This window comes from Acinonyx jubatus, chromosome D4, assembly GCF_027475565.1.
Source record: "Acinonyx jubatus isolate Ajub_Pintada_27869175 chromosome D4, VMU_Ajub_asm_v1.0, whole genome shotgun sequence".
Taxonomy (NCBI): Eukaryota; Metazoa; Chordata; class Mammalia; order Carnivora; family Felidae; genus Acinonyx; species Acinonyx jubatus.
Window position 1 is genome coordinate 86049233 of NC_069391.1, and position 135601 is coordinate 86184833.

The 135601-nt window shown below is 44.4% G+C and overlaps 1 protein-coding gene, 1 long non-coding RNA gene and 1 pseudogene across 4 annotated transcripts; 2 read left to right on the forward strand and 1 right to left on the reverse strand.

Moving 5' to 3' along the window:
- Positions 1-2377: 2377 nt before the first annotated feature.
- Positions 2378-22527, reverse strand: LOC128312253 (uncharacterized). The gene is made up of 3 exons (XR_008291311.1): positions 22214-22527; positions 21992-22036; positions 2378-4664 (listed from the first exon to the last, which is right to left on the reverse strand). It is a non-coding gene; the product is annotated as an uncharacterized LOC128312253 (long non-coding RNA).
- Positions 11736-12639, forward strand: LOC106968179 (hypoxanthine-guanine phosphoribosyltransferase-like; annotated as a pseudogene). The gene has a single exon (XR_001429091.3). The product of XR_001429091.3 is annotated as a hypoxanthine-guanine phosphoribosyltransferase-like (transcript).
- A 14859-nt stretch (positions 22528-37386) lies between the features above and the next one.
- On the forward strand, positions 37387-120897 carry SLC1A1 (solute carrier family 1 member 1). 2 transcript variants are annotated; one of them, XM_027041133.2, is made up of 12 exons: positions 37387-37836; positions 78136-78276; positions 97262-97354; positions 98962-99076; positions 100531-100573; positions 102218-102316; positions 105267-105451; positions 106972-107079; positions 108980-109102; positions 109766-109960; positions 116465-116599; positions 118692-120897. In XM_027041133.2, the coding sequence occupies exons 1-12, from the start codon at positions 37746-37748 to the stop codon at positions 118936-118938; spliced, it is 1575 nt and encodes a 524-aa protein (XP_026896934.1). In that variant the 5' UTR covers positions 37387-37745; the 3' UTR covers positions 118939-120897. The 2 variants fall into 2 exon arrangements, with proteins under 2 accessions (XP_026896934.1, XP_053061305.1); XM_053205330.1 differs by lacking the exon at positions 37387-37836 and adding an exon at positions 43013-43785.
- Positions 120898-135601: the final 14704 nt, after the last annotated feature.

Sequence of the window (135601 nt, forward strand, 5' to 3'; positions counted from 1 at the left end):
TCTCTCTCTTTCTCTCTGCCCCTACCCTGCTCACACACTCCCTGTCTCTCTCAAAATAAATAAACAAACTTATTTTAAGAAAGAAAGAAAGAAAGAAAGAAAGAAAGAAAGAAAGAAAGAAAGAGCAGGGATCTTAAGGTCAGAGCAAGGAATCAAAAAAAAAGTGTCACCCAACTCAGGAGACTAAAATTGGGGGTTCAATGATGGAGAAGAAAATTACTAGGGTTGAAAAGGGAGATAAGATGGGATTAAAGGAATCAAGAGGACGCCATTAGAGAAAACACTTGTGAAACATGCTTCCGGAGACCAGTTCAGAAAGTGACAGTGAGGTCCAACAATAATACGCTTACATGTCAAGCGACCACAAAGAAAGCAGATTTGACCTAAACTCTGGGTTGCCCTGGCAACTCTGTTAGGAAACTCCTTGTTTTTCCCAAGGAAAAGAAAATAGTTTAGCTGGGCTGGGTTCAAAGAGCTAGGCTCTGAGAAGACAAGACTATGTTATTCCAACTGAGACACTACAATACTGGCGTGTGCACCCTAGTCTGGGACCTGGTTGCAGAGTGGTTTGATCCCAAGCTTTTCCGCAGTAGAAACAAGGAGACGTGACTCCCAACAGCAGTGTGAGGTACCAGTGAATGGCCACAGAGGAGGAGTCCTGGGGAAGATTAAGGGACACGACTACTGCCAAAGGCAGAGAACTCTCTTGATCCGGTGCTTGACCACCGGAGTGATGAGCAGAAGTGGTGGGAGCTGATTGTCTGAGATGCAGTCTTGGGTTTTTCTCGTTCAGCTCAGAATCCCCTTTCCCCAGTCAGTATCTCAAACATACAGAGGCTTTTCTGCAAAATTATATACACTACTTAATTCCCAAGGGCATTATATTTTTTTTAATTTAATGTTTATTTATTTATTTTGAAAGAGAGACAGAGTAAGCTGGGGAGTGGCAGAGAGAGAGGGAGAGAGAAATCCCAAGCAGGCTCCACACTGTCAGAGCTCACGAACTGTGAGATCATGATCTGAGCTGAAACTGAGTCAGACGCTTAACCGACTGAGCCACCCAGAGACCCCACCAAGAGGATTATATTTATTATGCTTCACACACACAATAATAAAGACATCCCAGCAACGTTCCCCCATCAGAAGCTATACATAATCACATACTAAGTCTTCCCCTAGCCTTTCTGTCTGTGTTAGCATCATGATCTTAATTGTCTTCCAGTTTACACACTTTTCTTGAATGCATACGAATGGTCAGCTCTTGGCCCTGGTCTGTCTGTCATATTAGAATCATTAAGCCAGACTCCTATTCATTCCACATGTGGCAGTCTCTCCTTTCCAGCAACTTCACGTTCACCTGGATGAAGCAGAACATCTGGTTGCTGGACACGACTTCACAAGTGTGGCATTCCCATTACGTTGTGGGTTATCAGGAGGACAGCAAGCCATTGCCTCCCTAGAAGTCCACCTTCCTCTCCCCTCAGAGGAACACAGATGAAGAGCCAAAGCCCCCGGCATATATGCAACCAGGGACATCCGCGTTCCCTGCAGGTATACCCTTTCATGCTAGTTCCAGCTTTCCTGAACCTTAGGATTGTAAATCGTTTTCAGACTTGATTACAAAATGGCTTCAAAGATTTTGTGCTTGAATAAATTATCTGAAAAGAAGTGAGTAAAAGCCTACTTGGGAGCTCAGTTTTTAGCTCCTTCTTCTGTGGGGTGCCAAAACATCTTACAAGAAACATGAAGTTTAAAAAAAATTAGACAAGACTACTATTTTTTATCATATGGAAACTGTCCCATTGCATTGGAATTATATCTCATCTATTTTATCTCATGCATGCTAGTTGGTCGTATTTTGTCATTTTATTTGTTATGCACCAACCCTGGGGAACATCAGAAAAGAGAAATTCAAGCACAGCATTACTGTATAGTGTAGCATGGGAGAAAGGGCACAGGATTAGTATCTTGGCCTCTCTGGACCTCAGTTCACACATCTCTTTAATCGAGAACACAGTATTTAACTCACAAGGGCTATTAAAAAAAAAGTGTATGGAATTTTTGCAAGCTGGACAATACTAGAGCATTTTTATCACTGTTTTAATGATATAAGAATCGTACAGTGATGGAGCAGGAAGGGACCTTGGAAGTTAACCAGTCTGGATTTAAGAAATTAAGAAACTGAGCACCAGAAGGATTAAATGACCTAAACTTGGTTATACACCGTGGGGGGAAACTTCAACTCTAGATGCAGGTAACTGAGTCCCACTACAGATCCTCTCTCTACAACAGGGCCATGCAGATAAAGAGAGAGAGAGAGAGAGAGAGAGAGAGAGAGAGAGAGAGAGAGGAGCCAGACGCCAGCTGAGGAACCAGTGGAGAGCACTGGGAACAGCAATGAGCTTGAAACACATGTGCCCCATCCAGGGAGGAGAGCTATTATTTGTATCCAGGTAATCTTCACCTGTATCAGTGTATAGAGGCCCTGGATTGCCAGATCCTCTCATTTTTTTCAAGAGAGACCAGAAATCTAGATCTTTGGATACGTGAAGCCACCCAATTTTTAAATCTGCAAGCAGCAAAATCAAAAATAAAAAAAATACGACTACATCAAACTAAAATGCTTCTGCACAGCAACAGAAACCATCAACAAAGTGGAAATTTAAAAAATTTTAAAGCTATTTCAATTATTTTTTATTTTTATTTTTTAAATAAAAATTATTGTCAAGTTAGCTAACATACAGTGTATACAGTGTGCTTTTGGCTTCAGGAGTAGATTCCCATGATTCATCGCTCATGTACAATGGTAAAATAATGTTGTATCGGCCAAACAAAACACCTGAGGGTAAAAATTAGCCCATGGTTTACCAGTGTGTGACCTCTGATCTACAGGGAAATGTCCAAGTTCTTTCTCGTGGTATCAAAGGCCCTCCAAGATCCGTCCCCTGCTGCCTTCTCCAGCTCCGTCTCCCACCTGTCCTTGCCTTGGACTCAGGGTCCAGCCGCACTGAACAGCATGTGATTCAACAAACACACCTACTGATGCTCGCAAACGTGCCCACTGATGGTCACTCTGCTGCCCCTGCCCCTTGCCCCCTGTCCCTTTAGCCTGCAATGAGCCTCTCTCCGCTAATTCGCATGTTTCTTTTATGATGGCTCGGCTCTTATTCCCACCAGGAAACTGTCCCTGAGCAGTCTCCCCTCAACACCACCATCAGCCAACATGCTCATCCATTATGTTCTTGCAATAACTTGCACATGTGATTGTATTGACCTCAGAGCACTAAATGCTCGTTTTATGTCCATTGTCCCAGCCAGAATCTCAATGTATGTGGAACTGAAATTAGACTCTTGTTTCTTACTCAGGTGTGACCACTGATCTCCCTTCTGGAACCTTACTCTGCTTCTACAGTGGTCTTTGACTCTAAGTACTACTGATCTATTGGAGGAGATGCTGAAATTTTCTCAGCAATGGGTTACTTCATGGAGGACACCTTCCTCAGGGACTCAGGTGACTCTACCTCTTTGGATGGGAGGTTGTGGAATGAAGTTAATCTTCTGAATCTCCTCAGCACCTGAGGCAAGCCCATCCAATGTCTAGGTCCTTTTTTGTCTCCCTTTTGCATTATTTTTCACTGTTTGTTTCTTTCCTATTCATGCTCCAAAGGAGCTGAGCTTTCCCTGACTGGTGCTTGTCACTAAAGCCAGCACCTTAGAAAGTTCACATGACTCAGCCCCACCTGGAATCTTGTACAGACCTGCAATTTTTCACCGTAACAAAGTGGGCTAAATGGAGGAGGAGTGTGGAGGGTAAATTCGGCTCTGCCTGAATTGTATGGACTGATACCAGATAACTGAGTGACCAAAAGAAAATCGCGGTGTTTAAGTGAAGAGTAGACGAATGTCAGAGAGACCAAAGCACAGATGAGCGTTGCACTACATCTCTTAATTCCCAGCCCAAGACATCTTCCACAGCTCTCAGCCACCCCAATCTGGGTGGCTACTTGAGTCTACGCCATCAGAATCTTGATGTTTAAACAGAATAAATTCTCATTGGGGGTGTTTATCACAATAAAGCCCTGAAGTACATTTATAAAGATTTCACTTTAACTTGGCAGAACCGTGGACAGCGCCCAAGTTTGTGCCATAAATTCTTCCCCTATGAAGCGGGAAGAAATCTTGGCAACAACACATTAAAGCTCTCCAATTTTACAGATGAGAAAACCAAGTACCCAAAAGGTTATATATATGACTTGTCTAATGTTACGCAGAGATGAAGGTCAAATTCAAGACTCAGAATCTATTCCAGGTCTCTTTGCCCTATACTCTGCTATTTCCCAACATATTATGACAACATGGGGGAAATGGCAAAAGAACAAATCCAGGGGAATTTAGGGGACACCTGTTATTTCTCATTTTTCAGCATGCATGTCTTCTCACTTCTGTCTTGGGGAACTAGAACTTCCCTACTGCAGGGAACGTATCCTGCTTTCCTCTGGTCAGTGGGTGTTATGTCAGACTGAGCCAATTTAGTTTCTCATTCCCATGATTTCAATATGAATAGGATTACTCAAAAAAAGAACATATAGTTGAAAGTGATACATCTCCTTGCTGGCATCCTGAGATGGGTCTTCCAGATTTGAAGAAACTTCATCTCATATAACCTGGAATCATGCAAATATAAAGATATATATTTTAATTCTCCTAAATATTTGCTATAGCCCTTCCTTATTCTTATATCATTCATCCTTCTCAAACTATCAAGAATTAAGAAGCATTTAGTGTTTTCATACTTCATTAGGTAATTTATACTTTTTTCCAGACTGCAGGACAGATAGTGCAAAGTAGAATTTAGCTCTAATAATCAGTATCTCATTCTAAAATAGAAATATAAAAAAAGTCTACTCATGGTGACCCTTAAACCTGCCTTTAGGACATAATCTAAAGTTATTATTCTTTCACATGGGTGAGTCCATAAATTGCTGAGTTTGGATTGATTTATATTTCATTCACAGCTTGTATGAGATTGCCTTCCATCTAACACTCTTTGGTTACCCTGAGTTCATTTAAAATGTGTCACCACACTCCCTGGAGACAATGAAGTAGCATGATCCACAATTTATTGATGGAGGGATAATAGAGTTTACACAGGTGTACATAACCTCAGAGAACAGGGTGGGGGTGAAAGGACAAAGGAAAAAGGAAAAATGAGGCATCTTGTGCAGTAAAAAGAGCCTGAGTTGAAAGTCAAACAGCCATGTGATACTGGGGTTCTAGCTCTAGCTCTGTCACTAACCAAGTTATCTTTAATCAATCATAGCATTTCTCTAGATGGATGAAGTTGCCTCTAACATTTCTTCCAAAACAACATCATAGGATCTCTCCAGTCATTTATGCAAATAATTTTTTAAAACACTCTATTCTTAATATCACCATGAAGTGATCAATAATGGGACAGTCAACGATGCTGTGTTGTTCTTTCTAGATCCTGAAAATATATGTTTACATAAGAAATTGGTTGCACCCTCTGGCAGGAGGAAAGCAGATATTTAGAAAGTTTAGCAGGACCTCATTCACCTTTGACACCTTCTGGGGCCTTGGTTCAAGTGGATTTGGGCACAAATATCTCTGGGCTGTGTAATTACATAAGGGCTTTAAACTGCAGAAACACCTAGTATGATGCTAGATTGAAAATCCAAGATCTGGGTTCTGGTCCTGCCCACAGCTCCTTCTGTGTATATGACTTTGGCGTACTCATTAGGACCCTGGCAGAACACAAGGCCACAAAGGTCCAGAGATGCCATGGGAGGACTGAACCACCAAGCAGCAGGTGATCCAAAATGCACCTGAACACATCAGAAACCATCAGGAAACTGAGCACAACCAGTACTCATTCATCTTTCACCTGGTCTCTGCTCCCACCAGCATGCTGGCTTTGTTCTCTCTTATTTCACACTGGCTTTCTCTACTTGCTAAGAAACACAGTCTCCCACAGCTCTAGACTCAGGTTTGTTTATTCACTCAATCAGCTATTGCTTTAGAGACTGACTGTATGCCATGCACCATTCTGGCACTAGGAGCACAGTGGTGACAAGGAAAATGTCTGCCCTCAGGGATCTTCTATTCTAGTGGAACGGAGAAAGTTGCGCACTAAACAAATGTACAAATAATATACCAGGTAGTGGTAACTGCTGTGGAAAAAAAATAACCAGCAAAAGGGGCAGGGGAGTGCCAGGTGGTGGCGCATGTTATTTTATAAATGTGGCCGGGGAAAGTCTTCTTGTGTTTGGTATTGTTTGAACAAATAAAGGAGTTAGGGAGAAAGTAATAAGAATATTTGGTGGGTGGGCAAACACGAAGGCTCTGAAGTGAGAACATGCTCTTGACATGTTTAAGGATAAACAAGAGGGCTAGCGTGGCAGCATAGACACAGGGGAAAGGAAAGAGCTGAGAGACAAGATCAGAAAGGTAGCAATGGCCAGACCATACCGATCCAAGGTAACTGTAAGGATTTGGGCTTTTACTCTGGAAAGGAAAGTCATTGGAAAGTAGTGAGGATCTGATTCATGTTTTAGTAGAACCACTCTGGCTGTATGTAGAGAGTAAAGGGTAGGAGGGCAAAATGGAGGAGGTGAGACTAGTTCAACAATGTAGGTGAGAGAAAATGTGGCTGGGTAAGAAATCATGTGGTAGAGTTGGTGAGAAGTAGCCATACTGAATATATTTTGAAGGCAGTATTATGTGCTGAGATATTGGATTTGGAAGAAAAAAAAAAAGAATCAAAGATAGCCCAAGGCAGAGAATAAAAGAAATCTGAAGACTGAGCCCTGGAGCTCTCCAGCCTTTAAAGACCGGGAGCTGGGAACAAACCTGCATAGAAGACTGGGAAGGGATAGCCAGCAAGGTAGAAGGAGAAGCAAGAGAGTGGTGTCCAGAAGCCACCTGGAGATAATGGAGGAGGGAAAAGTGATCAGGATGCTACATGCTACTGAGCGATAGAGAAAAATGAGTCCTGAGAACTGGCCAATGGATACAACCACAGAAGGTTCACAGATGACCTTGACAAGAGCTGTTTTTAGTAGAATGTTAGAGACAAATGCTCTAAAACCTTGTGCTACTGAAGAGATGCTGAAGTCTCGGTTCCAGTTTTTAAAATCCCAGAGATAAGCCCTGCTTAACTTGTTTGGGTAAAGCACCCATCTTAAGATGAATGAACTACGATCTTGGGGAAGGATAATTTCATGGATCAGTGGTGGAGCAGTCAAAAGTGGATCTCAGGCTGCCGTGTGAGAACACGGGCACTCTGAGATATATGTGTGGATGGAGAAAGGAGAAAGGAGTCAGGAAGGGGGAGGAGAAGGAGGAGATCACCATGGATCTCCCAGACACTGGGTCTGTAACTTAATCTTCAATTATACAGTAGCATTGAAGTCCCAGTGTCACAGAACTGGTGTTAAAATCAGATCAAACAAGAGACTGTGGTGAGGGAACTCTGCACATATACCGCAACTTCTTTGCAAACTTGATGGATGACTGTTGCGTTGCCGAAGTGTGAGCACACACTCGTATGGCACTCCCTGGCCACACTAGCCCCGTGAAGAACCTGCAGCCATATATATTTAAAACAAGTGTATCTGGATGTTCTGACTAGAGCAACACCATTCTTTTTCCCAGTTTTAAATACTGAGAGCTCTTAGGAACACATTCTCTTAATATCTCTCAGAACAGAAAGTAGGAGAAAACATACCAAGAGGAGCTTAAATTAGAAGTAGTATAAGAAAAATAAGAAATCATTAGCAAGGCAGGAAAGGAAAGAGGCAAATAAAGAAGGTTGCTTCCCCGCCCCCCCCCCCCCCACATATCTGCATGCAGTGGGGATTTGTCCTTTTTCTTTCTTTCTAGTTCTGACAAGGCATTTCAGATCTGAAGTGTTTTAAAAATGAGAGATCTTGAAGAGCCTGAGCCCCAAATGAGCCTAATTACCCCGTGGTTCTATGTTAGGTCCTTAAGGAGGCTTGTTAATTCTTTGATATGAAATGAGCCCTATTTGATGAAAGATTTGAGGAAGTTTTGTTCCTATCCTCAGGGAATTAAGAATTTTTAAGAAGTGCTAAGACTTGTCAGACTTCCTCTCTGGGAATTGTAAATGTCCTAACTTGTTTTACCAAACCAGGAATTTTCTCACAAGGCTCAGGACATGAATATGTGACTCTTTTTCTGCGATATCCTCATCTTCTAAAATGAACCACAAAAATCAAGATAAAAGACACTGAAGTTCTGAGACCTCAGAAATTAGTTCAGTGAGCATCTTATTGCATTTCACCTTCTTTTGTGTTTCTTTATAATCATGTTGACTTATTAGTCCAGAGAAATGGATAAATTCCCATGTTTCTCTTTTTAACATAAAACATCTATAGTTCTTACATAGGGGATACATTTTCCACTTGTGACACTTAAAGAACTAATCTCGGGGTGCCTGGGTGACTCAGTCGGTTAAACGTCTGACTTCAGCTCAGGTCATGATGTCACAGTTCATGAGTTCAAGTCCCACATCGGGCTCTCTGCTATCAGCACTGAGCCCACTTTGGATCCTCTGTACCCCACTCCTCTGCCCCTCCCCTGCTCATGCACACACTCTCTGTCTCAAAAATAAATAACATTAAAAAAAAGAACTGATCCCACAGAGACTTTAAGACAGAGTAGAAAGAAGAATTAAAATTGTTAAAATGTCTCATTCTACCCATAGTTATCTACACATTGAATGCAATTCCTATCAAGATTCCAATGGCATTTTTTTTACAAAAGTAGAAAAAAATGATCCTAAAATTCATGTGAAATCACAAAAGACTTGGAATAATCAAAGGAATCCTGAGGAGAACAAAGTTGGAGGCATCACTATATATTACATATTATATATTACATATTATATACTACATACTATATATTATATTACAAAACCATAGTAATCAAAACAGTATGGTCCTGGCAGAACACACACACACACACACAGATCAACAGAACAGAATTGAGAGCAGAGAAGTAAACCCACATGTATGCAGCCATCTAATACTTGACAAAATAGCCAAGAATATTAAATGTAGAAAAGACAATTTCTTCAATAAATGGTAGTGGGAAAACCAGATATTCACATGCAAAAGAATGGAAGTGGAGCCCTATCTTATGCCACCCACAGAAATTAACTTGAAGTATATTAAAGACTTAAATGTAAGACCTGAAACTGTAAAACCCTATGAGAAAACATAGGAGGAAAACTCCTTGACACTGGTCTTGGCAATGATTGTATGGATCTGACACCAAAAGCAGGTTACAAAAGCAAAAATAAACAAGTGGGACTACAAAAAACCAAAAGAAACAACCAACAAAATGAAAAGGAAGCCTATAGAACAGGTGAAAATATTTACAAATCACATATCTGATAAGAGGTTGACACCCAAAATCATTTAAGTAGGTCTTCTCCAACCCATCTGATCTCTACAGGAGTTTTCCTGGGAGTTGTGGGTCCCCTCCTGCAGCTCACCATGTGGACCTTGTTGGCACCACATGTCCTACCCTGTGTTCTCCTGTGGACCCCCGCCCTCCAACATGCCAGAGTCCATCCAAAGTGGTGCCACAGCCTAGCAATATGCAGGCAGCCCCAATAGGGGCTGGCATCACTCCAAAGTGATTCCTGCCCCAGGGTGAGAAGAAGATCACCACACACATCACTCCAACTATAACCCCAGCAAACAGGCTGACGGCATACACCTGGTCTGACTGAAGGCCCCACCCACCAACGAAAGCTTCTTAGGGGACAAAACAGTAGAGCACACAGAACACACACATGCAATATTTCTGAAGTGCCAGGGTCTGGTGAACAGGGGACACTACACTCCAGGACTTCTTCTTCCTAAAGTCATGACTTTCTTTTTTTCTTTTCTTTTTTTTTTCATTTTTCCCCACCCCATCCCCAGTGGCCGTGACTTTCAGAGCAGGAGACATACCTGACTTTCCTAACACATAGAAACAGAGTTAACAAAAGAAGGAGACAGAGGAATGTGTCCTAAATGAAAGAACAAGACAAATCACAGCAAGAAACCTAAACTAAACAGAGATAAGTGACATGACTGATAGAGAATTTAAAGTAAAGGTCATAAATACAGTTACTGGACTTGAGAAAAGAGTGGAGGATATTAGTGAGACCCTCAACAAAGAGATAGAAAACATAAAACAGAACCAATCAGAGATGAAAAACGCAATGACCAAAATTAAAAACACAGTAGAGGGAATAAATAGTAGACTAGAGGAAGGAGAAGAACGGATCAGCAACCTGGAGGACAGAGAAATGGAAAGCAATCAGGCTGAACAGGAGAGAAAAAAAGAATAATAAAAAATGAAAATACATTAAGGGAACTCAGGGACACTATAAAACATAATAACATTCACATTACAGGGATCCCAGTAGGAGAAGAGAGTGAAAGGCAGAAAATGTATTTGAATAAAGAATAGTTGTGGGGCACCTGGGTGGCACAGTTGGTTAAGCATCCGACTTCAGCCAGGTCACGATCTCGCGATCTGGGAGTTCGAGCCCCACGTCAGGCTCTGGGCTGATGGCTCAGAGCCTGGAGCCTGTTTCCGATTCTGTGTCTCCCTCTCTCTCTGCCCCTCCCCCGTTCATGCTCTGTCTCTCTCTGTCCCAAAAATAAATAAACGTTGAAAAAAAAAAAAAAAGAATAGTTGAAAACTTGCCAAGTCTGGAGAAGGAAACAGATATCTGGATCCAGGAGGCACAGAGATCCCCCCAACAAAGTAAACCCAAGGAGGTCCACACATAGTCATTAAAATTGCAAAAAGTAGTAATAAAGAGATAATTTGTAAAGCAGCAAGAGAAAAGAAAACATTTATATAGAAGGGAAACCCCATAAGGCTATCAGTTGATTTGTCAGCAGAAACTTTGCAGGCCAGAAGGGATTGCCATGATATATTAAAAGTGCTAAAAGAAAAAAACACCCTGTACCCAAGAATACTCTATCCAGCAAGGCTATCATTTAGAATAGAAGAGAAAGAGTTTTCTAGATAAACAAAAGTTAAATGAATTCATAACCACTAGACCAGCCCTACCAGAAATGTTAAAGAGGTCTCTATGAGTGAAAATGAAAGACCATAAACAGGAATAAAAAAAAATTATGGAGTACAAAATCAATAAAATTAAATATATCTATTAAAATCAGCCACAGAATAAATCCGTGACCCATGGATCCACGAAATAAAGGGATGTAAAGTATGACACCATCTACCTAAAGTTTCAGGATGGGGTGGGGGGGGAGTAAAAATTTAGTGCTTTTAGAATGGGCTTAAACTTAAGTGACCATCAACTTAATATAGACTGCTATATGCATAAATCTAATGGCACCCACAAATCAAAAACTGGGAGTAGATATGCAAAAAATAGAGAAAGGAATCCAAATATATCACTAAAGAATGCCAGCAAACCATAAGAGAAGAGGAGGAGGAACAGGGAAGAACTACAGAAACATCTCAACAAATTAAAAAAGACTGAAATTATATCATGCATCTTTTCCAGCCACAATGTTATGAAACTAGAAATCAACCACAAGAAAAAGTGTGGAAAGACCACAAATACATAGAAATTAAATAACACTCCATTAAGCAATGAATGGGGTCAACTCAAAAAATACATGGAGGCAGGGCGGCGGTGGCTGCCGCCCAGAGCGCATGAGCGAGTGGCTCCTTCCGCTCTCCCGCGGGTCTCTGCCTTCTGCGGAGCCTCTGCCTCCTCCTCTGTTGCGCTTCCGGCTTCCTCCTCCTCAGGCTACTCTCAGCGCATGCGCCCATCGGCTCCGTTATGGCGACCCGCAGCCCCAGCGTCTGGTTAGTGATGATGAACCAGGTTATGACCTAGATTTATTTTGTATACCTCATCATTACGCTGAGGATTTGGAAAAGGCGTTTATTCCTCGTGGACTAATTATGGACAGGACCTAGCGTCTTGCCCGAGACGTGTTGAAGATGGGTGGCCATCACATGGTAGCCCTCTGTGTGCTCAAGGGGGGCTATAAATTCTTCGCGGACTTCCTGGATTTCATCAAAGCACTGAACAGAAATAGTGATGGATCCATTCCTATGACTGTAGATTTCATCAGACTGAAGAGCTACTGTAATGACCAGTCAACAGGGGACATAAAAGAAACTGGTGGAGATGATCTCTCCACTTTAACTGGAAAGAATGTCTTGATTGTTGAGGATATAATTGACACTGGCAAAACAATGCAAACCTTGCTCTCCATGGTCAAGCAGCATAATCCAAAGATGGTCAAGGTTGCAAGGCTGCTGGTGAAGAGGACCCCTCAAAGTGTTGGCTATAAACCAGACTTCGTCGGATTTGAAATCCCAGACAAGTTTGTCGTAGGATATGCCCTTGACTACAATGAATACTTCAGCGACTTAAATCATGTTTGCGTCATTAGTGAAACTGGAAAAGTAAAATACAAAGCCTAAGATGAGATTTCAAGTTGAGTTTGGAAGCTCCTGGAGTCCCCTTGGAATCACCAGTCCCGTGTTCTAGTTCTGTGGCCAGCTGCCTAGTAGAGCTTAGTGCCTGTATCTCCTAAGAATTTTATCTGTTTTAATAGCCAAATGTGGAAAGAGCCTAAATGTCCATTAACTAATGAATGGATAAAGAAATTGTGGTTTATATACACAATGGAGTACTACGTGGCAATGAGAAAGAATGAAATATGGCCCTTTGTAGCAATGTGGATGGAACTTGAGTGTTCTGCTAAATGTAATAAGTCACAGAGAGAAAGACAGATACCATATGCTTTCACTCTTATGTGGATCCTGAGAAACTTAACAGAAGACCATGGGGGAGGGGAAGGAAAAAAAAAAAAAGAGGGAGTGGGAGAGAGCCAAAGCATAAGAGACTCTTTAAAACTGAGAACAAACTGAGGGTTGATGGGGGGTGGAAGGGAGGGGAGGGTGGGTGATGGGTAATGAAGAGGGCATCTTTTGGGATGAGCACTGGGTGTTGTATGGAAACCAATTTGACAATAAATTTCATATATTAAAAAAAATAAAAATAAAACATAAAAACCTAAAAAAATAATTCTAAAAAAAAAAAAAGAATTTTATCTGTTTTGTATTTTAGAAATGTCAGTTGTTGAATTCCTGAAGTCTTTATTTGCACTATGAGCATACAGACTATCAGTTCCCTTTGGGTAGATTGTTTGACTTGTGAATGAAAAATCTCTTACACCACACCACTATTGAATGAAAATAATGAAATTGTATCTGTAAGAAACATTTGAAAAGAAGATATATTAGTTTTTAATTGGTATTTTAATTTTTATATATTCAGGAAAGAACAGAAGTGATTGAATATTGACAATTATACTACTGTGTATTTAGAAGAGGAAGAAACAGTTTTCATATCAGTGACAGCATCTAAGGTATTGTGTTGGATAAGCCATATGTCCTGGAATTATTTTACTGTTCCAGTAGTATCAACTGTATTTTCTCACTTGTTCAGATGATTTCCAGTGAATTTTTGTCAACAGTTCCTTTTAAATACAAATCAGCAAATTCCAGAAAACTTTACCACATTTTGAATTCTTCAGTGTAAAAATACTTACAATAAAGGCTGTCTCTTTAAAAAAAAAATACATGGAGACAAATGAAAGTGAAACCACAACAGTCCAAAAATCTTTGGGATGCAGCAAAAGCTGTATAGCAATACAGGCCTACCTCAAGAAGAAAGAAAAATCTCAAATAAACAACCTGACTTTACATCTAAAGAGCTAGAAAAAGAAGAACAAACAAAACCTAAACCAGTAGAAGGAAATAATAAAGACTAGAGAAAAATAAATGAAAAAAAAAAACTCATACAACTCAACAGCAAAAAAACAAAACAAAATAAAACAAAAACACACACACACAAAGAATCCAAATGATCCACTTACAATGGGCAAAGACCCTGAATAGACATTTTTCCAAAGAAGATACTCAAATGGCCAACAGGTGCATGAAAAACTCAATATCATGAATCATCAGGGAAATAAAAACCACAATGATATATAACCTCACACCTGTTTGAATGATTATTATCTAAAAGACAAGAGTTGACAAATGTTGGTGAGGATGTGGAGAAAAGAGAACCCTGTGCACTGTTAGTGAAAATGTAATTTGTGGGGCACTGGGGTAGCTCAGTCGGTTGAATGTCCAACTCTTGATTTCAGCTCAGGTCATAATCTCAGTTTGTGAGATTGAGCCTCCACGTTGGGCTCTGTGCTGACAGCAAGGAGCCTGCTTGGGATTCTCTCTCTCCCTCTCTCTCTCTCTCTGCCCCTCCCCAGCTTGTGTGTGCATGTGATCTCTCTCTCTCTCTCTCTCAAAATAAATGGATAAACTTAAAAAGAAAGAAAGAAAATGTAATTTGGCACAGCCCTACTCTGGACAACAGTAGAGAGTTTCTTTAAAAAATTAAAACTAGAACCACCCTATAACCCAGCAATTCCTCTTCTGGGTAATACCTGAAGAAGAAGAAATCACTATCTGAAAGAGATAACGGAACCCCCATGTTCCTTGCAGCATTGTTCACAATAGCCCAGACATGGAAAAAATCTAAGTTTCTACTGACAGATGAACAAATAAAGAAAAAGTGAAGGAAATTCTGCCATTTGTAACAACATGGATGAACCTTGAGGGCATTATGCTAAGTAAAATAAGTCAGACAGAGAAAAGCAAATACTACATGACCTCATTTATATGTGGAATCTAAAAGAAAACAAAACTGAACTCATAGAAACAGCAGATGCACATAGGTGGTTGCTGGGAGGATGGGGGAAGTAGGTGAAGGTGGTCAAAGGGTACAGACTTCCAGTTTTAAGATAAACATGTTCTGGGGATGTAATGTACACCATGGGGACTACAGTTACCAATATGATATCATGTATTTGAAAGTTGCTCGGAGAGTAGATCTTAAAAGCTCTCACCAGACACAAACAAATCAGAACTATGTAAGGTAATGGATGTGTTAACTAATCTTATTGTGGTAATCATTTTGCATTACATACATATGTGAAATCATCACGTTATACACCTTAAAGTTACACAGTGATATGTTAACTACATCTCAGTAAAGCCAGAGGGAAAAAGACAGTAAAATGTTTGCAAATTGGCATTGAAATTAGTACAAGTAAGTTTATCTTTTCATTTATGGAATAGATTCCTTACACTTTGAAATGCCTCTCTCCTCTTCCCCCACCCCTTACTCAAATCTTAACAGAGAGTGTCGGTCGTAGGAGTTATTAGTGTTTGAATTCTTTGTCGCTCCTCCTTCCGGGCCCCTCCCTCTGGGAGGTTATCCATTCCTGACTCACCGATTCAGGTTTGGTCGTATGACTTAACTTGGCCATTGAAATATCAGAGAAAGTAATGCGTCCACCTTCGGGTAGGGCTCTAAGGACCATCACGCAGCCTCCACCTTCTCTTCTCCTGACAAGATCAAATATGACACAATCGGAACTACTTTGTCAGCATGGGTCCTAAAGTTAATAAGTCGGAGCCAAGCTGAACCTGCCCATGACGGACACATAGCGTGAGCAAGAAATCAATGTTCATTGGTATAAAGCTCTGAGTTTCCGGAGATCATTTGTTATTGCAGCATAACTCAAACTGACAGAAAGTGCTAAATTATTTGATATATTATGTTTATATACTATAAATATTATGAAGTGCCTGGGTGGCTCAGTTGGTTAAGCATCCAATTCTTGCTTTCAGCTCAGGTTGTGAGATAGACTCCCGAGATGGGCATGGAGCCTGCTTACGCTTCTCTCTCTCCCTCTCTTCTGCCTACGTGTGTGCGCGCTCTCTCTCTCTCACATAAATAAATTAATTAAAATAAATTTTAAATATTAAAACATTATAATAATTATTTTTAAATTGCATAATAAGATCTCTAAATTTTCTGGGCTCTTAATTTTCTGGTAGAGTTCAAAAGAATGGAAATGACAACAGAGTATTCCAAGTGAGTCGGAAAATTCATGTCACAAACCAATAATTCCCAGATTACCTTTGTCTATGAACCACGCCATCAGACTGCATTTATTGTAGATCAGTCAAAGGACTCCACAGAGCTAGAGGGGCTCTGTTATTTTATAAAAGGAACACTCAGAGAATACTTATTATTAGACTTGTCTACTCAAAGTGTGAGCTGTAAACTTTTTTTCATCGGTCTTTAGTGAGACAAGCCCAGAAATTTGGAGTAAGTGCTTAGAAGATCTTACAGAAATTTGACATTGCCAGGACATCCAAGCTCAGGACTGGTCGAATTGTCTTGTTAAACAAGGTAACAGAAGAGTGTGTGTGCATGCTACCAGACTAGTGTGGTGAGTCACATGTGGCATACTAGGATTGGTCCGCCACATGTCAGAGATGAGTAATACACACACACACACACACACACACACACACACACACATACATACACACATACATACATACACACATACATGCATATAATCCTGGTCCTTCACCACAGATAGTTTGAAAAGCACAGCCCTAGAACCTGCTTGGAAATCATCACTTAAAGCAATGGGACCCCCTGGGGATACCTAGGTGGCTCAGTTGGTTAAGCATCCGACTCTTGATTTCGGCTCAAGTCATGATCTCATGATTCGTGGGATCGAGCCCCATGTTGGGCTCTGGGCAGACAGCATGGAGCCCCTCTCCTCTCTCTCTGCCCCTCCCCCGTTCATGTGTGCACACATGTGTGCTCTCTCTCTCCTCTCTCTCTCTCTCTCTCTCTCTCTCTCTCTCTCTCTCTCAAAACTAAATAAATAAGCATTTAAAGTGATGGGACACCTAACACAGGACCTGAGAAGCACAGGAACATAATACATAAAATTGAATGGTTTTCTTGGGAAAATGCACCTTCACACTAATAGTCTTCTTGACATTTTCAATCCCACTGCAGATTTACAAAGGTAGACGGAAGTAATGATATTGCTTAATTACCCACTGTCTGTGCAGCACTGTGTATACAGTTCTCAGGTTACCAAATGTGTGTCATCAAAAACACAAGAGAAGAGAAATCTTCCCTTAGGGGTAATTTTACTCATGGGTGGCCCGGGGGGGTGGGGGGGAAGGAGGGGAAATCTTTCTCGGCCTTTAGAGGTTGACTTGATCTAAGAAGTAGCTCAACTGTATAATATTCTATACAAATCTGACCTATGGGTCTCTAAAACAGAAATTAAGGTGACAGTAAGGAGGGGAAGGAGAGAAAAATGTTAACTATGCTCAACTTTCCTTTGAGATGCTCTGATCTTTCTTTACTTCCCTTCTACCTCTACATGCCTTCTTAGCCAACCTTCTTTCCTTCTATGCTCCCCTCGACTCCCAAAATAAACTACTCATCAAAATTACTTCATTCCCTCCCTTTCATTATAGGTAATCTCAGGTATGAAGGAAATAAACTGATCGGATTACTTTATACTCAAGTGTGGATGACTAATGACCTCTTAATCCTCCTGGAGACATCTGTTGTTTTTAGAGAATATACATATTTTAACTCATCAACTTCAGAGGGGGAAGCACAAGAAAATGAAAAGAAAATGTTTGGAAAAATAGGTGAAATTATACTAGATCAAGGAGGCAAGATGACTTCTGAGTCACCTTCTTCCAACCACTTCCTGATTTTCACCCCTTTTGCTATTTCTTACATAAAATTTTCAAGTTTTTTTCACAGTGACTCTCAACACTAAGAAGAATAGGGGTAGTCATTGGTAGAAAGGAATCCTTTGTACATGAGGTGTAGGTCAGGGAGAGTCTGCATGAATGAGAACTGAGGGAGATGATACACCAATGCTTAGAAGAGAAAACATTTGAAACACCATAGATATTGAAAGCTGAAGGACACCTTGCAGATGATCTAACTCAGTGTATCTCCAAGTGTGGGACACAAAATGCCTTCAGGTACTGCCTACTGGCTTGCAAATCATTAAATGAAATGGAATCACATAGTGAAGAAATCGGTCATTTTTCAATTACTTTTCAGGTTTTTATTTTATCAAAGATAACAACTCAGCTGAGGTAGCCCTTAACAGCCCTCTAACTATTGGTTATTTTAATCAAGAAAAGAGGCCTAGGGCTCAGAGTCTCCAATAGGCAATGGTCTCCTTGTAGCATTTAATAAAATTGTTTTGTTTTCACTATTTTTTCGTTTTTTACCAAGATCTTGGAAAGCAGTATTGATTTTCAATTTGTAATCGTAATATTAAGTTTCTTTTAAAATATATTCATTTAGAAAAAAGAAAATGAGTTCAAAGAACACCTTAGGTAAATAGCGTAAGTGGTACTTTGATGTGGAAAAGAATTATGAAAGTGGTATGCATAATCCTGAAGCTGGGAGAACACTAATCTAATTTGATGAACTTCGCACTTGAATTTAAAACCAATGAGAAAGGAATGCCTCGGAGGCCCAGTCAGTTAAGCGTCCAACTTCAGCTCAAGTCATGATCTCATGGTTTGTGAGTTCAAGCCCCACATCAAGCTCTGTGAGCCTTCCTGGGATTCTCTCTCTCCCTCTCTCTGCCCTTCTCCCACTTGGTGCTCTCAAAGCTCTCTCTCAAAATAAATAAACCTTAAAAAATAAACAAATAACAATTTCAAAAATGAAATAAAACGGATGAGAGAGATATGCATGCATGTGGGGTGAACATACATGGTGTTAAGATAAAACATAAACCTGTCACTTGTAGGTAGTATAGGTAGTTAACTCCTCTGAACAGACAGACGCATTTGGAGAAACTGTAAAAGGATGTGGCCATCAGGTTAGAGCTCACAAGCTTCAATGACACATCTCTTAGGAACCTCTGTTTCTACCTGCATATTCAACCTACAGCGTTACCAGAATCAGGGCATTTTTCCACCACTTCCTCCTATAAGACAATCCTTGGGGATTTCCCACCATTTACAGATCTTGCATGCATTTTTTGGTTTGTGACCAGAAAGAGGATAATCCTATAAGATGAATACAGAAAATTTACATATAGCATTGTATACATTTATAGAATAAATAATGGTAATAAATGGCAATTCAGCATGATCTGGATTAATTCAGATGTTGCCAGGAACTATGGACATACAGTATGCATTTACTCTGAGGCAGCATGTGAGAACTGTAACCATTAATGTAAAATAGCTTTGGTTGAGCTCAACAAATGTTTATTAAACGCCAATAATGTTTAATAAACACCAGGAATTATGCTACGTGTTAAGGAATCATGATCAAAAAGATTCAGGCCCTGCCTTCAAGGCATCCACAGTTGTATAAATTAAGAATGAGCCACAGTATATTTATGAATTTTGTCATAATTTATACAAACAGTTTTACTTTGAATTACTTTATTTAATACTTATAGAAACATTTTGATGAAAGATTTTATTGTCATCTCCATTTTATAGACAAGGAAACTTATACTTAATCAGGTTGAATTGCCCAAGATCATTATTTGCAGTATTAGTAAGCAACAGAGAAAAGCTTTCAACGCAGGAATCCTGCCTGCATATCAGTACTCTTCTGGCAATATCAGCCACCCAAAATTATTCTTCTCAGATTTCTGCTTCTGGCTGTAATGAAGTAACATGTGCTCCTGCTGAGAACAACTTGAAAAGCCGGAAAAAATACAAAGACGAAATCTATTTGAAGGCATTAAATCTATTTGACATCATTAGAAAATTGCCTTAACAGCTAGGATTTGAGTACAAGATGACAGAGGTGAGGGAATCTGAAAAATGAGGCCTACCCAACAGAAAAACAATGCAGAAAATCAATGAACCCAAAAGCTTGTTCTATGGCGGGGCGGGAGGCGGGGGATGTGATGCTAAAATTCACAAGTTCCTACCCAAAGTGATGAAGAAAAATATGAAGAGAAGATACAGGTCACCAATATCAGGACTGAAAGAGAAGACATCATTCTAGACCTGAAATACACTAAGGATAGAAGGGTATATTGCTAACAACTTTATGCCAATAAATTTTGACTACTTAGATGAGATGGACACATTCATAGAAAGATACAGATTATCAAAAACTGACACAACAAAAAATAGAAAACTTGAACAGCCTAGTATCAACTAAAGAAACTTAACTCACTGTTAACAACTTCCAAAAGAAACTCCAGGCCCAGAACACTTCACTGGTGAATTCCATCCAACATCTAAGGAAGAAATAACACCAAACCTACACATACTTTTTCAGAAAATAGACAAAGAAGAAACACCAAATCATTTTAGAAGGCCAGTTTTCTGATTCCAAAACCTGACAAATACATTAAAACCAAATAGAATTATAAAATATTCTCCCTCATAGCACAGATGTAAAGTTTAACAAAACATTAGCAAATTTAATCCAATAATTTATATCTAATATATTGGATAATATATACCCTATATTGACAATGGATCATGATCAATGATCTTGGGGATGCAGGTTGGTGTATCATTTAAGTCCCATTCAGAGTCCAGAGTGCTCAAGACCCAATCAGTAGAGAGAAATCACATAGTAACTAAAAGGGAGAAAGTTTGATAGAAAGAGCTACTGATTTCAACAAAGGAGTAACTACAGAGACATAAAGACAATGCTACAGAACGCACTAACCCTGAGGAAAAGTACCCAAGGAAAAACAAGCTTAGAAGAGAGCCTTCATCCCAAGGCTGGGATGCAGACCTAACTGGAAAAGATGTGGTTACAGACTATGGGATGATGAAAAGGTTCTCTGGGTGGCCCAAGTAGTAACTGGTCCACAGGCATCAGACAAGCAAGGAACACGCTCCCAAGGTCCGGGTGGGCCAGAGCTGGTGTGTGGGCATGAAGTGTTTGCACTGGGCCACAGTAGGGGCTGAGACGAGAACAAATTAATTCTTTGAAAGTCTCAGTGAAACAAAGACATTTCCAGACCAAAAAAAAAAAAGGTAATTCATTGCCATAGACCAACCTTATAAGAACTATTAAAGGGAATTCTTCAGGAAAAAGAAAAATGATCCCAAACAGACATACAGAATTTGGGAAGGGATTAAGAGCACCAGAAAAGGGAAACATGTAAGTAAACCTAAATGAACGTTGACTGTGTGAAGAAAACACTAATATTATTACTACTAATTCTGTCTTGTATTTGTATCAAGTTAAAATGCGTAACAACATAAACATCAAAGGTAGAGGTTATATGTTCCAAGTTCCTGCCGTTATGTGAAAACATCAATTTATATTAGGTACTAGCAATTCAAAAATAAATGTAGCAATAATTTCCAGAAATAAGTATAAAGAACAAGTTGACTGGAATGATAAAAAAAAAATTTAAGCCGAAAAGTAACAAAGTAAGTAGTAAAATAAAAGCAAGTAATAAAAGAAGAAAAAGGAGCATAAAACAGGTATGACAAATATTAAGTTGATAGAATTCAAAATATATCAGCAACTGAAGTAAGCAGAAATAAATCACTCAATGTAAGAACCAAGATTTTCAAAGTGAAAATGAAATCAAAGCCAACTGTTTCCTACTTTCAAAAAGACACTTTAAACAATAAGGACACAGAAGTTTTAAACATATGGAAAATTATATAGCATGAAGACACTAATTAAAACAAAGGTAGTATAACTACCCATATATTAGAAAAGAAGACTTTTATACAGAAAGCATTAGTAAAGATAAAGAGTGATATTTCATAAAATAAAAGTGTCTCCTTCACCTTTCTGTTACAGTCTGTAAGTCTGAGTATATTTAATGACTCTATAACCTGGCATCCTCTAATAATTTCTCAATCTCTGCAAACTCCTTTTAACAATGCTAAACTTGTCAACTCTCCAGAATGATTCCTAAATCTGTGCAGCCAGTTTTCTGTGAGCTGCTTTAAAATCATGTCTTACATAAAGTTGACTTCTAACAGATTGAACAAATCTGAATACAAATAAGAAACTCACCAATATCAGATGACAGGCGGACACACCACTGTCTCTCACTGGAAGCTGTGGAAAGTAAATTGTAGACTCATGTCACTGAGAAGAAGTTTCACCAGCACCTCACCCAGCTTCCCAGGAATCAGCCTAAAGCCAAACTGTACACAGGCTCATAGTAGTCCCTCCACAGTGCTTATCTGCTCAGTGACCATGGATCTACCAGATACCACAAAACCCAGGAAATACCTCAATATTCCACGTGGAGCTCAACTAGCAATGGGCAGTCTGGATTGGTCACTTATAGCAGTTATAGCAGGGGATGATTTGTAAATGAGATGTGCTTCTCTCAAAAAAAAAAGTATTATAGTAAAGTATATATCATGAAAACACGAATTAAAATAAAGGTGGCATGACTATACTAGTATTAGAAAAAAAGAAGACTTTTAGATAATAAGCATTACTATGGATTAAGAATGGTTTTTCATAAAAATAAAAGTGTCAATACAACACAAAATTATCTATTCTAAAATTGTATGCATCTAATAACACAGTTCAGAAATACATAGAGCAAAACCTGACAGCACTAAAAGAAGAAATAGACAAATCCACAGTTACAATAGATTTTAACTTCATCTCTTAGTAACTTAAAGAATAAACAAGACCTTTTGGGATGAGCACTGGGTGTTGTATGGAAACCAATGTGACAATAAACTTCATATATTGAAAGAAAATAAAAAAATAAAAAAAAGAATAAACAAGAAAAAAAATCTGTAAGTATATAGAAGATCTAGATAACCTGATTAAGAAACTTCCTATAGTTAACATATACAAAACACAGAACCAAACAATGGCAGAATACTTATTATTTTCAAGGCATAGGGAACACTTATCAAAATTGACTATATGGTAAGCCATAAAATATGCATTAAAAATTTTCAAATATTAAAATAATTCAGAACGTTTTATGAATTCAGTGGAATTCAGCTAGAAAATAAACAAAAGGTTATCTAGTGAATTCTTCCAAACATTTAAAAGGAAAAAAGAACAAATATTATACGAATTCTTCCAGAGAAAGAAAACCAATGCAAATTTTTAACTAAGTCCTAAAGCCTGCAAAATCTTTATACCCTAATCTGACAAGGGCATTGTAGGACAATAAAGTAATATGCTAGTATATGGCTCATGAACCTAGAAGCAAAATTCATTTTTAAAGTTAACAAATTTAATCCAGAAAAAAAACATAAGAAGTATAATACATCATGACCAAGTTGGACTTATTCCAGGATTACAAGTGTTTAACATTCAATTATAATTACCATACTTCACCACATTGACAGAAAAAGAGGGAAAATCATATAATTATCACTATAGATGCAAAAAAAGCACAGTTGATATAATTCAGCACCCATTTATTTCTTATTTTTATTTTTTTAACATTTATTTATTTTTGAGACAGAGAGAGACAGAGTATGAATGGAGGAGGGTCCAAGAGAGAGGGAGACACAGAATCTGAAGCAGGCTCCAGGCTCTGAGCTGTCAGCACAGAGCCCGATTCGGGGCTCGAACTCACGAACAGCAAGATCATGACCTGAGCCGAAGTCGGACGCCCAACCGACTGAGCCACCCAGGCGCCCCTCAGCACCCATTTATTAAGAAAACTCTTAGCTAACTAGAAGGAGCTCTCATAATCTGATAAGGAGGAGTTCACATCTTATTTAAGGTAAAATATTTAAAGCTTTCCTCCTAAGACTGGGAAGAAGACATGAATGTCTATGGTCACCACATCTACTCAATGTTTTCACCAGACAAGAAAAGAAATGGAACAGAAGGGATTTTAAAAAGGCCTAAAATTGTCATTATTTACAAATAACATATTTGTGTATCTAGAAAATCAAAAATAATATATGCTTAGTAGAACGAATAAATGAATTTAGCAAGACTGCTGGAAAGAAGATTAATACAGCAAAAATCAATTGTGTTTTCTAGGTATCATTAACAACCAATTAGAAAATTAAAAAAAATTAAAGACATCATTTACAATACGAAAAACCTAGTAAAAGATGTACAAGACTTCTACACAGAAAACTCCACTAACTTTTAAAAACTAAGGAAGACCCAAATAAATTAATGAACATACAAAGGTCATGTAATTAAAGACTGAAAATCCATAAACTTGGTATATTTTAATGATGCCAAATCTCCCTAAAATTGATCTACAAAAAAAATCCCGGAAAGTTTTTCTGTGCATATTCACAAGCTATCTAAACTTTATATGAAAATCCAAAGGATCATTAATAGGTAGAATCATTCTCTTTTGTTTCTTAAAGAGAAATAGTAAGAAAGAGAAGTAGAGTATATCAAATATCCAAGCTGATAATAAAGCTACAATAATTTGGACAGAGTGGGGATTGGTGGAAAGATAGACAAATAGATACATGGAACAAAATAGAGAGTCCAGGGGTGCCTGGGTGGCTCAGTCAGTTAAGCGTCTGACTTTGGCTCAGGTCATGATCTCACGGTTCATGAATTCAAGCCCCACATTGGGCTCTGTGCTGACAGCTCAGAGCCTGGAGCCTGCTTCAGATTCTGTGTCTCCCTTTCTCTCTGCCCCTCCCTGGCTCACCCTCTGTTGCTCTCTCTCTCTCCCAAAAATAAACATTTAAAAAAATAAAAAAGAGAGAGAGTCCAGAAACAGATCCTCACATACACAGATACAAAAGTGACACTGACATGCCATGGACAAAGGATGATGTTTTCAATAAATGCTGCTGGATTAACTGGATATCCATATACAGAAAAATGGATCTTGACCTCTGCCCCACACCATTCAAAGTAATGAATTCCAGGAAGATTTTAGATCAAACGAGAGAAGACAATAAAGCTTTAAAAATAGAACATATAATATCTTCATGCTATTGGGGTGCACAAGGATTTCTTAAACAAAATGCATATTCACCAAATTTCACAATTTTGTCCAACTGGATTATGTTAACATTTTAAAATTCAGGAAAGCAGACGAAATCATTAAGAGAGTAAAAAGGCAAGCCATGGTCAGAAAAGAGGCTTGATACACATCCATCCAGCAAACGGCTCATATCAACAAAAGAATACAATGGACCACCCGGAGGAAGAGTGAGTGAAGACTTGAACAGACACTTCAAGAAAGAGGAGATATCCAAATGCCCACTAATGATATGAAAAGGTGATGATTCTCATTAGCCATTGGAGAAATGGACACCAAAGCCACAATTACATGCTCACCAGAATGGCCAAAATTAACATTTTTAAAAATCTAACAATACTGTCATAGATCAGTTTCCCAGGGAAACATATTCTGGCACTTTCAAATTTGTATGCAAGGAGGTTTACTATGGAATGCTCTTGAAAATATCTATAAATTGTGAGGGAAGTAGGATTGGGCAGAGGGGAGAATCCTGCAGTACAGCCCTTAGTTAATCTTGCAAGAAACTTTCAAGTTGGGATGGCCCTTGGAAATTGCCTCTACCCCATCACCATCACCACAGCACCATCACAAACACCACAGATCATTGTACGTGCTACTCCCGGCAGAAGGTGCGTGACCTTGGATGTGGAAACACTCTTTGCCTAAGGGAAATTCACAGATGCACCACCACCATCACCAACAGTTAAGCGAATGAGCACTTTGGTCCCAAAGAAAGGTCTAGGTGGAATACCACAGAATTCCCTATAAACATCAAGTACTGGTAAAGATAGAGAACAACTCATCTCTCACACAGTGCGGATGAGAGTATAGTTTGGTACAGACACATTGGAAACCACCTGGAAATATCTAAGAAAGCTGAACATGCATACTCTATGACCAAACACATACATATTGTACCAAAGACAGGTACCACAATGTTCCAAGCAGCATTATTTATAATGGTCAAAAACTGGAAACAACCCAAATGCCTGTCCACAATATAATGGGTAAATCATTGTGGCACAGTCATACAAAGAACACTACTGCTGTCCAAAACAGCACGGATGAATTTCACAAATGTAATGTGGATTGAAAGAAGCCAGACCCAATAAAGTGTGAGGTGTGATTTTATAATTGCAAAGTTCAAAGACAGAAAATATATGTTAATAGTAGGTAGGATAATAGGTATGTAAAGAGTCATTCTCGCGATATGCCCAGCACAGAGGAAGTCGGACCCAATACAAGTCGATGTCTCCAACTCCAGGTCCTGAAAGATACCAGTAATGTGTATGTGGCATCTCCCCCAGCCAGGATAAAATTTTTACATTCCATCTTCCCTAGGCTTCCCTTTATATTTAAAAAAAAATTTTTTTTAATGTTTTATTTATTTTTGAGACAGAGAGAGACACAGCATGAGAAGCGGAGGGGCAGAGAGAGAGGGAGACACAGAATCCGAAGCAGACTCCAGGCTCTGAGCTGTCAGCACAGAGCCCGACGCGGGGCTTGAACCCACAAACCACGATATCATGACCTGAGCTGAAGTTGGACGCTCAACCGACTGAGCCACCCAGGTGCCCTGGCTTCCCTTCATATTTAACCAGAAGAAGGAAGAAATAATAGAAAAGAGGAAGACACTAGAGTTTTTAGTTTGTCATATGTATTGTTTCTTTACTTCGTCCAATAAAACCGTAAATATCACTGACGTCATTTTACACCTTAAAAATTATTTTTAAGCTGTAAGAGAAATAAAAAAGAAATGTAAATATAGACATTCCCTATATGAATTTATAATTGTATATAAGCATTAGTGGATTAGGAAGTGGGAGGCTGACGTACACGTAAACACCAAAATGATAATATCAGAAAGCATGTGATATTGCACTCAAAATGATCCATAGGCAGAGATGGAGACAGGACATTGTAAGATGCAGTTTTTTGAAGGGGCTGAGCTTAAGAGATTTAGTTGGAGGGGGTGCAGACTGCTAGTTGCTAACCCAATAGTCATTTTTTATTTCTTATTTAGTAAAAGAGAAAAACCTGATTTTATTTGAGGCCACAATCTGCACAATCGTCCCCATTTTCCAGCTTTTCTTACAGCTAGATATGACCAGGTAGCCAAGCACCATATGGCACATCTAAGCAGAGCACGGGATGGAGAGTCCGGGAATATCCTAAAAGGTAACTGACTCAGGGAGCCTGGCGGGGCTGCATCAGTTAAGCGTCCGGCTTCGGCTCTGATCGTGATCTGCTGGTTTGTGGGTTCGAGCCCCACGTCGGGCTCTGTGCTGCCAGCTCAGAGCCTGGAGTCTGCTTTGGATTCTGTGTCTGCCTCTCTTTCTGCCCTTCCCCCACTCACCTGCTGTCTCTCTCTTTCTCTTAAAAATAAACATTTAAAAAAATTTTTTAAGTTAAACAACTCAATAGAGCAGTGTAACTACTCTGCTTTTCCTCACTTCCTCCTGCTGTCTGGCTTATGATAGCTGGCACTCCAGCAGTCACTTTGGACCATGAGGCTAAGAGAGCAGAACAGAGAGGAAGAAGGAGTGTGGGATCCCAATGACCATGGAGCTCCAACACAAGCACCAGGCTGCCTACCTTTGAACTCCTCCTGAGAGAAAAACAGATGATCTCTAGCTCAGGTGTATAGAACTTTCTATTCAGGTATTAAAATAAGGTGTGGGCTTAATGGCATGATGGGTCGTACTGGCTCCCAAGAGCCAATTGTTTAATTTTCAGAAACATCTGTGAGTCGGCTGTTAAACACTTCCATTTTAAAAAACAAAGCTATATAGATGTAAAGCTAAATAAATACCCTATTCAAAGGCAATAAATACTCAAAAGCTCACTATGTCCTAATTATTTTTATGGCCTTTTACCATTTTCCATGCCCTTGACGTTATTGACATGTGTCTATGTGTATGGTAGAAATACTTCATAAGGTGTCACTGTACATCTCTTCCTAACTCCAAATTCCACGATTTCATGTTGGTAGCTTAAAACTGGCCAGGATGGAAGTCTTTGCCCATGGAACCCAGCAAGTGTTAAAAATCAGGGCTGCTTCTTTTTTTCTTTTTCTCTCCCTTTTGTTTTTTGTCTGGAGAACTTGTTGGGAGACACTTGCCAGCATACTACGAGTGAGGTCAATGCTATCCCTTGTGATATTGTTTGTAATAGCAAAATCCTGGGGGCGCCTGGGTGGCTCAGTCGGTTAAGCATCCGACTTCAGCTCAGGTCACGATCTCGCGGTCCGTGAGTTCGAGACCTGTGTCGGGCTCTGGGCTGATGGCTCAGAGCCTGGAGCCTGCTTCCGATTCTGTGTCTCCCTCTCTCTCTGCCCCTCCCCCGTTCATGCTCTATCTCTCTCTGTCTCAAAAATAAATAAACGTTAAAAAAAAATAGTAAAATCCTGGAAACAAACCAAAGGTCTGTCAGTAGGAAGCCTATTAAAAATCTATGGGTATATCCACACAGTATGGTATTCTGTAGCAGTTCAAAGGAATGAGGAAGACTTCTTTATACCAACAACTACACAAAGGACTATTGAACAGAAAAAGGAATGAACAAGATCTCTGTATCATAATATTGAGTGGGCAACAGAATAAATGGAGAGGAAGCAAGGCTTAGAAAATGTTACCTTTGTGTAACAAAGGGCAGGAGAATAGAAATATATATATTTGTGTATGTTTTCTAAAAAGAAGCAACTGAAGGATAAACCAAGTATCAGTAGATGTCTACAAAGTGTTCCATAGGTTGAGAGGGAGAGGGGACCGAGAGTGAAATGAGAATTCTCTGATTATGCTGATTTATAGTTTTGACTGAACTATGTAAATGTTTTACAGACTTTACAATGTATTAGATTTTTGAGGGTACCTGGGTGGCTCAGTCAGTTAAGTGTCCAGCTTCAGCTCAGGTCATGATCTCGTGGTTCATGGGTTCGAGCCTCATGTCGGGCTCTGTGCTGACAGCTCGGAGCCTGGAGCCTGCTTCGGATTCTGTGTCTCCCTCTCTCTGCCCCTTCCCTGCTCATGCTCTGTCTCTTTGTCTCTCTCAAAAATAAATAAAAATGTTAAACATTTTTAAGACAATTTTTAAAAAAATAAAATTTATTAGATTTTTTAAAAAACAAGTCCTAAAATTTCAGAACAAATGGAAACCCATGGTCCTAACTGCATATCGAATTGATGTCATAACCACACAGGGAAGATAATTTCTTCAAGTGACTATTACACACAGTAATTTGGCTGCATATATCTCAAGGGATATGTTCTAGGGACAAAAAGAACCAGAAGAAATCTTAAGCTGCATTCAGTGGTCTTATTATTAGAAGTAATGTTTATACATATATATATTTTACTATTACATGCACATTATAGGATTAGGAAATCAATACTTGAATTAATGTCTTTAAGAACCAAGATTTTCAAAATAATGAAAAAAGTGATAGGAGTAAATTGAAGAAGTTTAATCAAAACTCTGTAGTGTTAATTTTGAGTTGGCTCACACACATTAGGATGGCTACTATGGAAACAAACAGAGAGAAACTAACAAGTGTTGGTGAGGATGTGGAGAAACAGAACCCTTGTACATTGCTGGCAGGAACATAAAATGGTCCAGCCAATATCAGAAACACTATGGCAGTTCCTCAAAATATGAGACATAGAACTACCACATAGAATTCCACTTCTGATACGGACACAAAAGAATCAAAAATGGGGACGGGAACAGATAGTGACACACCCATGTTCACACCAGCATTATTCACAACCCAAGCGTTTATCAGTGGATGGACAAACAAATACAACGGAATATCATTCAGCTGTAAAAAGGAAAGAATTCGGACACATGCCAACACAGAGGTCCCTTGAGGGTGTTACGCTAAGTGAAACAAACCGCTCACAAGAGCACAAAGAGCCTTGCCAGGAGCCGGAGGAAAAAGGAGTGGGGAGTTAGTATTTAATGGGTAGAGTTTCAGTTTAGGAAAGACGGACAGTGGTAATGGTTACAGAACAGCGTGAATGCATTTAATGCCACAAAACTGCACATTTAAGAATGCACATTTAATTCATTATGAATAGTTTATAATAAAAAATTTGGATAGGAAATATCAGTATGAACTCATGATTTGTCTCTTTCTATGAACTATGTATTCCTGAGTGCTGTCCACTAGAAGGCCTAGAAACACTGAGAACCTGGTAGCAATGAGCGACCCCCATCACCAAGACTGTAATTTCTAAATTCTATTCTCCACAAAAAGGAGCCCGGAACCTTTGGAGAAATGGCTGATTCCAATTCCAGGGCAGGAGATGTATGAGAGGGTCTTGGGACATTTTGCTGATCCAGAAAATAAGAACACAGGTTCTTGCTAAAGACACAGGAGCCAAAATGAAGGGCTCCCGTTAGCCAACGATGGGACAATGTCAGCAAGGACAAGAATCATGACTGTAACAGCCTGAAACCTATAAATCCACCCAAAAACACATATTCATGTTTTCTTGGGGATGCCTGGGCGGCTCAAGGGGTTAAAGCGTCTGACTCTTGATCTCAGCTCAGGTCATTATCTCACAATTCATGACACTGAGCCCCGTGTCAGGCTCTGCCCTAACAGCACAGAGTCTGCTTGGGATTCTCTCTCTCTCTCTCTCTCTCTCTCTCTCCCTCCCTCCCTCCCTCCCTCCCTCTCTCTCTCTCTCCCTCTCTCTGCTTCTTACCCGCTCGCACATGCGTGCACTCTCTCTCTCAAAAATAAACAAACATTACAAATAAATAAATAAATCTATCTATCTATCTATCTATCTATCTATCTATCTATGTGTTCATAATATCACTGATTAAAAAAACAAGGAAACAAAACATCATCAGTCGCCCTTGGAGGCTGCTAGCATACCAATGCATGATCGAGAAAAACCAATAAAGGGAAAAAATTAACCACAGATCCTGCTTTTTCTGTGCAAACTCTATTTCAGGGTAACCAAGTAGTCGATGAGGTAAAAATTCTTTTTATAGAAGAATTCCAGCAAATGTATTCAGAGGAATGATAGAATTAGAACAAATTAAATAAAATGGTAAGCAACCATCACTAACAGATGCCAAAGCTATATTCAAAAGGTTGATGGTGAATTTATCTCAGATGAATCAGGCTGACATCAGAACCCACTGTTCGTTCGATTTTAGCATTGCCAACTATCAACTCTCTACATCTAACCATTCTCCTAGAGGAAAACAGTGGACACAGAGAAAGATGAATTTGCTACCATGAAGAAGCAAACAGCCAAATCCAGAATGTGGGGAATTTTGTAGGACAAATGCCCTAGTCCCTTTGACAAACAAATGAGATGGGAGGAGGGAATCTGTTGTAGAAAAGAGACTTTAAAACATTAACAACCCAATGTAATGTGTGGATGCATTTGGATCCTGGTGTCCAGAGTATTGTCCCTGGTTCCAATTTGCCCTGGGGGCCTTCATGGTTGAAATCTGCAGTTGGGAAGACGTATTCTGCCCTTTCTCTTGGCCTCATTAGAGCTGAGGGACATTTACCACAGCCTCAGTCTCTCCTCAGCTGCTGCTAGAAATAAGTAAGCAAGTCTCTGCATCGGGCCAGTTCACATGGGACCTCCCCTCCTCCCCGCCCAAGACTCTGTGGGTCACCTTACACTGTGATGACCAGTCATGGCTCTCAGTTCAGCAGCCCAGCCACCAGGAACCCAGGGTGGCTGGGAACTGAAGCCTCAGATCCTCTCCCTGCCTGACTACACTTCCTCCCACATTTGTGTTGATATGGCTGCACCCCAGACTGGTAAGGGATAGCCTGGGAGGCAGCCCCCTAATGGGCGGTAAGGGACAGAACTGCCACCCTGTATTCTCTAACATATACCCCCTTCTTGGACAAAGCCTGGAGAGAGAAAACAGCACCAGCACCTCTCTTACTCTCCCTTTGCCCCCGCCCATTCCCTTGACCAAAAAGGGGTGAGAGCTTCTTCTAATGCTCCTATGTATTCACTTCGTGCTGCAACAGAGTGGCAGCTGCTGTAGGGAACAGGGTGTCTCTATTTCCTACACTATAGGAGAATTCTATGAGATGGATCTTCCATGCTGGGGTTTTGGTATTCTTAACGTGGAGATGAAAGAATACGAAACATTCTTTCCCATGATAACAGTCTTTCCTGCTACGTAACCCACACTTCCGGCAGAAATGGAATGTTAGCACGCTTTTTTCTTTAAATTGCTATTGTAACAAATCCTAATCTCCCAAGCATAGCAACACCTTGGCCTAGCAGGGCAAAGAACCTGTGCTCGCACATTAATAACATTGATATTACTACTCTTACACACACACACACACACACACAGGTTTAAGTGAAATTAAAATACGCATATTTTAAGTTTCATATTTTTAGGTACACAAATAATAAGTGACTATAGCCTTGTTATAAAAAAACAACTCGCCCACAGTTTTACAACTTACTTTTGCCATTTCAAAACCACTGCATGTTTACCATTTTCCCACGTAACTCACTGTTTTCCTGAAATATGCTTTTCAATACCTGAATGGTGTTCCATTGCTAAGGTATCAAATTGATATTAAGTGTATCTGTGCATACTTAACCAATCTTTAGCCAATTCACTTTACTATCACATAGTTTAATTGTTTCCCACCGAGCTGGAATGAACAGCCCTTTTTTGGGTGGGGGGAATTAGTAGAGGTAGAATGATTAAGCTAAAGAATTTAAACACTCTTGATGGAAGATGTTACAAACTGCCTAATTATCCTCAGAAAAGTCATAGCATTTTTTAGGTCTACCAGCAACATGGGACACTGTCCATTTCTGCAAACTTTCCCTAAGTTTCCAATTTATAATATTAAAATTATACATTTTAAGATATTTTCTGTTAAAACACCCTTGTTTAGCTGGCAAACAAATACTGATATAAACTTTCGTTTCCTCGAGTGCTAATGAGATTGAAAATGTGTTCATGTTTCAAATACATATTGGCCATTTGTATTTGTTACTTCAAATGTTATCTTCAGATGAGGAAATCGAGGTTCGGGGAGGTTAAATGACTTGTTCAAGGACACACAGGTTCTATGTAGCAGATACATTTTTAATATGTAGATATAGAGACACAGAGACAGAGATAGATAGATATAGATAAATACAGATTCTAAAGTGAAATAGAATTGTTCTTCCGTTTGCCAGAGTAGGCAATAAAGCCCATGGGCAAAGTTCTGTTGAATTCGGATCTCAAGGACATCTAAATAATATATAAGTCCCTTCAGGCCAGATAATCTTTATAAAATATTTCTTAGCGAATTGCTGTGACCGTTTAATGAATTACAGTTCTTTTATCTTTTAATTTATAATTGCGAGATGAATTCAACAAGGAAGAGACTGCTAAAAAGGGCATCTGAATATGCTGACAGCATCCTTCTTACTATCCATCAGTCATGAATGGCCGCACAGCCGTAGATGCTGAAAGAGACTCTGGTCCCCATGACCTCCTTCTCCCCATTAGCACAGCATGAGGACAAACCAACCAACAGCATATGTTTTATGATGGTAGAATGCAACCAGCATACTATTTCTAGAGTTGATCAGACGCTGGTGCCTTACTTTTTTGTCTCTGAATGCTTTTCATTTCCGTCCTGAGTAATATAGAAGTCCGTGCTGTCACCTGATGATGTAACCTTGTATGGAAAAGTCAAAGTCTCTTTTCTGTAATAACTAACAAGAGAGTCCACGAGTCAACAACGGGAGAAATAAAGAAAGGAACAATAACAATAAAGGAAATGCCCGCGTTACTTAAATGTTAAAAAAAAAAAAAAGCACACTGGCATAATGTCACGTATTAAGAAACGGCCAAAGGATTCTATCAGCAGGGTGAAGGGATTTGGGGGGAGGGGAGAGATGTTAATACCAATTGGAGGGGGAAAATCCGAACAATTCTTTCTACGTGGCTTTAAGGTCTTACCCCAGGAGAGTGAAGATTTTGTTCCAAGACCTGAGTGGGTCAAGTTCCCCTGGAGGGGAGGACTTACAAGAAAAACGCCTCCTAACTTTTGTCCAATTTGAGATTATTTGTGTCCATGACTATCACAGGCAATGCAAATAAAGAAATAAAACTTACGCCTTAGGGGTCTCCGATTCCCCCCCCTCCCAAAGTGATGCTTCCTATACCTACAGGTGATGATCTCATCTTTGCCTAAAAGAACGCAAATAAATCACATTAGGAGCCACCAGCAGCAACGGAGAGTGACCTGAAGAGCTTGACCCCCGCCCCATAAAATGTAGGTAGCTTCCATGTGAGCACAGCACTTCAGGACAGCCTGGTGGCTCCCAGACGTGGACGGATGGATTCCTGAAGATCTTGCAGAAAGTAACTCAAGCGATGTCGCTGTAACAATTCTGTATTTGTTCCTCATCTAAGAGATGATGATTTCATGCACAGAGTTGGTGTATTCAGCTTGCGCCAGACCGCCTCGTCCACCTTGATTGTCCTCTGACTAAAAGAGAGAACTGAAGGAAGTCACCTAACCTTCTTTTTGCCCCAGATTCCTCAGCTGTAAAACGAAGTCAATGACGACACACGGTATCTCATGTGGCTCTTCCTGCAGTCCCATGAAGGAACATGTAGTAGTCCCTGCTACATCCAGGTGTTGGGAGGATCAAAGGAGTTAATCTGTGCAAAGTGGTTGGAAAGGTGCCTGGTACATGCTAAGTGCATTGTGTCTGCTTACTAATTATTTTTTATTGCCAGCTAAAGTGGAATTTCCATGGAACAATAGCATAAACACAGTTTATAATTCACCCACTTTGAACTTTTGAGATTCTTGACTTTTATTCTTAATGTAGGAGATTTTTATTATTTCAAAATGAGTGTATATACTTTGGTTTTATTCATCTTTCAACATTTAACTACCTTATTTAAAATAAAATTTTTTTAAATGTTTATTCATTTTTGAGAGAGAGACAGAGCAGAGACAGAGCACGAGCAGGGGAGGGGCAGAGAGCGAGGGAGACACAGAATCTGAAACAGGCTCCAGGCTCTGAGCAGTCAGCACAGAGCCCGACGCAGGGCTCGAACTCATGGACCGCGAGATCATGACCTGAGCCGAAGTCGGATGCTTAACCGACTGAGCCACCCAGGCGCCCCAATATTGCACTACTTTAAAACTGCGTAACGTACATAAGCATATGTGGCACCTGGGTGGCTCAGTCGGTTAAGCATCTGAGTCTTGACTTCAGCTCAGGGCATGATTTCACAGTTGTGAGATCGAGCCCTGCGTGCACTGGGCTCCACGCTGAGCACGGCACCTGCTTGGGCCTCTCTCTCTCTCCCCCTCTCTTTCTCTCTCTCTGCCCCTTGCCTGCTCATGTTCTCTCTTTCTCTCAAAATAAATAAATACACATTAAAAAATAAGCATAAAGCAAGTATGCACTGTATAGGCGTTAGGTGTGAAAATGTAGTAGATTGAGAGTTCCTTGCAACTTTAATGGGCGACGACTATTTATAAATATGCAAGGACTCTCGTGGGTCCGAAGCAGTTCAGGTGTGGTCCTGATAGGCAGGCCACAAAAGAGAGGGAGTGACAGATGCCTGCTCAGGTGGGCTCCAAGCAAAACTAGCAAAGGTACTTGTGCACCAGGCACTAAAGTCTTTCACACACATTGTCTTCAACTCTTACAAGACCCCCACGAGATACAGAGTATTAATGCCTCCATTTTGCAGATGTAGAAGCTGAGACCAAAAAAACTTAAGCAACTTGCCCAGAGTTCCCCAGCTGGTAAGTGGTAGTGCTGGGATTTAAACCTAGTTGTTCTCCAATACACCTCAAAAAGTCATGATGTCCAAGAACATCTTTGGTTCTTCCACTGTTTTCTCTCTTGAGGTTCTGTTTATCTCTTAAATACAGCCCTACCCACAACTGTAATGGGCGAGAGTGTACTCATGGGAGACGCTTTGGGAAACGCAGAAAGAAAGCAAAAAGATTCGAACAAGGTATTATTCAAGGTCACCCGAAGATGACCAGCGTTAAAACTTTGGCATATTTCCTCCTAGACTTTTTTTCTAAGCACTTGATTTTATTTTATAGGTTTGTTTTAGGTAGTTCTGACCAAATTGTATATACAATTTAATCTTCCTTTTTTCCCCCTCTTATTATTGTGACCTGGGCTATCTTGTGCAATTAGACATTGCATAAACTTCCTTTCTAGAGGCTGCATAAGGCACGAGAGCAGGACAGTCTTGTAATATATTTGCCGTTCCTTTCATGTTGGACATCTGAGTATTTCTAGCTTTTTTATTGTGGGATGAATATCGCTGTCCCCTCTTTCTTGATAGTTTTCCTCCTGACGTTTCCTCAGATCCTCCTTAGGCTCACAATGACCTTGATCTCCCTCTATCCTTCCTTCTCTCAAAATGTACTTTCTGGAAAGGAGCTGACAAAGTCATTCATACTAAAGTGTATGTGGCTCATAAAGCTGAATTAGTGTCTCTTCAAGAATGCTTGCATCAATTTCAGCCAAAGGAATGAAGCTCTAATTGTGGGTTTTTAGTCATCAGATCACCTAGTCGAGGAGCTCCTCCCCTGCCTCCCCCCCCCCCCCCATTCAGCGAGTAGACTCCAGAATAACAAAAATGTGCAGGGCTTACTTTATGTTAGGAAAGCTGGCGAGAAGGCAGCCTGGAGCTGCGGAGGTGCTGATGTGGGAAAGGAGAGAAAAGAGTTTGTATGAGTGAGGGGGAAATAATGGGGTAGAAGAAGGAAAGAGAACTTGAAAATGCACTTAGCCTCGCAGAAGACATTTGGCACCACTTACCTGGCTTCTCCATCTCCCCTGTTGGCCTTTCCAGTGCATTTGGCCTTAGGGACGGGCCCGCCCACCGTCTCCCAGCAGGCCGGGCGCTCAGACCTAGTCACTCTGCCGAGGCTCACAGTTTGGGGGCCTTCGACGGCCACAGAGCCAGTCAAGTTGTAAGAGGGCCCACTCCAAGCCCTGTGTCCACAGACACTCCAATGGGTGCCTCACCGCCCGCTACTCAGAAAGGAGAGCTCATGATACGGGCGGGAGCTGGAGGGGGGGGCGGGGGCGGGTAGAGGTGAGCGTTCCCCACGTCCTGTTCTGCACCCCCACTTCACCCCCAGCACCCCCCCCCGCCCCTCCCGCTAGGGGCTTCAAGCTCTCCAGGCTGGGGGCAGATCCTTGGCTCCGGCGGAGAGCAGAGGGGCCCCACTGCGGGCCTCAGTTTCCCTCAACTCTCCCCACTGGTCAAGGGGGTCGCGGCGCCCAGGAGTCGGCGTGGAGGCATGGGGGGGGCGGGGCTGGGCGGGCGGAGGGGCAAACCACAGTGGCTCCGCCCCTCTGGGCCAGGAGGGGAGGAACCCGTGAATCCGAAAAGCTGGTCTGGCAGGACAGAAAAAGAGAGACAGGGAGGGAGGGAGGGAGAGCAAGAGCGAGAGTCCAAGTGCAGCCTGGGCGGGCGTGGCGCTGCGGGCTCCCCGGGACCCCGGGCGCGCGGCGCACGCCCCCACGCGCCGCCGGCCCGCCGCCCCTCCCTCCTCCCTCGCTGGTTGGCCCGCGCGCCGCAGAGCGCGGCGGCGGCAGGAGGAGCCGGGCGCGCCCGACGCGCACGGCCAGCGAGGTGGCCGGGGCTGCGGGCGCGGCGCGCGAGCTCAGGTGGCGGCGACGGTGACAGCGACAGCGACAGCGGCGGCCGCAGCAGCCGGCGCGCACCCGCTCCCCGGCGCGCCCGCGTCCCGCCCCCGCCGCGCCTCCGCCGGTTCCCCGCGCACAATAGCGGCCGCCGCGGCGGCGGCTCCCGGCCCGGGCGCCCGCCATGGGGAAGCCGGCGAGGAAGGGATGCGACTGCAGGCGCTTCCTGAGGAACAACTGGCTGCTGCTGTCCACCGTGGCCGCCGTGGTGCTAGGTGAGCGGCGGGGCGGGTGGGCGGCGCGCGCGCACCCTCCCGCGCCCCCGGCGCCCGGGCCGCGTGCGGGGCCCCACGGGGGCGAGGGTAGCGGGCGAGGCGCCCCCCGGGCCTCGGAGCCGCGCCGGGGCTCCCCCGCGTGCGAGCCGCAGAGCTCCTCGGGGACTCCCGTTTGGGGGCTCCCCGAGCCGCGGGTGCCCGCTTTACCCAAAACGGTCCGAGGGGCTTGGAAGGGGAAGGGGGGCAAGTAGCTCTCGGTTCTTCCCGTTTGGAAGCAAACGTGGTTTATTGTGGTTTTAATCCTCTGTGCTTTCCGCGCCCCCCGCCCCCCCCCCCCATTTTTTCCTGAACCATGCTGCCGGGACGGGGTTGGAGGGTGGATTACGGTTCTCGGTGGGACTGGAGGAGGCACCTTAACCTCAGGGATGGCCAGGGCCCCGAGGGGAGGGAGGGAGAGGGTGTTGCCGCTCACCCTGGGCCACATTCTTGCCGGAACTCAGGGGGGTGCGGTTATGGCCCCCAGGAGGTCGTTGGGGGAAGAAAGATCAGGGAACCCAGATTCCTTCGTTTCCCACCCTGATATAGCCAGAATAGCCTCCTGGAGCCTCCTTGCTCTCCACATTGCTTTTCTATTGAAAAGAATTTTCAAGTCCTATTTGCTTGTTTTTAAACAAGGGGGTATTAAAATGATTCACTCCTGACAGATTACTGGACTGAGTTGATGTCTGAGCCATTGCTCAGAGGTATGAGTTGTTCCTATTTAGATGATGAATTTGTGCCCATTTGTCTGTCTTACAACTTGGGCTCTGGGCTGCTCCCCATCGGGGATGGAGTCTCCTTTCCTCTCTGAGCTCACACAGGTGCAGACACCCAGCAGGTGAGATTCCTTGGAAGTCCCCATCTTCCCTTTGGAAACAGCTGGGTTTGCTGAAGGGGGGGGGGGGGGGCGGAGAACGGCGGCTTCTTCCCCAGGGATGCTTCTGGCTATCAGAATATTTGGCACTGTGTCCTCCCACTCTTGATGCCCCTCCCCCAGAAACCTGTGGAAGTTATAGAAGCCTCAGAGTCAGATTTGCTCCTCCAGAGCCTTGTGCAAAATCAAGTTAGATTTCTAGTAAAGAAGTAACATCCTGGAATTGCCTTAGCAGAGGCCATTTGTGGGAGGAAAGGAGGAGAGAAGCAAGTCTTTCTTACCTGCTTAATTCTGTTTCCCCCAAGGGCCAAGTGGCTTAGGGGTTTTTAGGGAAGGTTTTTAGGGGCAGGATACTGCCCCTCCCCACATTTAAATAAGAAACTAAAGAGAGAGGGATTTGATTTCCATGCATTCAGATAGATGCAATATCCTTGTGTGTTTTCCTAGTAATAAGAGTCCAGAATTAATTGTTAAACCCTTTTTAAGGATGGTTACTGGATAACCCAAGGCTGGCATTTCCCTCCCAATTCCTTGGCAGAGTGGAATAATCCTGCCTCTTTAGCCGTAGGATTCTCATCTGGTGAAGAAGTGTTGCACATCGCTGTTCAGTGTACCAACTCACTAGAGGGTGGTTTGGAAAGGATTTTGAGCAGTTGTTGCCTGGCCTTCGGAACCCGTTGCATAAATACATCTTCAGTGTCAAGAGGGATCACGCGCCCATTTTGCAGATGTGGCCTTTGGCGTCAGGGCACTTTCCAACAGTTTTTAATCTGGGTGAGCCCCGGGAGCTTGATTCAGACACTCTTCTGGAGAAAGGGAAACCACCATATAAAAATTTTAAGCGCTCCACTGAAGTCTTTCTGGACTTACTCCTCCAGGAGCAGCACAGGGCGATCCAGAGGGTTTCTGCTCCTGGTCTGAGAAGTGCCAAGCCTAGGGCCACCCCCAGTGTGCCCATCCCTGGAACCCCACCCCCACTCCCCGTCCTGGGATCTTCCTTTTCTTTCTCCAGAGCACTGGGTCTGAGTGCGAATCATACCTCTGTTGGTGTAGTCCGCACTAGCTCAGTTTCACCAGAAAGAAATTCAAGCTAACTTACGACAGTGAGGCTGAGTCCACATATAAACTGAGAGTAAGTTTATTTTTAAAACAGTCTAATTGATACAGAAAATCACAAGCATGGTCATGCAGCCTCCTTTCTGGACCTTTTTTAAGAAGAAGAAACTGTTAGGGGCGCCTGGGTGGCTCAGTCGGTTAAGTGCCCGACTTGGGCTCAGGTCGTGATCTCATGATTCGTGGGTTTGAGCCCCGCGTCCGGCTCTGTGCTGAAAGCTCAGAGCCTAGAGCCTGCTTCGAAATCTGTGTGTGTGTATGTCTCTCTCTTTGCCCTCCCCCACTTGCACTCAGTCTCTCTCTCAAAAATAAACATTAAAAAAATTTTTTAAAAAAAGAAGAAGAAGAAACTGTTAAATGTATTAACTACCTTGATAGAATGTCCTCTTCTGATTATAGCCATCCAAATGTTTGGTCCCCGCTGTAATTCAGCAGACCTGACACGTTAAGATATTTTGATTATTGAAATGAGGGACAAAGGTTTTTATGAGCTAGCTTAAAGCCTCTGGTTTTTCAAGACCTAGGGTGTGAGGGGAAATGCAGTTAAAGAGCATTCATTTTTTAAAAAACGAGATGGAAAGGATAAACCATTTTGTTTTGTGCCCCATAGCCTGATTCTCAATTCACTTAAACAGACAGAAATTCTGAGGGTAGAATTTTTGTGCTCCAAGTGGGAATTCTGTCCAGGCAGAATCACTGTGTGTAAAAACTCTGGGTCAGAGCATTCTGATTCAGGTGATCCAATAATGATCATATCGTGTACAGATCTTCCTCCACTTATGATAGGATTAGGTCCCAAATAAGCCCATTGTAAGTTGACGATATTAAGTGTCATAATTCAAAAATGCATTTAATATACCTAACCTACCAAGCGAGCACCGTGGCTTAGGCTAGCCTAGCTTAAATGTGCTCACAACGTTTACCTTAGCCTGCAGTTGGGCAAAATCACCTCACACAAAGCCTATTTTATAATGTAATTTGTTGAACACGATACTGAAAGTGAAAAACAGTGGTTGTTGGGTACAGAATGGTCGTGAGCGTATCGGTTGTTTATCTCCGTGAAGGCCTCGCCGTCAGAACTGCAGCTTGGCTCCCACTGCCCAGCCCCACGGGGGAGAGAGGATTGTACCACATCTCTCTAGCCCACGAAAAGATCACAGTTCAAAATTTGAAGTCCGATCTCTGCTGAAGAGGCATCACTTCCACACCCATGTAAAGTTGAAAAACCACAAGTGGAATCATCATGAGTCAGGGACTGTGTGTGTAATGTTTTAGATTAAAGCTCTCATGAATTGTTCACCCCACTCACAGCATAGAGCTTGATCTTTCTGTCCAGGATGTGCTTTATGTCAGTCATTTGAAACACCTGATTTCCACCATACGGATTTGCAGGAAAGGAAGTAGATGTTATTTACATGACAGAGCTGGCGAGCTGATTCATGCTGCATAATTTTCTTCAGCGTGCTGAGGAAGCAATCATTTATAGATTCAGATTCCATTGTCTGAAAGGGAGAACAATTCTTTCACGTTATTAGTGATACCCTTGCTCCTTGTCTCCTGCACTAACCTCTGGTAGCATACATTTGGCAATGCTAAGTTGAGTCCTGGTAAATGCTCTCTTCCTGCTTCTGTGTGTCTGTGGCAGGGCTGGCTGCTGCTCAGGCTGTACCTCACCTGCACAGAGCCTTGTGTGTGGTGATATTCCAGAATGCATATTGTCGTTGATAAAGCTATTTTGGTCTGGTAGCTACCATGCCTGACGCTGCTGGGCCTTTAATCAGCTCAGCCTGGAATATACCTGTAGCAGCGAACACTTAAACCATTTGTTCATTCAGCAGGGACTGTTCTAGGGCCTGGGGCACACAGCACTGAACAAAACAATAGAAACCCCTTTCCTGGTGGAACTTACATTCAAGTGGAGGGAGGTAAATAGAATAAATAGGTTAACTACAACATGGAGTATATTAGATGGTGAGAGCACTCTCCAGTAACATAAAGCTGGGAGGCGGTTGCAGTTTTAAATAGGGACACCCCTCCCCCCCAACCCCTGAAGGTAACAACTGACTGCAGACTAAGAAGAGGTGAAGGAACATGTGCTCAGGTGTCTGGGGAGCATCCTGGCTTGTTTGAAAAAGAACAAGGGGTGGAGTGAGGGAGGGGGGATGGGGAGACAGGAGGCTAGGAGGGGACAGAGCACTGGGAGACTGTAGGCTCCTCTAAGGACTTTGACTTTTACTGGGAGCTGGGAAGCCATCGCAAGGTTTTGAGCAGAGCTGTGACAGGGTCTGGTTGTATTTTAATCAGCTCGCCCTGGCTGCTGTTTTGACCACAGACTGCAGAGGCAAGGGTGGAAACAGAAGCTGGTTGAGAAGGCTAGTGTGCCTAACCTACTGTGTATTTGACTTATTATACTTCTCTAATCTCATTTCCATCATGGCTGATGAAATATTAGGAAATACTTGTGAAAAAAGTCAATGACATGGGAATGCACGCTGGTGCAGCCACTCTGGAAAACAGTATGGAAGTTCCTCAAAAAACTAGAAATAGAATTACCCTATGACCTAGCAATTGCACTACTAGGCATTTATCCACGGGATACAGGTGAGCTGTTTCAAAGGGGCACATGCACCCCCATGTTTATAGCATCAGTATCAACAATAGCCACAGTAGGGAAAGAGCCCAAATGTCCATCAATGGATGAGTGGATAAAGAAGATGTGGTATATATATACACATATACATATACATATACATATACATATACATATACGTATACGTATACATACACACACACACACACACACACACAATGGAGTATTACTTGGCAATCAAAAAGAATGAAATCTTGCCATTTGCAACTGTGTGGATAGAACCGGAGGGTATTATGCTAAGTGAAGTTAGAGAAAGACAAATATCATATGACTTCACTCGTATGAGGACTTTAAGAGACAAAACAGATGAACATAAGGGAAGGGAAGCAAACATAATATAAAAACAGGGAGGGGGACAAAACATAAGAGACTCTTAAAGATGGAGGACAAACAGAGGGTTACTGGAGGGGTTGTGGGAGGGGGGATGGGCTAAATGGGTAAGGGGCATTAAGGAATCTACTCCTGAAATCATTGTTGCACTATATGCTAACTAATTTGGATGTAGATTTTAAAAAATTAAAAAAGTCAATGACTTTGCAAAAATTGCAACTGTAAAGTAGGTATTGCTTATATATATAGGCTTACATAGATATAGTTAGAGGTATAGGTAGAGCTAGAGATGAGGAAACTATAAAGATCCCTACATGCAGGTGAGGAAACTGAGACTCAACAGTGGAAGACTTAGTCCTGGTCACCTCTGGCTTGCTCCCCGTCTCCCTGTCATACCTGGTCCTTGCCGGCTCTCCTGGGAATACGAAGTGTGGCTGAGTGACGTATCAGGTGGAAAATAACCTGCACCATGCACTTTGGTCTGTATTGTCCTTCTCTCCCCCTGAGACTGGGAAGGGGCAGAAACATGCCTCCAGGACTCCGGGAAGGGCGGGTTGTGCCCTTGGAGGAACATGTGCTCCAGAGGATCTTGCCGGACTCATCAGCTGGGCTGGTGTCTGCTCTGGGCTCAGACCTACCCTCATGCCTCTGTTCACGAGGCTGCCCGGCTATTCCTCCCACTGCAAAGTCTGCCTCTCCTGCCTTTTAACAGAGAGGCTCGGCATGACTGTAGCAGAGGGTGTGACGGAGGAACACGTTCAACAAAAAGAGCAAGCCTGCTGAGGAGGCAGAGCCAGACCCCGGAGGACCTAGAATGCCACGCCAATGAGTTTGGACACGGTCTGAGGGTTAGGTTGGCAAAGACACGATCAGAGCTGTGCTTGAAGAAGATCATTGAGGCAGATGGATGTGCAGAATGGATCCCGGGAAGGTAGCCTTGTAGGTGGGCAGACTACCCAGGGGATTAATGTCCGTGTCCGGCAGGGAGAGAGGGGGGCCTGGGCTGCGCAGCAACAATGGGAGTGGAAAAGAAATGACGCTGAACTCTAGATGCTCAGCAGGTTATCCTGATGGAGTATGGCTGAATCTGGTCCTCTAGGGGAAGAAAGTGGCAATCTCTAGCAGGAGAGGGAGTCGTAGAAGTGCCACAGGCTTGTTAAGGAACTATTGTGCTCTCCTCCTGTGCAGAAGGAATATCTGCTGGAGGTGCCTGGGTGGCTCAGTCGGTTGGGCGTCCAACTCTTGATTTTGGCTCGTCGTGATCCCAGGGTCATGGGATCGAGCCCTGCATCGGGCTCTGTGCTCAGCATGGAACCTGCTTAGAATTCCCTCTGTCCCTCCCCTGCTTTCTCTCTCTCTCTCTAAAATAAAAAACTAAAAAAAACAAAAAAACAAAAAAAAAAACAAAAACAAAAAAGGAAGGAATATCTACTTGTGTGTATTATTCTGCAGTTAGAATATATTCTCTCTCTCTCTCTCTCTCTCTTTTTTTTTTTTTTTTTGCCTCCTCCACTAATCTGTGAACTTCCTGAACCCATAGCACCTGTGACAATGTCTGGTAGATGCAATACATTTGTTGATTTATTGAACCATTTATGGCCCAGAGAGTAAGACATTGTCCTTGTTTATGGAGTGAATAAATGAGTCCCAAACTTGGTTTGACCCCCATTTCCTCCATAAATTCTCTTCTGCCCACTTTAACATCCTCTGATCTGCATCAGTGACCCAGATTAGCACTTAGTCTACATATGTATCAAGCATGTTAATCTTTTCTTCCTCAAAACTAGGTTTATAGGGGCCCCTGGGTGGCTCAGTTGGTTGAGCATCCAGATGTGGTTCAGGTCATGATCTCCAGTTGTGAGTTCAATCCCCACATCAGGCCTGCTGCTGTCAGTGTGGGGCCTGTTTCAGATCCTCTGTCTCCCCCCCTTTCTGTCCCTCCCCCACTCTCTCTCCCTCAAAAATAAACATTAAAAAAAACAAACACTAGATTATAGACCCCTTGAGGGCAGAATCTCTCCTGCCACCCCTAACAGACACTGGAAAATGAAATGAGACAGTGAAGTAATGAAACTCACGCTTAAGAGCTATGTAAGAAAGTGTACCTAATACTTAAACGCTCTGGGCCTTTGTTTTTTGTTTGTTTTGTTTTTAATTTTTTTTTTAACGTTTACTTAGTTTTGAGACAGAGAGAGACAGAGCATGAACGGGGGAGGGGCAGAGAGAGAGAGAGACACAGAATTGGAAGCAGGCTCCAGGCTCTGAGCTATCAGCCCAGAGCCCGACGCGGGGCTCGAACTCACAGACTGCGAGATCATGACCCGAGCTGAAGTCGGATGCCCAACCGACTGAGCCACCCAGGCGCCCCGTGGGCCTTTGTTTCTTATCAGAAAGAAGAGGGGTTCAGATGAGGCAGAGGAGAAAGGATTTCATGCACATGCCAGCTCCCCTTTATAGATAGTAGACTGCCGTGTGTGATATGAGTGTTGAGAAAGAATTGGAAACAAGTTCTGCAGTTGGTTACTGATGTCTGCCAAGGGCTTAGGAGCAGAGAGTAGGGGCATGTGTGCCACATGCTTGTCGACCTTGGGTTAGAAAATCTCTGAGGTTCCTTCTAGCTCTGATCCTGTAGCTCAGATTATACCATCATTCCTCAGTGTATTGCTGGGAGCCATAGGACCTCTTCCATAGGGCACAGGGTGTGAAAAGTCATTAGGGGAGGAGGAAATGACCTTGATGTTGAGTCACATATAAACCTCTGTGAATTGGGTTTAATAATGTAAACTGGGGGTGCCCAGCTGATTCAATCAGTAGAGGATGCAACTCTTAATCTCAGGGTCCTGAGTTCAAGCCCCACATTGGGCATGGAGGCTACTGTAAAAAAAATAATAATAATGTAAGTTGTATGTGGGACTATTACCTGGGCAGTGTTCCAGGTCAGCATTAGATTACTCAGGAATATGAGGTCTCATAAACTTGTGTTGCTCTATATGCATACATATCTTACATGCATCTGCTTAGTTAAGAACCTTAGAGAGGAGGCCCTTTAGCTGGCTAGAGTTCCACATATTAAAGAATTAAGAGAAGAATTTTGGGCTTTGAATGTCTATGCCTAATGCTTTCATTTTTTAAACTGAATCAGAACCAAGACAAATTTGGGACTCCCTGAACAGATTCTGATTTTTGGTTCTCTGCATGGTGTATGCCTCAAGTCTATAAGACCAACACCCCACCCGAAGTTATGCGAGCCCGGTATTACAAAATGAATCTTTAAAAAGTTATCACAAGCCTAAGACTCCGCACACCTTGTGTTGTAGACACATTCTATCTGTTGGGAGGACTTTGAAGGTACATTGCTAACGTCCAGCGAAGGGAAAGATGGTGTGTGTGCTTGTGTGTGTGTGTGTGTCTGTCTATTCAGTTTAATAGAAAAGAGAAGAGGGGCGCCTGGGTGGCGCAGTCGGTTAAGCGTCCAACTTCAGCCAGGTCACGATCTCGCAGTCTGGGAGTTCGAGTCCCGCGTCGGGCTCTGGGCTGATGGCTCAGAGCCTGGAGCCTGTTTCCGATTCTGTGTCTCCCTCTCTCTCTGCCCCTCCCCCGTTCATGCTCTGTCTCTCTCTGTCCCAAAAATAAATAAACGTTGAAAAAAAAAATTAAAAAAAAAAAAGAAAAGAGAAGATTGTCTGTATTCAGTATCTTGTTAGATACTGGTTAATGTGAGATATGTTGGGTTTTTTAGTACAAAAAAGTTCTGTAGAATCAAAGTTACCCACCTGTCAAACATTTGAGCAGCAAGCAGAAGAAATAAAGGAAACTTGAGGGGCGCCTGGGTGGCTCCGTCGGTTGAGTGTCTGACTTCAGCTCAGGTCATGATCTCATGGTTTGCGAGCGCGAGCCCCACATCAGGCTCTCTGCTGTCAGCACAGAGCCCACTTCAGATCCTCTGTCTCTCTCTCTCTCTGCCCCTCCTCCTCTCTCTGTCTCAAAAATAAACATAAAAAAAATTTTAAAAAAAGAAAGGAAATTTCGCATGAAGACAAGCAATGGAGAAAACTACCATGTGCCAGATCAGGATACGGTAGCTCGGACGGCTAAAAACCCTGGATGGGTCAGACAAGGTGTAAATAACTGGGATTAGGAATCAGCTGTCGGAGAGCATATGCGTGCTCCCGTGAGCACTTGCTCGTGAAGAAAGGAAGCTTTCCACATTAATTACTTGCGAGAACTTGTGATTACCTTTACCAGAGCCGAGCCTCAGTGTAACTGTCCCATGGGGAGTCCGACCCACTGGCCTCGTGTTCGCTTGGGGACCTGCACATCTCCCCTGTGTGCGTGTCGCTGGAGACCCAGAGTCACGTATACTGTGGGGACTCCAGCACTCTCGAAGAAAACGAATTCATTTTTGATGACATCAGGTGGCCCCTTTAAACACCCCGGCAGCGGTGTCTGTTGAAGTAGCAAGTGTTTTCAGTGGTCTTCCCTATTGAGAATGTTAAATATACATCTAATAGCAGAGAATATTGGAGACAGTTACCGTTAAGCCAATAGCTCACTTTGGAGCTATAGTTTAGCTCAGTGGATAGATTTAGAAGGAGCCAATTCATTATACTTGCTGAGGAAACAGCCCGAACTGCAACAAAGAGTGCTCTGTTGCCATTAGTACACCCCACAGTAACACCTCTGTTGATGGAAAGGAAGTGTTTCGGTGACTCACTCATTGCCAGAAATGTTACTACCCTACGTTTGAAAAACATCTGCCAACTGCCTGTTCCATTACCAGAGGTAGAATATATCCTTTCCAGCGAATGCTCCTGCACTTTCCCGGATGGATGGACCTTGTCCCAGCCCACAGACGCTTCATGCTGTGCGTCCTGGGTTGTTGCAGTTGCCGGCCCCGGGCCCAGTTGTGTGAGTTCTGGGCATACGCTCAGCCGGGACAAGACCCAGGGCCAGCTCCTCCACACCCAGGCTGAGGTCTCCGTTCCCCCGGCCCTTCTTGGTCTCAGGGTCCCTAACTGTGTCCACAGATAGAACGGCACATCTTCATGTGTCCAGGAAGAGTCCTGACATGAGCATCATGTGACTCGGTGAGGTCTGCATGTTGATGCAAAGTGGTGGCCTCTGGGGCCGGAACTTCCATTCAGAAATGACATAAGCAAGCATCCATGCTATGTGTTTATTCTTATAACTGTTCTGAGACGATTACCCGGCTTCATTGCTCTCGGGTTTTTAAAACTTCATCTACTTACTCAACTAAGGAGGAAACCCTTCGAGAAGAGCGCTTAAGTGAGATTATACAATCAGATTATCTTTCAACCGCTGTTCTGTTGCTTGAGAGTTACCAGGTTACTTATAATTCAGTAAAGAATGAAGTCAACAACAAAAAAATGCATCGTCACCAGAAATATCTAACCATGGAAAGCCCAATCTCCAAACCTCTTCCCATTCCTAGAAGATAAACTGATTTTGCTCAATTTCTCTGGGTATTTCCTAGACTTAGTTGTCTTCTGATTCCCTTAACCACTTTACAGGTTTCATACAAGATTGCCCAAATTATGAGACAATGAGGGAGACACATTTTCTCCTTTGAAAAGTTACTTCTCTTGTGGTTAACCAAGCCTGCTATTTGCTAATATTTGTCAGAGGGTTACTATGAGTTTTATGCACATTTATTTCTCATTTGACCCTTGATACAATGAGGCAGGAAGTTTACCCTTTTACAGATGAGGAGAAGGAAACTTAAAAGCTTTAAGTTCCGTGGCTGAGGTCGTAGTCAAAGCTGGGATTTGCACCCAGGGCTGTCCAACTCCCAGTCTGAGGTTCTTTCACCGTTAAGCAGGCTCCTTTCTTCCTAGCAAATCTTGATACACCTAACGGGTAGTTCAAATTATTCTTATAAATTTCACTCTTGTTCAGTATCTAAATAGAGCCTTTCCTCCCATTTCTTCCTCCATGCCTTGCCTGTTTCATGGCTCCTCTTTATCCTGGCCTTAACTTGGGGCAGTCTACAGTGGTTAGCCTTTCCCCCATTCTCCTCCACAAAGCCTTCTATTTGAACTTGTATGCTAATTGAGCTTGTCTACTGATTGCTTTCCCTGGGTGTGTTGTACTTTGCTGCTCTGATGCCTTTTTATTTTTGCTTTTCAAATTTTTATTTAAAGTATAGTTGGGGCGCCTGGGTGGCGCAGTCGGTTAAGCGTCCGACTTCAGCCAGGTCACGATCTCGCGGTCCGTGGGTTCGAGCCCCACGTCGGGCTCTGGGCTGATGGCTCGGAGCCTGGAGCCTGTTTCCAATTCTGTGTCTCCCTCTCTCTCTGCCCCTCCCCTGTTCATGCTCTGTCTCTCTCTGTCCCAAAAATAAATGTTGAAAAAAAAAAATTTAAAGTATAGTTAATATGTAGTGTAATACTGATTTCATGACTAGAATTTAGTGATTCCTCACTACATACAACACCCACTGCTCATCCCAACAAGTGCCCTCCTTAATGCCCATTCCCCATTTAGCCCACCCCCCACACCCACCTCCCTTCTAGCCACCCTCAGTTTGCTCTCTCTATTTAGGATTCTCTTATGGTTTGCCTCCCTCTCTGTTTTTATCTTATTTTTCCTTCCCTTCCCCTATGTTCATCTGTTTTGTTTCTTAAATAACACATATGAGGGGCGCCTGGGTGGCGCAGTCGGTTAAGCGTCCGACTTCAGCCAGGTCACGATCTCACGGTCCGTGAGTTCGAGCCCCGCGTCGGGCTCTGGGCTGATGGCTCAGAGCCTGGAGCCTGTTTCCGATTCTATGTCTCCCTCTCTCTCTGCCCCTCCCCCGTTCATGCTCTGTCTCTCTCTGTCCCAAAAATAAATAAAAAATGTTGAAAAAAAAATTTAAAAATAAATAAATAACACATACGAGTGAAATCATATGGTGTTTGTCTTTCCCTGCCTGACTTGTTTCACTTGGCATAATACTCTCTAGCTTCATCGATGTCAATGCAAATGGCAAGATTTCATTCTTTTTGATGGCTGAGTAATATTCCATTGTGTACATATACTACATCTTCTTTATTCAGTCATCAGTTGGTGGGCATTTGGGCTCTTTCCATCATTTGGCTATTGTTGAGAGTGCTGTAAGCACTGGTGTGCATGTGCCCCTTGGAAACTGTATTTTTGTATCCTTTGGGTAAATTCCTAGCTGTGCTCTTGCTGGGTAATAGGGTAGGTCTATTTTTAATTTTTTGAGGAACCTCCACACTGTCTTCCAGAGCGGCTGCACCAGTTTGCATTCCCACCAGCAATGCAAAAGAGATCCTCTTTCTCTGCATCCTTGCCAACATCTGTTGTTGCCTGAGTTGTTTGTTTTAACCATTCTGACAGGTGTGAGGTGGTATCTCATCGTGGTTTTGATCTGTATTTTCCTGATGATGGCTGCTCTAATGCTTTTGCTCATGTGTTTCACCTACTGTTATCCTACCCATCCTTGAAGGTGGATCATCTAATTCCCACTTTTCCAGTGTAGACCTCTCTAGCCACCCAGCTGGAGCTAATCTGCCTTCTCTGTGCTCTGGTAACCTTTAATTTATATCCCCACGTCACACTGGTTTGCACCCCCTCCCCCCCAAACTCTGCCCTGTGGCAGACATCACCAACTACTTACTTACAGCACTCTTTACCACGAAGCTCAGTTATGGCCCCAGAAGCCCCAAAACTATCCTCCAGGCAGCCACTGTCAATCAAAGGAAGTTGGCATGTGAGGTGAAAAGCGTTGTCTATGATTGGGAAGATCCGTTCGTTTAGCCATCAATTAGGAGCTCAATTTAAATGGAGCAAGTGTTGATGTTACTGGGGTTCAAGTCTGTGTTTTGTCCCAGAGTGTCAGGCAGTGTGCATGCAGATACAATAGCAGTAGCCCAGGTGGTAAATGCTGCAAGAAAGCTACGTCTCGCCTTGGGCCTTAATCGAAAGGAGGCAGAATTGAGAAGGAATTCTGGAGAAGGCTGGGAATGGCCTAGAGCAGGTGTAGTAGGATTCCTGGGCTGGAAGATTGGAAATATTACAAGCCCAGGTAGAGATAACCATGTGAGTACAAAGGCCCTTCTCCAGTCTTAAGTCCAGTCTCAGTATCGTGTGCAACTACTATGTGAGAAATGTATTGTTGTGTTTTTACAACCTCTCTTTCTTATCTCAGTTTCCTGAGGATAGAAAAAAGTGCTGTCTCATTTGGGTCTGTCACCCTGACAGCATCTAGCTTTGCACCTACTTCATAGAAGATGCCCCCACATCTTTTCTTCACTGAGTTTCTTTAAAGCAGAGGTAAATCCTTGGTGAGCCTATCTCATTGATCCCCTAGTTAACCGCTTAGTTTTATGGGTTCTTGAGTGAAGACCCTTGGGAACTCCTATCACACACGTGTCACCCCAAATATACTTTACTTCTAGTTTGGGGATCCTAGAATAAGAGGAAACCTGGCCACTAACAGTGTTGAAGCCATTTTTGTGTGAGCTCCGCATGGCCTCAAAGCTCCCAGACTGGAGGGCATCTCCTCACCTTGAAGAAGGTCTGACCTTTTCAGGAAACCAGCACCAGAACCAGCCTGATCTCCAGGGAGTTCTTTTTTTTTTTTTTTAAATCTTTTTTTTTTTAAGGTTTATTTTTGAGAGAGAGACAGAATGTGAGCAAGGAAGGAGCAGAGAAAGAGAGGGAGACAATCTGAAGCAGGCTCCAGGCTCCAAGCTGTCAGCAGAGAGCCTGATGCAGGGCTAGAACTCCCGAACCGTGAGATCATGACCTGGTCCAAATTTGGCTAGGCCACCCAGGTGCCCCTCCAGGAAGTCCTTTGGACTGATTACAGAAGATCCATCAGATCTCACAGAGTTGGTCATGGCATCAAGCTGAATCAGCCTTGAATGATAGAGCTTTTTTGAAAGTGCTGTTTAGCGATTCCTGTCTTTTTGTGCATTTACTTCCAACACACACATCTTTTTACATCCTTGTCCAGATTCTGCCCGTTTCTCTCCCTGTCTGGAGATGATTTTCTTTGATAAGGAATTAACTAGCCTGTCTGTGCTGCCTGTTCCAGTAGACCTTGAGCTTGAGCTGCTTGGATAAACACTAGATTTGGTCATTAAAGAGTCTGAAGATGGGTTTTTACTTTTTTTATTGGCAAAAGTTAATTGTCAACCAGGAGACGTAAGAGGTTGGCTCCATTTCTGCTTCCTCTTCATTGATTCCTTTCTTACACCTGGAAAATTTCCTGAGCTTTCACCACGTGGAGGAGCTTCTGAGTTCCACGGAGGGATGAATGGCAATGTGACCAGTTCAGAAGTCACACACCCTGAGAAACATGCCCAGGTCTCCTCTGCAACTGGCTTGCCACCTGCATTGAGCATTCGTATTTTCCAGTAATTTCCAACCGGCTTGCTTATTTTGGGGGGAGAAAAAAGTTTGCATCTACTGTTGTGTAAGCAGAAACGATTGAATTGGTTGAATGCTTTTTTAACCTCAAGTAGAATAACCACAGAAGACAGGACTTAGTGACTCTAAGATCTAGAACGCTCAAGTTCCCTACTGTAGGGCTGGGCCCCGAGCTTTCTTAGACATCTGCGAATGCTGCTCAGTGCTCTGGGCTCTGGAGAAAAGGGCTGGTGGATCACAGCAGGTGGGTTTGCAGCTGTGGCTGTTTTCTTAGCTTTCCTCTTTCTCCGCCTTGACGGGCTTCCCCCATCCCACAGGCACCGTCTGTTGTCCGTGAGAGCAATACGGAGAAAGGGGGCTAAAGAACTTCACAAACATAAAATCTTCTGAGATCCCCAAAGTAAACAAAACCCTTAAAGTACTACTGTGAAAAGATGATACTCCCCATGTTTGATTTTGGGGGGGGGGGGGTCTCGGATGGTCATATTAAATGCATTTATAGGTCTTTCTAGACTGTCAGTCTAACCCGTTCTCAAATAAGTTAATACGTGATACTTTATAAACCTGCTTTATAAAATGCATTTATAAAATGCTTTATAAATGTTTGTTATTGTCTCTTACTGTCAAAGGGAGGGGTGCAAAAGGTGAAATTTGGATCCTGGGTGCAACATTATTTGTTGAAGACACAATATCATCTTTGTGTGTTTTCTGGGGCCCTGCTCTCATCCTGTGTGAAAAGGCATCTGGGCTCCTTTTAGTGACTATCTCGCATGTTTAACATTCTAAACATGACTGTTCTTTCCTTTCACAAATAATAATCAAACAAGTTGGCTGTCTTTGCCTTCTTTCTTCCAGTGAAGATTAAGAGAAATATCCAAGGTATTTATAGACAGATTCCTGACCCAACCTTTTCACGCAGGGAACTGCTTTCATTTTGAATTAAGAAATACCATAAAATTCTTCAAATGCATCTTAACTCATTTGAAAATAAAAGTGAGTATTTCTGTGGTCCTTGTGGGGGTGGGGAAAGATGGTTCAGAATAACAGCTCCGTGGAAGTTAGGGCAGATAGGTAAACAGCAGCGAGGCAGCATGGGGGGGGAATCATTAGAGACCGAAGTTCAAGGTGACACATTGTCCAAGCAGAGGTGAGGAACCGCTGAGGAACATCAGGGAGTCCCAGTGACTTAGACTGAGCCTTCTGAGTGCAAGGTTCCTCAAACTGAAAATTCCAGGCTTGGGGCAAGTCTAGAAAATCCAGGCTGGCTGGCTGCCTTCCTTCTGCCAGAGGTCCTTCTCTTTCTCTACTCTCCAATTGCTCATGACTAAAACCAGCAGTGGGGAAGACGGTTGGATTTCATTTACTCATGGGGAGCAGGCTTTCTGAGATTGTGTAATGAGCCGAGAAGGTGTTTACAGGAGTTGTAAAACTGGTTATGATAGAGAGGTAGTGCCCAGACATCTAGTGTTAAACCTGAGGAAAAGGTGTGTCCCCCAACCAAAGGATCCCATGGCCTCTCCACACCATACGAGTCCAGGTGAGAGAACTTACGATTCCTTCAGTGACTTGGAGGCCAAGTATCTGCACAGGTACCAAAGAGGAGAGAGAATAGAGTGTAATCACAAGGTGGATAAAGGTCTTCCATAGACATGGCACAAAACCAGCCAAGAGGTGACATCTTCCATGAGATTATCAGATGTGGTAGAAAATGGGAGATTTTAGAACCCATAAGCCAAGTCATGGATGTCTATCTCAGAAATACCCCGAGCTTACAACTGACACATCTTTGAGGGAGAGAGAGTCTGCTTGTTCCCAGATTGAAAGGTTCACCCACAACTGGCCTCTCAGCCAATCATGCTCACTATAGAGACTACATTCCTGGTGGGCTGGTCCTACAATGACCTCATCCTCATTTGAACCCAAGGGGCTCTTTGGACTCCTGGGACCCCAAAACCTTGGAGAAGTCCAGAGGCGTAGGAACCAGGCACCCCACTTTACATGGGTGCATTACCATAGCCATTGTCAAAGGAAGACAATCCTACAGGTCACGAGTTCCTAGAGATGCCATATTTATGATGCCCATCTGGGTTGGATGGCCCTGGACAATGTGGCAGAATTTGTATCCACATTCCTGTGGCCCAATTGTCACGCCCAGCCAGTCGCGTCCCCTCTGCTATTTTCTCCTGCCTTTTGTAAGTAGGTTTGTTGGGTAAGGAGTACAAAATGCAATGGCCTCCTGGGCACGTGCAGTGGACATCAGTTATGCATCCCTGGTTCTGCTCAAGGCAGCAGGTTTGATCAAGTAGCTGTGGAGGGTCAGGCTCGGTGCTGGGGCAGTGGGAGCACAGAAGTGAGCCTGCAATGGTTATGCGTCAAGAGCTTCAGATGAGGGGATGGGCCGAGACTGAGGTCTGTTAGAGGGGATATTGGATGCAGAGGTAGCTCAGCGGGGCCAAAGAATAGACTCATTCCTCCTGGGGAGACAGCCCAGGAAAGGCTTTCTGGAGGAGTTAACATCTTAACTAGATTTTGAGGGGTGAATAGGAGTTCACTAGGCAAAGATAGTAACAAAAGTTTTTTCTTAGAGGGGAATCTCTGCAAAAAAGGGCACAAAAAATGGGACACCAGGGTGGCTCATGGTCATGAGATTGAGATAGGGAGAGAGAGTCCCAAGCAGGCATGAACTCATGAACCACGAGATCATAACCTTGAACTGAAACCAAGAGTTGGATGCTTAACCAACTGAGCCACCCAGACACCCCTCAGTATTCAACTGAACAGAACTTAATTGGGGGACACTTACTGAGTTGAGTAGGGTAGGGCACCCAGGGCTAATTCCTGTGGAAAGCTCTTTGCTCCTCTAAGCCTGGACAGGCAAGAGGAGGGGACAGTATAACCACAGCCCAGTGAGGGTTGGGGCTGTGGCAGAGGGGCCACATGACAGGACCCATGTGGCTGCAGGAACTCAGCCACTGCTAGAGCCATGGCAAGGTAGGTAGTAAATAACTCTGACCTCCCCCTCTCTCTGAGATCTATAGCTAGTGCCTCTCCTTGGCTAAACTCAGCCAAAACCAGAGGACAAGGAACCCTGAGCACGCACTTGGTAGAGATCAGCCTCCTGGGACATGAAGCAGAGCAAGGAAGCACAGAAGTTAAATCTGAGGGGCAAGTAGAGCCATATGGCATTGAGTGCTAAAAGGTTTTCTTCCGACACGCTTATCTAAAAAAAAGTGTTGAAAAGATACCAGGTCTGTGAATGATGGCCGAGAAGTAAGTCTGTTACTATACAGCTGCGTGACCATTCTCCTGCCTTGCCCTGCTCCACAGGCCCATCCTCTTGGCCTCCATGTCCAGAGAACCTTGCCCCCACATCAACCAGCCTTTTTTTTTTTGCATGCAGATGGGCAGCTGTGGTTGACGGTGGAGACACCCAGAATACCAGTGACACCTTCTCCCCCACCTGTAATTTAGGACTCATCTAACTGGAAGTGACAGAAAATCCAGGTCAAACATGCTTAAGCCAGGAGGGTGGGGAGGGAGTGGAGGGGAGGGTGAAGCATAGAATTTATGGGTCAGATAATTTAAGAGCTCAGAAATAGTAATTGGCTTCAGGTACAGCTGGATACAGGGGTTCAAACAGTACCATCCTGGCCTGTTCTGTCTTCACACACAGTTTCTGCACACCTGTATTCTCACCCTCCCGCAAGGCTCCCGTTGGTGGCAAGATAGTTGTGAGCACAGCTAAGGGTTTCTATTTCCCTCTTCTCTGCCCAGCAGAAGAGAGAAAGTTTCTGATCCTGTAGTTCAAACAAGACTCCCTTGCCCAGGCCTGAGCCTCAGGCGGCCCTAATTGGGTCACATACCCGTTCCTCAATCAGTCTTGGGATGAAGGGAATGTGATTGGTTGGCGGGGGGCACGGTCACTCCTTATCCCGCGCTGTTTCACCCACTCTGAACTGGTTACAGGTTCAGCTGCACCTAAGACAGACTGAGAGACACAAGGTGTGCTGTCAACAGCAGGGACAATGGATGTCAGGTGGCAGTTACCAGAAATGCCCTGCCTTTTATCTTTTGTGTTCCTAAGCTATTTCCTGAGTGAAGTTAGTACATAATCATAGGTCAAGTTTTATTGAATTCATAGTGCTACAGACACGTTTGAAGTTGTTTAGATATTCACCATACACCTTGAAATTGATGAATTTGGGACAGAAACCACTTTATATTTTTGATGTTATTTTTTAATTTTTCTTTGGTGTTTATTTTTGAGAGAATGTGAGCAGGGGAGGGGCAGAGAGAGTGGGAGACACAGAATCTGAAACGGGCTCCAGGCTCTGAGCTGTCAGCACAGAGCTTGACGCGGGGCTCGAACTCACAAACTGTGAGATCATGACCTGAGCTAAAGTCAGACGCTTAACCGACTGAGCCACCCGGGTGACCCTCTTATTTGTTTTTTGAGAGAGAGAGAAAGGGCGAGCAGGGGAGGTTTTACAGAGGGAGAGACAGAATCCCAAGCTGTCTTCAGGCTCCAAGCTGTCAGCACAGAGCCCGATGTGGGGTTCAAACTCACGAACCATCATGAGATCATGACCTGAGCTGAAGTTGGATACATAACTGAGTGAGCCACCCAGGCACCCCCAGAAACCCCTTTAAAATCTGAGAGAGGGGGAAAAAAATTAAGCAAGGATGACAGTTGAATTTTTGCTTTAAACTCTTAAAAATTCTATTTTATAAAAGCTTACAGTTAATATTGTATTTAATGGTGAAAGTCTGAATACTTACCCCCTAAAATCAGGAATAAGGCAAGGATATTCACTCTTACAGCTCGTATTCAATAACTCACTGGGTGCAGAACCAGTGCTATAGGGCAAGAAAAAGAAATAAAAGGCACAGATTGAAAAGAAAGAAAGAAAACTGCCCCTGTTCACAGGTGATATGATTTTCTGCATAGGAAGTCCCAGGGAATCTATAAAATAACTCCTAAAACTAATAAATGATTTAGCACATTTGCAGAATACAGAGTTAACGCACAAAAATAATTTTTTTATTAAGAAAATTTTTTTAATGTTTATTTACTTTTGAGAGAGAGAGAGAGAGAGTGCAAGTGGGGAAGAGGCAGAGAGAGAGAAGGAGACAGAAGATCCAAAGCGGGCTCTGTGCTGAGAGCAGAGAGCTTGACACGTTGCTCGAACTCATGAACTGGGAGATCAAGACCTGAGCCAACGTCGGACGCTTCACTGACTGAAGCACCCAGGCACCCCAAAAATCATTTGTTTGATACACTAACAATGTAAAGTTGGAAATAGAAATTATTAAAATATTATTTATAATAGCTCCAAAAATAAAAGATTATATATTTGACAAAGTGTATGTGGAATCTGTAGGCTGAAAATTATAAAACACTAATGAAGAAATTAAAGACCTAAGTAAGTGCAGAGACACACCTGTTAGTGGAATAGAAGATTCACCACAATAATGATTGAACTCCCCCCACAGTAATGTGAATTATAGATTTAATGCAATTCTGATCAAAATCCCAGCAGTATTTTTTTTTTTTTTTTTTTTTGCTACATCAGACAAGAGGATTCTAAACTTTATGTGAAAAAGCAAAGTAGTGGGGCGCCTGGGTGGCTCAGTCAGTTAAGCATCCGACTTCGGCTCAGGTCATGATCTCACAGTCTGTGGGTTCGAGCCCTGCATCGGGCTCTGTGCTGATGGCTCAGAGCCTGGAGCCTGCTTGCGATTCTGTGTCTCCCTCTCTCTCTGACCCTCCCCCCATTCATGCTCTGTCTCTCTCTCTCTCTCAAAAATAAATAAACGTTCAAAAATTAAAAAAAAAAAAAAAGCAAAGTAGAACTACTAAAAACAGTTTTGGAAGTTTTTGTTTTTGTTTTTGTTTTTTGAGAGAGAGAGAGAGAAAGTACAAGTAGGGGACAGGGGCAGAGGGAGAGGGAAAGACTCTTAAGCAGGCTCCATGCCGAGTGCGGAGCCCGACATGAGGCTCGATCCCAGTACCCTGGGATTATGACCTGAGCCCAAATCAAGAGTTGGATGTTCAACTGACCGAGCCACCCAGGTGCCCCAGAACAATTTTGAAAATAAGAAGAAAGTTTAAAGAATTACACTTTACTATTCTAAGATAGTGATCAAGACACTGTAGTATTGGTGAAGGGAGAGACACATAGATCAATGAAACAGAATAGAGATCCTGTAAATAGACCCATGCAAAAATGCCCGATTAGTTTTTGAAAGAAGTGCAAAAGCTATTCCAAGAAGAAATGATAGTCTTGTAAGCAGATGGTACTAGAAAGACTGGACACCTGTCTGGCAAAAAAAAAAAAAAAAAAAAAAAAGAACCTCCATATAAATGGCACATTTTATGCAAACATTGACTCAGAGCGGATCACAGATCTAAAAGAAAAGGGTAGGGGTGCCTGGGTGGCTCAGTCGGTTGAGCGTCCAACTTCGGCTCGGGTCATCATCTCACGGTTCGTGGGTTTGAGCCCCACCTTGGGCTCTGTGCTGACAGCTCGGAGCCTGGAGCCTGCTTCTGATTCCGTGTGTCTGTCTCTCTGCCCCTCCCCCACTAGCACTGTGTGTGTGTCTTTCTCTCAAAAATAAACAAACATTAAAAAGAAAAGAAAAGGGTAAAATATAAAACTTTTAAGGAAAAAAACAGAAAAATCTTCATGACCTAGAGTTAGATAAGAGTCCTCAGATATCCAGAGCACAAGTCATAAGAAAAAAAAAGTGGTAAGTTGGACTTTATAAAAATAAAAACTTGTTTTCTGAAAGATATTAAGAGAATGGACACATATGAAATCTTCAACTTATACATCTTAAATATATGCAATTTTTAATTTCAGTTATACTTCTACAAAGCTGGAAAATAAAAGATAACAATCAACAGACTAGGAGGAAATAATAGATCTGAACTTGTATCCAGAACATATAAAGAATTTTCAGGGGCACCTGAGTGGCTCAGTCGGTTCAACATCTGACTCTTGATTTTGGCTCAGGTCATGATCTCACAGTTTGTGGGATCGAGCCCTATATCGGACTCTGCACTGACAGTGCAGAGCCTGCTTGGGATTCTCTCTCTCCCTCTCTCTATGCCCCTCCCCTGCTTTTATGTTCTCTCTGTCTCTCAAAATAAATAAACTTTAAAAAGAGAGTTTTCAAAATTCAAAATTATAAGAAAACAGCCCAACTTTAGAAATGGGCAAAAGATTTGAATGGACACTTCACCAGAGAGGATACACCAATGGCAAACACACAAAAAGATGTTCAGCATTATTAGCCATTAGGGAAATGCAAATTAACGCCGCGTGAGATGGCACTCCATACATACTAAATAGCTAAAATAAAAACACAATAGCAAGTGAGGAGGAGAATGTGGAGTCACTGGTACTCTTACACATTGCTGCTGGGAATGTGAAATGATACAGCCTCTCAGAAAGACAACTTGGCAGTCTCTTATATAGAGTTCTGCATACTCTTACCATATGACCCAGCAGTCCCACTTCTGGGTATATGCCTAGAAGACAAACTTGGATTCACACAAAAAGTAGTACACACAATGTTTACAGCAACTCTAATCATAATCACTCAAAACAGGAGACAACTTAGATATCCTTCGATGAGTGAGTGAATACATACACTACAGTACTTTCATAAGATGTGATCTATTTGGCAAGAAAAAGGAACATCCTATTGACATGGACGAAACTTAGATGAATCTCAACGGTATTATGCTCAGTGAAGGAAGCCAGTGTCAGAAGGCTGCATAAAGTATATTCTATTCACATGGCATTCTCGCAACAAAACCATAGTGATGTTGAACAGATAAGTGCTTGCCAGACATTAGGATGTGTGCGTGTGTGTGTGTGTGTCTGTCTGTCTATAAAGCTATATGGTATGAGGGAATTCTGTGGGGTGATGGAGCTATTCTACAATCACATCCTAATTTTGGTGGTGGTGGTGGTAAGAATTGTGTTACATGTTAAAAGTCATAGGACTATATGCTAAAAAAAATGATAAACACTGACATACACAAGCCTCAGGGGTCAGGTTGGTGCACACAGGTGCATCGTTTGCAAAAGGAGGTCTATGTTTAATGCTGAGGAATTTCTGCTTTCTGGTATGCCATTCCTGTGAAGAGCAAAGCCTCCTGGGGCCTGATGCTGCCCACATTCCCACCAAGGATGCTAATCTCTTGGTTCTGATCACTGTGGGGCGTGGACAGAAAGGGAACTTCTCAGCTCTGTATCTGCCAGGCAAGCCAGGACCTGCTGCTTATCTGGCCCCGGGGGCATACATGTCACAGGGATGGTGGAGGAGGTTAGGCTTTGCAAACACCCTTGAGCTGTGTTTTGAAAAATGGCAATGTTTGCTAAAATGGCAAATGGGTAAGGAGGGAAAGCAGACGTGGCAGAGACCACGGCACAGGACGGAACTGAAACACGGCTGGGCTGGGGCTGGACCACGGAGCTTGGGAGCCACTCGTGGTGCGAAGGCATTGAAAAGGCTTTACCCAGGAGAGTGACCCAGCCAGATTTGCCTCTTGCAAAGAGCACTCTGGCTTTGGTTCTGAGCATGAATTGGAGGAGAGAAGATGGGAGGCAGGAAGGTGTCAGGAAGCTGAGGAATTAGTCTTGGTGAGAACTGAGGTGGTCCTGAACCAAGGCGGGGTCAGTGAGGTTGGGAGGGAGGGAGAAGGATCAGAGAGCATTTTAGCCAGTAGAATCAGAACCTGGAGGCTCCTGAGTGCTCTGGACCCATAATGGGACACCAGGTCATCTAGAATGTCCCCCAAGTAGGCCACTTTGGACCCACACTGCTTCAGGATCTCACGTGTGTCACTTGTCCTGTGGGGTCTCAGGCATGGTATCTTACTTCCTGTGCCTCAGTTTTTCACCTGAAAATGTACCGCATGGAGTTGTAAAGATCCGTCAGTAGTTGAACTCAGACCAGCCTTCAGTAAATGTTTGCAGTGACAACACAATTTAGGGAGGTAAGGAAGGAATTCTTCCAGGCACCTATGTCTATGTAACTAATCACTCCCAAACTTAGTAGCTTAAAAAACAGTCATATTACCGTCTCTTGTGGTTGAGAGTCAGCGAGGCTCAGCAAAGCAATTTTCTCTTGGGGTCTCTCTTTGTGACAGCAGAGGGATGGTGGCTGGAGCCAGAGTCAAGTTAGGGTCCATCACTTGTCTGCTGCCTGGGGCTCTTCTGGTGTCTCTCCTCTCCTCTTCTTTCTCCTCAACCCAAGCTCCGAAATGAACCGCCTTACCGTCTTCCCCCCCGCCACCCAAACCATGCATGTGGGATTCTCACTCTTGTCCTGCCTTTGCTGTCTCCCCCTTCTTGACGGAGCTCCTTTTCCAGCCTCCAGCCCAGGAAGAGCCTGCTCACTGCCTTATCTCCCTGCCCTAATCTGTCCTGCACACCTCAGGTTTATCTCCAGCCTGGGCCGCCCGGGCCTGCCTGTGCTTTGTGCCTGCTCATTATCTCTGCTAATAGCTAATCGTCGTATCTTACTTTATAGGTTAACAGTGGTTCATCCCATGTAATCCTGGCAATGAGCTTGTTGATAAGGAAGAGACTTAAGGGTCAGAGAAGTATGCTCTCCTTCCCGGCATTCTGGGCATTTCATGTATGCGAATATCATGATATGACATTTAGTTTCTGTAGTTCTCTACACCACCCCACTGCGGACTGAATGCACTCTTCAGGAAGCACTGTGGGGTCAGACAGACCTGGGTCTCCAGGCTGGCCATGTGACCTTGAGCAAGTTTCCTGACCTTTCTTGTATTACTTTATCTGTAAATTATCTGTGTCTTTATCTGTAAATTAAAGGCTTGTTAGGGGGGCCAGGGTGGCTCAGTCAGTTGAGCGTCTGACTTCGGCTCAGGTCATGATCCCGCGGTTCATGGGTTCAAGCCCCACATTGGGCTCTGTACTGACAGCTCAGGGCCTGGAGCCTGCTTCAAATTCTGTGTCTCCCTCTTCTCTGCTCATCCCCTACTCTCACTCTGTCTCTCAAAAATAAACTTAAAAAAAAAATTGTTTTTACTAAAAAAATAAAAAATTTAAAAAAAGTGTTGTTAGATTTCAAGATTACAGAAAATAATGGACTATAAAAGTGCTTAGGAAAGACTATACTTTCAGGGGTTATTTTTACAGTTTGTTAAAAGTGCTTAGGACAGAAGCATTTGAATGTTTCTTCCCCCTTTTCCTTGGTTTTGGGGTGTTTCCCCCACTCTCCTTTGTCCTCAGAAGCAATCCCTGCCTGTTGAATTGTATTCTCACATCAAAGGCTCATCTGAACTTCAGCCTTTCTTAATCCCGGCTCATGGTTATCTCAGGGCGGCCTTGAATTCTTACAACTTTGGGGCAGCTCTCCTGCAGGCCAGCAAGGTCTCTTGTCTGTGATCTCTGTGCCCGCCCCCTCCTGCTTACCCGAATGTGTGGTCTCAGGGGTAGGAGCGCCACCTTCTCGCTAGCTTCACCCCACCTCTCTGCCCCTGGTGCTGCACAAAGATGACACTCACAGAACACGTGTAGGACTCAGGGCCACCAGACGCTTCTCGAGGTCATGGTGATGGTGATCGTTTCCCAGTCGTGCAGTATTTGCTGTCCTCTGAGCAAGGTGGCTCTCCCTTGTCTGATTTGTCGTGTTCCTATACCATCTTCAGTGGGAAAACAGGAATGAGAGACAGCTTGGGGGGAGGGGGGGTGCCTGGGTGGCCTGGTCAGTTAAGCGTTGGACTCTTGATTGCAGCTCAGGACATGATCTCAACGGTTTGTGAGATTGAGCCCTGCACGGGCGGACCTGCTTTGGGATTCTCTCTTTCCCTCTCTGTCTACCCCTACACCCCTCACTCTTTCTTCCCTTCCCCTGCTTGTGCTCACATGCTCATACTGTCTAAATAAATAAATAAATAAATACATACATACATACTTTTTTTAAAGAGGAAATTGGCTTGTATTTGATGTGACCTCACGGAGTTTAACAATTGTTTTTAAGCTTATTTATTTGTTTATTTTGAGAGAGAGAGAGAGAGAGAGAGAGAGAGAGGATCCTAAGCAGGCTCCACCCCCAGCGCAGACCCCAACCCAGGGCTTCATCTCACGGCCCTGGGATTGGGACATGAGTCAGACGCTCAACCTACCGAACCATCCAGGTGCCCCTAAGCTTCACATTTAAAAATTGAGTGGTTTCACACCAACTCAGATTCTTAGTTTCTCTTCCAAAAACTGAGGAGACGAGGCCACCAAAGACCCTCATTTCCACATGCCAGCGCTGGGCAAGAACGGTCGGGCCCCCACAGACCCTGAGTCATGCCTAGGTCACTGCTGTTCTGACCCCCTAACCTTGGATGTTTGCGATCTTGGATGTAAACTGAAAAATCATTAAAATGTATTTAAACTCTACATTTAACAACAGATCAGTTCCTCATTTTGATTTTGGGGCAGGTGACTAAGAATCTACAGTGACGGAGGTCCCAAGCCCTGTGCCACCACCGACCATTTGTCACTGCCGTGGCTGTGGTTTCTTCGACATCGAGGAGCCATCAGTCCCATTCTGTCCATCGGGGAAAAGGGACAAATGTCAGGTCACTCCTTCCACAGTCCCCTTTCAACAGTAGTCCCTCCCCTCCCCAAGGAGAAAGGTAGAAGTGACTGGGAACGCCCACCCTCCCTGAAGGGAGAAGGAAGAAGAGGAAAGGCGGGGGGGGGGGGGGGGGGGGTGCTGGGTGGCTCATTTGGTTGTGTGACCCACTCTTGGTTTCGGTTTAGGTCATGATCTCAAAACTTGTGGGTTGGAGCCCCACGTCAGGCTCTGCATTGGTAGCTCAGGGCCTGCTTGGGATTCTCTGTCTCTCTGTCCCTCCCCTACTCAAGCTCTCTCTTTGTCTCCCTCTCTTTCTCTCTCAAAAATAAACATTAAAAAAAAAAAAGAGGAAGAGAATCTTGTTCACTTTATAGTTCATCACATTTAATGCCTCCCCCCCCACTCCCCACCCCCCACCGAGACTCAGGTCAGGTATCCTTCCTTCTTGACTGATGACAACACTAAGACACCAGGAGGCCACTGTTTGCACTCTGTCCCAGAGCAAGGACTTAAGTAGTGAGCAGAGTTTGGGTCACTTGTATCTAACTTATGTCACGTTCCCCCTATTCTGTCTGCCCCTTCCTACCATATTTCTGAGACTGGTGTCGGTGGGTATTTACGGGTTTGTTTCTGAGACTGGTGTCGGTGGGTATTTACTGGTTTGAAGACAATTAAAAGCTAAACTTAAAATAAAACTTGAGTTTCTGCCGGCTCTAAAGAGAAGTTTCTGTTCAGCCCTGCCCTGGGATTGGGTCCTCCAGGCCTCAGAATTTTCCACCAAAATATCTCTAATTGGATAGTCTTCAAGGAAATAGGACCAAGTGAGAATACGATAAATACACTGCAAAATAAAAACTTCTTCCTCAAGGTTTTTAGATGAAGCAACCAAAAAGCTAAGTGATGGCAGCTACATGTGTGGTAGAAATGGAAAGAGATTCCGGATTCCTGCGTCTTCTTTCCCTTATGCTTCTTTGCGTTTGGTTCTTACTTGCACCAGAGTAGAAGTGAATTTGGAAAGCTCTGTTCTGTCTACTTTTGCTCCTGTTTTAACCTGTTGCACACTTCCTGAGCCTTCCAGCCGAGGGCCAGGCTAAATCTTCTGCATTCCTTATCCCACTTAACCCTCACCTGCGGTCTTGGGAAATCTTACTGTCAATCCCTCTCTGGCTGATAAGGATACTGTGTCTTAACAGGCTTAAGTAGCTTACGCAGGTCACACAGCTGGTAACTCTCAGAGCAGACTCAGCTCCAGATCTGGGTGACATACTCACATGTCCTTTTTATTTTTAATTTTTTTTAATGTTTATTTATTTTTGAGAGAGAGAGAAACAGAACATGAGCAGGGGAGGGGCAGAGAGAGGGAGACAGAGAATCCGAAGCAGGCTCCAGGCTCCGAGCTGTCAGCACAGAGCCCGACGCGGGGCTCAAACCCACAAGCAGTGAGATCATGACCTGAGCCGAAGTCAGACGCTTAGCCCATTTTTTTTTTAAGTTTGTTTATTTATTTTGAGAGTGCATGTGAGTGAGCGGGAAGGGGCAGGCAGAGAAGAGAGAGAATCCCAAGCAGGTTCAGCACTGTCAGTACAGAGCCCAATGTGGAGCTTGCAGTCAAGAACTGTGAGATCATGACCTGAGCCAAAACCGACAGTTGGATACTTACCCAACTGACCCACCCAGGTGCCCCAACATACTCACATATCTGAAATGATCTGTGTCTTCACCTAGACTCTAAACTGCATGAGGACCAGGACCATGATTGTATCGTCCAAAGAACTTAGGGAAGTATTTGGATGCAGCTGGTTGTGAGTCATTAATTAATGACCGCTGATTTTTTTCTTGGCCATTAGTTTGATTTTTCCTTTCCTGCAGGGATTTTCAGGTCACGCTGTTCTCAGAATGATCCCGGTTTTCTGTTGATTGTTTTGATTGATTTTTCTACCCTGTAATTGAAAATTAAGCTCCCATATATCTCCTTCATGGGCTATGATCTGCAATCTGTAATCTCAACTTTTCTTTAAATTGATCATCTTCTTTTGAGCTGTTAATAAACATGTCTGGTTTCATTGGAGGTTTCAAATAGTTATTTCTAGATGGCGAGGCCTTCAGATCTTAGAAGCTCATGCATAGCCTACTAAGTGGAGGTTTGAACAAAATACCACATTTTTGGCAATCTTTGTGCTATTAGTATGATGATTAAAAGAAAAAAACAAGTTTCCCTATATTTTTGTCTCTCTTCCACCCCATGAAAAAGCCACCAAATTGTCAGCCAATTAAAATGGAAATGAATCACAGTTAATATTATTATCTGCCTTTCTCTTTTTCTGTTTCTTTTTAAAATCAATTTAGCCTTTGAATGTGTATGTGGGGTTTTTTTTAGTGTTTATTTTTGAGAGAGAGAGAGAGAGTAGGGGAGGGGCAGAGAGTGAGGGAGACACAGAATCTGAAACAGGCTCCAGGTTCAGAGCTGTAAGCACAGAGCCTGACACGAGGCTCAAACCCATGAACTATGAGATCATGACCTGAGCCGAAGTCGGAAGCTTAACCGACTGAGCCACTCAGGTGCCCCCCACTTATTTTTTTTTAATATTCATTTATTTTTAAGAGAGAGAGAGAGAGAGCAGGGGAGGGGCAGAGAGGGAGACAGAAAATCTGAAGCAGGCTCCAGGCTCTGAGCTGTCAGCACAGAGCCTGACACGGGGATCAAACCCATGAACTGCGAGATCATGACCTGAGCTGAAGTCGGATGCTCAACCCAGGCACCTCTGTGTATGTGTTTTATTAATTGAGATATACTCCACATAATGTAAAATTTAAAAGCAATTCTATGGTTGTTAGTATATTCACTGTGTTGTACAGCCATCACCACTAAAGTAATTTCAGGGCATTTCCAGACACGCCCCCCAAAAAGAAACCCCGTACCTATCCCTCACCCCCATCCTATGGCAGCCACTAATCTGCTTTCTGTCTCTATGGATGTGCCTGTCCTGGATATTTCATATAAACGGGATCATATATAAGATGCAGACTTGCGTGTCTGCCTTGCTTCACTGAGCATTAAGTTTTCCAGGTTCATCCAAGCCCTAGTGGGTGTGAGTACTTCAGTTCATAGCTGAGTAATGTCTCATTACCTAGAGATCCCACAGTTTCTCTATCTAGTCATAAGTTGATTGACATTTATTATTTCTCACTTTGGGGCTCTTATGAATAAGGCTGCCATCAACATTTAGGTACAAGTTTTTGTGTAAAGGTATGTTTTAAATTTCCTTGAGTCTGTACTTAGTGGAATTGTTGGGTCATGGAGTAACTAGGTTTAACTTATCAAGGAACTACAGTTTTGCGTGGGGGGGGGGGGGGCGGTGGTCGGTGCACTGTTCTACATACCTGCCAACAGTGTAGGAGCATTCCAGTCTCTCCACATCTTCGTCAGCCCATCATTTTCTGTTGTGTTCATTTGCTTTCATTTGCTTTTTGAAGAGCCCCCCCATCTCGTTGTAATTTCCATTTGACATTTCTCTAACAACTAACGATATTGAACCTCTTTCTATGGGATTAGCAGCCATTTGTGTATCTTCTTTGGAGAAATGTCTATTCAAATCCTTTGCCCATTTTTCAGTTGTTGAGTTTTAAGAGTTGTATGTATACATTCTGGGTCTAGACCCTTATCAGATACATGATTTGTATATATATATCTACGTTTCTTGAATCAATTGCAAAGCAAAATTTTCCAAGAAGATCTGCATTTTGCTGCCATGTTGCGGTCTCTATGAAGCCCTACCTCATATTTGATTATTAGTATCTGGAGCATCACCAGAACTTACATTAAGGTTTGGGGAGACGCCTAGGTGGCTCAGTCTGTTGGGCAGCCAACTTCAGCTCAGGTCATGATCTCAGAGTCTTTGAGTTCGAGCCCCGCATCAGGCTCTGTGCTGACAGCTCGGAGCCTGGAGCCTGCTTCAGATTCTGGGTCTCCCTCTCTCTCTCTGCCCCTCCCCTGCTCACGTTCTGTCTCTCTCTCTAAAATAAATAAACATTTTTAAAAATTAAAAAATTAAATAAATAAATAAAAATGCTTTTTCTTCTGGTGCCGAGATCCTGAGACTTTTATTGCAGGAATATCCAGAAGTATCAAGAGGAACATACTTTACTTACATTTCGTGCATCTCCTGGGGGCTTTGTATGTCATTGCTTTAACCCTGAAATTTTTTGATAGAATAAAAGTAAGTAATTTTCTACTGAAATAAATATCATAGTCTAAGGGAGTAACTTTGTAAATTTATCACACTTCACATATTTTATGTGAATTTCTCCCCTCCACCCCTGACCCCACTGCTTTCGAGCTCGGCGACCATGACTCCCCTGTGAGAGCCATAACTGTTTTAAGGACTTCACGAGAAAACCTATGACGCATATATGGCCTCTAGGAATAGCTCACATCGCCTGAGTACTTACTATGTACTGTTTATTCTAAGCACTTTACAGATAGTCTCATTTTTTAATCTATCAGTGGCTTTATGGGGTTGGTATTTTATTACACCTGTTGTTACAGATGAGAAAATAGAGGCACCGGGGGCGAGATAAGTATTTGGCCCGAGAGCACACAGCTAATTGGTGAGGCCAGTGTTTGAACACAGATCATCTGACAACAGCCTGCCTCCTAGAGTTGGTGCTGAATTAGTTTCTTCCTTCAAGATGTCTCACATGATTTAACATGCCTCATTTCATCATGTAGATTAAAGGCCCTTTGATTATGCATTACTCTCATCTCTGTTTCCCTCTCGGCCAATGTGTTTCAGGAATTAGGAGGTCTGTAAATAATTGTTGGCTAATTGATCCCATGAGGTTTCACGGCAGTACTTGGAACAGCAGTGAATGTTTTAATATAGCAAGGCTTTCATATAGCAAGATCTTTCCTGTATTCTTTGGGACTCTCAGCTTTAATCTTCATGAGCTCTCTTATCCATCTTAAAGCGGACATATTGGAAAGAAAAGGAATAAATAATTGGAGGTACTGTAACATCTAATAGTATGGTGGTTGAGCTAATATGAATTAATCCCTACCATCTCAGACCCAGAAATAGAACACCCTTCCCCATTTCAATATATAGCCAAACCTAAACTCAAAAGAAATAAAGGAAAATCCTCATGTAACAGCAATTAAAAGGAAACATTTCAAAGCCATAAGTGTAGAACAAAACAAAACAAAACAGTGACGTAGTGATGTCAAGGCCTAGACCCAATTATAGGCCTTAATGATGGGAGACAGGGATTTTTATATCCATATGGGAAAAAGAGCTATGATCTTGGACCATGTGAGTGAAGGAGCTAGAATCTTATCAGACCTCTGTGTAAAGCCTGGATTCTCAAAATTTGGCCCTATGCTTTAGCCTTGTGTCAGGCTCCGTATTGGCAGCTCAGTGCCTGGAGCCTGCTTCAGATTCTGTCTCCCTCTCTCTGCCCCTCTTGTGCTAGCATGCGTTCTCTCTCTCTCTCTCTTCTCTCTCAAATATAAAGAAAAATTTTAATAAAAATAAAAATTAGTCCTATGCTTGAAAAGAATACCAGAAAAATTCTACCCAGTGGTTTAGGAAAACCTCAGGAAAGCTTGCCATCTGGCCATGGCTGTGAGTAGCCAGGAAAGAGGGGCACCTATGAAAAATTAAAATGCACACTTAACTGGGTGTGTGATCTGAATTTACGCCACCACAGAATGCTGCTTCCTAAACTGAAAACTAATAGAACTGTCCCAGTGGTCTTGAAACTCCAAATCCCCAAGAGAAGTAGGTATCCTACTCCCAGAAAGCCACCCCCCTCCCCAAAAGAGAAATCTACAGTCAAAAATTCTAAATCGCACAAGGAAATGACACAAGTTAATATACACACTACAAGCAAGAGAATGCATCTTCCAAATATTGGAGATAATACAGCAATCTGAAATAATACTAAGTGTGTTTAAAATGATTAGTGAGAGTGGCTCCTGGGTGACTCAGTTAAGCATCCAACTTCGGCTCGGGTCATGATCTTGCAGTTCATAAGTTTGAGCCCCACTTTGGGCTCTGTGCTGATGGCCTGGAACCTGCTTCGGATTCTATGTCTCCCTCTCTAGCCCTCTTCTGCGCTCACTGTCTCTCTCGCTCGCTCAAAGAACAAACATTTTTTTTAAAGTTTTTAAATAATTAAAAAAACAGATGAAGACAAACCATAAAAGACTCTTAAATACAGAGAACAAACGGAGACTTGCTGGCAGGGTGTTGGGTGGGGGATGGGCTAAATGGATGATGGGCATTAAGGAGGGTACTTGTTGGGATGAGCACTGGGTGTTATATGTAAGTGATGAATCACTAAATTCTCCTGAAGCCATTATTACACTATGTTAACTAACTTGGATTTAAATTAAACAAAGATAACAAAAAAATCAAAACAAGCAAAAAGAAATAGCTGAGTAAAAACTTGGTAATAGAAGGATACTCTGAAGAGGATACAGTAAGTTCCAGAAATTAGAAACTTGGCGGATGAGTGAAATACCAAGTAAGTGCGACCCATGTCAAGATGGATAAGCTGGAAAGCAGGTACGAGAAAATCAGTCAGAATGAATGCATCACAGAGATAAGAAGGAATATTAAAAAGCCCCCAAATCCTCATATATTTGGATACTTGTGAGCATATTTTTAGATAATTTACAGTTCTAAGAAGAAATCACAATAGCGATTGGAAGACATTTAGAACTAACAAGTTATGACTATATAATAACTTAGAGAACACAAACAGAATTTAGAAGAAAATGTAAATTCTTACATGCATATATAGAAAACAGACATGCTAATGTGCTAAGCAGTCAACTCACAAACCTATTCTAAAACAAAAATTCTAAAAAATTTTCTAAAAAAAAATTCTAAAAAACATGGAACAAAATCATTGGGTGAGAGCAGAGTTTAATGGTACAGAAAACAAGCAAAATAGTGTGGTATGGAGTACTAAACAGCACGTAGTTAGGATAGATGTACCTGTGTTAATATGAATAGGTCTCAAACATAGAGTGAAAACATCTCAAAAGGAAAAGGCAGGCTTCGAAAGACTGTATCCAGACTCATACTGCAGAAGTCAAATTTTCAAACACATAACAAATGATATTACATATTTTAATGGATAGAGACACAGAGAAAGCTGTTATGGACCCTCAACAAAATCAGCTTTCTCCCTGAGCCAGACTGAATTCTTAATGGTAGGTGGTGGACAAATAGGGAGATATGATTCAGCGTAAACTATCATCATTAGTGACAAAGCAGCACAGACCACATTTCCTGTTGACAGGGGACAGATCCATCCATGAAGGAAACTGTTTATCATTTGCATTAATAACAACATTGTATTCTTTTCTTAACTCCTCCCCCTCAGGTCCTCTGCACTCAGTACTTGGCATATAATTAGATATTAATAACTGCATACTTGTTTTTGCTTTTTCTTGAATTTAGATACTACAAAGAATGCAATTAATGTACTTTCCTCCCTTGAGCCTGAAAATGTGCAGTAACTCAAGCCTTTGTGTCATAATTTCTGCTTGTCCCCTTTGGTTGTCGGGAAAAGTCACTAACATTCAACAAAATTGTTTGCAATGGAAACGTGTAACAGTTGGGCAGTGGTCAAGAAGCATGTGCCTCCAAAGTGGTATTATCTAGCGCTTAAAACATATGGTGTGTAGCGTGAGAAATTGCCTATGATACAATGTTAAAGGAGAGATACCAAACACAAAACAAAACTGCTTGTGTGCTGTATAATACAGATGAACTTTGAAAACTTACTAAGTGAAAGAATGTAGGCACACATGCCATGGTATCAGTCAGGATTCTCCTGAGACACAGGATCTCCTGCATATACCTCCATGAGACTTCTTTTAAGGAATAGGCTCGCACAACCGTGGGTTCCATTCAAGTCTGGAATCCAGAGGGCCGGCCAGCAGCTGGGGCAGGGCGTTGGACCTGCTGTCTTGAGGCAGAATTCCTTCTCCTTGTTTTTGCTCAGCAGCCTCAGTTGATGGGATGAGACCACCTAGATTATCAAGGGTAATCTTTAATTAAAGTGAACTAATTGTAGGTGTTAGCCACGTCTGCAAAATACCTTCCCAGCCACACCTAGATCGGTGTTTTACTGAGTGACTAGTTCTACAGCCTGGCCAAGATAACACGTAAGACTAACCATCACAGCCTCATGTTATAGGATTCCATTGATAGGGAATGTCCAGAAATGGCAGATCACAGAAAGAGGTTAGTGGTTGCCAGGGGCTGGGAGAAGGGGGGGTTGGAGAGTGGCCACTAGTTGGTAAGCCTCATGGAAGTATTCTCGAATGAGATAGTGGTGATGGTTGCCCAACATTGTGAGTATACTAAAAACCCCTGAGTTGTACATTTTAAAGATGATAAATTTTATGTTATATGAATTTTCTCTCAGTAAAAAATTGCCCCCAAGCCCTGTAATTATACAGCCATTAGGTCATGATCTCACAGTTCGTGAGTTCGAGCCCCACGTCAGGCTCTGTGCTGACAGCTCAGAGCCTGGAGCCTGCTTCAGATTCTGTGACTCCCTCTCTCCTCCTCCCCTGCTCACACACTGTCTCTCTCTCTCAAAAATAAAATAAAGATTTTTTAAAAAATTTTTAAAAAATTACAAGATATAGGGGCGCCTGAGTGGCTCAGTTGGCTAAGTGTCCAAATCTTGGTTTCGACTTAGGTCGGGGATTTGAGCCCCACATCGCGCTCTGTGCTGGCAGCACAGAGCCTGCTTGGGACTTTGTCTCTCCCTCTCTCTCTGCCCCTCCCCTGCTCACTGACTTTCTCTCTCAAATAAATAAACTTAAAAAAATTACATGAGAATTCACTTGAAGGGCTTAGCACAGAGTCTGACATAAAGCATGTACTCGGAAATTGTTAGCCATGATGTTACGATTAACCTTAGTTGTATATCGAGAAATGAAAACAGCTTCACTTTGCATATATTTGAGTTGGTGAGCTTGGGAGTGAATTTCCGAACTATTTCCAGTAGAACTGTGATAATATGGCTTGTGCAGTAAATACATTTTTTTAAGGGTTTAAAAATAAAGTCTTACAGAGGCATCTCTGTGGAGCCAAAGTTCACATAAAGAGCTCACACTGATGGAGCGCCCCAGCTCCAGAGAAGATGAGAAAGGGGTACAGATACATTTCAGTGGAAGGACGGACAGAGAAACCATCCTCGCATCTATTCAGTGTGTGCACATAGTCATTTGTTAATAACTGTACTCATTCTGTACCTTTTCTTTTCTGATTGTTAGCGTTCATCTTAGATTAGCTCCCAAAGGGCAGGAAGGCATATTGCGAATTTCCCTAATAGGGTGCGTAGCGTGATGGCATGGCTGATAACTGTTTCAGTGATAATTAAAAATATTTTTTCCTCTGCCAGTATTTCTTATTTAATCAAGCCAAAATCAGTCTGTGTACCAGAGAACTATTCTGGGGCTTTGATTAAAAAGCCACAGAAGATTTTAATCTCTTCTCTCTGAAAATACCCTAAAAACAGGAACAATGCTGTTTTCATAAATCTGACTCAAATGCCATTCAACTGCTATCCCTGAATTAATTTTCATACCTACAGAAAAACCCACGTGTGCAGAAAAACGAAGGCTGGATAAAACCTGGAAAATGGGGGCCAGGGGGAGGATAGGTTGGTATAAGTCATTATGCGTGACTTTTATTTTGATTTCTAGAATTATTTCTTTCTAAAAAAATTTTTTTAATGTTTATTTTTTGAGAGAGAGGGAGAGAGACAGAGTGTGAATGAGGGAGAGGCAGAGAGAGAGGGAGACCCAGAATCTGAAGCAGGCTCCAGGCTCTGAGCTGCCAGCACAGAGCCCGACGTGGGGCTCGAACCCACGAACCGTGAGAACATGACCTGAGCCGAAGTCGGACGCTTAACTGACTGAGCCACCCAGGCGCCCCTCTAGAATTATTTCATGAACAATAATTTTGTATAAGCTTAGAGTGAAAAGAATCACCCCATTTCTTTCACGGTAGGCTACTGGACTGGCAGCTCTTTGAGACACCATGAACTTGAAAAAGAAACTGGTAGCCGAGGTCTTGTCTTCCCCCCTAGTTTCTTCCATCCCTGTTTTACGGATGCACTTAGCATAAAAAGTGAGGAAGGCCTGGCCAGCTGTAGGAGCTAATGTAATGGTCATATGAGCCCATTTTAAAGTTGAGGATACCAAGGCTCAGAGATTATCACAGCATCTTGAGCATTAGAAGGGAGCTTGAAGGCCTCTCATCCAAGCCTTTTGCCCTGAGGGGAGAGGTTAAAATTGTGGCCCAAGTTACACAGCTTGTAAGTTGGTGGAGCCAGAACTCGAACCTGTTGTTCTAACATGGTGTTCCTCCCCAGCTGCCTCACTACTTGCTTGGGATCTTCTTGCCTTTGTGAGGGGAAGCTGCCCAAGAATGAGTTCCTGGTGATTTCTGGGGCTGCAGAGGTCCTGATGACAGTTCTACCCTTGGGCTCCGTTGTCAGCCCTGCCGAAGGCCTCCGTAGAGCTATACCTACCATTCAAGGACATTCTTGACCTTCCCCTTCTGTAGTTCGGGAGTTGCCCAGCCAGGTGGGTCTGACCTACCTCCAGGTGGGCTCTTATTCTCAGCAGACTTTGATCGTGGAGACCTCTCTGCGCTCTTGAATCCAGTCCAAGATTCTGGCTCTGGATAAGGGTAGAGAAGGATTGTGCCCTGTGATATCCTGACCTCATCTTGGATCCTGGAAATTCTGACAGTGATTTTTCTTACCAGGCATCTGGTTTTTCCAGACTGCTTTGAGACCAAGATAAAACACACCCATTTACAAGGTGTAGCTCCTGGCTGAGGTTCTTCACCAGCTACTTCTTACCCCTGAGGGTCCTGGGGTGACATCTCTGGCCCAGGGTTCATCTCTCAACTGCTTCTCCAGGTCTTGATTGGTATTTATAATCCCCTCCTTTTTCAGTAAAGAAAGAAAAAGGAAGGAAGGGAAGGAGGGGGGAAGGGAAGGGGGAAGGAAGGAAGGAAGGAAGGAAGGAAGGGAGGAAGGAAGGAGAGGGGAAGGAGGAAAGAAGGACAGAGGGAAGGAAGGAAGAGAAGGGAGAGAGAAAAGGAGGGAAGGAAGGAAGGTGAAGGAAAGGGAGAGAGGGAGGAAAGAAGAAATTAGAATTTGTGATACTCAACTTTAAGAACATACTTGACAGAAAGTTTTCGTTACTAAATATAGTAACCTTTTCGTGGTGATCATCACCTCTGATAGCTTTGAAATGGCTTTTTGTGGACTCTTATCTCTCCCATAAAAACCCACATCTGGATAAAGGCTGAAAAACAGCAAGTGTATTCCTTTCTAATTTCCCCACATTTATTTGAGGTGGAAATGATTAGAGGCACAGTTAATCACTAGTAATATAAACCCTAAAATTGGAGCTCATGGGGTTCTTTTGCTATTCAACAGAGTGCTTCTGTGGCTGTTTTTTGAGCACAAGACACATCTCCTTTCTTTTTACATACAGAGCCTTCTTTGACATACAAGCCAAACATTTACTGGAGACAGCCTGAATAGTATGAGAGAGAATGTCTGTTTGTTTTTGGTTTTTTTGTTTTGTTTAAACACTGGATCCTACAGGGTATCCCTACAGCGTAAAAGAGGTATGTTTCATCTAGAACAGCGGAACATAGGCAATTTGTGAAGTAGGAAGTGAGCACAACAGGTTTTTTTCAATTTACTTAAAATATTTTGAATCCTTGGCATTCTTAACCATTCAGGAGTCTCTAGCCCTGGGTTTTGAAATATGAACCAAGGAGGGTTGATACTGGAGTTGTGTGTGTGTGTGTGTGTGTGTGTGTGTGTGTGTCTGGGCAGTAATATGAGAAATGTTTGTGTATGTTTGTTCCAAAAATATTTTAAAATGGCTGATCAGAAATACACTCAGAAATGCTTGCACAAAATAAAGAGATCAAGACGGAGGTGGAATTTGTAGGAAAATAAAATTAAACCAGCGATAAGGTTGCTATGCAGATATTCCGTGTGGGGTTATTTCATTTGGCCTGCTAACCGCTGCGGGAAGTACAGCAGAATTTAAATGAAGACTCTAGTATTGATTTTAATTCACATCTCTTTTCATTGACCTAGAGTTCTTAACTGTGCCCACGCAACTATAAACTTTCACAGACTAATTATCTTAGTTTGTAAAGGAGCATATCCAGTGATCTCCTCCTTGACTCTTTCTGCCCTTTGTCATTTTATTTCCAATTAACATATCACCCTAGAAGGTGGATGGAGGAAAAGAGATGTACAAATCATCCCAGCCCATCTTATCTCTTGGTTTAAAAAAGAGAGGGGTGGAGGGGAATGGGGCTCCTAGCTGGTGACTCTTGATCTCAGGGTTGTGAGTTCGAGCCCCATGTTGGGCATAGAAAGTGCTAAAAAATAATAATAATAAATGTAAAAAAAATAAAAAATGAGGGGTTGGGAAAGGGCAAAGTGTGGGAGTGGGAAAGAGGCAGTTAGATGTTAGGACCGTTTGAAATTTGATTCATAGTTACCAAAGCCAGCACAAGAAAAGAATTCATATAGACACCTATGAAGGCAAGCTTTCAGAGAAGGTGCACTTAACCCTTGAACAACACAGGTTTGAACTGTGCAGGTACATTTACACACATTGTTTTGTGTTTTTTGTTTGTTTGTTTTTTGTTTTTTTCAGTAAATACAGTCCAACACTGTAAATGTATTTTCTCTTCCTTACAACATTTTTTTTTTAATTTTTATATTTGAGAGAGAGATAGCCAGATCACATGCAAGCAGGGGAGGGACAGAGAGAGAGGGAGACAAAGAATCTGAACCAGGCTCCAGGCTCTGAGCTGTCAGCACAGAGCCCAAAGCAGGGCTTGAACTCACAAGCAGTGAGATCATGACCTGAACCGAAGTTGGACACTTAACCGACTGAACCACCCAGGCACCCCATGACTTTCTTAATAACGTATTTCTCTAACTCACTTTATGATAACAATACAGTATACAATACACATAACATGTGTTAATTGACTGTTTTTGTTTATCAGTAAGGCTTCCAGTCAACAGCAGGCTGTTAGTAGTTACGTTTTTTGTGGAGACAGAAGTTATACGTGCATTTTCAAATGTGTGGGGGTTGGCGCCCCAGACCCCAGCATTGTTCAGGTGTCCACTGAATAATGTTTCTTGATTTTGAACATTTTCCTACACTCACATAATTATAAGCCTCAGTGTCCACAATACTCAGATTCAGTAGCCTCTCGATCAGACCAATTTGGACACATCGTTATCTAGAAATTACTAAAAAGGATTGGGGTGCCTAGGTGGCTCAGTTGGTTAAGCATCCAACTTAGGCTCAGGTCGTGATCTCACGGTTTGTGGGTTCGAGCCCCGCGTTGGGCTCTGTGCTGACAGATCAGAGCCTGGAGCCTGCTTCAGATTCTGTGTCTCCCTCTCTCTGCCCTCCCCCACTCATGCTCTGTCTCTCTCTGTCTCTTAGAAATGAATAAATGTTAAAAAAAAAAATGTAGACATAACTAAAAGGGATTCAGAGAGCCTTAGACAACACATTTGTTCAACAATGTGTGAATATATCAAACCAAGAGAACATTATGCTATTACAGAAGATGCATAAACAAGGAGTATCATAAAAACTACCATGAGAAGAGTATATATGAGGAAATGAGAAAAATGAACACTGGTATGTAAACTATAAAACCTAGGACACCTAAGCTGCCTCGCTGGCTGAGTTAGTAGAGCATGTGAGTCTTGATCTCAGGGTCATGAGTTTGAGCCCCTGGTTGGCTGTTGGCGGAAGAGATTACTTTAAAAAACAAATAAATAAAATGTAAAATACCTAAGGTGGACCAAGAATAAGGGGAGTGTGTAAAAACAAAATAATTATATTGGGTTGAGTAAAATGATGAATTTCGTTTCCTGCCCAGAAGGATTTGGGACGTTTTGTCATTATAATAAACATAATTGAAGGAGGAAAGAGAGAAAACCAAAAGCTTTCAAGTGAAGAATATATTTTACAGAATTGCGGAATAAATGTGTACTTTTTATTCGTTAAAATGTTTGTTTTTTGAGACTCAAATTTCCAGACTCATGGAAGATCATCTAAACTATTTTTCATGCCATTAAAATGTGGGGGTCTTTGGCGGGTATTTTTCCATAGAAATGCATACAGGAGAAAATGCTATTCCTCTTTTCTTTTTTCTGATCTTGTTTCTCTTAGGGATTGCCATCGGCGTCTTGGCTCGAGAATACAGCAAGCTGTCTAGTCTGGAGAAGTTCTACTTTGCTTTTCCCGGGGAAATTCTAATGAGGATGCTGAAACTCATCATTTTGCCGTTAATTATATCCAGCATGATTACAGGTACCTTGAGAAAACTGATGGTTCTCTGTGGTTATTTAAGGATCTGTCTCTTAAGTTGTGCTTTTCTAATTATGAAAAAAATTGAAATGCATTTGATGTATCTCACGCATCACACACGCTCTCTCTCTCTCTCTCTGCTTACTTGGAAAGTATATATTGGCTTGAGTGGGAATATTTCATTACGCAAAGTGCCACTGCTCTACCTAGGGCGCTGTCCACCATAGCTCACAACTTCAGTTGGCCAGCCATGTGGTGTCTTGTGAGGAAGATGCCATTTTCTTTTTTCTTTTCTTTTTTTTTTTAATGTTTATTCATTATTTTTGAGAGAGAGGGTGAGCGGGGGAGGGGCAGGGAGAGAGAGGGGGACAGAGGATACAAAACGAGCTCTGGCCCAACAGCAGAGAGCCCATTGTGGGGCTTGAACTCAACGAACCGTGAGATCATGATCTGAGCCGAAGTCAGACGCTCAACCGCCTAAGCCACCCAGGTGCCCCGCGAGATGCCATTTTCAAACATACTATAAATAACACTCTATCCAGGACACAGGAGTAAAACAAAAACAAAACAAAACAAAAAAAACACCATATTTGGCCACTGAAATGTCAACCATTGTCCCCAGGCGAAATGTGGTTGTCAGTTTTGAAATTGTTTTCGGTAGTTCACTCATCTGTTTCCCACCTGCAGCCGTCCTAGCCCCCCCACCCACCCTGGGCAGCTGCCCTTGGAGTCTCTCCGCCTTCCCCGCTGGGCTTCTACTCCTCCGCATACCTGCCCTTGAAAACTCACAGCCGCGTGCTGCGGAAAACGTTTCATTATGGGTTTGCACCGCATTTTAACAGCCTGGCATTTTCACATCTGAACTTGTGACACAGTTGGCTTTGGAAATGCTTTCTCCCTTAGTGGCCATTCTCTTGCAAGGTCCCTCTAAAGAGCAGGCTTCCCGCTGGAGGTGGAGAGTGATTTGGCTTACAGAAATGTCATTTGTGTGGGTGCGATGAGCTTCTCAGTGCATTCCAGAGTCTCTTGTACTTACCTTCGTTCTGGCAATAGGTAAAATGTGGCCCGCCCCTCACTAGTATTGTCTGCTTAAAAAAACTCAGGTTTTATGTAACCGCACAGTTAGGAATCTTGACGTGTCCTTTTCCAGAACATTTTTCCCCACTGCCACTACGACGACCTGGGGCTTTTATCTATGGGGAGCCCTGGATGTTAGCCTTGGGTGGGGGCAGGGGGCAGGATCTGCTGTGCCCAGCTATAGATCTGGCTTTTGAACTTTTCAAGTGCCAAACTCCAGTCACATTAGAATCTCCTGGTCTGGGTGTTCTTGGCTTATTACCAGCCTAAAAAGAGCGTTTAATTATTTGTATGTACGTGTTTAATTGTGTTTTGAAACGCCCGGCTTCTTTTAGGCCCTGCAGCCTGAGGGCCAAATCAGCAGGCCAGTGTGTTGTACCATGTATTGTTCATCTGTTCCACTTTAAGTTAGTGTGAGCATCTGAAACTTGCAAGATTTCATGTAGGCATCTGGATTTCTGGCTTCCTCTGAAAAGAATTAAGATCACAAAACACTGAACCCATGTACCCCCCTCCCCCCCCCCCCCCCCCGCCCCAAGACCAACAGTGATCTGGAGCTAAGAGACAGCTACTCTATTTAGTTTGAAGCTAATACGTTTGAGGATACCGCGGCCCCCCTACCCTATCATCTGACACCTTGTCCATGGCGCTCATTTACCTGCTGGCCCAGTAGATGTTGCCTTTATCACCCCTTAGAATTTTCTCAGCCTCAAAATTCTAAATCTCTTCTGAGGCTCCTTTGAAAAGATGATGAGAGCTTTGGACTCTCTCCCAAGAAAAACATTCACAGTTAAACATATAATACTATACTTGGCATGCACTTGTACAAGGTACATAAATCACTTGATGATCAATACCACTTAAAACTTGGGTCTGTGGAGGAATGTATGGAAAGTTGATCCAAATTCGGCAGCAAATCCAAAACTCGTGTGTTAAACCGGGTTTCAGAAGAAGAGGTAAAAATACATGTGTGAATATACTAGTATAATATGTGATGTTTGAAATATGTATCAGTTTTGGCAGTCAACATCTAGTGGTATTTTTGCAGTCGGGCTGTTTTGTGTGCTAGCTCAGCTTTGCAGATAATCTAGGAAAATAATTTGCAACCCTCAGCACTTTGCTCACCACGTAGCCCAGCTGCTTTTTCAAGCTGTATCACAGGTCCGGACATTAAAAAAAAAAATGTTTTTAAATGTTTGTCTATTTTTGAGAGAGCACAAGCAGGGAGGGGCAGAGAGAGAGGGAGACATAGAATCTGAAGCAGGCTCCAGGCTCTGAGCTGTCAACACAGAGCCCAAAGCAGGGCTTGAACTCAGGAACCTTGAGATCATGACCTGAGCCAAAGTCGGACATTTAACCAACTGAGCCTCCCAGGCGCCCCCTTAACATTTCTACATTTTTCCTTTACCAAACGCTGGCAATTAAGAGCAAAAGAGCGCAGAACCGCTACCCCATTCTGTTGTCCAGAGCAACAAAATAGTCAGAAGATTCAAGGGACATGAACAAAGCAGGATGGGAACAGTGATCTCATATTCATGTTTTAAATTGTCAGATTAAGGTAATATGACTAGCGCGGGCAAGGTTGTGGGAAAACAGGCTCATTCATACATTTTCAGTTTGGAACAAATTTGGTGGGGGGCAACTTGGAACATGTTCTGATCTCTCTACTTTGTAATTCTGCTTCTCAGAATTTCTTGTAAATAATCAGATATGTTCAAAGATTTAGGTACAAGGATGTTCATAAAAGCATTACTTTTATAATGGTGGTAAATTATAAGTAGGCTCACTGGAAGTTATACACCTAAGCTATGAGTCTGCAACTATTAAAAACCTTGTCTTGGAAACATTTAATGACATGTGGATATGTTCTAACACGGTGTAAAATAGGAAAATAAAACAAATTACACAATAGGATGTTGTATACAATCCAAATTTTATTAAAATTTATGTGCATTTTTAAAAGTTGGGATGAAAACCAAATAGTTAATAGCAGTTAGATATGGATAGTAAGAAAACATGACTCATTGCCCTTCCTTTACATTTTCAAGGTGAATACGTGTTTGTTTTCTTAAAAACTTATTTTTTTTGTTTTATTTCTTATATTTGAGAGACAGAACATGAGCGGGGGAGGGTCAGAGAGAGAGGCAGACACAGAATGTGAAGCAGGCTCCAGGCTCCGAGCTGTCAGCACAGAGCCTGAGGCGGGGCTTGAACTCAAGAACCTGGAGATCGTGACCTGAGCCAAAGTCAGATGCTTAACCAACTGAGCCACCCAGGCACCCTTTTGTTTGTTATTTTTGTTTGGTTGGTTTTGCATTTTCTTTCACTCTTCCTCCCTCTCTCTCTCCCTCTCCTTCTCTCCTTTTCCCCCTCTCCCACTGTCTCCCAGAGTGGGATGGGTTCTGCTCTGTGTCCCACAGCTCTGTTCCCAGCACCTGTAGCTCTGCACCACCTTTTCCGTGGTGCGTGGTCCTTTCTCCAAACCCTGCGGTGGTCCTCTGCCTCCCCAGTTCAGCACAGAGCCAGGAGTGGAGGATGGCTGTGGAAATGCACAGGAAGAACAGTTTTCACATTTCAGAAGCCTTTATAAATGCAGCAGACCATTAGCTTATTTTATACACTTATTAGGACAAAGAAAGATGCTTGTTGGAAGCTGGGGAGAGTTAAATGGATGTCCTAAGGACACACACATTAGAGGGAGAAACAAAATTGAGACCTACGATTAGTAATCTGTGCTTCTGCATAAAGGAAACTCTCTTGATGGATTAACATGTACGAAAATTAAAAAAAAAAAAAAAAAAAACCCTCTGCCATGAAAGCCTCCACTGACATAAAAATAGTTCATAGCTGTTTCTTTTTAAACAGAAGCATCCTTTTTCATGTGATGAATGAGGGTAACATGTCACATTAATCGGGGAAATTTGAATATAGGCTTAGATGGTACCAAGAAATTATTGATAATTTTGTTAGTGGTGATAACGGCATTTTAGTTATGTAAGAAAATTTCCTTTTTAATGCATATGGAATTATGCAGGGATAGAATGACAGAATGTCTAGAATTTAGTTAAAACAGGAAAAAAAGAGAAAAGGCACAGTAGATGTAATCTCAAGGCATTTTTAGAGACAGGCAGTGTAGGCACTAACAGAATCCTTCCTGTAATTGACATTCTGAGGATCATGCTCCTGCGGGTGTGCAGAATATCTGTTTGGGCCCCCTTAACGTTTAGGTTTCTAAGCTGTGCTTGTATCAAACCACTGGGGAATTAGCAAGAGAATTGTGGTTCTGGAAAGTCCTGGTCCAGGTCTCACCACCAGTGAGTTTAAATTCAGGGCACATTTTCTTGAATACACAGATCATGATGACCTAGGCCTCCCATGACCATCGCAGGAAAGGGAACGGCCCCTCAACCCATCTCCCAGGGTTTCCCTGAGCATCATTCCAAGATGGCACCTTAGCTGTGCTCAGGATGAGACCCCCATCCTTTCCACTGCAGCCTCTTGGCCGCCACCACTGGGCCAGAAGTGTTCTGCCGGTCACAGCTGCCTCCTCTGGTGTCTCCAGTGACTGCGGCCACACCTCTGACCCTGAGGAACTCTCCTTTTGCTCCTCTCTCCTAAGATAGGAATGAGAATTCTTCACAGGCTGTTCCTTGGGACAAAGCTTTATGGAAGTTTGGGGAATGAAAGTAGGTGAAGCACCAACAGTGCCATCCAGCCTGTCCCTTAAGAGGGAGGCCTTAAGAGGTCTGCCCCTTTGCTCAGCCGCCAGCCCGTCCCTCCACATGATGTTCCAGGCATTGCCATCCCCTGACATGAGGCTTTGAGAAGGAAGAATTTCACCATCACATAGGTCTGCCTGCCCAAGCCCGGAAGCAAACCAAGTGGAAACCCTCGTTGTGGGTGCAAAGGGGTGATTTGCCTTGTGGGCCCCATCAGGACACTCACTCCAGAATGGATAGCATCCGCACCTGCTGGGTTGGGGCTTACCCACCCAACCTGCAGGACGTGGGAGTCTGTCCGGGTTGGGCTGTGTTGAGTCCATGCCGCTGCCGGTGCAGTCTGTCCTGAGAGCAAGATGCTTACTCCTGCCTGTTCCTGTGGCACCGTACTCTGGATTTCCCCCAAATGTTGGCTCCTCGGAAGCACCCACACTGTACTTTGTCCTGTGGGGTTGCAGTCCAGTACGTTGCAAATTTATACCAAGCCAAGAAAACTCCCTCCTTTCCCTCCATCCCAAACCACTGAGTCTCTGGGTCTTAGCACTGATTTCACCTCTTGGACAAATTATGTACCAAACATGAGACTTTGGTAGAGAGCACCTGCATTCTGTATGTCGATGAACCTTCCCCTTTTGACAAGAGTGCTGGTTGAGGATTGGATTTACATCTGTGGGAAGATTCTTCAAGGATAAACGGAAGACTCCACCCTTCAGTGATTAAAAAAAAAAAAAACAAAAAAAAACAAAACTTGTTTCAAACTTTAAATGGTTGTCACTCCAGCAGCCCCTATACATCAGGACTTCAAATTTTTAGGGCTTGATCTCCGCTCTAAGGCCTAAAGTTTTCCACTACGTTTTAACCAAGAAAAAAAAAAAAACCTTATAGAAGTTTCGATATAAACAATATTTATTAAACAGCAGTCAGATGTAAAATACGCAGCAAGTAGGGATCTGCACACTTTTTTTGGTAAAAGGCCAGATAATATTTTAAGCTTTTCGAGCCACATATTCTCTGTCCAGCTTCCCAAGTGGCTGCCACGGAAAATCACCCCTCAACAATATGTAAGTGATGGGCATGGCTGTGTGCCAAAAACGCATTTATTTGCAATAACAGGAGGCCAGCCAGCAGCTGGCCAAGATAAAGGATAAGGCGAGATTCTAACTCTCAAGGTACAGTGGAGTTGAGGTGGAATCCTGGTGGCAAGATAAACCAGCATGGCAAGCAAATACTATCAATCAGTGAGTGAAATTCCCTGAAGAGGCAGTGAGGCATGGAGCCGGGAGCAGGGTAAGTGAAGTCAGTCAAGGTTTTTGGAGATGACTATTTAAAAAAATTTTTTTAAATGTTTATTCATTTTTGAGGGAGAGAGGCGGAGCGCGAGTGAATTAGGGGCAGAGAGAGAGGCCGTGAGACACAGAATCTGAAACAGGCTCCAGGCTGTAAGCCGTCAGCACAGAGCCCGATGGGGTCTCGAACTCAAAAGCTGTAAGATCCAGACCTGAGCCGAAGTTGGACGCTCAACCGACTGAGCCACCCAGGTGCCCCAGAGATGCCTATTTTTGAAATTCAGGCTTTGCAGGAGAGAACACGTTGGTTCGGGTGGGCTGGGGAAGGCATTTTTTTTTTTTTAGGCGATGTATTCATTTACTCGTAAGCAGCTGTGAATCTGGGTACTATCCTATGTCCTCTGGTGGAAAGAACCAGGCCATGTCCCCCCCTCCCTGAAACGGGGTTTGATTAAATTCAACATTTGTTAACCCCGCCTGCGTGAAAACAGGTAAACAGAAAACCACACCCGTGAGAGGGTGGGGTTCCTGCCACTCACCCGTTCATGCATCCTGGGACTTCTGGCCAGGTCTGTGAGTTCCCTTGTGGCCAAGAAGGTGGAGGAGTGGAAAATGCACATGTCACTTGGTTGTACAGCTTGCCGTTGGGGACCTAAGAGCATTTAATGTCAGCTTCTGCTGGTGTGAGTGCAGGGAGTATGGGTGCTCTTTTGGAACCATTGGTGGCTTCTTAGTTTCATCTCTAGAAAATTGCCATTTCAGGGTGCCCTTTAAACTTACAGTTCCATGCTGGGGAAGGCAAGGTCGTAGCCCCAAACCATACAGGCCACGAATGAACTTGCCTCATTTGCAACATCTGTAACCACTGGATTCTGCCTGAATTTAAGTGCTTTTTTTTTAACCTTCCCAAGCCTTGTTAGGGAACCGAGAAAATAAGATGAACTAAGTAGGTTTGTACACACGAATTAAGCATTTTCCTAAGATCATCAGGAAATTCATGTTGAGTTAGAGCACAGCTACTGAAGCCAGAGGACTTACTATATTAATTTGATGTCTCCATTGCCTTCTCTGCAAAGAAGAAAGGGGCACCTGATGTATAAGGAATGGAGTCCCCACAATGAGCATGCCATTTGCTACAATAATAAAATGAAACATGCAAGCTGTGTCAGTCTAATTCTGAGCTAGTGAAGCTGGAGAATCAACCATGAATGAGCTTTTGACTTCTGCCTCTGCTGTTACTACACTGGCTCACAGCTCCACTCAACTCTAAGTTAACCTGTTGGTTTTTTTTTTAATTTTTTTTACGTTTATTTATTATTGAGAGACAGAGCATGAGCATGGGAGGGGCAGAGAGAGGAGGAGACACAGAATTTGAAGCAGGCTCCAGGCTCCGAGCTGTCAGCACAGAGCCCGACGTGGGGCTCGAACCCACAAACTGTGAGATCGTGACCTAAGCCAAAGTCGGACACTTAAACAACGGAGCCACCCAGGCGCCCCAACCTGATTTTGTTTCTTAAAAGAAGGAGTGAAAAACCATGCAGGGATTCTAAGAAGCCTCCTATATGTTGAATGCGTGGACCTGGGATTCCACCCCTCCCTCCCTCCCTCCCTCCCTCCCTCCCTCCCTCCCTTCCTTCCTTCCTTCCTTCTTTCCATCCATCCGTCTGTCCGTCCATCTGTCCGTCCGTCCGTCTTCAATGTCCGAGGCTCTGTGCTAGGCACACATGATACAGATAAGTCCTGTTCCAGCAAGGGAGAGTGACTACATTGTAATCTGGTATGCTAAGTGCTTTGGGAGAATGAGGACACTGGGGTGGAGTTTTGAAGGAAAGATAAGAATCCACTGAAGGGGGTAGGGGCTCCAGGCAGAAGAAGACAGCAGCTTGCATGGCCCGTTGCCAGGACAGTGAGGCTTTGAGCAGAATGCTGGGCACACGAGGAAGAGGAGTGGATTGGCAAGGTGAGCAGGTGCTTCGTCAGGGGTCTGTCTAGGCACGGGGAAGGGAGTGACAGCCAGAAGTGTTGTTCTCTGCAAAAGAACACCCTGATCAAGCATCAGGTGGGAAAGTATTAAAAAACAAAACAAAACAAAACACAGTGACACGTGTTAAAGGTAGTAAGGCAGACTTTATTCGGGGCCATCATGATAGGTGGGGACCCTGTGTGGTCCAATTTCGCAGTGGGGGAGAGAGATGGGGCTCAACTCTAACAGCAAGTGAGAATTGATAGCCAAGGAGCAGGGTAGGGGGATCAGTGGATGGAAATTTATGAGGAGGAAACATCAGGGGTAAGGGGGATTCTAGCTGAACCAACCTAGTAGGATTCTTGCTGCAGACAGGCCGGGGAGGGGGGGGGGGGGGGGAGCCTGATCAGGTATGGAGAGTGATCAGATATGAGGATTCTGGTTAAACCGACTTAGCACAGTTCTTATGAAAACTAGATTTTGCAGGAAAATACACAGATGGGCGTAGAGGTTCAGGAGCCTGACAAAGTGTGGTCAAACAAAGAAGTCTGTGAGTACCGATCTTAGAGGGGCAGGAGAGTCTAGTGGTTAAGCATACCAGACTGCCTCGATGTGAATCCTGGCTCTGCCATTTGCTAGCTGTGCAACCTGGACACTCAGCTGTAAAACAAGGAAATAGTAGTACTGTGTCATGGCATGCCTGCTACCGTCAGAAGTTTCTAGAAAGTCCCGGCATTGGCATGACAAGCTATTGGAGTTGAGACGCACAGATGAAAGTACACGTGATGGATTTCATTCTGGAAAGGAAAACACATAAAAAGACTTATCCTTTGTAAGACACTAGGGTGTAACGTTCACCAGCATGCAAGTGGCTTATACCCAGAATCCTGAACTACCAATTTTATAAGGAGGAGAAGCAAAAAGCTCAATAATAGGGGCGCCTGGGCGGCTCAGTCGGTTAAGCGTCTGACTTCGGCTCAGGTCACGATCTCGCGGTCTGTGGGTTCGAGCCCCGCGTCGGGCTCTGGGCTGACAGCTCGGAGCCTGGAGCCTGTTTCAGATTCTGTGTCTTCCTCTCTCTCTGCCCCTCCCCCGTTCATGCTCTGTCTCTCTCTGTCTCAAAAAAAATAAACGTTAAAAAAAAAATTATAAAAAAAAAAAGCTCAATAATAATTAGGTTGTAGTTTAAAAAAAAAAAACGAGACTTTTCACGGAGCTGTTAGCCGTCCCGATGTCAAAGCATTCGTATGGACTTTGAAGAGAATAGCTGAGTCCCTCAGATCCTCTGAAATGTGTTTAATGCTCTTCCTGAACCATAAGCCTCCTATAAACGCTCGTGAGGTCTTCCGGAAAACTGGTCCCAACTACAAACAGCACCAAGGTCTGTGGTATAAAAAATGTTGGAAACAGCCCCCTGGATGGCTGAAGACCAGGAGACCAGCATGCTGCTTCGTGACACATTTTAAACATCAAATGTGGACCTCCTGACGGAGGCTGCAAAAGTGACCTTTAGTTGGTTCTGACCGAGGGCCAGTTTACCTTGTTAACTTCACAGAGTAGTCTAGGGTGGTGATGTAACCTATCTTCAGGGAGTTCTTTGTATTGATGCGTCTTAGAAAAATAGATGTCATGGGCAAGGCGTGCACAGAAATATATTTTATATGCCCCCTCTGCCTCTTCTCTGCCCCTGTCACAGCCCAGGAGGATTAATCCAGGCTGCAGAGATGGCCCTGCGTCCTGGAATAACAAAGCGAGATCATAGCCTGTCTTGTTTACCCTGGGGAATGAATTTGTTCATTTAATCCTCGTAGCAACCCAAAGAAATAGGAAGGGAGGTGGGACCTTATGTCCATTTTCAGAGATGAGAGCAGTTCCAAGGACTGTTCCAAGATCACACAGATCATAAGGGCAGCACCAGGGACTGGTACAGCATTCCATTCTGGGACATTCTGCTGTCCAGGGACCAGGGAGAGGGGTCTGGGGCAGGCAACCATACCTAACTAGGTTACTCATTCAACCAACACGTTTATCAAGCTCCTCCTACGTGCTGGGCACTGGCTACGCTTTGGTGAACACGCAGCTCTCTGGGTCTCCTGCCCTCCATGGAGCTCACTCTAGTGCAAAAGACGGTGTGTAAATAAATAATGAGCCCAGTGACAAAAATTGTGAAAGGTGATGTGAGCAGGGTGTCAGATGAGGAAAACAGAGGAGGCTGGTTTAGCCTGATAACTCAGGGAAGGACCCCAAGGAAAAGACTTGAAAGTAGACAAGTGAGGAGTAGGGGACGGCAGTCAGGCAGAGGGAGGAGCCCACCAAGCGTGGCAGGGAGCTCAGTCTGCTCCCGGGGGATGGGCCTGGAGCACTACTAAGCAGGACGGTAGCCCCGGCTGGGCTGGGCAGGCGGTCTCCCTGGGGACACGGTCTCTTCAGCCAGGGTGAAGATCTTCCAGTTGATCATCAGTGTCCTTGGAGGTTATACCAGAGTGTGAAATGGCCTGGTGGGTGCTCTTTTGCACCCGTGTGATGAAGGAATACAGAAGGATTCTGGAGAAAGTGAGGGAATGCGTGAGCTAACTCTTGCTAAGTGCCTTCCATTTGATTAGCCCCGCCCCTCAGATTGATCATTTTTCATTTAGCAACAGTGGAGGCTGTCTACTGAGTGCAGATTAAGTTCCAGGCACTGTACCAGGTAGGTTATACGTACTGTTTCTAATTTTCACGGCAGCCGTGCAAGATGTGGTTGTCCACTTTGCTCCTCGCAATTACCCTGTAGGAGGTAGAGGCATTGAAAAGCTGCATTTTTATAGATGGAGAAACAGGAGTCTGGGAGGAAAAGCCTGGGCTGCGACTGGAGCCTGTGCTGTTGTTCTCCATGCTGGTGATAGAGGGGTAGGAGTCCTCGGCATAAGAGGGTTTTAACTCCCATGCAGCAGTGAGTTTCTTGGATGTTGTGACCATTCCCAATTGTGAAGTGCCCACAAATGCCAGACCAAAAACACCTTCCAATAATGGAGTTAATTTTGACACCTTAATGACAAGGTGGGGAGAGATTGTCACGAAAACTTTGTTCTCCAGTGGGTGGTAGCTTAATCAGTGAGCCCTCGCAGGAGTCTTTTGCCCTTGGGTGTTTATTTTTAAAACGTGCTATTGTTTAGCCCTCTGCGACTGCTTCCTTTATAGTGTTTTTATAAAAGGTTCTAAAAGATTATTACAGCTCTGGCCAGGAGCCAGTATCCCCAGCTCATCAGAGCCTCCTCCCAAGGTAAAAAAAAAAAAAAAAAAAGCAAGTGTGCTGTCTCAAAATAAAGAGCTAGCAGGTCCCCCTAACTTCCAAGGACAACTCGGGATAGTATCCCTGTTTCTAGGCCATAGTCCAGCCTCAGAACGGTCGCTGGTTTGAAAGGACAGTGGTGGGCTCACTGGAAACCGGACTTGTTAAGGAAATAAAAATGCAGTGTTAAAAATTCAAAACTAAATTGATGTTTAACTTATTAAAGTTAAACTGCTTGTTAAAGGTGGTAGGGTGGACTTTATTCGGGACCACCATGGCAGGTTTGGGGACCACTGCAGTGGGATTTTGCATCGGTAGGAGAGATGGGGCTCAACTCTGAATATAACATCGCAAGAGGGAATTGGTCGCCAAGGAGGAGGATGGGGTGGGGGGGTCAGTGGGTGGAAAGTCACTAAGAAGGAACATCAGGGGTACTGGGGCATTCTAGCCAACTGAGCTAACAGGATTCTTGCTGGGAGGCAGGCCAGGGTGCCCAGGAGCCACCTGGGAGACGGTGGAGGATGGGTTAGCTACCAGAGGTGGAAGGTGGGGGTTCTGGCAAAACTAACTTAGCAAAGTTCTTGCTAAACCTGGATTTTGCAAGAAGTACACAGATGGGCCCAGGAGAAGGTTCGGGAGCCTGACTAAAGTGCAGTCAAGCAAAGAATCTTTGTCCGAATCCTGCTCATCTCTTTCTGCCCAGTTCAGATGCTGTCTGCCATATCACCTCAGCCCGGGGACACCTCTGACTCCTCTAGAAGCCCGTGGTGCCCATCCCCTGTGCCAGCACTCTGCAAACATCCCGTGTCTTTTTTTTTTTTTCTTTTTGTAATCCAAGTTACTTAGCACGTAGTGTAATAATGATTTCAGGAGTGGAATTTAGTGATCCATCACTTACAGAATAACACCCAGTGCTCATCCCAACAAGGGCCCTCCTCAGTGCCCATCTCCCACTTAGCCCAGCCCCCCACCCACCTCCCCTCCAGCAACCCTCAGTTCTCTGTATTTAAGAGTCTCTTAGGCTTTGCCTCCCCGTTTTTGTCTTATTTTTCCTTCCCTTCCCTTAAGTTCATCTGTTTTGTTTCTTAAGTTCCACATATGAGTGAAATCATATGATATCTGTCTTTCTGTAACTGACTAATTTCGCTTAGCATAATACCCTCTAGTTCCATCCACATTGTTGCAAATGGCAAGATTTCATTCTTTCTGGTCACCGAGTAATATTCCACCGTGTATATACACCACATCGTCTTTATCCATTCATCAGTCGATCGACGTTTGGACTCTTTCCATACTTTGGCTATTGTCAGTAGTTCTATAAACATTGGGATGCATGTGCCCCTGGAATCAGCATTTTTGTATCCTTTGTATAAATACCTAGTAGTGCAATTGCTGGGTAAGAGGGTAGTTCTATTTTTGATTTTTGAAGGAACCTCCATACTGTTTTCCAGAGTGGCTGCACCAGTTTGCATTCCCACCAGCAGTGCAAAAGAGATCCTCTCTCTCTGCATCCTTGCCAACATCTGTTGTTGCCTGAGTTGTTAATTTTAGCCATTCTGACAGGGGTGAGGTAGTATCTCATTGTGGTTTTGATCTGTGTTTCCCTGGTGATGAGTGATGTCGAGCATCTTTTCATGCAAAGCATCCAGTCTCTTAAATGGATGGGAGAGATCCAGTTTTTTAAAATTTCCAGTCTGTCACAGATCAGTAACCTTTGTAGACTATAATAAAAATGAATTATGAGGGAAAGATATAAAAACATAAAATGCTAGCCCTACTTTTGTGATTATATTTCACAAACTTGAAGTCCGTGTTCAATTACTGTTAACATCTTTAAACCCTTACCTCTGGCTTCTGTACAGACCCCATCACACCTGCCTTGTGATGTGTTAGTGTGCAGGCCCCTCTCACCTGTCAGTTCCCAGAGGTGCGTGGCCGCTCCCAGAAGAAACAAGATCTGGGAATGAACCACAAAGAGAGGCAACCAGGCTTTGCCAGGCATGAGGCATGGCCTGAAAGGGATCAAGGTGGCTATTGAGATTTGAGAGTAAAGCACCGGGTAAAGTACGGTGATATCCCACCTGTTTGAGAGGAAAGTGGCCATGCCATTTGACCTTTTCCCTGGTAAGTGACGGGACTGTTTTCTTAACCGCTATGTCATGCTGCCTCTTATCCACATGCTACAAAATTCTAGACCAGTGCTGCCTTCCAGAATGTTCTCTGTGTGTGCCATCCATTGCAGTAGGCACGAGCTTCGTGTGGCCAGGGAGCACTTGAAATGTGGCAGGTGTGACCGAGGAGTGATGGAGAGGTGCTGTCTCCAGAGTCTAACATCTGGAGCAAGGTACCATTCTGTGACATCCGTTGAGCCAGACCACATGTTCTCAGCAGGAGCAGAATTGCTCCCAAGGCAGCAAAGGCCGTGTTTTGGGGATAAGGGGGAGCAATGTACTCTTTTTATGCAAAGAGCACATGTATATATTTAGTACCTAAACAGTGTCCTGTAGTATTAAAAGATCATGGGACAGGTGTCTAAAAGGCTGGGGGAGGGGCAGGGAGAGCACACAATGATGAGGGGACATGAGAGGCAGAGAAACACTAAGATACTAGGTGCATTCTCATGTGGAGGTAGGTCACACAGTCACACATGAAAAGTGTTTCTGTTGGTCTCCCTGGGAACTGAACCAAACTGCCCCATACAAGTGGTTTCTTTTCTTTTTTTTTTTAATTTTAACGTTTATTCATTTTTGAGAGAGAGAGAGCATGAATGGGGGAAGGTCAGAGAGAGAGGGAGACACAGAATCTGAAACAGGCTCCAGGCTCTGAGCTGTCAGCACAGACCCGGACGCGGGGCTCGAACTCACGGACCGCGAGATCATGAAGGTGGTTTCTAAGGAGACTACCTGCCGAGCTCCGAATCACTGCCACAGGGTGAATCTCTGAAGTGGGCTCACTCTGTAAGGAGGAACTACCTGTACAAAGATGCAGTTCTTTCTGAGGGAAAGCATCAGATACAAAATTCTTTTTTTCTTTTTAGGTTTTATTGATTTGAGAGAGAAAAGCATGAGCAGGGGAGGGACAGACAGAGGGACAAAGAGAATCTCAAGCAGGCTCCACAGTGTCCGTGCAGAGCCTGACGTGGGGCTCGAACTCACAAACCGTGAGATCGTGACCTAAGCCGCAATCATGCGTCGGACACTTAACGACCGAGCTACCCAGGTGCCCCCACACTAGCCAGATCCCAAGCACACCTGCCGCAGGTAGCTTGTGGTCACTACAACAGAAGCACGAAGAGGAAGCACTTCACCACGACGGTTCCGGGAGGCAGCACTGGTCTAGAATTTCACAGCACGTGGATAGAGCCAGTGTGAGAGAGTGGTTAAGAATACGGCCTGTGGGGTCGAGTCTGGATTGGGATCCCAGCGTCCCCACCAAATGGTGAGGGATAAAGGAGGTGACGCATTCCACATGTACCCATTGTGCAGGACACAGTGTGTATGGTCACTGTCATTTTGATAGGAATTAAGCCTCAGCATCATTGTTATTATTAGCAGGTGGGGTGTATAGACTATCCAGACAAGCTTTCCATGTTCAAGTTAAGTTCAGGAATGTTCCGGTGACTTGTGGAGGTTTTCAAAACAGGCTGTTGCCCTGCGTATGTTCCCAGCCTCTGTGGTGGCCCATCACCTCTACCCCTGGCACCACATGGTAAATAGTCCAAGGGCCTGGATTGGGGGGCCAGCCCTGCCCCTCATCAGTGATAGCTGGAGAGGTAAAAGGGTAACTCTAGAGGTAAAATGTACAGAAGTACAGTTGTTGGTTCAAATACATTTCTGGTTTGTTTTTTTTTTTTAATGTGTGATTTTTTGTTTTTTGTTTTGAGAGAGAGAGAATGAGTGGGGGAGGGACAGAGAGAGAGGGAGGCATAGAATCCAAAGCAGGCTCCAGGCTCCGAGCTGTCAGCACAGAGCCTGACATGGGGCTCGAAACTGCAAACCGCAAGATCGTGACCTGAGCCCGAGTCGGACGCTTAGCCGACTGAGCCCCCCAGGCGCCCCTTGAGTTACATCTCTGATCTGTCCAGGAGAATTATAGGACTAAGGTAGATTTGAGGAACGGGAAGTAAAGCCCTTCCCAAAGTAACTACAATACAATCGCTGTCCTCCAGCAGAAGGGAGCTGGCAGACTGCTTTAGGGGATGTATTTGTTTAAGATACTTCCCACCAAGAATCTCATTATTATGAAGCCTTTTATTGCCAGCTGGGTCCTGGAATAGAAGCAGAGGCAGCAGCCCATGGCCAAATCATTAAGACAAATTAAGACGTATTAGCATATGCTGGAAACAATTACCTACATAGATTTAATTTGTTTCACTGCTGGAAGAAAACCCCGAGAGGGCACAAAACACATACCCAAGAACAGTTCTGCAGCTACCCTCTGAGCCTGTCACTTGTCCGTACCTTCGGGGCTGGGAGCTGCTGAATTTAGACATCGACTCGAGGACGAGACATCTGAAAATACATCCTCGCTTGGACCAGGATTCCATGGGCTTGTACAGGTTATGTGGAGTTTTGTGGAATTGGTGATTTTGTTTTTTAAAATCAACCATTGGTATAAATAATTATTTTGATTGTTTATGAAAATAATGCACAGAGCTCTAAAACGGAACATTCAAGCACAGTTTTATATTCATAGAATATACTTAGCAAACTTACATATTTTGCATTATTGTTTGCTCTTTTTTTTTAATTTTTTTAATGTTTTTTTATTTTTGAGAGAGAGAGGGAGACAGAGTGCGAGCAGGGGAGGGGCCAAGAGAGAGGGAGACACAGAATCCTAAGCAGGCTTCAGGCTTTAAACTGTCAGCACAGAGCCCGACGCGGGGCACGAACCCACGGACCGTGAGATCATGACCTGAGCCGAAGTCGGCCGCCTAACTGAATGAACCACCCGGACGCCCCTGTTTGCCCTTTTTTTTAAGAGACTGAAGCTCTAAATAGGAAATCGTCCATTCTGTGGCCTTTGGTGTCTCCTGATTGTTGTTGTCGTTGCTACTATTTCTTGAAGAGTCGTTATTTTTAATCGTCTTACCACAAGGAGAAGAAAGTCTTCTCGGCACAGCAGAGTGCATTTTTCCCAGAGAGAGAATAGAATCTAGCATCGGGCTTTTTCTAGAATGTGTCTGTTGCGATATGCCCCTCACGTGGGAATGACAGTCTTGTCCCAGGGGCTGGTGAATGGGCCCTTCCAACATCCTGGGGTGCTCGCTAAGTTGGCCAGAACCTCTTCTCTCAAAATATTCGCTTCCAGAGGAGCAACCAGCAGCCAGAGGAATGGCGTGTTTGCAGTGGGAGCCGATTTGTCCTGTCATCGTGGCGATGACCAGCTTCCTTCCAGATTGGTCCTGCCCATCGATTATGTACAATTATATGTGAGAAGCACAAGCCCCACTTGAGAAAAATAGGCGAGGCTTTTATAGTGTGAGGAGTGAAAACAAAAGCCACCTGTGCCTGCCATAACCCCCCCAGTTTACTACCTTCTCCTTGGGTCGCCTCACAATAGCTCCTCATCTTCCCCGCCACCCTGCACTTCAGGCTTTGCTAACAGTTAAGGCACAAGTCACACGTGTTGAAGATTCAGGAAGTCATTTTCTGTGATGATTGTTTGATTCATAATGTGATTCTTGTTTTGGAAACAGGGCAGGGTAGAGCCTGAAACGTTCCCCTTTTTTTTTTTTTTATAATTTTTTTTTAATGTTTATTATTTGAGAGAGAGAGAGAGAGAGAGAGGGAGAGTGAGTGGGGGAGGGGGAGAGAGAGAGGGAGACACAGAATCCGAAGCAGGCTCCTGGCTCTGAGCGCAGAGCCTAGAGCAAGATGTGGGCTTAAACTCACGGACCGCGAGATCATGACCTGAGCCGAAGTTGGACGCTCAACCGACTGAGCCACCCAGACGCCCCTGAAACCTTCCAATGACAGCGTGCTGAAAGATGGTCTGGTTGCTTCACCACTTACCCTGTCTTCCACATAGTAGCTATCCAGTCAACCGTGTCATTTGTCTCCATTTATAGGGGCATCTTCAATGGAAGGCAAGGGTTTCTAGCAAGAAGGGATGTGTGCCTCCCCCTCTAGGGCTATGGTTGGCATTCTAGACAGCCTTTTCCCTTCTGGACTACATCCAGTCATTTTATAGGCCACCCAACACCATTTGAGACTACAGCTAACAGTGTGGCCCTAGGTCTCTTCAATTAGAAATTTAAAAATTGGAAAAATTTTTTTATATCCTACCTCTTTAAAATGGATATTTTAAGTTGTCTCACAATCAGAGCTATACACGATAAGGTTGTTAACATAGAAGCAATTTGGAAATCATGAAAAGAAGGAGAAAATGTGCTGGCCAGGATAAATAATGAAAGTACTGTGATTTAGTATTGAAGTTGGCCCTGAGACTATCTTAAAGCTCCAACAGTAAGTGGATGATTAAATACATTATGGTACAGTCACAGGACAGAAGATTATGTGGCCATTAAAATTCCTCCTGAAGAATTTGTAATAAGAAAATGCTTATAATACAGTATTAAGAAGAGAGGATCAAAAACTATAGAATTCACTCAGCTATGTTTACAAAAAAGAAAAAATATTGACAGGAAATTTGTCGGGATATCAACTATGATGGAATGGAGTGATTTTTATTTTCCTTTTTTCAGACTACTATATCAAACATATATTATTACTTTCATAGTCACCCATAAAAGTTATCTTGGGTGCCTGCGTGGTTTAGTTGGTTAAGTGTCCAACCGTGGCTCAGGTCCTGACCTCGTGGTTCATGAGTTCAAGTTCCACATCGGGCTCTCTGCTGTCAGCACAGAGCCCACTTCAGATCCTCTGTCCTCCTCTCTCTCTATCTCTTCCTCGCTCTCTCAAAACTAAATAAACATTTCTTTTAAAAAGTTAACCTTTTTGGCCGACTCTGAGCTTCCTAGCAGAAAAGGCAGAAAGGGAAACAATCACGAGTTTTACGATATTCATTACGTGATGAAAGAACTCTCCGTTTTTCAAGATAAAGTTTTTTTCTGGATACTGAATTCCAGAAGGGGTTTATCCTGAAGGCTGTGGAGTGATGTGATGTACAATCCTCGAGATTCTCTGAGCAGATGCGGAAGGGGAGCTCCTGTCTCGTGACCAGCCCCACGAGGCACTGGCAATGGGCTGAGGTGGCGGGATTATGGGGAAGGGGCGCCTGCACCTCACCCCTCTTCCGTCTCCATTCTGTGTTGGCAATCTTGAAGCCCTTCCTTTGCCCGTTGCGTCTCATGCGAGGTGGGCCTAGCAGATGGCAGAGGACAGCCCTCAGCCCTTCATTTCACACCTTGAGGATTGAATGACCACCAGGCCTGGAAATCCGTCTTTTAAAAATCAGCGTAATTTGGGGCTTCTGGGTGGCTCAGTCAGTTGAGCGTCTGACTCTTGATTTCAGCTCAGAGCATGATCCCAGGGTTGTGGGATCGAGCCCCATGTCAGGCTCTGTGCTAGGCATGGAGCCTGCTTAAGATTCTGTCTCCCTCTCTCCTTCTCTGTCTCCCTCTGCCCCTCTCCCATTCACTCTCTCTCTCTCACTCTGAAATAAAATTTAAAATGGACAAAAATGTCATTTGACTTCTCCCCCCTCGCAGGTGTTGCTGCCCTGGATTCCAGCGTATCTGGGAAAATTGGTCTACGTGCCGTCGTCTATTATTTCTGTACCACGATCATTGCTGTGATTCTAGGTAAAACCTATTTCTGATTCCTTATTCTTCTGTAGAATTGTGACTCTTCCTTTAAAAGTAGTTGGCTTTTTTTTAAATGTACTTTTTTTTTGTAATTCAGAAAGCAATATTGTCAAATTACCATGAACCTTTTGGGCTTCAGGTCTACACAACACCTTTTCCATGAAGAAAATATAATACTGACTCAAGTTCAGCCATGGTGCTGCTCATTAATGTCCCTAGTAAGAAACAGGGTGACAGTTCTGTGCCATTATTAGAAGGAAGTGAAGCCAAGAGCTTCTAGCATAGTGGAGTTGAGTCTAATGATGAAGTATTTCCAAAAAGATAACATTTCAGTGCATCTCAAATGGGACATGGTAGTGAGAGCTCACAGCAACTTGCCAAGTATAAATTCCACTTGAAAAAGGGAGAACGTTCTGATAAGGGAATATAGCTGCTCTCGGACCTCTGGCATTCTTTTACGAAGAGAGTGCGGCCCATCCTTTGTGACCTGATGTTTTAAGGATGCCCTGCGTGGGAAGAGAGGACTGGATTGTACTCAGATGTTGCAGCCGCGTGACCCTGCCACTCTGCATTAAGAGACTGTTGGGATGAGGTGAGGCAGTGGGGCTGGTAGGCAGGGGACCTGGGAGGGCCTGAACCCTGCCTTAAACCAAAGCCGCGCCTCCTCAGAAGGTTCGTGAGGGAAGCGCACGTGAAGGAAAAAGCGGGTGTGTGTCTCTCCTGCCAGGTTGAGTGGGAAGAGGGGACCACAGCCACCTTGTCTTTGTATTGCCCACCGACTCCTCCCACCAGCCAAACCTACCTGCTCTGGTCCTGATGCCCTGCCCACTGTGCATCGGCGTTGCCCTTGGGAGGGGTGATAAAGGACACAGAGACTTTCTTCTTCACCCCCTCCAGTCAGGCAGCCTCCCACCTCTGCTTGGACACCTCAGAGGGCAAGAACCCATTACCTCCAGGGGCCAAAATGGTGCCCTCAGATACCCCCCCCCACCGTTGAGACAGTGCCTTACAGCAAGAACTGTCTCCCCCTGTAACACCTGTTTGTCCTCCTTCCACCCCCCCGAGAGTCACAGGGAACACTATTTTTCTTAACCCTAACCCTTTTTGGGATTACACAGCAGCCTTCCAGATATCTGAAGGCTTGTAGTATGAAAGGAAGTTAAGGCTTGTTTTGTATGAGCCTCTGGAAAATAACCAGCATCTGTGGGTAAAAGTTACGTAAAGATATTGAATGGCTTGAAAATGAACTGAGTTGGAAAATGAATCACCCTCACCCCAACCCCTGCCTAGGCTGATCTCATAAGCTAAAGAAAAGAAAATAGAATGTTTTAATCAGCAAGGGTTTCCAGAAGCAATTCTGGAATGCAGCCTCTTCATTTACATTAAAAAAAAAATGGGAAGAGTTCCTTCTTCATTTAAATGGAAAAGTAATCAAGGCTGCTTGGAGGTCCCAGCTGAGGCTCGGCATCTTGGCCGGACCCGCGGAGTCCTCCTTCTGGTTTTGCCTGGTGCCACTATGCCTACTGGTTCTAAGAAGGCTACGCCAGGGGTGCCAGGTGTTCTGGAAGGTTCTTAATGCTCTGTGGTGCTCTCTTGGGCCGCAGGCATCGTGCTGGTGGTGAGCATCAAGCCTGGTGTGACCCAGAAAGTGGATGAGATTGACAGGACAGGAAGCAGCCCTGAAGTCAGTACGGTGGATGCCATGTTGGATCTGATCAGGTGAGTGTTTTGCCAGTGGGGCAGCCCCCTAGGCATGCCGCCTGTGGTACTGTGGCCACAGAGGACCACAGCTTGCTTTAGTGCACTGCTGTAGCTGTCTTGAAATGGCCGACAGTTTTTGAATCATTGCGTGTTTTCATTTTGCCCTGGACCTCAAATTGCATAGCCAGTCGTGCTCGCCAAGCCATGGTTCCAAGAGTGGGAAGAGAGTCTCCTCTGTCAGGATTTAGGATGGACAGAGAAGCAGAAAATACACTTATTGCACTAAGATGCTGGGCTGCGTTGGGGGGTCAGCTCTGAAGCACACTTGAAGAAATACCTCCTTTTTTAACTTTTTTTTTAACACTTATTTTCAAGAGAGAGCGACAGAGTGTGAGCAGGGGAGGGGCAGAGAGAGAGGGAGACACAGAATCCAAAGCAGGCTCCCGGCTCTGAGCTGTCAGCACAGAGCCCAACAAGGGTCTCAAACCCATGAACCGCAAGATCATGACCTGAGCTGAAGTCGGACGCTTAACCGACTGAGCCACCCAGGCGCCCCAAGAAATACATTTTTTAATTGCACCGGAGAAGCCCTCTTCTCAGAAGCAATCAGGGCTGGGAATTGGTCAGTTACTTTTAAGATAGCAGAGCAGAGAATCATTAAAAAATGACACAGGTACACATTACATATTTTGTAGACACAAAATTTAAATGTGTTTGCCAGTTTTTGATGTAGGGCCAAAATCTTTTCTTTGAGCGTGTCAGGTGATTGTGATTCTGTATCATTTTTCTTGCACCTGTTGTGCTTGTAAAGGCATGGTGTACAAGTTCCAGGTTCAGTTTTCACGAAGTACACAACAAAATCCTTAGAAACTATAAAGAATGCTGAGTGCCACATCCTGCCAGTTTTTCTTTCCATTTCTGTGGACGCCCCTTACCTAATTTACCCACAGAAATTTTAGTCACTGGCTTTGGTCGAGTTTCCAAGCATTGAGTTTAGTTTTGATGAGAAACCACACCTTCCATCTCACATTCCCATTTCAATGACTCACATCATTTTTAATTCAGTCATTATGCTGATATTCTCATTTGGCATAAAGAATTTGGGAACAGATGCCCCGGACTCTCGGTAGGCATACTTTCTCGTCAATGAAAACAGAAGCGTACAGAATATTAAAGGAGTCTCTTGACTGGGAGTGTCCACCTGCCAATGCATTGTTTCACCGAGGACAGCGAGCGTACCAATTACTCAGTGACTCAGCTGAGTGATGGTTGTGTGAGGGAACTTTCTAGACTCGGTTAAAGCTCAGCGGGGGGAAAAAATCTTAATACAAGGAAGTATTTTGCAAAGGAGAAACCAGAAGAGGAACCAGAGTACTGATTCTATATTCTGCTCACCTTCACCCATGCGTTGGGTGTGACAAAAACAAAACACTTGTGCTGTAACGTGACACTGTTTTTCATGTCTCCAACAGGAATATGTTCCCGGAGAACCTTGTCCAAGCCTGTTTCCAGCAGGTAAGAATAACGACTTTTGCCTTCAGATTGCTGTACTCTTCGCTTTACTGATTAGAATCGTTGTTCCCTGCTGTGACCCAGGAAGTGGAATGAGCACATCAAAAATGGCAGGAAACCCACCCTCAAGTGTGAATGTGGAGCAAATTGCAGATGCCTCTGGGCTTCAGGTCCCAGAGAAGTCCCTGTTGTTACTGACCCCGCTGCTCCCTTTCCGTGACACGTTCTTGTCCCCAAGAGAGCTCAGATGAAGCCATCAGGAACCTGTCGAACAAAGAGTGTTTAAAAATGTGGGCTCTTGTGCCTGTGTTTTTGAGAACCACGTGATATTTGTGGAGACGCTTAGACTGTCTCCAGATGCAGGCACTGAAAAAGCAACCCTCCGACTCCCTGTTCCTTTCTCCCTCATGTTGGGAGAGTGGTATCTAACCCACATGGGTAGTGGGTGTTCCCGGTGTTCAGTCTTTTCCTTAATCACTACGCACCCGTTGCTGACCCTCCGGCTCCCCAGCAATGTAACAAAGCCGTGATTTTTTTTCTCTAGGAAAGTTGAACAATCTCTTCACTCCCATTTCCTTACAGCTCTTCTCTCTTGTTTATCTGTGCACTTAAGACAGCTGAGTCTATCACAAACTGCCGAATTCATTTACATAAATTACATGAACAGAGACCTCTGTGTGTACCAACAAAAATGGCAATGAAGTTGCCCCCTGCCGACGTCCAAGAGGCACAGAACCACCTCTATTTCAAGGGTGCCTTTGCGGCTCAGCCACAGTGGTCATTTGTAAGGTTCTTGATGTTGGCAGTGCCTCGAAGGAGTGACATTTATGCCTGGTGTTGTGGTATACTAGCTCTTTCTTAAACCTCTCTGCTGAAGCCTTGCAGGACCAAACAGAGCCAAAGGAAGGGAATTCAACAGAAATCTCACTCATGGACTAGCCCTAAAGGGACTGTTGCTGCTGGAACAACCATCTACTTCTTGATGTTTATTAAAGTCAGGGTGACCACAGTTACCCAAGTAATGAGGTGTTCCTCCCAGATTAAAAATGAGAAATGAATAAACAAATAGAAAGAAAGTGATTGATAAGATCGCTGTAAGAGTCTGTCTGTCAAAGCACCTCCAAATAAAACCTGTACTTTCGGGGCACCTGGGTGGCTGAGTCAGTTAAGCTTCCCGCTTTGGCTCAGGTCATGATCTCTCTGTTTGTATGCTCCAGCCCCTGCATCGGGCTCTGTGCTGACAGCTCAGAGCCTGGAACCTGCTTCACACTGTGTCTCCCTCTCTCTCTGCCCCTCCCCTGCTCATGCTCTGTCTCTCTCAAAAATAAACAAACATTTAAGAAAACAACAACCCAAACTTTCTTTCCCATCATCGCCCTGTTAATCTTTTACTATGAAAGACAACATTCTGACATCACTGAATGGTGGCCATGGGAATCAAGGTTTGGATTTTATGGTCTCACTTTGGCTTCCCAAGCCTCATGGGAGGTACTATCAAAATCTGCAACCGAGAGAGGTGACAGAGGCAGAAGGCTTCAGTGGCACTCAGTTAGCCAGAGTCACATATTCCCATGGTTTAGACTCAGGTGCTTGAAAAACTCTTATTCTGTTTGTTTCTTTGGTCTTTTTTTCCCCTCCAATGTGCAGTATAAAACCAAGCGTGAAGAAGTGAATACTCCCAGTGAGCCCGGGATGAACATGACCCAAGCATCTGTCACAGCCATCATGACAACTGCCATTTCCAAGGTACCTTGTTGCCCGCGCCCCTTCCCCCCCCCCCCCCCCCCCAGGCAGGCGCTGAGTCATGGAGCAAGCAGGAGACGGAGATACAGTCTGTCCTCATTACTTGCGAATTCGTCTTCTCACTAAAATGTGTTTGCCACCCCAGAATCGACACAACGCTCTCACGTCATTTGCGGACAAAGAGCGGTGAAAAGTTTAAGTCGCCCAATGCACACATGGCCCTCTGAGGCTGAACAAGGCTAAGCCCTTTTTTTTTTTAATAGGCTCCACACCCAATGTGGGGCTTGAACTCACAACCCTGAAATCAAGAGTCACATGGTCCACCAACGGAGCCATCCAGGCACCCCAAGCTCTGCCTTCTTGTTTCAGCTCTCATTGTAAACAAGTGTCCTTTGAATAGCTTGTTTATGCCACATTTTTCATGTCTCTGTGCTTTTTCATGGTGATTTTACTGTTTAAAACATCCCCCAAGCATAATGTTGCAGTGTTGTCGGTGGTTCTGAGGGCGAGAAGGCTGTAGTGTCCCGTGTGGAAAATTATATATGTGTTAGATCAGCTTCATTCAGGCCGAGCGTGTCGGTTGTGAATTCAGTGTTAACGACTCAGTAATACACATTACATATTCATGTGTTTCTGAACAGAAACACACCTACAGCAAGGTTATATGCTGATTATCTGATGAAAATGTTGTGAACCCTGGTTCCCCAGAACCTGACCTTGTATTTCCCCTGGGAGCAAGGATTCAGTATTTGCTAACTCAATGTTGGTGGGTGGCACTTTGTAAAACATAACCCCCAGGCATTACGAGAAGCATCTGAACCACCCAGAGAAGAGGGTGAGCCCCATTGCGTCTACACCCTCCACTACTCCATTGAGTTGAGTTGGGCACCTCTTGCTTTAGAGTTGCAAGACCACCTAAATATGGAATACAAGGCCACGTTGCTTCTCCAAAACTCTCCGCCCAGATCTGATTCGGGGTCCAGAGTTTTCCACCCTCGACGGGCCATGCAGCGCAGGCACTGTGTGTCATGCAACTCAATTCAGTGGGGTTGGGAAGCACCCTCTCCAGGACAGAGGACATCAGTATGCCTGCAGCAGAATGCCCTGCCAGGTAAAGAGGAATAAACCACAAGCAGCCTCACCTCAGTTCTGCCACCAGGAGTTCGCCATCCAATTAAGAATAAAATCCATTAGGTTTTGAGAGCGGTCGGCATTTCAGCTTTGGAGATGAGACTGTGTGGGCCCGAAGCAGTAAATCTGTAGTCCTAGAGAAGGTCTCTGCTGAGCGTTCTCTGCCCCCACCCAGAAGGGAACGATTTAAGGAAGAAAGAAATGTTTGGTAGACTTGGTTCAAATCAGAGAGACCACGGTTGGCTCCAGCTTCCTGCTGCAGGAAACATTAAGTCCTCCGACTGGCTCTGTGGCCCTCCATGGCCGGGCTCCTCCCTGGTTTCCCGGCTCCCTTCCCAGTGGCCTTTTCTCTTTCCCATCCAGACCCACCTCCTCAGTTACTCCTTATTCCTGCCTTTCCACGTGGTTCCGAAAAGATTTTTTTGAGCACTCCCTGTGAGCCAGGCCCTGCTGGGCATTGGGATGACAGTGGTACGAAGACAGACAAGGCTTGTGCCCTCATGTGACGAGGGATGAGTATTGCAATAGGGAAGGACAGGGTGCTTACTCCAGGGCTTTCAACAGAGAGGCTTAAATTAGTTTGGGGGCCATAAAGGATGAGTGGAATTCTCCAGGTAGGGTGCAGCGGCCTGGGGATGACTTTGGCCTCTGCTTATGCCATGTTTCTGGTGTTGGTCTTCATCTCTTGGCTGCCCCTACCGCTCAGGCTTAGCTTTCCCTAACCGCCGGTGCCCCCAGTCAGTCTCCGCCCGAGGCCTGTAACTTGACCGTGCAGTTAATTACACACCCTCCCGCTACCATTGGTTTGTTTTTCTCACGGTTAATCTTATCTGTCTAGCTGTATTTTAAGACTTCTAAGTCACCAATGCAGTCAGCACACTCTAGCTGCTCGATAAATATGAGTTTGAGCATATCAGATGATAAGTAAAAAAATGGCACCCCAGTAACTTATCAACCATATATGATACATTATAAACCTGGCTTGCGGCACTCAGATCACATTATCTCCCTGTGAAATCTCTCAGTGAAATCCCATGCTGCACCACTCAGATGAGGTTGTGTCTCAGCATATCTCATGCTGTTCTTACTCAGGATAAGATAACGAAATGGCTTATAGTAGCTGGTATTTGGTTAATATTTAGATCTCTACAATCCCGTTGGTCATCCAGGATCAGAGGCGGTAAAGAATGCGCCTGTGTTTTACTATCATGATACAACAGATAGTAAAATGTCCTAAAAATGTTCACCCTGTTAAATATTTTGCAGTTCCTGCATTATTAATTCCTTTCTTTTTCACACAGACTCCAAATGTAGCTAGTAGTTAGAATAACTCTGAAAAGCACCTCAAATCTACAGTTCTTATTAAAAATGTAAGATATCCCAGTTGGTTCGAGCCCCACATGAGGCTCCATGCTGACAGCTCAGAGCCTGGAGCCTGCTTCAGATTCTGTCTCCCTCTCTCTCTGCCCCTCCCCCTGGTTGTGCTCTGTTTGTCTCTCTCTCTCTAAAAAATGAATAAACATTAAAAAAAATTTTTTTTAATATAAGGCATCCCAGAATAAGACATCTTCAAAAGAAATCTTTAAGTTTGGATTTTTTGAGAGAGAAAGAGAAAAAAAAATCACTTTAAAGTTCAGCGGCAGATGGTGGGGGCAGTGAAAACTTGGGTTGTTTTTTTTTTCTTTTTGTCCCCAAGAATGGTGGCCTTTGGTGGATCACTAGTTTAGTAGGTGTGGCCGTGGTATCTTTCCATTTCGGGGCCTCTGCTTTCCAACAGCATTCTAATCACGCATCCATATATTCTCTTGGTTTTGACCCACAGAACAAAACAAAGGAATACAAAGTCGTAGGCATGTATTCAGACGGCATAAACGTCCTGGGCTTGATTGTCTTTTGCCTCGTCTTTGGACTTGTCATTGGAAAAATGGGAGAGAAAGGACAGATTCTGGTGGATTTCTTCACTGCTCTGAGTGATGCAACCATGAAAATCGTCCAGATCATTATGTGGTGAGCAGATGCCTGTTAATGCCATCCTGCTTCTCCTGACAGTTGCCCCCTCACAATTGGAGTAAAGATGCCTAGGAAGGGTGAACATAGAATATCAAGACACTAGAGCATTCAGTAACTATGCGTATTACATAGGAGTTAGTTCACTAACAAGAATCTAGGTTTTAGCTATTGTCTTTTCTGGCAAAGCCCTTGATCGTCTTACACCCAACCAGCATTCACCTAAGAAAATAACTCTTTTTTAATTAATTTATTTTCAGAGAGAGGGAATCCCAAGCAGGCTCCATGCTGTCAGCACAGGGCCCCACATGGGGCTCGAACTCACAAACCGTGAGATCATGACCTGAGCTGAAATCAACAGTCAGATGCTTAACCAATTGAGCCACCCAGGCGTCCCTCTAAGAAATAACTCTTAAATTAAGGATTTGAGGGGCGCCTGGATGGCTCAGTTAAGTGTCCAGCTTCAGCTCAGGTCATGCTCTCATAGTTTGTGGGTTAGAGCCCCACATCAGGCTCTGTGCTGACAGCCTGCTTTGGATTCTGTGTTTCCCTCTCTCTCTGACCCTCCCCCACTCACACTCTGTCTCTCTCTCAAGAATAAATATTTTTAAAATTTTTCTTTAATTAAAGATTTGAAAGGGTTCTTTGCACATCACAACACAAGGTGCTTTCCTTGTTAGGCCCCGTGCATAAGTGATGTTCAAAATTCTTGCTACTGGTACAGCACAGGCCTAATCCATCCAGATGAAAACTACCATTTGGATCAGCATACCAGTGGCATCACCCTGTCCCTGGAGATGCCAAACTCCAACTTTTCTAGGTGATCCCTGCCCCACTTATTTTGAGTTGTTTCAACATTATGGACTCTGAAGTGTAGACAGTGACAGTGACTCAAAGGGTTTCGTGATTTCAGCCACTTACTCCCGCTGAACCTCACCTTCATCATCTGCAAAAAAGGATAATAGAAATCTGCCCCTAGATTTGGGAGAAGTACATCAAGGGAAATGATGCACGTCAAATACTTAACCCAATACAAGGCACGTAATGAGAGCTCCGCAAACAGGGCTGTTCTGACCACTTCTACTACTAATCATATTGCTCTGTGGCTGACACTACCTCCTGGGGAACAAGATGACTGAGGCCAGGAAGAGCATGGGGGCCATATATGGGGGATCAGGCAAAAATGAGATCTGCCGTTGTGACTGTTAGCAGGACGTATGTGTACCGGGAGTGAGGCATGGGCTATGCACTCATTTAACCACACGTTCTTGCCGAGTCTGCTCATCTAGGGTGGCTGAGGTGGGTAGGATTTAAGACACATGTGCGGGTGCTGAAACCTGGCGCCAGGGGTCCACCAGGGCCTGAGGCCGAAACCTTGGCTTTATCGTGTAGCAGGTGTGCTTCCCAGCTGAGCACACATGCCAGGCCAAGGTGCGTGCCCTGGCCCATTTCCTCCCCAGCGATCTCACCTTGAAAAGACACCAGATGACAGAAGTGTCTTTGCTATGCTTGCTTTCTAGTTACATGCCACTTGGCATTTTGTTCCTGATTGCCGGGAAGATCATAGAGGTTGAAGACTGGGAAATATTCCGCAAGCTGGGCCTTTACATGGCCACCGTCCTGAGTGGGTACGTCCGACTCCAGGGAGGAAGCAGCCAACTTCTTTTGGGCCAACGGACTGGTGCCGAGAAGCTGCCTTTTGGTTAAAATCAGCTTCTCCCCTGTGCAGGGAAAGATGGTTGAGAGATAAGAGAGCAGGGGGAGGAGGGCTGCCCTTTAACAGCTGTACTGGAGGAGGATCCCACTGTGCTACTTGCCAGATCTCGGCAGAACAGCCTGGACCATGGTTTGTTGCTGCCTTTATTAGTTGTGTTAAAATCATTTTTTAAAATGAGCAAGACCCACTGGTAGCCTCTCTTGGCGTTCACTTCTTCAGGGATGGAAACTCACCAAACTAGTAGGAATGGCCCACAGGTACCCCAACCCCAAGAAAGACATTAGGCAGGGCCTAGGTGGAAGGAGACTTGAGCCAGTCGGAAGGGATGGCTGGTTGGTCCCAGCCCTGCAGGTGGGGCCGGGCACCACTGCCACACCATGCATCATCCAAGTGTCAGGGAGCATTCTGGGAAACTCTTCCAGCTGGGAGGTACTGTGTAAAAGCTGGAAGGCAGCAGGGGACAGGTCGTTTGCATATTTATTGCAGCCCAGTCATTGGCTCCTTAAGGGCAGGTATGGTGGATAAGTTAGGAATGCTGGCCCCGGATATCTAGCAGGGACAGGATTCGTCACAGGTGTTAAGAAACACGGACCAAGGGAATGAATAAGTATCATCAGTTTGACTCGCACAGGTCAGTAGCCCCCAGACGCCCAACTTGAGCAATGAGCTCACCCGCTGGAAGGCAGGTGCACTGGGGAGCTTATCTGTCTTTACCAAAAGCACCGTCCTGCCAGCCAGCAAGAAGAATCCTGGGTTCCTCCAGTGTGAGGGCCATTGTCAAATCTCAGGGCCTCAGTGGTAAGGCATCGGGGCCATCTACCTTTCTCGAGGACAGGGCCTGGGTCCAGGCAGTCATTTGGCCGAGTTTTATTATACTGAGCCATTTTCTAACACAGTTCTGGTTTCTGTTCTCTTGCCCTACCTTGGTTTTTAACAGAAGACTCAGCTTCTCATAGTTCTTAGCCACAAGCTCTATGTGAAGACCCTCAAGATGGACCTTCAGGATCTGTATTAACAATGATCATTTCTTATTGTTTCAACTTTGAATAACTGATCTGTAAACCCTTTACGTGGACACTATATGGCATCTGCTGGATTGGTCTCATTTTTTAAGCCCCCTGTTTTGTGTAACCTATATATCTCAGTGTGAAATAAGGAATAGTTTTGGAAGGCAAGAATAACAAAGAAAAGAGGGTCAGTCCTGAAGTAGGTGGAAGGAGACTCCACCAGTATGACTGGAGGAGAGCAGGGACTTCCTCTTCACCACAGCCTGCCTGGCCTACTAGATGGTGGGCACCATCCAGCAGGACAGCAGTGGTCCAGGGAACAGACGGGCTGAGTGCTATGATAAGGGCCTATGGTAGAGGTTTGTGCAGAGCCACAGACCTACAACAGAGGAAAGGGTCTGCCCAACCTGGGGAGGTAAAGGAAGGCTTCCTGGAGGAAGGGGACCTTTTGCTGAGTCTTAGAGGAGGGATAAGAATTCAGCAGTAGCAGCAGGTGAAAGCATTTTAGCATCTGTTGGCAGAAATAGTGTGTACAAAGCTTGGCGGCATGATGTAAGTGTTGTGTGAGCTCTGAAATGTGGATTCAGCTACTGGCTTCACCGCCGACTTTGACAAGATACTTCGTTTGCTAAGTGAATGTCCTCACCCTCACTGCCGGAATGGAGACCTGCCCTACCTCTCATTTTCTTTTGGGTTATAATGAAAATCAAATGATATATCATGAGTAAAAAAGCTGTTTGAAAAAAAGGATTAATATGAGGAGGTGGTGTCATCTAAGAACCTGCTTCTTTGACTTGTTTCCAGGCTGGCAATCCACTCCATCGTCATTCTCCCGCTGATCTATTTCATAGTCGTTCGGAAGAACCCTTTCCGGTTCGCCATGGGAATGGCCCAGGCTCTTCTGACGGCTCTCATGATCTCTTCCAGGTAAGTGTACGAGGAGTGTCTGGAGGAAGTCTCTGGGCTGCAGAGACTAATCAGCTCTTACTGGCTGCGGCTGAGAGCTGTACGGGCCACTTGTGAAGCTGACCAAGCACCGGCCACAGCTTGTGCTTCTGTAGCTAGGTTTAACTCCAGGAAGGACCTCTGTCTTCCCCCCCTGCGCATCCTGGAGCATATTGCTTCACCCTACTGCATATTCCCTGCCCTCATGGCATGGCCTGCTGCCCAGAAGGGGGTTATGGTGTAACTCAGAGAATGGCGGACACAGCACGTTCCCACTCCTGGACCTGCCCAGAGTGCCAGCATGCTTTGGGCTCTTGGTTTAGTTTTGGGAATAGAAGCGTCTCTTCAGGCAGGGATTGAGCACCAGCATTCCTAGACCATACGTTCCTTTCTCTCTTTTTTTAATTTTTTTTTAATGTTTGTTTATTTTTGAGAGAGAGAGTGTGTGAGCAGGGCAGGAGCAGAGAGAGAGGCAGACACAGAATTCAAAGCAGGCTCCAGGCTCCGAGCTGTCATCACAGAGCCCAACACAGGACTCAAACTCACAAACCGTGAGACCGTGAGATCGTGACCTGAGCCGAAGTCGGACGCTCAACCAACTGAGCCACCCAGGCACCCCGACCCCTTTCTCTTTTTATCACACAGTTCGGCCACACTACCTGTCACTTTCCGCTGTGCCGAAGAAAAGAACCAGGTGGACAAGAGGATCACTAGGTTTGTGCTGCCCGTCGGGGCTACCATCAACATGGATGGGACTGCGCTCTACGAAGCGGTGGCGGCTGTGTTTATCGCACAGTTGAATGACCTGGACTTGGGCATCGGGCAGATCATCACTATCAGGTAGGGCGCAAGGCCACACTTACTTTCATTTCTGTTACTGGAATTGTGGCAGGTGAAAGTCATCTGAAGGGAGCTCACGAGTGGTCCACTGGTGGATTGATTTTCTTGGTCTAAAGTCCCTTCCCAAGATTAAACACATTACCAGAAGTGGAATCGTAGTGTGGAAGGTTTCTGCTTCAGGGTCTGAATACCCAAAGGTATCACTGTTCTCAGTTCAGTGCACCCACTAGGTGCTAGGCACACAGTAGGTGCCAAGGATTCAAGATTGAATAAGGGCCAGGCCCTGCTTTCAGGGGGTCCCCAGTAGGTAAGGGAGATAGATATCTAAATAAATGCTGAGTGGTGTAATAAGGGCTCTAATGGAGGTCTCAGGGGACACAGAAGGCACCAAAGAAGGAAGGGAAGGTGAGGAGAGGCTTTCTGGAAGAGGAAAAAGCTTAGCTAAGTCTTAGAAGAGGAGTAAGAATTTAGTAGGAGAAGGAACCTAAGAGCACTTGGGACAAAAGGACTAGCATGTACAGGGGTTCGTGATGTAACCATGGCCTAGTTACAGAGTTCAGACTATTGGATGTGGCTACATAAAGAGAACAATGTGGAGAACACAGAGAAGCGAGTGGACAGGGATCATCTCATGAAAGGCTTTGTGAGAGGCGCTCATGGAGGGGCTCAGTCTTTCATAATATGGGCAGATTTGCATTTTTTAAAAGCTAACTGGGTGATATGGTGGGTAGACTGGGTGGATGGACAGGAGTTAGCTGGAGGACTAGCTAGGAGACCACCACAGGAGTCCAAGTAAGGAATTAAAAGGCCTCCATCCAGGCACTGGCCCTGGGGATGGAGAAGGGCTTCCAAATTCAAGGGGCATCGGTGGATTCAGAGTGAGGGACGGGGGAAGGTTAGGATGACCTCCAGGGTTGGTGGATGCTTCTGGACTGACGAATGGCGCTCACCAGAACAAGCACTAGTGGAAGAGAAGTGTCGGTGGGAAGATAAAGAGCTTATGTTGTTTGTCACATTGAATTTGAAATGCCTTTAAGACATCCAGGTAGAGCTCTACAGTGAGAAATGTGGTCTTGACTGCAGATGAGGAAGTCGGACTCATCACCTGGAGGGTGGTCACCAAGCACATGGTTCACGAGTGAGTCAGTCATCCGTGTTCAAGTCTCAGCTTCACCATGATTAGCTGTGACCTTGGCCAAGTTACTTGAATTCTCTAAGCTTCTATTTCCTCACCTATAAAATGAGGATAATAAGAGTACCTACATTTTATGCAAGTGGTGGTAATTAAGTCAGTGCATACAAAATGCTTAGAATGGTGTATATGTAGTGAGCCCTCAGGAGATGTTGAGACGGTTAGGAGGGCATTACATAGGGAAGGTTTGTGCAGAAAAGAGAAGGACTAAGAACTGAGCCTTAGAAAATCCTCACATTAGAGGCAGGCAGAGAGGGGAGAACCAACAGGGAGACCAAGAAGGAACAGAAAGGGAGGAAGAGAGGGGCACCTGGGTGGCTCAGTTGGTTAAACTTCTGACTTCTGCTCAGGTCATGTCTCGCAGTTCATGAGTTCAAGCCCCGCATCGGGCTCTGTGCTGACAGCTCAGAGCCTGGAGCCTGCTTTGGATTCTGTGTCTCCCTCTATCTCTGCCCCTCCCCTGCTCACACTCTGTCTCTCCCTCCCTTTCTCCCTCCCTCGGAGATAAATGAACATTTAAAAAAAAAGGAAAAAATTTTAAAAAAGAATAAAGGTAGGAGAGCCACAAATCTTGCCCTGAAACCTAGAGAGAAGAGATTTCCACACAGAGAATTCTACTCAGGTGAAGACCGATATTGTCTGCTCAAGTAGATACTGCAAATGCCACTCGTGAATTTTTCCACAGTTGGTTCTCTGAGACAACACCATTCAAGATGGTAGCCACTAGCCACACACACACAGGTTGGACGGAACAGACACAGAAGGTTCCATCAGTATAGAAATAAGTTCCGCCATTATGGAAAATTTTGCTGGACTGCGCTGCTTGGAAGGGGTGGATTGGGTTGAAAGTTAATCTGGAGACTTTTATGAAGTGTACAGTGGGAGTTTCCAACTAAACCGGGTCCCTACGCGAGGTGGACTCTGACCTTGCCGAGTTAACTCACTGCTGCAACTCCAGCACTTGGCACAGGCATAAACTCCAGGCATAAAGTAAGTTCCGAGAATGTTCTTATACGGTATTTTTTTTCTAATTTTTTTTAATGTTTATTTATTTTTGAGAGAGAGTGTGAGCAGGGGAAGGGCAGAGACAGAGGGAGACACAGAATCCAAAGCAGGCTCCAGGCTCTGAGCTGTCAGCACAGAGCCTGATGCGGGGCTCGAACCCACGAACCGCAAGATCATGACCTGAGCCGAAGTGGACGCTTAACCGACTGAGCCACCCAGGCGCCCCTAATACAGTATATTTTTAAATTTTCCCCAGCCCTAAATCATAAAGTATTTATTGCCATTTGCTCGACGTTAACTGAAGACCAGTACAAAGTGGACCATTTGGCACATCAGCTGGGAGGCAATACCGATGCTGCCTGGCCTGTAAAAAGTGTCCGAGGCTTAAGAAGCTTGAGCCCAAAGAGCTAGAGTGAAGTCCTGTGGTTGGAACAGCAATGAGTGCGTTAAAATTGAAACCTTGAGTCACGTCTGAGAAAGCTCCGCAGCCACCTGTGGTCCAGTGGTTGTGACTTTGGCCATTCCCAGCAGACTTTCCCAACTCCCTCGTCCTGGCCTATGGCACCCAGTCTGTATTGGACTGATTTCCAAGCAGTGGTCACAAGAGGCGCCCGTTCTTTTGGGCATTTGCCACTTTGTGATGAAGTCCACACACCCCCTCAGTCTTAACATTTCCTAGATATTTCTAACCTTGTTTTTTTTTTTAAATTGACTGCTAGAGAAGTAAACTTTGGGCCTAGAGGCTAAATAATTCATATCAAAACCTCTTGCCCTGCTCTAGTGTTGTGTGTGGGTTTTTTTGAGATTTCATTTGTAAATAATCTCCATATCCAACATGGGACTTGAACTCACGACCCCCCAGATCAAGAGTCACACGCTCCACTGACTGAGCCAGCCATGCGTCCCTTGTATTCTTCAGGCAGAATTGCAGATAAGTAACTACCGGCCCATAGCCAACAACCACAACTGTGAAGCCCAGAGTAATCATTGACCTAAAATTTAAAATCCTCTCTGGCTCTGCCTGGGACAGAATGAAATAATAAACATGATTTTTCCCTTGACAGGTTACAGTTGTGGCTCATGTGGCTGACGGTTAAAGAGATCCCATAGTTCATCTCTTTTCTGTGGTCCTTTTGGGCTGGACATCGAGGAAACATAGGCACCATCCGCCCAAGACAAACCCTTTTGTGGTTTTATCATAATATTCACTAATCAAAGGTTATCCCTGATTGAAGATGGGGCAACTATTCTTGTAACAGAAGAGAATTACTGGATTTGGGGCCTTCAAAGAGCTTAGAGGGGAAAAGGAGCCATAGGGGCAATAATAGTGATTGTTTTGTGGCAGCAGTAATAGGAATACTGGTGGCAGCTAAATAGCAGAAATGCATTGGGTTTTTTTTATCTTAGAGTGTGTGTGAGCAAGGGCGGGGGGCGTGCAGAGAGAGAGGGCTCCAGGCAGGCTCCACACTCAGCTCGATCCCAGTCCCACAAACACACACCTGGGATCATGACCTGAGCTGAAATCAACAGTCTGACACACAACCGAGCCACCCAGGGGCCCCAGAGATGCCATCAGTTTTTAAGCATCTGCTGCATCCTGGTGCTCATACTGGATGCCCTTCCTATATTACCTCATTTAATCTTCTTGGAGCCCTGCAAGGGAGACAGTCTCCCCATCCTCCGGGCAAGAACTGAGATCCGGAGGGAACTTGCCTAAGGACACGCTGTGAGTGAAAACAGCCGAGGCAGGTCTTGTTGTTTTTTAATGTTTATTTATTTTTGAGGGGTGTGGGGGAGGGGCAGAGAGAGAGGGAGAATCCGAAGCAGGCTCTGGACTGTCAGCACAGAGCCCAGAGCAGAGCTCAAACCCATGAACCGTGAGATCATGACCTGAGCTGAAGTCAGACACTCAACCAACTGAGCCACCAGGGGCCCCAGAGCCAGGTCTCCTTGATGCTAAAACGCGTGCTGGCTTCAGTTCACACCCCAGACCCAGCCTGTCTGGAGACCTAAGTGCCGGTCCAAAAACTAGATCAATGCTAGGAAAGTACTTTCTACAGATGGTTATTGTGTGTTCTTCTGTGAAAACCCCTTTAAAGTCAAAGTAGAATATATTCAAGCCGAAGGAATACGTTTTTATATTTTTTACCCCATCTGAAGATTTATAATTCCCAGTCTCAGACCAAAGCCAAGTCAAATGGCCAAAGTTTAGGAAGCAAGGTCAGGGCTCAAGGGCAGAGTTTTCTTTGACCAGGCGGGTTTTGAGCCCACCGATATATTCAGTTTAAATATTTTCAACCAGCGTTGACATAAACTTGGGTTTTCCAAAGAGTACTTAAGTCAGAAAAGATCTAAAGGATTATGTAGACCTGAAACTTTTAGAGGAATTGGGACAGCCCCAGAAATCTCTAATTTACTGTAAATTGGTGGCCACAGCCCCTGGAGGAAAACACTCCTGTCAAAGAATGCTGGCCTGTGTTTGACCTTACACTGGAACTGAGCTGTCAGCACAGAGCCTGACGCGGGGCTCGAACTCACGAACCGCAAGATCATGACCTGAGCTGAAGTCGCACACTCAACCGACTGAGCCACCCAGGTGCCCCGTACTGTTTTTTGTGTTTTTTTTTTTTTGAGAGAGAGAGAGAGAGAGAGCATGAACAGGGGAGGGGCAGAGAGAGGGAGATCCAGAATCCAAAGCAGGCTCCAGGCTCTGAGCTGTCAGCATGGAGCCTGACTCGGGGCTCGAACTCATGAACTGCGAGATCACGACCTGAGCTGAAGTCAGACGCTCAACCGACTGAGCCACCCAGGCACCCCAGGGATTCTTCTAGTTTAAATGGACTGTTTATTTTTTTTTTTTTTAAGTTTTTTTTTAACGTTTATTTATTTTTGGGACAGAGACAGAGCATGAACGGGGGAGGGGCAGAGAGAGAGGGAGACACAGAATCGGAAGCAGGCTCCAGGCTCTGAGCCATCAGCCCAGAGCCCGACGTGGGGCTCGAACTCACGGACCGTGAGATCATGACCTGAGCCGAAGTCGGACGCTCAACCGACTGAGCCACCCAGGCGCCCCTAAATGGACTGTTTCTACATCTTCCCCCTTTCAACCCAGTGGCTTCCTTGGACTAAGGATGAGAACATGTGTCCAGAAAGTACAGTGGGTGTCCCGTCAAGCTCATTCAAATTCAGGGACTTTTCAGGGCATGGTTTCCTCCAAAATGACCAGACTTAAATAAGGATGATACTGTTGACAAAAAATGGCACATTCCAAAGAGAGGAATCCCTAGCACCACATTTTACCTGCCCAAGTGGGATCTTTTTAGAATTTTTTTTTTTTTTTTAATTTGAGAGAGAGAGAGCACATGAGCAGGGAAGAGGGGCAGAGTGGGGGAGAGGGAGAGAATCTTAAGCAGGCTCCGTGCTCCGCACAGAGCCTGACAAAGGGCTTGATCCCCTGACCCTGGGATCATGACCTGAACTGAAATCAAGTCAGACACTCAACCAACTGAGGCATCCAGGCTCCCCATAAGAGGGGTCTTTTTAAATATGTCATAAGGAAGTTCACTTGGCTGCCTTCCCTCGTTCCAGACCCCTCTTCCTTTTGCAGCAAGTGCATCCACTGGCCAAAGGAGCAGTCAGGAATAAACGCTTGTATCTTGCACAGGAAGCATGGCTGGTTCTCAGTTCAGTGCCCTATCGGGCAGCTCCCAGAAGCCAAGAGTCTCATGATGTCAAGAAAGTGCATAAAACGTGCTTGACCACAGCCTCATTCCTTTGTCTTCCCTGGAAATACCCTTGCCATCCACCCGGACCACCCTCCCTTTGACCATCCTCCAAGGCAACGTAAATTCCTGGCACATATGAGATGCCAGTTGATGACTGGCTGGGTGAACAGATGGACAAAGGGAGAAAGGCAGGCAGGCAGCGAGGTAATTGGTGCTTATGGAAGGGGATGGACGCACAGATAGGTAGCTGATGCCTTCCACAGACACCCCAGGTGGTAAAACTCTCGCCTTCCTCTTGAGTAGCCCTGTTGCTCATTTTCTGAGCGCGCTCAGGCAGCTCGTCTCCTTTTCCTTCCATTAGAGAGACTTGCCGTGTCTCCCCGTGGAAGGAGATGGACTTCTCTCGGTCCTGCACCGCTCCCTAACGAGGCAGAGCTGATGCTCAGCAGAGAACAGATCCTGACCGGCCAATGTGGGGGAACACGGTGGTAGCAGCCATCGGGACTAAAGGTTCCAGGCCAGGGGCCCTGAAGGGAGACACAGGTGTCTAACTGCTTTTCGGCTCGTGTGTTTTGGCTGCAGTGTCACGGCCACGGCTGCCAGCATCGGAGCCGCGGGGGTGCCGCAGGCCGGCCTGGTGACCATGGTGATCGTGCTGAGTGCCGTGGGCCTGCCCGCCGAGGACGTCACCCTCATCATTGCTGTCGACTGGCTCCTGTGAGTTGGAATAAATGCGCTGCTTCTGCCAGCTGGGGAGGCGGGCTTCCCCGCCCTGCAGAACCTGCAGTCTGTTACCATTCTGTCCCCAGATTGCCACTGCCTCATGAGCCATCCGTTGCTGCTTCAATTTCCCTCTGGCCAGGCCATCTGATAAAACGCGCTTAAACATTAACTCCTCATAACTTGCGGCAGTGATTTTAAAAGGCCAGTGATCTCCATTAGCTTGTTTTACCTGGTAATGCTGGAGGATGGGTGTCGGGGGTGGGAGGAGATCAACAGAATGATAAGGTGAAGACAGAATCACAAGCATTCCAAACCCCATAGGCCACCCTCGCCTATCCCAGGCCCGGGGTCAGCGTCATAGGTGTAGAAGCGCCTGGTTTGAAGTCAGCCCGTCTTCCCGAGATCTTCAACATCATCAGGGGCCATGGTAGGGGCTGTGGGGAAAGACCAGCTGGAGTTTGAATCGCTGTTCAGTGTCTCAACAGCTTTTTGACCTCGAGGATGTCCCTTAGCTTCTCAGAGGCCCAGTTGCATTATCTGCGAGATGGGACAGATTCTGTGCATTTCATTAGGTTGTGCAGGGTCTGAGTGGGCTCATGTGACCAGCGTGTCTAGAACAGTGTCTGGTGGGCAGCATTTGCCCAATAAATGGCAGGTTTTATGATTAGAATGATTTGGAACATTTGCATCTTAACTCTCGCACACATGCGTGCATGGACACATGCACAGAGGGCTGGCGAACACAGCAGAAATTCTGGGCAAGGTCGTGCCTTGTGTGACCTCCCCCCATGGTTCAGGTTGGAACGAGCCTGGTTCCCAGCTTTATCTCGGTACCCGCTTTGTGCATTGGTCTCGCTCTGTCCCCTAGCCCTCAGGGGTGAGTGTAGCTGCATATTGAGCCTTTACTCGGAACCAGCCCAGGGTTACCGGGGAGTCCGGCACTGTGTGGTTTGCAAACAACAGCTGAGATGGTGAAGACAGTCACGCCCCGGAAGGCCCAGGCTCCTGCCCCGGGGAAGGCGTGCCATGGGGACTCCCTCAGCAGCTGGCTGTGTCCCCCAGCCCCAGCGGAGGTGGCCCCTTTCTTGCCAAGATACGCCACCCCTGAGGCAAGTACTTCTAGTTTTCCTTCTAGTGACCATGGTGGGTTTGTAGTTCTCTCCTTTGCTCGATTCTTCTGGAACCAGTGACCTTCACTTCCAAGACACCCAGAGAAGCCAAAGGTCCAGTCTGATCCATGGGATAAAAAGACTCTAGTTGGTTCGTACCAGGGTCTGGTTCATTCCATGGCCTCATTCTGAATCTCAGGAGGGCGCCCAGATGCGGAGGTCTGTCCCGCAGGTGTAGTTCTCACAGAAGTATTCACATGCACGGTTCCCACCAGCAGTGCTCCGGTGTTCTGTCACCAGGGCGCCTTCCTGCCACAGGGTCCTCTCCAAGCTCGGGGTTATGGCCGGCTGGGGGTGTCATAAGGAGAAAGCTGCTGCTCGGCTGACCTCTGTTTTCTGACCCTGTGTCCCTGCTGGCTTGCTTCTAGAGGGACCCGGTGGTGCAGAAAAACGACTACACCAGGGACACACAAACGCACAGGAACACTTGGAGGCGCACACACACACACACACACACACACACACACACACTCCCCCTTTGGCAGAAACACCACCCCCAGGGGCCTCTCACCTTAGCTGAGACAGATCCGGGAAATGCCCCAAGACGGAGGTTAGGAGTGAGAGGCTCACTCAATTCTGAGCCTCCCTCGGCTCCCCCAAAATATTTGTAAAGACTCTCTTCACGTTTCTTGGGGAGCAGAGGAGGGAATTTGGGGAAACTGGTGCTGGGCTTACGAGGGTCCGTTGTGACTTATTGGGAGCACACGCCCAGGGAACCTGGTTACTCATTCTGTACTTTCATGAGCCACCTTCTGCCCTGGACCTGTGAGGAGAGAAGCCTCCCATCCCGCCACGAGGATGGCACTCTCTGCATCTGCTTAATTCGTACCTGAATGCTCCAGATCCCTTTCTGTCTCCGGTGGCAAATGGAAATGAAATCTGGGCCTCCTGTCTGACTCCCCCTCTCTCTTCCCCAGGGATCGGTTCAGAACCATGGTGAACGTTCTTGGCGATGCGTTCGGGACGGGCATTGTGGAGAAGCTCTCCAAGAAGGAACTGGAGCAAATGGATGTTTCATCTGAAGTCAACATCGTGAACCCCTTTGCCTTGGAATCCACAATACTGGATAACGAAAACTCAGACACCAAGAAGTCCTATGTCAACGGAGGCTTTGCGGTAGACAAGTCCGACAGCATCTCATTCACCCAGACCTCACAGTTCTAGAACCCCTGGCTTCATAGGACCAAGAACGATGAAGGACATCTCCCTGAGAGTCATCTCTTAGCAAATTCAAACATTCAATAAGGGGGAGAAACACACTGATGGCCAATTGTACATTTGATTTGATATATAGACCTCCAGATTATTTTCTATATTTGGATTCACCGCTTTTGCTCTCCAGGTGGGGTACCATGAAAGAAAACAGATTAAAAGGAAAGCTGTATTGTCTGCAATGTAAAAATTCTATGAGAAAGTTTGGAAGTAGGTAGAGTAGTAACTATTGGATTAGGTAATGGGTGTGGAAGAAAACTTGCTTTCTCATACGCAGTCCAGTGTTTGGGTTTTTTTTAAAAAAGACTCCTTAATTACAAATTTTTACTCAAGCTTTCTATTGGCATGGATTTCCTTTGACTTCTCACATTTTTATAGATTATAATGCATATAAATACTACCACTGCTGCCCCCCCCATTTAATGTGCCAAATTGTCCGTTTTTAACTCATCTCCAGCCAATGTCAAAGAAACTATTTTGAAGGAAAACAGACCAGCACAGTTCTGCAATAACAGTTTCAAGACGGGTGAGGGGTGTTGCAGGAAGGGAGAAGGGTTCTTTTTTCAATGTACTGTATTGGAACACTGGTAACTAGTAACCCAGTGTTCAGTATAGAGCTAGATATATATATATAGATATGTATATATTTATTATTTTCATATAAGTTGCCAGACAGAGATCAGAATTGAACTGTCAATGGGAAATAAAGAGCTCTCCTTGTACTTGAATAATAACTACGATTTCAATCCAGATCTGCTTTGGGGCTTATCCCAACTCCTCTCTCAGGAGCACGAGAATGAAAAATTGTGTTGTCTGTTCCACGTCTGTGTACCAGCCTCATAGCAGACGTGTATTATGGTGATACGGTAAGGTGGCCGTTCATGTACAACTTCTAGACTCTACTGCTGGGAATGAATCCATATCGGCTCTATATAAGATAGTATGAAGATGTGTCACTCACCTAAGGCTGGATGTGTTTTTATCCAACTGGAAGGCTTCATTCTTCCAAGGTCAGTTACATCCACTCAAAAAATGACGGTTCTTTGCCATTTCATACCCATCAGGGCCCAAAACAACAGTGGCAAACTACCAGCTAAATTGTACTTTAATATGGTTTTGGTGGATGGAACAAGTCACCCTGGCCGGAAAAGCACTGTCCTTACCCTGGATTCTTGCAGAGTAAGTCCACGAGTTGATCCCCACAACACGAGATGTTGGTATCTGTGGTTCAGGGAAATTCTTCCATTGTATCCAACTTGTCTCCTCCTGAAGGGACGATTGTCCTAACTGGTTAATCTAGTCACCTCGGCCCTGCTTAATTAAAATCCGTGTCCTGTCATTCTTCTAATTTCTGAAGATGGCTCATTAAAAAGTCTATGCTCCAGCACTCATCTTGTAAATAAACGCTGAACAGAAAAACTTGTATTTACAATGAGATCCAGAATAATCCTGTTTCTGCAGTATTGAGTAGCCAGTTTAAGCCTGCGCTTTTCTATCGAAGAAACCAGAAACTGTCCCAAAGGTACAGGGAAAGTAAATAAATGCTCAGTGTTGACCACCTGTCCCTGAAATCTACAAGAGAGTGATACTGGATTGTCATGTAAACACCACAAATATGGACCAGTGACTGATTCCACGTGCGTTTTAAATTGCAAATACTGGGGGTGTTCACTGGAGGTAAATCTATCAACGCAACTGTATTCATAACTTATCTCAGGCCCGAGAGGTCCTACCCCCTTGGCCGTTTGTCTCCGACTGGAGGCACTCAAGTTGGCAGAGCTGTTCGTGAACTGTAGGTCATCCTAATTTTGGAGTTTGTAACCAGCCTCTTAACACACTGTGCTGTTAACTCATAAAAAGAAACCATTGTTCCATTTCAGTCTCAATAAATACTTCCGTCATTCTTTCTTCCCCCGCCTTGTTCTTCCTTTAACTTTTATCTCACTCAGGTGGGGCGTGGGAAGGTGGAGACAGATTGTAAACAGATTATTGTTTTCAAAACTGTTTATGCTCGAGAATGAAAAAGCCGGGCTTGAGGAAAAGTAATCTGATTCTTCATGTGAATCATTGGGGATGATAAGGCTGAAATACAGTGCCATAAATTATAAATAGTTCATCCATATTTTATGGCTAAGATGGAGAAGGTGTGATTTGGCCAGAAATTACTATACTGGGAGGTAGTCTTATCTCAATATGATGGCGACCTGGTTTCACTGAAGGACCATTCCTGCCCTCAGAAATGGAACTATAGACTACAAATGCTGTATTCAGGGAGGTCCTGCCCGGAACCTGAGTCACGACAGGGTTCTGCTGGTGCCCTTGCTAGCAGTCTGTGATAGACAGCAAACAAATGGACAACCCCCTAGGCCCTACTGAGGGAGGGCAGTGTCTCACAGAAATGTTTGTCATTGCAAACATTAGTCTGTGGCCAGACTCATTCAGAGTAGTTTCCTTCTTGAGGCAACATTAGATAAAAACACCCAACACATCACTTAGAGATTTGCTTGGAAGATTAAGTGTACTTGAGCAGGACCCCCCCCCCCCCCATGACTCGGTTCTTGCCCAAAGTCTACTCCTATACAGAGGGATGGTGTTAGCTCTAATAAACGACTATTTCTCAACAAACCATTGGACGAGGCCCTCTATTAAAAACACACCCCATTCTTAGAATAGCTTGAGAAAACTGTGTTTGGCTTATAATCAGGCACTGGGCCGGCAATGGTGTTGGCTTTGCAGATGTTAAGAATCTTCCCTTCTGGAACGGAAAGAGAAAATGGTCATGCAGAGCCTTGACATGATGCCAAGCAGACACAATTTGCCAAGCAACTATTCTGTATTTTCTAACTGCCCAGCAAGCGATCACAGAGCCCAGTGAGACTGCTTTAAGCATTAGATGAGAAAATAGACGTAATGCACGTAGCACATGAAACGTTTCATAAAAGCTAGTGCCTCCTGCCAAAAAGTCCTGTACACCCTCGTCCCCCACTTACATGGGTCACCCACAGACATCCAACTGACATGAGCGAAAATTATAGTTTTCACCACTTGGCCTTACCTGGGTTATTAGAACAAACAGTAAATCCAACCTAGTGAAACTTAATAAGCAACCCCCATTCTATAAAGGGAAAGCTCTTTCTGAAAATGGGACATTTTCACTTAAACAGTATAAGACCTAGAATATTGCCTCTTTCCTAAAAGATCATGTGGCGGGAGGGGGGTGGCTCAGTCAAGCGTCCCAACTCTTGATTTCTGCTCAGATCACGATCTCACTGTTGGTAGGTTCGAGACCCCTGTCTGGCTGTGCACTGATAGCATGGAACCTGCTTGGGATTCTCTCTTTCCCTCCCTCCCTCTCTGCGCCTCTCCCCTCAAAATAAGTAAACTTAATTTTTTTTTATGTTTATTTATTTTTGAGAGACAGAGCATGAATGGGGGAGGGGTAGAGAGAAAGGGAGACACAGAATCTGAAGCAGGCTCCGGGCTCTGAGCTGTCAGCACAGAGCCTGACGTGGGGCTTGAACTCACGAACCGCGAGATCGTGACCTGAGCTGAAGTCGGGCGCTTAACCGACTGAGCCACCCAGGAGCCCCAAAATAACTTAAAAAAAAAAATCACGTGGGGCTTAAGCAAAAACGATGGTTGGCAATCTTTTTTCTGTGAGACACACAGAGGGCTTTGAAGTGCTCGGGCTTCGTGTGTGAGGCTAAGAAGCACATTCACAGAGCACACCCCTTCACGTGTTCTGAAATCCAAGTACAACGTGAAGTTCACTTTTGCCGTCTTGGTCCATAAATCTCATGTAACTGTCCCCACCTGCCGGAAGTAGACTTTGTTCTGGGCCCCACACGGGGCTTAACATCCCCTCCTGTGCTGGCAGGTACGCCTCCCTCCCTGCAATCTTAGATCTTTTAAGCGAAAGCCATAGAATATAAACCAGAAGGAGGCCTTGTGAAATTAGCTTTGGGAACAACATGTGGATCTGTATACATTGAATTAGGTGCTGCATTTCAGCGTATGAAGTTACTGACCACGGGTGGGAGATGCCTGGGGACATTGCTCTACGTGAGGCCACAACTCTTAAGCGCTAAGATCTAACCACACCCCTGATGCACCATTTCTTCTGTCACTGGGAAAATCCAGGGCCGCGCGTGATTTGGAGGACGTCTCTGGGATTACTGAGACACTCCAGGTTTCGTCTACAAATCTCCACTTTGCCAATTGTATCACGAGGTTCCGCACAGGTATCCGTAAACCCCCAAAGCCCAGATGAAATCAATATCCCTTTTGTTATTCTCGTTGGAGGAAAGGGGAAGGAAAAGCGTTGACCTCCTCTAGACATGGTTCCCTGATCTCTAGGGGGCCTCACTAGCCTGGAGCTCCAAGCCCTGGCCTCGGGGAGTGCAATCAGGTGTTAGTACCTAGGGAGAAAAGTGCCCTTTATCAAAAGATGGAGGCAAAGAAGTCCTGAAAGTAATATACAGAATCAACCAAACTCCTGAGCGGTAGTGTCTGGATCCCAGCCCCCGCCCCACGACGCACGCCCCCCCACCCCCACCCCATTTTCCCTCAAGAAGCTGACTTTTCCTGACACATTAGTGGCTCTGGTAGCTGCCGTTCCTCCGAGACTCAGGACAGCTATCAGCCAGGTTATGAGGACGTCGCATCCTCCTCCCTCATTTCAGGGCATTTAGAGAATGCCAAGTTGCGTCCTCTGGGAATTTCACAGTCAAAGGTCTGGCCACCAGGGGAAGAAATGAGGGTCTGAGGTCCTGCCTCATCTCCTCCGGGCCCTGCAGAGAAAGGCCTGTTTTCCAGGGTGAGGATAAGACCCACTGAAACGAATGGAGTGCTTGGTCCCAGCGGGGGCACAGGAGAAAAGGCACCATCGCTTCATTGCAAACATGCTTTGTTTCATTTTAGGGGCACCGCCTTCTTCACAAAGTGCTAAAGGCACGTGCATTTGAAACATGACTTTGATCTTCCACCAAGCATACAAATGTAATTTTCATTTAAGGAGTGTTTGTGTTTCCGAGGTCGTCCGCTTAGCTCGGCAAAAATAATGAGAGCCCAGCAGCAAGGCTTGTCTGAGCCGAAGACTCCCGGGAGGGGAAAATGTTTCTCCAGAATGAACCAGTGGATACTGAAACGTCCAGGTCCTAGGAACCTGGGTGGGCCTGTTGCATGTCAGAAAAGTGCTACTATGTAACTCATACCTAAGTTATTAATAAAGCAGCACCGGGAGCAAGAGGAACGCCAGCTTGATCTTCCCCCAACACCTGGCTTTTTGTCTTCCCAGTACCGCAAATTGGCTTTAATTCCTGGGTTTAGACGCTAGTCCCGCCATTTCCTAATTTCGCCAGAAAGGTTAAGACGGGCAAGAATGTGTCAACTTCACATTAAGCACACACAAACTCAAAGCTCTTTCGCCAGGTCAGGAGGGGCCAGTGTGAAAAACATGCCACCTGGAGTCCATGAGAAAACCAGAAAAGCAAACAAGGCTGACCCAGGCTGCGAGGATACGGAGTCTGCCTTTCTGGCAAGAAGGAAAGTTTGCTCGAATACCATTCCAGGAATACCATTCCAGGCAGCCAGCCACCTACCTGATTCTTTTTTTTTTTTTTTTTAATGCTTATTTATTATTTAGAGACAGAGACGGCGAGAGAGAGAGAGCAGGGGAGGGGCGGGGGGGGCAGGGTGGGCAGAGGATCCGAAGCAGGTTCTGCGCTAACAGCGGAGAGCCTGATGCAGGGCTTGAACTCAAACTGTGAGATCTCAACCTGAGCCGAAGTCGGATGCTAAAGCGGCTGAGCCACGCAGGTGCCCCTGGCACATACTCTGTTCTTGGGTGTCATCACCTTCCGTAAAGATGACACTCAAAGTCAAGCAACAGTCCAGTTTCTTTCAAGATGTTGGCCCAGCTGCTACAGTCACCAAGGGAGTTCTCTCCCTCCAGGATGAGTGCAGCAAGGATGGCTGTCGGGGGTCCTGGAGAACAGCACACGGGAAGCTCGCTTTTGTTTACTGGACAGGTGTTTGCACAGCAGTTACTGCGTGGCAAGCCCCGTTCTTAGCACCTGACATATGCTGACTCATAACCTCAACAACATCATGAAGTAGGTAGTGTTGGTACCCCCTTTCTAAAGACGGGGAAACTGCTACAAGATGTTCACTTGCCTGGGACCACCACTGAGCTCACACAGCAATCTGGCTCCAGTATAGACATTCTGTTTTGTTTTTAACTTTAATTTGTTTTCGAGAGAAAGAGAGAGCGTGAGCAGGGGAGGGGCAGAGAGAGAGGGAGGCAGAATCCAAAGCAGGCTCCAGGCTCCGAGCTGTCAGCACAGAGCCCGATGCCGGGCTCGAACCCACAAGCCGTGAGATCATGACCCGAGCTGGAGTCAGATGCTTAACCAACTGAGGTGCCCCAAAGTGTCAACATTCTTGACCAGACGCTGACAGCCAGAGAAGGCCAGGAAGCTAGAGTATTAATTCTAACTCAACTTTGGAGTGGCCTAAAATTTTCAAGACAACTTACAGTCATCGTTTACCCTTACCAAGTGTGAACTGTGTGCCTGGCACACTCCTAAATGTTTTACACGCTTAATGGCATTTATCCTTCTCAACACTCCTATCAAGCAGGTATTATTTTCCTACTTTTCCATTTTCCAGATAAGGGAACTGTGGCTCAGAGAGATGAAGTGATCTGCCCAAGTTCACACAGCTGGGACTCCAACCGGATTCCAGAGCCTGTGTTCCTAACCACTGAGGGGGTGCCTCAAAGTGTCTAAAAAAAAAATCCATGCAAATGGAAAGCAAGGGTAATCCAAAACCTCCCAGCAAGGGCAAGTCCAGATCTAGATGGCTTCACTAGTGAATTCTACCAAACATGTAAAGAATACCAATCCTATCCAAAGGATACAAAAACACTGATTCGAAGGGACACGTGCACCCTGATGTTTATAGCAGCACTATCAGTCACAGCAAAAATATGGAAAGAGCCCAAATATCCATCAATTGATGAATGGATGAGGAAGATGTGAGGTATATATATACAATGGAGTATTACTCAGACATGAAAAGAATAAAACTTGGGGCACCTGTGGGGCTCAGTCGGTTGAGCGTCCGACTCTCGATTTCGGCTCAGGCTATGACCCCAGGGTCATGGGATTGAGCCCCGCGGCTCCTTCATGCTGCCTAAGATTCTCTCTCTCTCCCTCTGCGCTTCTCCCCTGCTCACACACATTCTCTCAAAAAATAAATAGATTTTAAAAAGAATGATATCTTGCCATTTGCGACAATGTGGATGGAGCTAGTGTATTATGCTAAGTGAAATAAGTCAGGCAGAGAAAGATATATATGATTTCACTCATATGTGGAACTTAAGAACCAAAACAGATGAACATACAAGGGAAAAAAAAGAAAGGCAAACCATAAAACAGACTCTGAACTATAGAGAACAAACTGAGAATTGCAGGAGGGGAGGTTGTGGGGAGATGGGCTAAATGGGTGACCGACATTGAGGAGGGCACTTGTTGGGATGAGCAATGGGTGTCATACGTAAGTGATGAATCTCTAAATTCGACACCTGCAACTAATATTACACTATACGTAAACTAACTCAAATTTAAATAAAAACTTGAAACAATTAAAAAAATTTTTTTAAGATTACAAATCCTTGGGGCGCCTGGGTGGCACAGTCGGTTAAGCGTCCGACTTCAGCCAGGTCACGATCTCGCGGTCCGTGAGTTCGAGCCCCGCGTCAGGCTCTGGGCTGATGGCTCAGAGCCTAGAGCCTGTTTCCGATTCTGTGTCTCCCTCTCTCTCTGCCCCTCCCCCGTTCATGCTCTGTCTCTCTCTGTCCAGAAATAAATAAACGTTGAAAAAAAAGAAACAAGAAAAAAAAGATTACAAATCCTTCTCAAACTCTTCCAAAGAATAGAAGAGATAACACTTTCAAACTCGTTTTCCAAGGCCAGCATGACCCAGAAATCAGAGGCAGACAAGAACATTGCAAGAAAATTATAGGCCAGTATTTCTGATGAACACAGATGCAAAAATCCTCAAACAGAATGTAGCAAACTGAATTCGACACATTAAAAGGTTCATACGCCACCATCAAGTGGGATTTATTCCTGGGATACAAGGATGGTTTGACATTTGCAAATTAATAAGTGTGATACACCACAGTAACAACATGAGGGATAAACATCATAGGATCGTCTCAATAGATGCAGAAAAAAATATTCGACAAAATTCAACATCCTTTCATGATTAACTCTCAACATATACAGAAGGAACATCTGTGTTCCTTATACAGAAGGAACACATACAGCTTCCATATACAGAAGCCCACAGCTAACATCATACTCAGTGGTGAAAACCTCAGTTTTTCTTGTAAGATCAGGAATAAGATAAGGATGCCCACTGTCCCCACTTTTTTTCAACACAGTATAAAAAATCTTAGAGCAATGAGGCAAGGAAAAGAAATAAAAGGCATCCAAATCAGAAAGGAAGAAGTTAAACTGTCTTTCTTTGCAAATGACCTATTATGTATAGAAAACCCAAAAGACACTGCCAAAAACTGTTAGAATAAACAGATTCAGCAAAGCTTCAGGACATAAAATCAATACACAAAAATCATTTGAGTTTCTACAGACTAACAACAAATTATTAGAAAAAGAAATTAAGAAAATTCTATTTATGCTAGCATCAAAAAGAATAAAACAAACAAAAAAACAAACAAAAAACCCAAAAAACAAAACAAACAAACAAAAGAATAAAATACTTAGGAACAAATTTAACCAAGAAAGTATAAGACCGGGACTCTGAATACTAAAACACTGATGAAACAGGGCGCCTGGGTGGCTCAATTGGTTGAGCGTCTGACTTTGACTCAGGTCATGATCTCACGGTTCGTGGGTTCAAGCCCAGTGTCAGGCTCTGTGCTGAGAGCTCAGAGTCTGCTTCAGATTCTGTGTGTCTCTCTCTCTGCCCCTCCCCCACTTGTGCTCTCTCTCTCTCAAAAATAAACATTTAAAAAAATAAATGAATGAAAAAAGAAAACACTGATGAAAGAAATTGCAAGAGACATAAATAAATGGAAAGATACTCCAGGCTCACAGATTGGAAGAATTAGGATTTTAAAATGTCCATACAACCCAAAGCTTTCTATAGATTTAACCCAATTCCTATCAAAATTCCAGTGTATTTTTTTTAGAAATAGAAATCACAATCATTCATTTCTGTATGGAAACAAAAAAAAAAAAATAAAGCAATCTTGAAAAAGGAAAAGAAAGACGGAGTCCTCATACTTCTTGATTTCAAATAATATTACAAAGCCATAGTAATCAAAAAAGTATGTTATTGGCATAAAAATAAACACGGGGATCAATGAAACCAAAGAGGGGGCCCAGAAGTGACCCCATGCATATATGTTCAATTAATTGTTGACAAAGGAGCAAAGAATACACAATGAGGAAAAAATAGTCTCCTCAATAAATGGTGCTGGGAAACCCGGACGTTCACACGCAACGGAATGAAGCTGGAACCCTAACGTACACCCCACACAAAAATCAGCTCAAGATGGATGAGAGACTTGAATGTAAGGCCTGAAACTGTCAAACTGCTAGAAGCATCCATAGGGGAAAAGCTATACCCATCCTGGCAATGCGTTTTTCGGAGTTGACACCAAAAGGGAAGGTTAGAGCAAAAATAAACAAGTGGGACAACATCAAACTAAAAATCTTCAGAGCAAAAGAAACCATCCATGAAATGAAAAGGCAATGTATGCATGGGAGGAGACATGCCGTCTGTCCATAAGGGGTTCATAATCACAGTACACAAGTCTTCCCACAACTCAACAGCCAAAAGGAACCCAGCTTAAGAATGGGCAAAGGAACTACCAGGTATTTATCCAAAGGATAAAAAATGCTGATTCCAAGGGGCACATACACCCCAAGGTTTATAGCAGGCATTATCAACAACAGCCAAATCACAGAAAGAGCCCAAATGTCCACTGATGAATGGATAAAGAAGTGTGTGTGTGTGTGTGTGTGTGTGTGTGTGTGTGTGTGTGATGGAATACTACTCGGCAATCAAAAAGAATGCAATCTTGTCATTTGCAACAACATGGATGGAACTGGAGTGTATTATGCTAAACAAAATAAGTCAATCAGAGGAAGATAAATATCATATTATTTCACTCATATGTGGAATTTATGAAACAAAATAGATGAATATAGGGGAAGGGAAGGAAAAATAAGGTAAAAAGAGAGAGGGAGGCAAATCATAAGAGACTCTTTAAAAAATTTTTTTTAACGTTTATTTATTTTTGAGACAGAGAGAGACAGAGCATGAACAGGGGAGGGGCAGAGAGAGAGGGAGACACAGAATCTGAAACAGGCTCCAGGCTCTGAGCGGTCAGCACAGAGCCCGACATGGGGCTCGAACTCATGGACTGTGAGATCATGACCTGAGCAGAAGTCAGACGCTTAACCGACCGAGCCACTCAGGCGCCCCGTAAGAGACTCTTAAAAGAGAACAAACTGAGGGTTGCCGGAGGGGTGTTGGGTGGGGGTGGGGGCTAAATGGGTGATGGGCATTAAGGAGGGCACCTGTTGGGATGAGCACAGGGTGTTATCTGTAGGTGATGAATCACTAAATTCTACTCCTGAAATCATTACTATACCATATGTTAACTAACTTGGATTTAAATAAAATTAAAAAAAAAAATGGGCAAAGGATCTGAGTAGACATTTTCCAAAAAAGAAGCTATTCAAACGGTCAGTTGGTACATGAAAAGGTGCTCAACATCACTACTCATTGGAGAAATGAAAATCAAAACCACAAAGAGATGTCACTTCATATCCACTAGTATGTCTATTATCAAAGAGAAGAGATAACAATTCCTGGTGAGGATATGGAGAGAAGGGAACCCTCTCGCACTGTTGATGGGATGTCAATGGTGCAGCCACTGTGGAAAACAATATGGAGGCTCCTCAAGAAATTAAAAATAGAACTACCATAAGATCCAGCAATCCCATTTCAGGACACGTATCCAAAGGAAACGAAATCACTATTTCAAAAAGATATGGGACTCCCAGGTTCATTGCAGCACTATTCGCAATAGCCAAGATGTGAAAACAAGCTAAATGTCCACTGATGATGGATGAGTGGATAAAACGAATGTGATACATACACAAGGTAGAATATCACTCAATCTTAAAAACAAAAATCCTGCCATTTGCAACAACATGGATGAACCTGGAGGGCATTCTGCTGTGAAAGAAGCCAAAGAGAGAAAGAAAAATACACTGCATCGTATCACTTGTATGTGCAATCAGAAGAAAAAAAAAGTCAAATTCACAGAAACAGAGTAGAATGGTGGTTTCCAGGGGCTGTGGGGTGGGGGGAGGAGGGAAGGGTCGGTAAACAGGTACAAACTCTCATCTAATGTACAACATGGGGACTATACTTGACTGTACTGTATAATGGACATTTACCGAAAGTACATGAGGTGATGGATGTACTCATTAACTCAGTGGTGTTAATCCTTTCACCATATATATGTATATCAAACTATCACACTGTACGCTTTAAATACATCACAATTTTATTTGTCAATTATATCTCAATAAAGCTGGGAAAAAAAACACCTACAATGTAAAAAGGCAATGCATGATGGTATCCGATCACCACCTCTTTAAAAGTTATCACTTTTTATTATTTAATGTTTACGTTTGGGAGAGCGCAAATGGGGGAGGGGCGGGGAGAAGGGGACAGAGGAACCGAAGCGGGCTCTGTGCTCACAATCTGACAGCAGCGAGCCCAATGTGGGGCTCGAACTCAGGAACTGCGATGATCATGACCAGAGCTGAAGTCAGATGCTTAACTGACTGAGCCACCCAGGGGCCCCACTCCGGCATTTGTTTAAACTGAGCTTACCCAAAAATCAACCTTGTCAATTTCTTTTGTAGTCTCTCTTTTCAAAACTGGGTATAGTGGTTTCAAGATCGATGTTTCAAGATCTGTGGTTTATTTCCACTGAAACCTAGGATGATAACAATGTCTCCCTTCTTTGACCTCAAACGGTTTGAAGTTGCAAGGCAGGTCTACAGAGGCTCATTCATGTATTTAAATCCTTCCGCTTTGGGGGGCGCATCAGGTTGAGGGAGCCCCTGAGCGACAGCCCTGCCTCTTTGTGAAGTGAGCAGCCCGAGGCTGAGCCTCTGTTCAGACGTGATAACTGGCCATGTGCATCCCTCCGTCTTCTCTTCCCACGTAATTCCTGAATGAGCTACAGGTATCCTGATAATCCTCTAAAGTCTATTTACCACAATGACACCTTCACAATAGGAAGAATATGCAGCAGTAACAAGAACCCACACCCGAATCCAAGAGGAGCCCCCCCCCATTGCCTCTCAGCACCCACTCCACAGCATAATCCCAAGTGTTCCCTTCTCTGTCCCTATTGCCAAACACACACCGTGAAGGGGGTGGGGAATCCCTCCCCAAAAGCTTTGACTTGACCTCCTCTTTTATTTAGTCCTGAGTTCATCTCACTCAGGTCACATATCTATACAAATCTATGAAATAAAGGCCACTGTGTCCTTATGTCGGCAGAGTAATTACTCTCTCAATCAATACTTTATTCCTGATGATTAAATAATCCCACCTTCACTTCACAACTCAGCCAAGGCCAGCCGGTTCTTTCTTACAGGAGCCAGTCTCCCCCTCCCTGCACCCCATGCACCATTAAAGCACCGTTAAAATAAGTTGCCTGATTATGTCTTCCCGCCCTGATGTTTAGTGGCCCCTTTCTTCTCTATGACCCTCCCACCCTGTCCAGATTCTATTGTCCTCATTTTCAGACTTCTTCAATGGCTTTGTCATGGCCTCCCTGCTGCCAGCCTCCACCCACCTGCTGAACCACCTGCCTCCAGCTTCTACCCACCCCCAAACCACCCTCAACAAGGACCATCAGATTAACAGTCTGCTTTCTCATCCCCAAATTCTAATGGCTCCTGCCTATAGCACAAAGTCTAAAATACCGAGTCTAACATTTAAGACACTTTAGAAAATAACCCTAGAGGATGTTTCCTCCTTCTCCTTCTCCATACACATACCTTTCATTAGATTCCAATTTCCTTTTTCCAAACCTCTTCTCTACCTGGCCTTCCTATTCCTTAGTGTCAAAAAGTAAATTATTGGGCCTCGGCCCTAAGACCTCATCATTTCTAACCTATTCTTTCTTTACCTCAGAGGCCTTAGAAAAGTCACAGTATCTTGGTCCATAATCAGATACTACCTTATTAATTTAATTAATATGAGATATGATTATGACATAATAAAATTGAGTTCCACAAACTATGGATGATAACTGAGTATCATTATTCAATATTCTTTTAAAAACATTTTTTTAATGTTTTTATTTTTGAGACAGAGAGAGACAGAGCATGAGCAGGGGAGGGGCAGAGAGAGGGGGACACACAGAATCTGAAACGGGCTCCAGGCTCTGAGCTGTCAGCACAGAGCCCGACGCGGGGCTCGAACTCACGGACCGTGAGATCATGACCTGAGCTGAAGTCGGACGCTCAAGCGACTGAGCCACCCAGGTGCCCCTCAATAGTCTTAAATACAAGTCAAAACAGGTGGCTGTGGGCAAGATTCAGCTTCAGATCAGCTTTATGTGACCATAGAGCCTTTTGTTGTTTTAGATTTGAACTTGAAAGATTGAAAAAAAATGTGAATGCCTTGCAGGAGGTGGAGGGCGTCACCTTTCACTGTCCACTTCACCCAGTCCCCATCACACACGGTTATTCCAAACCCCACTGCTTCCGACAGCCATGAATCCGGGCTGGTCCTGAAGACACAGGAGGTTGTAACACATTTTGAGAGTCACGTTTGCAACATCTCACTGCCCTGGGGAGTCCAGAGACTCCGGGAGGGCATAGGATGGGTCTTATACTCGTTACATAGCTCACCCCTGCCCCCCCCCATCCCCAGGGCACAATACGATACTGAGCCCACAGTAGGAGCTTAATACAAATTGAGTGATTCCATAGGAGTCTGTGGAATCCATGTAGTGAACTGTCAGGGCTGGGAGACGGCGTGAATCAATGAACGAAGGACGTCATCAGTGGCCCCCGCTGAACCTCCCCTAGGCAACGACAAATGAGCTTTCGTGGCACGGAGCTCCTTGTCCGTGAATCCAGACTTGTAGCAACATTGCCCAGTACCCACGGTCTGTCCCTGAAAGGCATCCCACTGAAACAGGTGTGGTAATAATCTCAGTTCAAGAAAACCAGTTTAAGTGTCAGTTCCCGGAGGAAAAGGAACAGGGATATTTCGTTGGCGACAGGGGAAGGGAGCTGGCTTCCTAAAAAGGCTCATAACAAACATCATATTCCAGTGACCGGAAATAAGACCAGACAGCACCTCCTGGTGGCCGAAACAAGAAGTGGTTAACCTCATTCCAGCTTCTGGCAAGAGACCTTAGCTGCCCTGTCACTCTACAGAAAGGTTCTGAGTTCCTTTTTGTCTAACCCCTTAGGTTGTATTATCCGGTATGCACAAGCCTCAGGGACAATCAGGTGACAGCCAACAGGGTGGCGGGAAGCGGGAGAAAGAATACAAGGTTTAGACACAAGACGGACCAGGGTTTGGAAACTGGCTGTGACAGTCTAGCTTCTCCGAGCCTCGGTATCCTTAGCAAAAGAAAGTGGGGGGAGACCTAACACCTTCCTCAAATAACTCAATGAGGTGCCAATAAACAGCTGGCACCTGCTGAGACTTATTTTGTGGCGGCAACTGATCGAAAGTGCTTTAAATGTGTTAACTCATCTGCTTACAGCAGTTAATGTTTTCAAGTAGCTGTTGTAACTGCCTCCTTTACGCACAGAAGGACCCTGAGACAGAGTTCTAAGCCACTTTTTGCCCAAGTCAGTCACGCGGTAAATGGCAGAAGCCGTTCAAATGCAGGTGTTCTCCCTGCATGAGACCCCTCACGAGAGTGCCCTTGGAGCACTTGATCTAGCACGGGCAAACTGAGGCACTAGGCGAATGAATGAAAAAACGCCAAGACACCGGTCGGGTAGGCCGGACTGTTGATTTCAGCTCAGGTCATGATCTCACAGTTTGTGAGTTCCAGCCCCACGTAGGGCTCCGTGCGGACAGTGCAGAACTTGCTTTGGATTTTCTGTCTCCTCTCTCTCCGCCCCTCCCCTGCTCACATTTTCTCTCTCAAGAAAAAATTAAAAAAAAGAGAGAGAGAGAGAAAAGAGAGCAGGCAGGAAGAAGGGAAAAAAGCTTTATTATATCTCTTTACTGGAATCCCAAGTATTCCAAAGTTAGATGGTAAGGTCTTTACGTGACTACTGCCCTCGGGGCACCTGGGTGGCTCAGCTGGTTAAGCATCCAACTTCTCCTCAGATCATGATCTTGAGGTTTTTGAGTTCGAGCCCCACATCCGGCTGTCTGCTGTTCTCAGAGAGCCTACTTCAGATCCTCTGTTCCCCTCTCTCTCTGCCCCTACCCTGCTTGCTTGCTCTCTAACATAAATTTTTTAAAACTTTAAAAAAAAATGGGCCACCTGGGTGGCTCAGTCGGTTAAGCATCCGACTTCCGCTCAGGTCATGATCTCACAGTTCATGAGTTTGAGCCATAATCCGGCTCCCCGCTGACAGCTCAGAGCCTGGAGCCTGCTTCCGATTCTGTGTCTCCCTCTCCCTCTGCCCCTCCCCTGCTCATGCTCTGTCACTCTCTGTCTCAAAAATAAATAAAAACATGAAAAAAATTTTTTTTTAAAAAACCGTTGCCCTTGTCCTGGCCTCCTCTGTGGAAGGAGCTAGACTAAATCACCCTCCACACCCGTCCAACCTAAGCAGGACACGAGGTAGCACAGCCTGGCTGGTTCAGAAGCATCCTGACCACTCACAAGCCAAAGGCCCAAGACAACCTGTGTACTTCAACTCTCCGACCTCAGAGCAAACTCTCCACCTTGGTAGAGGCCTCTCTTCTCCCTCTTCCCTTTAAAGTCCTAATCCTGATGACTGGGCGGTCTCACAGCCCCCAGATCCCCTTCGCCACATCTGGGGTGGACACGGTGGCCCTCAGTGCTGTCACCTTGGGGTTCTGGTGTCGAAATGAAGATTCCCCCCAACCCCACCCCATGTGACCCTCCCACACAAAGCACAGCCCGCCGTACATGATGCTTATTGTCCGTCTTGGTGGAGGCAAAGCTGTGGTCACCACAGAGCCCCGGAGAGCAAATGAGGCCCAGCGGGTGATTCTTACAGGTACATGAGGAAAATGGATATTATATCATGGGCTACAGGGTGCTTTTAAAATAAAGACAAGGAAAACACGTACTTACGGGGGTGCCGGAGGATCACTGTAAAAGGCACAGAATCCTGAAGGGAAAATTTCAGCCTGGGAGCTCCTCACTCTGCCGAAGAAGCTTCGACAACCTATCCATCCGGGAAATGACCCATCTGTACCGAGGAAAAGTTCTTGTCCTCAGCCCGACCTTGCTTTTGCCAAATTTCCTAGCTCTGAGGGCGAAAGTAAGCACTCTTTCCTCTGATGAGCAAAAAAACTACAGCTGCCCCTGGGCCCA

Coding starts and splice junctions, on each gene's coding strand:
- SLC1A1 (XM_027041133.2), top strand. CDS start 37,746: ATGGGGAAGCCGGCGAGGAAGGGATGCGACTGCAGGCGCTTCCTGAGG. Junction 102,317..105,266: donor TGACAACTGCCATTTCCAAG/GTACCTTGTTGC, acceptor TTTGACCCACAG/AACAAAACAAAGGAATACAA. Junction 116,600..118,691: donor ATTGCTGTCGACTGGCTCCT/GTGAGTTGGAAT, acceptor TCTCTTCCCCAG/GGATCGGTTCAGAACCATGG.